The 119,531-nt window shown below is 33.6% G+C and overlaps 15 protein-coding genes, 7 non-coding genes and 1 pseudogene across 27 annotated transcripts; 9 read left to right on the forward strand and 14 right to left on the reverse strand.

Moving 5' to 3' along the window:
• Positions 1–20,804: 20,804 nt before the first annotated feature.
• LOC108214314 (uncharacterized) lies at positions 20,805–21,282 on the forward strand. The gene has a single exon (XM_017386247.2). It carries the CDS (start codon positions 20,885–20,887, stop codon positions 21,149–21,151), a length of 267 nt encoding a protein of 88 aa, XP_017241736.1. The 5' UTR covers positions 20,805–20,884; the 3' UTR covers positions 21,152–21,282.
• An 857-nt stretch (positions 21,283–22,139) lies between these two features.
• Positions 22,140–23,827, forward strand: LOC108214313 (anthocyanidin 3-O-glucosyltransferase 2). The gene has a single exon (XM_017386246.2). The coding sequence runs from the start codon at positions 22,258–22,260 to the stop codon at positions 23,713–23,715; it is 1,458 nt and encodes a 485-aa protein (XP_017241735.1). The 5' UTR covers positions 22,140–22,257; the 3' UTR covers positions 23,716–23,827.
• Positions 23,767–44,127, reverse strand: LOC108214312 (vacuolar sorting protein 18). Of its 2 annotated transcripts, none has more exons than XM_064088723.1 (24): positions 43,986–44,127; positions 43,728–43,893; positions 40,123–40,341; positions 39,892–40,031; positions 39,523–39,618; positions 38,703–38,770; positions 36,160–36,261; positions 35,828–35,972; positions 35,456–35,599; positions 35,244–35,363; positions 34,973–35,029; positions 33,858–33,917; positions 32,253–32,360; positions 31,589–31,731; positions 31,252–31,330; positions 30,672–30,734; positions 30,319–30,449; positions 29,240–29,345; positions 27,672–27,860; positions 25,557–25,784; positions 25,309–25,464; positions 25,015–25,173; positions 24,283–24,405; positions 23,767–24,157 (listed from the first exon to the last, which is right to left on the reverse strand). In XM_064088723.1, exons 2-24 carry the CDS (start codon positions 43,888–43,890, stop codon positions 23,984–23,986), a joined length of 2,973 nt encoding a protein of 990 aa, XP_063944793.1. In that variant the 5' UTR covers positions 43,891–43,893; positions 43,986–44,127; the 3' UTR covers positions 23,767–23,983. The 2 variants fall into 2 exon arrangements, with proteins under 2 accessions (XP_063944793.1, XP_063944792.1); XM_064088722.1 differs by having other exon boundaries at positions 43,728–43,914; positions 43,986–44,122.
• A 2,964-nt stretch (positions 44,128–47,091) lies between these two features.
• LOC108211635 (uncharacterized) lies at positions 47,092–48,705 on the forward strand. The gene has a single exon (XM_017383284.2). It carries the CDS (start codon positions 47,209–47,211, stop codon positions 48,493–48,495), a length of 1,287 nt encoding a protein of 428 aa, XP_017238773.1. The 5' UTR covers positions 47,092–47,208; the 3' UTR covers positions 48,496–48,705.
• A 5,877-nt stretch (positions 48,706–54,582) lies between these two features.
• Positions 54,583–54,690, reverse strand: LOC135151864 (small nucleolar RNA snoR97). Its single transcript, XR_010290772.1, has one exon. It is a non-coding gene; the product is annotated as a small nucleolar RNA snoR97 (small nucleolar RNA).
• A 109-nt stretch (positions 54,691–54,799) lies between these two features.
• On the reverse strand, positions 54,800–54,899 carry LOC135151862 (small nucleolar RNA snoR69Y). The gene has a single exon (XR_010290770.1). It is a non-coding gene; the product is annotated as a small nucleolar RNA snoR69Y (small nucleolar RNA).
• A 68-nt stretch (positions 54,900–54,967) lies between these two features.
• LOC135151827 (small nucleolar RNA Z278) lies at positions 54,968–55,082 on the reverse strand. The gene has a single exon (XR_010290738.1). It is a non-coding gene; the product is annotated as a small nucleolar RNA Z278 (small nucleolar RNA).
• Positions 55,083–55,136: 54 nt separating this feature from the next.
• Positions 55,137–55,228, reverse strand: LOC135151823 (small nucleolar RNA Z223). The gene has a single exon (XR_010290734.1). It is a non-coding gene; the product is annotated as a small nucleolar RNA Z223 (small nucleolar RNA).
• A 19-nt stretch (positions 55,229–55,247) lies between these two features.
• On the reverse strand, positions 55,248–55,334 carry LOC135151867 (small nucleolar RNA U36a). The gene has a single exon (XR_010290775.1). It is a non-coding gene; the product is annotated as a small nucleolar RNA U36a (small nucleolar RNA).
• Positions 55,335–55,559: 225 nt separating this feature from the next.
• On the reverse strand, positions 55,560–55,720 carry LOC135151871 (small nucleolar RNA snoR134). The gene has a single exon (XR_010290779.1). It is a non-coding gene; the product is annotated as a small nucleolar RNA snoR134 (small nucleolar RNA).
• Positions 55,721–56,588: 868 nt separating this feature from the next.
• Positions 56,589–60,483, reverse strand: LOC108210410 (uncharacterized). Its single transcript, XM_017381677.2, has 2 exons — positions 60,006–60,483; positions 56,589–57,865 (listed from the first exon to the last, which is right to left on the reverse strand). The coding sequence occupies exons 1-2, from the start codon at positions 60,349–60,351 to the stop codon at positions 57,171–57,173; spliced, it is 1,041 nt and encodes a 346-aa protein (XP_017237166.1). The 5' UTR covers positions 60,352–60,483; the 3' UTR covers positions 56,589–57,170.
• A 2,723-nt stretch (positions 60,484–63,206) lies between these two features.
• LOC135151367 (exopolygalacturonase-like) lies at positions 63,207–65,142 on the reverse strand. Its single transcript, XM_064089779.1, has 4 exons — positions 65,005–65,142; positions 64,435–64,725; positions 63,810–64,322; positions 63,207–63,458 (listed from the first exon to the last, which is right to left on the reverse strand). Exons 1-4 carry the CDS (start codon positions 65,140–65,142, stop codon positions 63,207–63,209), a joined length of 1,194 nt encoding a protein of 397 aa, XP_063945849.1.
• A 1,465-nt stretch (positions 65,143–66,607) lies between these two features.
• LOC108212202 (putative ETHYLENE INSENSITIVE 3-like 4 protein) lies at positions 66,608–68,072 on the reverse strand (annotated as a pseudogene).
• Positions 68,073–68,991: 919 nt separating this feature from the next.
• On the forward strand, positions 68,992–73,068 carry LOC108210782 (probable galacturonosyltransferase 10). Its single transcript, XM_017382197.2, has 2 exons — positions 68,992–69,245; positions 71,358–73,068. Exons 1-2 carry the CDS (start codon positions 69,093–69,095, stop codon positions 72,810–72,812), a joined length of 1,608 nt encoding a protein of 535 aa, XP_017237686.1. The 5' UTR covers positions 68,992–69,092; the 3' UTR covers positions 72,813–73,068.
• A 168-nt stretch (positions 73,069–73,236) lies between these two features.
• On the forward strand, positions 73,237–73,308 carry TRNAD-GUC (transfer RNA aspartic acid (anticodon GUC)). The gene has a single exon. It is a non-coding gene; the product is annotated as a tRNA-Asp (tRNA).
• Positions 73,309–73,539: 231 nt separating this feature from the next.
• On the forward strand, positions 73,540–75,015 carry LOC108213688 (syntaxin-124). The gene has a single exon (XM_017385481.2). The coding sequence runs from the start codon at positions 73,716–73,718 to the stop codon at positions 74,637–74,639; it is 924 nt and encodes a 307-aa protein (XP_017240970.1). The 5' UTR covers positions 73,540–73,715; the 3' UTR covers positions 74,640–75,015.
• A 1,790-nt stretch (positions 75,016–76,805) lies between these two features.
• On the forward strand, positions 76,806–78,425 carry LOC108211172 (uncharacterized). The gene is made up of 4 exons (XM_017382695.2): positions 76,806–77,097; positions 77,260–77,330; positions 77,610–77,693; positions 78,180–78,425. The coding sequence occupies exons 1-4, from the start codon at positions 76,995–76,997 to the stop codon at positions 78,201–78,203; spliced, it is 282 nt and encodes a 93-aa protein (XP_017238184.1). The 5' UTR covers positions 76,806–76,994; the 3' UTR covers positions 78,204–78,425.
• Positions 78,426–78,518: 93 nt separating this feature from the next.
• Positions 78,519–81,037, reverse strand: LOC108211171 (uncharacterized). The gene is made up of 2 exons (XM_017382694.2): positions 80,701–81,037; positions 78,519–80,043 (listed from the first exon to the last, which is right to left on the reverse strand). The coding sequence occupies exons 1-2, from the start codon at positions 80,914–80,916 to the stop codon at positions 78,637–78,639; spliced, it is 1,623 nt and encodes a 540-aa protein (XP_017238183.1). The 5' UTR covers positions 80,917–81,037; the 3' UTR covers positions 78,519–78,636.
• Positions 81,038–84,769: 3,732 nt separating this feature from the next.
• On the forward strand, positions 84,770–86,582 carry LOC108214669 (uncharacterized). Its single transcript, XM_017386799.2, has 3 exons — positions 84,770–84,952; positions 85,447–85,858; positions 85,978–86,582. Exons 1-3 carry the CDS (start codon positions 84,929–84,931, stop codon positions 86,493–86,495), a joined length of 954 nt encoding a protein of 317 aa, XP_017242288.1. The 5' UTR covers positions 84,770–84,928; the 3' UTR covers positions 86,496–86,582.
• A 126-nt stretch (positions 86,583–86,708) lies between these two features.
• LOC108214668 (beta-glucuronosyltransferase GlcAT14B) lies at positions 86,709–91,761 on the reverse strand. Of its 3 annotated transcripts, XM_064090711.1 has the most exons (6): positions 91,606–91,663; positions 91,226–91,270; positions 90,274–91,111; positions 88,034–88,109; positions 87,834–87,949; positions 86,709–87,419 (listed from the first exon to the last, which is right to left on the reverse strand). In XM_064090711.1, the coding sequence occupies exons 3-6, from the start codon at positions 90,893–90,895 to the stop codon at positions 86,908–86,910; spliced, it is 1,326 nt and encodes a 441-aa protein (XP_063946781.1). In that variant the 5' UTR covers positions 90,896–91,111; positions 91,226–91,270; positions 91,606–91,663; the 3' UTR covers positions 86,709–86,907. The 3 variants fall into 3 exon arrangements, with proteins under 3 accessions (XP_063946781.1, XP_017242287.1, XP_063946782.1); XM_017386798.2 differs by lacking the exon at positions 91,226–91,270 and having other exon boundaries at positions 91,606–91,761; XM_064090712.1 differs by lacking the exons at positions 91,226–91,270; positions 91,606–91,663 and adding an exon at positions 91,456–91,588.
• Positions 91,762–96,607: 4,846 nt separating this feature from the next.
• On the forward strand, positions 96,608–99,497 carry LOC108214671 (protein ULTRAPETALA 1). Its single transcript, XM_017386800.2, has 4 exons — positions 96,608–96,764; positions 97,075–97,297; positions 98,256–98,571; positions 99,310–99,497. The coding sequence occupies exons 2-4, from the start codon at positions 97,081–97,083 to the stop codon at positions 99,482–99,484; spliced, it is 708 nt and encodes a 235-aa protein (XP_017242289.1). The 5' UTR covers positions 96,608–96,764; positions 97,075–97,080; the 3' UTR covers positions 99,485–99,497.
• An 813-nt stretch (positions 99,498–100,310) lies between these two features.
• On the reverse strand, positions 100,311–105,039 carry LOC108214714 (secretory carrier-associated membrane protein 1). Its single transcript, XM_017386870.2, has 12 exons — positions 104,321–105,039; positions 103,731–103,826; positions 103,578–103,640; positions 102,935–102,968; positions 102,730–102,852; positions 101,940–102,002; positions 101,766–101,859; positions 101,368–101,413; positions 101,227–101,294; positions 100,966–101,014; positions 100,633–100,698; positions 100,311–100,517 (listed from the first exon to the last, which is right to left on the reverse strand). The coding sequence occupies exons 1-12, from the start codon at positions 104,378–104,380 to the stop codon at positions 100,437–100,439; spliced, it is 843 nt and encodes a 280-aa protein (XP_017242359.1). The 5' UTR covers positions 104,381–105,039; the 3' UTR covers positions 100,311–100,436.
• A 1,051-nt stretch (positions 105,040–106,090) lies between these two features.
• LOC108214713 (protein STRUBBELIG-RECEPTOR FAMILY 3) lies at positions 106,091–114,089 on the reverse strand. Of its 3 annotated transcripts, none has more exons than XM_017386869.2 (17): positions 113,943–114,089; positions 113,325–113,439; positions 112,901–113,030; positions 112,737–112,808; positions 112,235–112,300; positions 111,880–111,951; positions 111,704–111,775; positions 111,552–111,623; positions 111,403–111,468; positions 111,192–111,257; positions 109,721–110,157; positions 109,184–109,629; positions 108,270–108,535; positions 107,343–107,481; positions 107,077–107,213; positions 106,828–106,984; positions 106,091–106,481 (listed from the first exon to the last, which is right to left on the reverse strand). In XM_017386869.2, the coding sequence occupies exons 2-17, from the start codon at positions 113,434–113,436 to the stop codon at positions 106,404–106,406; spliced, it is 2,388 nt and encodes a 795-aa protein (XP_017242358.1). In that variant the 5' UTR covers positions 113,437–113,439; positions 113,943–114,089; the 3' UTR covers positions 106,091–106,403. The 3 variants fall into 3 exon arrangements, with proteins under 3 accessions (XP_017242358.1, XP_063946779.1, XP_063946780.1); XM_064090709.1 differs by lacking the exon at positions 113,943–114,089 and adding an exon at positions 113,806–113,830; XM_064090710.1 differs by lacking the exon at positions 112,235–112,300.
• Between the last annotated feature and the right edge of the window lie 5,442 nt (positions 114,090–119,531).

The raw sequence follows: 119,531 nt of genomic DNA on the forward strand, positions 1-119,531 counted from the left end.
TATATTATATTATATTATATTATATTATATTATATATATAATAGACCAACATGCCACATTTTATTCATCATGTAAATTACCTTTTTAACCCTCTTTTTCATTAATATACTTGCAACTAATATCTCTTCCATTAATTAATACATATAATTAATAACTTGCAATTAATACGTGTAATTATATCTAAGACTTTAATGAATTCATTATTAGACATGTAATTGATGTGTTTACCTTCTTTATTACTCTCTATTTCCCTCTCATTTCTTTACGGTTACCTGAAAGGACATCTTCGATAAAAAGATTATTTTGATATTTGCATAACTTACATAAAATTTAAATTCACTTAGAATCCTCTCCAATAGGACATCTTTATTTAATTGATTCCGTCAAAAGTCAAATGGTCAAACTAGCTCAAAAAGAATTTCCAAAATTATATTTATATTATATAAATATAAATAATACTCCTTGTTTATAAAAAGATTTTCAATATTTTTCTAAGGAGTATTCAAATTTTTACATCGCAATTTATCGGACGAGAAATATCGATTAATGGTATCTTCTTGTTTTACAATTGCAAAAGCGAAATGCAAAAGAAGCTTGAACAAGGAATATACATTCATTATATTCTTTAGAACACTCTTTTGACATTTATTTGAAAAGACAAAAATTTATTACTCAAGTCTTTTAGTTTAAAGTAATTTATTCCCAATTATTCAATTTATTATTTTACGGAATAAATTATTTTAAACTCTCAAAATATTTCCTTCAAAATTCAAAATATTTTATCTTCAAGGAAATATATTTCAAAGTGTTTACTCAAGTCAAAATATTAGCCAAAGTTCTGTTCAAACTCGCAAATGGCTAATCGTATTTTATTCAAACCCGGAGACCGGTTTTTATCGTTTTAAATCCAAATAAAATACTTCTACTTGCTAGAATGACTTGAAACTTGAGATGGATCATTTGAATAATGTTTTTGGTGCATAGTAAAATTTTCGTAATTTTCTGAGAAGTTTGGTCCGGACGCGATTTTTAGGGGCTGACTGGGATCTTTGACTGGACGTTTGACCAAGTCAACATTGACCAAAATTGACCAAAATTTCCAGATCACCATTTTCCAATATTCTATGATTTATCATATTTTTGGTGTAATTTATTGGAGGTTTCGAAAAATCATCGCATTTAATAACGATACAAAGTTACGTTATTAATCAAATTCTCGGTAAGCGTGTTTGTCTTTTAGTGACACAACTCAGCTGAGATTTCTCCCATAAAGTTGTTTGTCTTATTATGCAAGTGGCAAACAAACACAACAAAACCACAATCCACACCTTTTCAATCTCCACCCTTTATTTTCCTTTCATCTCAACCATTCACTCCACCCACTTCCCTCTATAAATACCCACCTCCCACACACCAAAATACTTCTAAGCTAAGAGCCAAGAAAGTGCTGAGATTTTTAGAAGTCATCAAGTTTTTCAAGTTTATACTCTCTCTCTTTAATACTTCTCACCCAAAACCTTCCCTCTCTCAAATATATATTCATATATACAAGGTTTTGATTCTCAAGCTCTAACCCACCAAGTTAGCTCACCCACAATCACTTCCAAGCCTCCGTAAAGGCTGCCCAAGTTCGTCCAAGTGCCCAAAATCCGGCCGAACCTCCGGCGAATTTTTCCGGCGAACTTTTCCGGTCATCTCCCGTAAGTGGTTTCTTCTTAGCTTCTTATTTGTGTCTTAACCGACCATTTTGTTGCAGGACTTTGTACTTAAACTCTCTTCATCTTACAAGTTCTTCAACAAGGTTCTCTAAAAGAGACCAAAAGATCCGGATTTGTTCAAGATATAAAAGATATATATATCTCTCTCTTTTTAAAGAGAACAAAGAAAGAACATCCGAAGAAGTACTCGATCTCTTCAAAGAGACAAAAGATTTGAACATAGTTTCAAGAGTACTTAATCTCTACAAGAGATTTGTGATAAAAGCATCGTCGTCCTTCCATCTATCACCTTAGTGTTGTGTGGAAGAAAGATTTACGACAAAAGAGCTTTTAATCACTATAGCTTCAAAAGCAAAGTTTAGCAACTTATTTGTTGTTATTATCTTGGCTAAACTTTGAGAAGCTAGAGAAAGCATATTCGATCCCGCACTAACTTAACTTTATTATCTCGGGAAAATATCGAATATTCCGAACTATTGTTCGAGGAAGCTTTCTACATCCTAAACTTCAAAGAGCACAACTCAAAGAGGCTAGCCACCCACATTCTATTTATCTTGGCTTTATCAAGTTGTGCAAGAAGTTAAAGAAAGGATATTTTACAATCTCCGAGATCTCTCAATATATCTCAAAACGGAGTTTTGTAAACCAAGTATTCTTTGATCAACATTTTGAATCAAAAGAAAAGAATACTTGTGTAGCCTTAAGCATATCTTGCTTAAAAGAAAAGGCTTGATTAATTACTCCCAACTTTACTATACTTGGAGTAATTAAACGTATACTTGATCTTATATTATAGATCCAAAGAAAGTATACTATACTTGACCATAATATTTATATCTTGAATATTATTGTCATCTCCGAACTAGTACAGTAACATACTAGTTCAAAACTCATCTTTTATAACTTGTTTGTTTCGTAGATATTGTGTTCTAACTTTTGCAGTGAGGTGAAGTGAAGTGAGGTGATTCTTGTTCTAAGACCCAAGTCTTAGACGAACTAACGGGGAGTTAGTCGTCTTCGCACCGTGAAGAAAAGAAAAGACCCAAGATCTAAGACCTAAGATCCAAGACCCGCAAAAGCTTAGGAATACAAAGACTACACCAAGGTTCTACACCGACTTTGAAGAAGTAACAGGGAGTTACGTTCTAAGATAAGTCAAGTAGAGTTTTTACATCTATTGTGAGGTTGTAACGGGTAGTTACGAACCAAGATAAATATTTGTAAGTTTAGATTGTAAAGGCTTCTCCGCCGGCTATAAGGAGTACATCTTTCTTATAGTGAAAAATCTCGAGTCCGGAGAGGAGCTCGGGGACTGGACTAGGGGTGAGAGAATCTATTAGAGGTTGCTCCATCGCGAACCAGGATAAAATCGACCGTGTGATATTTGCTATTTACTTCCGCACATATAATTGCTAAACAACACGGTAAAAATATTTAAAACTTGGAAAATATTTTTAAAAGGCAATTATATTTTTTAAATTGGATATTAAGCTATTCAACCCCCCTTCTAGCTTAATTTACGCCTAATTCAGGACCTAACAATTGGTATCAGAGCTGTGCTGCTTAACGTGTTTGTCAAGTGATTTTCAGATCTACAGGCACAACAAGCAGTGATCCTAAATGGCGTATTTGAATACCATTGGCTGCGGTGAAGGTCTATCGAGCTCTCGACCACCTCTATTTGATGGCACCAACTTTGCAACATGGAAAACGAGATTTCGCATCTATGCTAGATCTCAAGGCGTCAAAGTTTGGATGGCTATAGAAGATGGCATTATCATTCCAACCAAAATTATTGATGATGTAATCTACGAGAAGAAAGTGAGTGAATATACTCACGAAGAGGAAGATAGGATGAACATTGCCGCCAAAGCTGAAATGGTTCTCACAAGTGCACTTGCTGAAAAAGAATACAAGCGTGTGAACAATTGCAAGTCGGCACAAGAAATGTGGAACAAACTTGTGGTCACCTACGAAGGAACCACCGACATTAAAGACTCTCGTATGGATACTCTAATCATGGAGTACGAGAACTTTAAACTCCAAGACGGAGAAAATATCATCGACATGGAAACGAGATTTACTCGTATTGTCGATGAGCTTGCTCAACTCGGGAAGAACTACACGCAAAATGAAAAGAATCGGCGAGTTCTTAAATCTCTTCCTCCGAGTTGGAAAGTCAAAGTTACAACAATCAAAGAGATGCACAATCTCAATGATTATCACATCGACAACCTCTTCGGAAATCTTCGTGCTTACGAGGAAGACAATGTTCCGGATATCGTCGTTCCTAAAGTGGAAGAAAAGAAGAAAAATATGGCACTCAAGGCCATATTAATCGATGATGATGATAACGACGAAGAGCTAAACGAGGAACTCAAAAATCTCGATGAAGGCGAAATCGCTTTATTAACAAGACAACTTCGTCGTGTGCTCCAAAGCAAAGCTCAAAGATACGGAAAAGGCTTCCTCAAGTCAAACAATCAACAAAGAGTATTCAACTCTAATGGAAGGCCTAATTACTCTCAAAATTACGCTCCTAACTACAAGAGTAATTTTCCTGCTTCGGGCTACAACAAAGGCAAAGGAATTCAAAATTCAAATTCGAATTCCTACAACAATGCAAACAACAACAACATCAACAACAACAACAACAACAACTATACTCCTCCAAAGCCGAAAGAGCCTGCTAAAGAGGAGACACAAGATGTTTGTTTTGAATGCAAACAACCGGGACACTACAAAAGGGAATGTCCTAAGCTAGCCAAAGGACGTATTCTCGTAGCAGAAAACGGTTGGGATCTAAGTGAGGATGAAGAAGCCTCCGAAGCAAGCGAAGAAATGGTTAATCTATGCTTAATGGCTTCGGATGATGCATCTACTTCTACGGAAGATTCCACTACGAACCAAGAAGTAAGTGGTCCCTCACGAATATTAGACAATATGCATCTATTTATTGACTCTAGCTTAAATCTGCTTGACATGACTAAAAGTGATTTAATTGATTTGCTAGTTCATATAAATAGTAAATATTGTGATGCTGACCAACGGTTCCTATCAATATGGTCGGAACATGAAAAGCTCAAAAATTCGAGTAAAGATCAACAAAAGGAGTTGACTCGAATAAAGGAATCAATGATCAAAAGTGAGGACGAGATAAATTCCCTCAACGATCAAAATGATGTCCTAAAGCTTGAAAACAACAAGTACAAGGATAACATCACAAATCTCGAAGTAGAGAATGTCTCCTTGTTACTTCAAGCTGAAGAATTGGAAAAGGAGAAGTTACAATTAAATGAATATAATTGTAAGCTTCATGTTGATGCATTAAACTTGAAGATTCTAAATGAATCATTGATTCAAGATAAGTCAACTCCGAGTCATCAAAAGAGCTCTCTTGAAATTGAAAAAGAGATGATCCTAGTCTTAAAAGAAAATGAAAAGTTTCAATTAGAAACTCAAAGACTAAAGGATGAGAATATTAAGCTCTTATCTCAAGTTAAGGATCAGGAGATATCCTTAAATCAAAAGATTAATTCTTTGATTAAAGAAAAAGAAAATCTTGAGATAGTGGTTCAAAGATTCACACATGGTAATGAGATACTAAATAAAATGGTATACTCAAAGAACTCCTTTAACCGTGAAGGTTTAGGATATGATATAAACACTCAAAGTAAACGAGTGAAATCATGTGTGGAACCACCAAAAGATGCTCCCACACCACCAACTCTAAAGTGCTCATATTGCAACAAAATTGGACATTCTGTCTCGTTTTGTAAATATAAGAGTGGTGAAATTAAGGGGAAGCATGTATGGATTCCAAAGGAATCAAAATCATACACTCGGGTTGACAAAGCTATACCAAAGAAAAATGGTGCCAATAAAAATCAAAGGCAACCAAGGTTTAGCTACCATCAACAACCAATTGCGTTTCAAAGTAGAAACGAAAGAAAGAATACAAACTCTAGAGGCAATATTCCTAGTAGTCATTATGTGCCTAAACAGAGTTTCTATCATCACCCTACTCCTTATCATAGTTATGATAGAAACTATGTGCATCCTAGAAATGATTTAAGGCAAAATGCTTATTATGCTAGGAATCATGCATCTAGATCTCTGTATGTGCTTCAAAGTGATTATCCTATGCCTAAATTTTATTATGCAAACTCTAGAACTGCTTATGTTGGACTAACCCCTGGACCCTCAAGACAAAAGGGTACCAACAAGTTTTATTGATTGTGTTTGTAGGTGTGCCTTGCTGCTAAATCAGACATGTGGTACCTTGATAGTGGATGTTCGAGGCATATGACTGGAAACAAGTCACTCTTAAACAACATTAAAAAGGTTGCTGCTGGAGATGTCACATTTGGAGATAGTAGCAAAGGTCGCATCATTGGAATTGGGGACATTGGAAATGATCGAGTCAAAATATCAAATGTTCAACTAGTCACCGGGCTGAAATACAATCTTCTTTCAATCAGTCAACTTTGTGACAATGAATACAAAGTAATCTTCTATCCTACTCACTGTTCTATTTTGAACAAGGATGGAAAGTTGGTTCTTACGTGCCCTCGCAACAAAAATGTCTATACATGTGACATGGGCAAAATCAAGAATGTGTGCCTAATCACTACAAATGATGATCCATGGCTATGGCATCGAAGATTGGGGCATGCAAACATGAAGCTGATTAAGAGTCTTTCCGCAAAAGATCATGTTCGAGGGATACCAAAGCTAAACTATCAAAAAGATCACATATGTGATGCTTGTGAGATTGGAAAGCAAATTCGGGCGACTCACAAAGCAAAATCTATGATATCTACTTCAAGGCCTCTCGAGCTTCTGCACATGGACTTAGTTGGACCCGTTCCGGTTCAAAGTCTCGGAGGGAATTCTTATACGCTGGTGATAGTTGATGATTATTCAAGATATACGTGGACGGAATTTCTCAAAGCTAAAAGTGATGCTTTTGAATCTTTCTCCGCTCTATGCAAAAAGATTCAAAATCAACAAAAGAATACCATTGTCTATATACGGACGGACCATGGTAAGGAATTTGAGAATTCTAGCTTCAAAACTTTCTGTGATGAAAATGGAATCACTCATAACTTTTCGGCTCCCTATACTCCTCAATCAAATGGAGTTGTCGAAAGAAAGAATCGGACGCTGCAAGAAATGGCGAATACAATGCTAAATGAGTATCGTCGGCCTAAGTACTTTTGGGCCGAAGCAATGTCAACTGCTCGCCATATTCTAAATCGGGTGTTACTCCGACCAATAAAGCTGCAAACTCCGTACGAGCTTTATTTTGGCAAAACTCCGAAGCTGAGCTACTTCAAAGTATTCGGAAGCAAATGCTATATCTTGAATACCAAGGATTATCTCACAAAGTTCGATCCAAAGTCAAGTGAAGGCATTTTTCTTGGTTATTCGAAGAACAGCAAATCCTATCGAGTGTTCAATCTCAAGACTCTCGTGGTGGAAGAGTCAATGAATGTGGCATTTGATGAGTCAAAGCCATCTTCTAAATACATTGATCTTGTCGATAAAGATGATGATGGACAAGATAATGTGGAAGAAGTTATTCGTCAATTTGAGAATATGGATTTTGGTACATCTACACCAAATAATCCATTGGAATTAGCTAATGTTGAAGATGATCTCCCGAAGGAAATTCCTGTTGTTCGAAGTCATCCCCTGGACAATGTTTTAGGTGACTTAAACAAAGGAGTTCAAACACGTTCACAAGTTCAGAACGTTGTTAATCATCTCAGTTTTCTATCTCAAATTGAGCCCAAAACTGCTAAAGATGCATTACTAGACGAGGATTGGATTTCTGCAATGCAAGATGAGTTACTTCAATTCACTCGTAGCAAAGTTTGGGAACTTGTTCCAAAACCTGAGGATACTTCTATCATTGGAACAAAGTGGGTGTTTCGCAACAAACTTGATGAAAATGGAACGGTTGTTCGAAACAAAGCAAGGTTAGTTGCTCAGGGATACACTCAAATGGAGGGTATTGACTTTGATGAAACTTATGCACCCGTAGCTCGAATTGAATCTATTCGAATGCTATTGGCTTACGCGTGTCATAAAGACTTCAAAGTATACCAAATGGATGTGAAATCTGCATTCTTGAACGGGATACTCGAAGAAGAAGTTTATGTCAAACAACCTCCCGGTTTTGAAGATGCAACACATCCGGAGTATGTGTATAAATTGCACAAAGCTCTATACGGATTAAAACAAGCTCCGAGGGCTTGGTATGAAAGGTTAAGCAAGTTCCTGTTCGACAACAACTTCAAAATGGGAACTGCTGATAAAACGTTGTTTACACGACAAGAAAAAGATGATATCCTGCTTGTCCAAATATACGTGGACGATATCATATTCGGCTCTACAAATGGTACATTGTGTAAAGAATTCTCGGATAGCATGAGCAAGGAATTCGAGATGAGTATGATGGGAGAATTGAACTTTTTCTTGGGATTGCAAATAAGGCAGTCTGACGAAGGCATCCACATCTCTCAATCAAAGTACTGTAAAGAGATGTTAAAGAAATTTGAAATGGATGATGCCAGACCCATCTCTACTCCTATGTCTACATCCAACAAATTAACGGAAGATCCAAAGGGGATTCCTGTAGACATAAAGAAATATCGGGGAATGATTGGAAGCTTGCTTTACATCACTGCAAGTAGGCCCGATATCCAATACAGTGTTTGTAAGTGCGCACGATTTCAAGTGGCACCCAAGGAATCTCACTTATCCGCTGTCAAAAGGATATTGAGATATTTGAAAGGAACTACTGATCTTGGTCTATGGTATCCTAAAGGGTTATCATTCGACTTAGTGTGTTTTTCTGACTCTGACTATGCCGGGCATCTAGTCGACAGAAAAAGCACTAGTGGTACGTGTCAGTTTCTCGGTGGATGTCTTGTCTCGTGGTTTTCAAAGAAACAGAATTCCGTGTCGATATCCACTACGGAAGCTGAGTATATAGCAGCCGCAAAATGTTGTGCTCAAATTCTGTGGATGAAGCAAACATTGGCTGACTATAATGAGAAATTTGATGTGGTCTCAATTCTATGTGATAACACAAGCACTATTGATTTGAGCAAAAATCCCGTGTTACACTCGAGATCAAAACACATCGACGTGCGACATCATTTCCTACGTGATCATGTGAACAAAGGAGATATAAAAATGACTCACATTGATACGGAGAACAATGTTGCCGACATTTTCACCAAGCCACTACACTCGGAACGATATGCCAAACTGCGCTTGGATCTCGGAATGCTGGAATACACTAAATAACTTAGTGTACAGGTTTGCGTATATTTATATTTATATATATACTTATTTTGGGTAAAGATAATTTACATAATATTTAGTTATCTTACGAGCAAATAAACTTTTCGATCGAACGTCTCAATATCTTAAAAATTCAGATTCATTGATGAAGAAATTTGTCAATCGGATTTTATGAGGTATTCGAGAAATTCGAAGTAATCGATCAAATTGTTTGCTCGAGCGGGTATCATTCAATACCTTTAAGATACTGAAATTATGCACTTTATTTTCCCAATATTGGTTAAATATTTCTTAATTTTTATCATCTTTCACATATATATATTCACAAATTTCCGAGAAAATTCTAGAATTCAAATTCATTGATAAAGAGATTTATCAATCGGATTTTACTAAACTACTCGGCAATTTGAGTTTCTGTTTTAAATTTCTTTAAATAAGAACCTATTTGTTATTAATATCTTATTTGATTATTTTATGTGTTTCATATCCAAATTAGTCCAAAAATATTACTAGCTGCTATATTTCAATCCTAGCCTTTGATTATTTTTTGTTGATTTTCAAAGAATATTTTACATATATTAAATAATCTATTATTTAACAGCAGCTGTATGTATCGATCGACTTACTCTCTCGATGCCATATCAATCTTCACCGATTGAAACTCAAATTTGGGTCTTGCTTGGCTCGACTGATTGGGTCTTTCTGCAATTGTTACTCCGATTTTGAGTAAATCGGTGTACAAATGGACTGATTTGGTTATATAAAATCGATTTCATCTCATATAAACCCTAATCTGCCCAATAGATTTGATGGTTATGGCTGAAATCCACAGCTTTAATGGCTTCAATGCTAATCTGTTATAAAACAATATTTGTATTCTCGGCGCTCAGGAACTCTTATTCACACACTCGTCTCACATATAACAATTGATCTTTTGGATATCACAATTCAAACTCTAACAGTACAGTTGAGCATTTTTGCAGATTTCACGGGTTTGGGTGCGAAAGAGGATGAAAATAGGCTAATCCTAAACTTTGCAGCTATGAAGGTACAAGTAAGCTCCTCACTGAAAAATCTGTGAAAGACGGCCATGTGCAGGACAAGGTTAAGGGTTGTCCTGTGTGAATTGACACCACAGGACCAGGTAAGTAATATAATCCTAGTTCAAAAGTCTCTGCAAATTAAGTAATAATAATTCTCTGCTCCTGTCCAAGACATCTGTTGAGTATCTAATTATATTGATTTGTGAATTGACTGTATGATATTGAGATGTGTAGAATTTACAAGTTGATCGATAACTGCTAATTATGCTCTAAATGCATCATCTGTTGAACTGTCTATTTGTAAAACTAATTGTGGAAGCAATACAAAACATGTTTTTATAATCCACTTGAGTTGTGCTTTCTGGATAATATATAGCTGAATATTTGACTTACTCAGTTGAGTTTTGTGTGTCTCTTGGCATTGTTATTGAGATTTGCACCTCAAATATAGCTTGGTGTGTTGTCTGAATGGATTGTGAGTTAAAAACAGCTGTATTCCTCTTGCTTCCTGGTCTGTGTCAAATCTGTACAGTATAGAATGTTTCTTTGGTTGCTGCAAGTTGTCAATATGAGAAACTCTTTCAGTACCAACTACTTAGGCTGCACATCTTTGCTGAGATTTTGCCTCCTATAGGACAACAGTCAGATGTACTTTTTGTACTTACAACACTGTTGGGAGTGGACTTTGAAGGAAGCCTTGTAATACTCACATGACCTATTGGCTGCCTATTTCTGCATATACTGACTGATATTTCTATGCATACTGACTTGTATTAACTGTCATGTTGGGAAATGATGCACTCAAGTTACATGTGTCCTGCAACTGCAATATGATTAAAGATGCTAAGGATGTGCTTATATTTCATGATCTCACTATGACCTGACTAAATTCTGGACAGTTTGACATATATTGTTAAGAGACCGTCACTTTATAATATTTGTATAAAAACTCTTGCTTAGATTTTATCGTTACTGGCTCAAATGACATAAAATTAACTATCTATGATTGAATTCTGTGGTTTAATAAATCTAGATAAAACTGTCCAAGTGATTTGTGCCTAAAACAGGGGTGAGACTTAGTTCTATTTAATCAGTATTTTCTACTGATTATTATGAACTGCTTTGTATTGATATATTTATCCTATTTCCTGCTAACAACTTCTTTTGGATACTGTGACACATGCCTGCTGATTCTTGAGTATAAAAGATGATGAGGAATCCTGTAATTCCTTGGATTAATCAGTTATGTTAACTAAAGCATTCAGGAAGCTTTCAGTATGAGGACACAACAAGAACATATCCTGTTAATCTCAAAAATCAGCTGTTGTGCTGTAAATTGGAACACAACAAGCCAACCTCTTGTTTTATCTAAACAAAGACAGCTCCTTGGACTTCAAAAGTAATCAGGTGTACCACATTAAAACTCTGCACCTTTATTTAATCTCTGCCATGGTTAAAAGCTTTTCTTGTGTTTTAGATGGTTCTGTTGAAGGTACTCAGAATTGACTGTAGATGCAAAGAGTAAATAATTCCGTTTAAATATTAAATCTATGTGATAGTCTGAAGATTGAATAAAATGATTAAGTGCTCTACTCATGTTTTGCAGCTCTGCCAAGTGAAATATCTTGATTAAATTTAATCTTTTTGATATATATGATATCTGTATGTTAAGGTCTGTGTGAAAGAAAATGCTGTTAAAATTTCTATGGCATGAGTTAGACAGAATCTTGTTTGACTTGCAATGTTGAACTCTATTTTGTTACCTCTCAGTTAGATCCTCATAACTCAGCTAGATCATGCTTTCACAAGATAGTCAGATCCTAATATTGCAAAGACATTCTTGCTTATTTTGTTTAAAATGGATTCTAATTCTGTGTCAATTTGCAATATTAATGCCTGACCTTATGCTATTATCTATATATCTGATATATTGCTTAGTTCCGATTTTTAAGATGTTAGTAATAAGCTGCAACTTACAACTCTGTGCCATTGAAAACTTGCTTGCTCCTTGAACTACATGTGATTAAGTAGCAATTTTTCCTAATTTGTTAAGTTTCATATGATCGAGTGTACTATGAGTTGTTTATCTGGACTTGAAAAATATGCATAATTCATTCTTATATCCTCAGTATACTTGATTTCTACCTTTACAGGAAAACCTTTGTATCTGACCAATTAAGTCTAGCAAATGTAGACTTAGTTAAAATGAATTAATGTACATGCAGGGCTCATGGAGACAAGGTCATATAATACTGTTGTTGCTAAGTACAGGAGTAAAAATTTGTCATGACTAATTGCCATGATTGATCGTGTTGAAAATTCTCTTCAAAGCATGACTACGTTCTCTCTCCTGTGCTTTGTCATCACATGAGTAGTATATAGCATGAACTCTATCTGCTAGAAATAAATTCTTAGTCATAAAATTTTTGCAAATATTTTTTAGCAGGTCTTGTTCACATATCATGAATGTACACCTCCTGAAAAGTGTTATTTTTTATGAGATAAGTATATTAAAGCAGTGAGTCACTCAACTTATGCTTAATTTTACTGAAGGAAATTGCCATGCTTATTGTGTTTGTCTCCCCATTTTTGTTTTTAGATATATTAATTTTTGGCAATTTTCCAAACAAAAGGGGAAGAAGAAATTGGACTCCAATTTTAAAATTTTAAATTTCTTCAATTAATATATTCTTTTTGAGCCCATACTGACAAATTAAAATTGCCTTGTGCAGGAATTAATCAAGAGGATTTAGCTTGTGTGCTCCAATATTTTATGTGCAAAAATATTTTTTCAAAAACCCATGCATACACGTAGGGGAAGCACACACTTAAAAATTTAAATTTTATGTTTGTTTGGCAAATACCAAAAAGGGGAAGATTGAAAGGACATCTTCGATAAAAAGATTATTTTGATATTTGCATAACTTACATAAAATTTAAATTCACTTAGAATCCTCTCCAATAGGACATCTTTATTTAATTGATTCCGTCAAAAGTCAAATGGTCAAACTAGCTCAAAAAGAATTTCCAAAATTATATTTATATTATATAAATATAAATAATACTCCTTGTTTATAAAAAGATTTTCAATATTTTTCTAAGGAGTATTCAAATTTTTACATCGCAATTTATCGGACGAGAAATATCGATTAATGGTATCTTCTTGTTTTACAATTGCAAAAGCGAAATGCAAAAGAAGCTTGAACAAGGAATATACATTCATTATATTCTTTAGAACACTCTTTTGACATTTATTTGAAAAGACAAAAATTTATTACTCAAGTCTTTTAGTTTAAAGTAATTTATTCCCAATTATTCAATTTATTATTTTACGGAATAAATTATTTTAAACTCTCAAAATATTTCCTTCAAAATTCAAAATATTTTATCTTCAAGGAAATATATTTCAAAGTGTTTACTCAAGTCAAAATATTAGCCAAAGTTCTGTTCAAACTCGCAAATGGCTAATCGTATTTTATTCAAACCCGGAGACCGGTTTTTATCGTTTTAAATCCAAATAAAATACTTCTACTTGCTAGAATGACTTGAAACTTGAGATGGATCATTTGAATAATGTTTTTGGTGCATAGTAAAATTTTCGTAATTTTCTGAGAAGTTTGGTCCGGACGCGATTTTTAGGGGCTGACTGGGATCTTTGACTGGACGTTTGACCAAGTCAACATTGACCAAAATTGACCAAAATTTCCAGATCACCATTTTCCAATATTCTATGATTTATCATATTTTTGGTGTAATTTATTGGAGGTTTCGAAAAATCATCGCATTTAATAACGATACAAAGTTACGTTATTAATCAAATTCTCGGTAAGCGTGTTTGTCTTTTAGTGACACAACTCAGCTGAGATTTCTCCCATAAAGTTGTTTGTCTTATTATGCAAGTGGCAAACAAACACAACAAAACCACAATCCACACCTTTTCAATCTCCACCCTTTATTTTCCTTTCATCTCAACCATTCACTCCACCCACTTCCCTCTATAAATACCCACCTCCCACACACCAAAATACTTCTAAGCTAAGAGCCAAGAAAGTGCTGAGATTTTTAGAAGTCATCAAGTTTTTCAAGTTTATACTCTCTCTCTTTAATACTTCTCACCCAAAACCTTCCCTCTCTCAAATATATATTCATATATACAAGGTTTTGATTCTCAAGCTCTAACCCACCAAGTTAGCTCACCCACAATCACTTCCAAGCCTCCGTAAAGGCTGCCCAAGTTCGTCCAAGTGCCCAAAATCCGGCCGAACCTCCGGCGAATTTTTCCGGCGAACTTTTCCGGTCATCTCCCGTAAGTGGTTTCTTCTTAGCTTCTTATTTGTGTCTTAACCGACCATTTTGTTGCAGGACTTTGTACTTAAACTCTCTTCATCTTACAAGTTCTTCAACAAGGTTCTCTAAAAGAGACCAAAAGATCCGGATTTGTTCAAGATATAAAAGATATATATATCTCTCTCTTTTTAAAGAGAACAAAGAAAGAACATCCGAAGAAGTACTCGATCTCTTCAAAGAGACAAAAGATTTGAACATAGTTTCAAGAGTACTTAATCTCTACAAGAGATTTGTGATAAAAGCATCGTCGTCCTTCCATCTATCACCTTAGTGTTGTGTGGAAGAAAGATTTACGACAAAAGAGCTTTTAATCACTATAGCTTCAAAAGCAAAGTTTAGCAACTTATTTGTTGTTATTATCTTGGCTAAACTTTGAGAAGCTAGAGAAAGCATATTCGATCCCGCACTAACTTAACTTTATTATCTCGGGAAAATATCGAATATTCCGAACTATTGTTCGAGGAAGCTTTCTACATCCTAAACTTCAAAGAGCACAACTCAAAGAGGCTAGCCACCCACATTCTATTTATCTTGGCTTTATCAAGTTGTGCAAGAAGTTAAAGAAAGGATATTTTACAATCTCCGAGATCTCTCAATATATCTCAAAACGGAGTTTTGTAAACCAAGTATTCTTTGATCAACATTTTGAATCAAAAGAAAAGAATACTTGTGTAGCCTTAAGCATATCTTGCTTAAAAGAAAAGGCTTGATTAATTACTCCCAACTTTACTATACTTGGAGTAATTAAACGTATACTTGATCTTATATTATAGATCCAAAGAAAGTATAATATACTTGACCATAATATTTATATCTTGAATATTATTGTCATCTCCGAACTAGTACAGTAACATACTAGTTCAAAACTCATCTTTTATAACTTGTTTGTTTCGTAGATATTGTGTTCTAACTTTTGCAGTGAGGTGAAGTGAAGTGAGGTGATTCTTGTTCTAAGACCCAAGTCTTAGACGAACTAACGGGGAGTTAGTCGTCTTCGCACCGTGAAGAAAAGAAAAGACCCAAGATCTAAGACCTAAGATCCAAGACCCGCAAAAGCTTAGGAATACAAAGACTACACCAAGGTTCTACACCGACTTTGAAGAAGTAACAGGGAGTTACGTTCTAAGATAAGTCAAGTAGAGTTTTTACATCTATTGTGAGGTTGTAACGGGTAGTTACGAACCAAGATAAATATTTGTAAGTTTAGATTGTAAAGGCTTCTCCGCCGGCTATAAGGAGTACATCTTTCTTATAGTGAAAAATCTCGAGTCCGGAGAGGAGCTCGGGGACTGGACTAGGGGTGAGAGAATCTATTAGAGGTTGCTCCATCGCGAACCAGGATAAAATCGACCGTGTGATATTTGCTCTTTACTTCCGCACATATAATTGCTAAACAACACGGTAAAAATATTTAAAACTTGGAAAATATTTTTAAAAGGCAATTATATTTTTTAAATTGGATATTAAGCTATTCAACCCCCCTTCTAGCTTAATTTACGCCTAATTCAGGACCTAACATTACCATTTTGGGATGTCCCTCTCATTTCTTTACGTTACCATAAATAGTAAGTTTTTTCCATCATTACACCCACTATCTTCCCCCACTATCTCATATTTAACAATAAAAACTACTATTACACCCACTACTTTCCTCCACTATCTCAAATCTATTATTAAATATTGATGGGTCCCACCACTTTACCCACTTTTCATCTAACTTTACTCATTTTTCATACATTGTCTTGGTCTCCGTGTCCCCCTCCAATGTAAACAATTGAGGGGGACGGAGGGAGTAATACATTAAATTAATATTTATAATTAATACTACCTCCGTCCCTATTTACTTGTCACTTTGACTTTTTGCACGTAACTTAAGGTGATTAAAAAACATAGTTCCGCTTATTGTTTTTAAAATTTTCTTTTTCTGAATTAAAATTTATAGTTTATATTTTAATTCAGAAAAAGAAAATTGTAAAAATAATGAGCGGAACTATTTTTTTTAATCACCTTAAGTTACGTGCAAAAAGTCAAAGTGACAAGTAAATAGGGACGGGGGGAGTATGTGTGATTATATCTAACATATTAATTTATTCATAATTAAATTTGTAAATAATATGTTAATTATTAATGGGTAGGTAAATAATTATATCGTCAAAGCATGTATCACACTAACTAATTTATAGTCAAAAAATTTAATTTGCATAATTTTTAACAAAAATACGTTAATTAAATTCTTGGATGAATGCCTATCTAAATTATCTGTGGGCCCTAAATACCTCTAAAATATTTTACCGTAAAAGAATTATTATGAGAATACGTCACAATCAATTGGATATCATGTGATATTTCATTCGGAGTTTTGCAACATATACAAGACATCCGGTTAAATATCAATATAATACTCTGCTTGAAAAAAAATATCAGTGTGATACATTGCTCAGTACATTATTATAAGGACAACTATATCTAATTCATATTAATGGTTAATGCATCACCCTGCAATAACAAGAACCCAAACCTAACACTTGGACAACATCAAGATAACAACATCCACGTGCATGAGAATATTCCCGTGTGACCGTGTCTCAACAATATTTAACCAAATTATGAATATTTAGTAGAGAAGTCCTAAATATACGCAAAATATTTGACTGCAAGTGTATTATCATGTTGATACGGACAGCCAGTCAAATATCAATATGATACCCCACTTGTAAAAGAATATCAGTGTGATGCCTTACTCACATTATTATAAGGACAACTATATCTAATTCATATTAATGGTTAATGCATCACTTTGCAATAATAAGAATCCAAACCTAACACTTTGACAACGTCAAAATAACAACATCCATCCACGCGTATGAGAACATTCCCGTGTGACCGTGTCTCAATAATATTTAACTAAATTATGAGTATTTAGTAGAGAAGTCCTAAATATGCGCAAAATATTTGACTGTAAGAATACTATCATGGTGATATGTCCAATTAATTGAGTATCAGGATGATACTCCAATGGTAGAGGAGTATCAGTGTGATATTCCACTCGGAGTGAAACTTATATATTTATAAAAACTTAATTGAATTCTTCTGTAAATGCCCGGCCAAACTACCCAATTTTCAACAATATTTGACTAAAATATGAATATTTAGTAAGTTGGGGCCCTAAATATCCAGCATGCTCGTGACTCAACAATATTTAACATAAATAAGTATATTCAATAAGGAAGGCTCTAAATACTGACAAAAACTTTGATTGCAAGAGGATTAACATGATGATGTATCGTAACCAGTTGAGTATCAGGTGATACTTCACAGGTAGAGGAGTATCAATGTATTTCCCACTATGAGTGGAGCAACATATTTATAAACTTGGTTAAATTTTTGGGCAAATTTCCGGCCGAAATAATAAATTTTTAACTATATTTAATCAAAATATAAATATTCAATTAGAAAGGACCTTAACTACCCACAACGTACTCTAATATCAGAGTATTATCAGGATGATATGCCACAACCAGTTGAATATAAAGGTGTTACTTTGCTGAGGAGGACTCTAAATATCTACAAAATTTTTACTATAAAAGGATTATCATGATTATACGTCACAACCAGTTACCTATCAGGGTGATAATTCATGTGTCGGGAGTATTAGTGTGATAGTCAGTGGAACAATATATTATAAGTTTAATTAAATTCTTAGGTAAATTATTGGACGAAATAGTCAATTTTTTTAAAAAAAATAATTAAAATATATTGAAAGTGAATGAGGAAGATACACTACAACCAGTTGAATATCAACGTTATACTTCACTGATACAAGAATATTATTGTGACACTTTACTTACATTATTTTAAGGACAACTAACAGTTATCGCACTCTAATAATAAAAGATATGTTTACACTGCACACTGCAATAACAAGGATCTAAAATTTAAACTATTTATTTTGACACTATCGAACAATAACAATATTCATCACGCATATGAGAACATGCCCATGCCTCGCATGGGCTACAGTGCTAGTTTTAATTAATGTGACATGACCGATTTTTTTATAGGAATAACTAAATACAAGTCTTACAATAAAACATCTTTTGAGCGAAAATCAGACCCCTATTAAAAAGACAACAAAGTGAAAAAGCCCGACAATAAAATAAAAATAAAGAGTACTCCCTCGGTCCCATCAGGAAGCTTACGCTCACTGTTTGCACGCATTTTGAGACTCTTATAAAGTATAGTTCAATAATATTTTTTTAATTATTTTTTTTTAATAAAAGTTTAAATGTCAAACTTCTTTTCCAGGATTTTTTTCAAAAAAAAAAAGATATTATAGAACTATACTTTACAGGAGTCTCAAAATGCGTGTCAAAAAGTAGCGTAAAGAACCTGATGGGACGGAGGGAGTATGATGATAAGGAAACAGGAACAACTCCCCAAATACCTGGTAGGCTCGATCAGAAACAGGGTGCTCGCTGGACACTGTAACTGACATGTGTACGTGTAATAGGGGTGAGCAGGAAAAACCGAAACCGCAAAAAAACCCGAAAAAAACCGAAAAACCACACCGAAAAAAACCAAACCGCAAATAAAACCGAAAATAACCGAGATAAAAAACCGAAATTAGTGGTGCGGTTTTATTTTCGGTTTTATACTAAAACCGCACCGAAATTAACCGAACCGAAATATATATATAGTAATAAAGCATTTTAGTCATTTTAAAATTTCACATCTAATTTTATATGGAGGTTCTTCTTCGTACTTGCATACTTGCTGAGTCACTTAAATAACCGGGCACCCAAATATTTGGAGGAGCGCTTGATCGAAAACTAGGGCTATTGTGATTTGCCACAAAGTAGAAATATTTCTGCTGTTAATCTGCTGATCAAATTTTATTATGAAACTTATTCTACTTTTTTTTATTTATGTACTTTTTGAACATTTTTTTATTTGAATTTCATGATTAGTTGATTTTGGGTAATTTTATTGACTTGACATCATCTAATTTCTTGTCAAAATACGTATGTTTTAGTTTTTATTGTGTATTAAGGTTTTTTTAGATGAAAGTATGTAATGTTTCCTATATCCTTATATAGAAACAATAGTAAATAGTAACCGAACATATTGTACATGTTCATGAAAATTTTATAATTTTTTTAAAAAATTCATTATGCACAAGAGTAGCAAATAATAGTGGAAAAACCAAAAAAAAACCGCAACCGACTAATGGTTAACCGCAACCGAAAAACCGTTTTAATTGGTGCGGTTACGGTTAATGATGATTAACCGAACCGAACCGCATTCATCGGTTTGGTAACGGTTAATGTCCGGAACCGCACCAAACCGCACCATGCACACCCCTAACGTGTAATAACACTAAAACAATTGGTGCATGCCCCTGGTTTAGCCTTGTGCACCCATGGTTTTCTATTTCTACCTTATCATCATTTCTTATGCCTCATCCTATATATTATACACCAACTCACACATCTCACTCATCAAACCCAGAGCCGGGCCTGAGGGTGTGCAGGTTGTTCAACGGAACAGGGCCCTCAAATATTAGGGGCACAATTTTTATGCAAGTGTATATATATGTATGTATAGTTAAAATGAAAAAAATAGCAAAAAAAGTAAATTTTATTTTAAGATTAAAAAATTGTAAATGAAAAAAATTGAAAAGTGTTATACACTTCAATAATTTTTAAATGTTATCTTGAATAAGTTATATAAATTCTAAAAAATATTAATTATATCATAATCATGTTAATAAAAATAAATACTTGTATTGAAAAATAATTGTATTGAAAATTGTCACAGTTAGATAAAATTCTAATTTAACTACTAACTTCAATAACTTCATTAAAATTAATTAAAATAACTACTTATACTATTTTTTTTCTTTCTTGATGACCATATGGAATAATTATATCATTAAAATAATGATTCAATCTTTAGTAACTAATTTATTTTAATTTATATTCATTTTTAATTTATACATGCAGATATATATATATATATATATATATATATATATCTCAAATATGAAACAAGTAATTTAAATATAAAATGTAGACTATAAAAATAATTTGTTGTAAAATGTAGACTATAAAAATATTATTAGTGGGTTTGCTTCAAAAAATGCTAGAAAAACAATTTTCAGATAATTTTATATTATCTATATACTTGTTTTATTTCTTTACAATTTTCAGTTAATTTTTATAATATGAAAAAAAATATTTTATGCACTTTAATTGTAATATGATTTTTACAGTTTTGTGTCAATATTTATTATTGCATGTACTCATATATTTTTAGACTATTAGGGCACAATTTTTACATTTTGCACAGGGCACTTCAAATCTCAGGCACGGCCCTGATCAAACCACACAGTTTCACTCAAAAGGCATACAATACTCCTCCTCCTCCCAGCTTGAATCAAAGAAACAGAGCGCAAAGAGAATGAGTTCCGCAAGCAAAGCATGGTTAGTTGCTGCAAGTGTAGGTGCTGTCGAGGCACTCAAAGATCAAGGCTTCTGCAGATGGAATTACACAATGAGATCACTTCACCATCACGTCAAGAACAATCTCAAGTCCTCTTCTTCCTCGTTTGCTCATCAGACCAAGAAGCATTTAAGTAGTAATATTACAGATCAGAGTAACAAGGCTGTACAGTCCGAAGAATCGCTTAGAAAAGTCATGTACTTGAGTTGTTGGGGTCCCAATTGAATTGACACCCCCAACCGTTTCCATGTAGTTGTTGGCAGATCATCTTGTACATTTTATACCCTTATTGACTATAGCCCATATATTGTATCATGTTAATTGATGAGTATAAATTTGAGTAATTGGAAAACTAAGAGTTCATGTTGTATCATTATAACTAGATGATAAAGATTGAAGTCCTCTATACTACTCTCCCTGACAAGAATTGAATTAAACACCTCCATAGCTTGCACAAAAACATAAGGAGACGGTGGATCTCCTTGACAGAGACCCCTTTCCCCCCGGAAAAAAATCCTTCTAAAGCTCCATTAATTGTTAGAATATGATCCTCCCTCCTAACACCTTGAGATTTTAGGAGGAATTGGTCACTTAACATTATATTTCAACATTAATCTCTTAAAATAGACATAGAGATGCATTTCTTGAACAAGTATATCAACACCCGTGGAATATTCATCCCAACAAGTGCATTGAAAAGAAAATTCTGCAGAAACAAATTTTATCGTGTCTTAGTCAGATCTCTTCATTTTTTCTTCGAGCACCCGTGTCGTGTCAGACACTTAGACATTAAGATATCGGATGCTCGGACTTGGACACTTATTTCCAAAAACATGTACACTTCCCGAGTCCAAGTAACAGATTCTATCTTGTACCAAGCCAATCCTTCTGCATGGAACTTATGTCACAGGAACGTGCTGGCACTCAGATCTATAAAAATGATTGACGCAGTTAAGTTTCCAAAAAAAAAAATCTGGTCCTAAAAATTACTTATCATTAACTTTCAGATGTCAGTCCGGATTTCGAATAATTTGTTTGGTGTCTTTTTCCGCAATTTGCAGGTCAGTTGATGTCTAGTCTGTTCTGTTGATGTAGGTCTAGATGAAAACTATGTCTTCCTTGAGAAATTAGAGGCAAGAGCCTCAATACATCTTTAAAGATATCTGCAAAACGTCTAGACAATTTAGTGCCACGTACTTAATTCATTGGATAGCAACACAATCATTCATCTACACCCTTCAATAGTTACAATTACAAATTCACTGCTTTAAGTAAAGCAAGGCCAGTTGACACAAAATACAAAATCATAAGATACAAAGCACAAGCAAGAAATGGAGGAAAGATTGGGCAAAGAATTGGTGTTCATTGCTAGCCCATTGATAGGTCATTTGATGCCTTTTGTGCAGCTAGCTAAGCTCATGCTAAATCTTGAGCCAAAACTCTCAATCACATTCATTCTCATCAAACTACCTGCTCAGTCCGAGGTCAATACTTTTATAGATACTCTATGTTCCGCTATGATGCACAAACGTCTCTGCTTTGTAACCTTGCCACCACTTGAGCATAAATGGAGTTCCACAAACAGAGGTGTTATTTTTGATGAACTCATACAATATCACAAGCCTCGAATATTACATACTATATCTCAACTTATCGTCCAGCATGGAGTTGATGCTGTTGTTGTTGATTTGTTGTCGTCTACTTTGATTGAGCTAGTGGCTGATGAGTTTGGAATCCCGGGCTACGTGTTCTTCACGTCTGGCGCAGGTTTTCTTGGTGTCATGTTACGTTTTCAAACACTGGAAGATGAGCTTAAAGAAGACACTGGTAAGTTGAAGTACGCTACTACTGATCTACGCATGCCTGGCTTTGTTCAACCAGTTCCTCCAGCTGTGTTGCCTTCGCTATTGGCGGATTATGCGACTTGGACTGCAAGGTTCCTGAGGTATGCTCGCGGTTGTAGAAAGGCTAAGGGGATTTTGGTCAATACTTTTCAGGAACTTGAGTCATATCCACTGTCTTCATTTTCAGTTCTTGATTCCTCGTCTTGGTATGGCAAGTCTAGTATTCCTGAAATCCAAGCGGTGGGACCAGTTATCTACCAGTCTACGCCGCAAGCGTCAGACGGGTTGATGAAATGGCTTGATGATCAGGCTCCGTCATCTGTTGTTTTCTTGTGCTTTGGGAGCATGGGAAGCTTTGGGGTAGATCAAGTGAGAGAGATAGCATATGGGATTGAGCAGAGCAAGTGCCCATTTGTTTGGGTATTGCGACAACCACCAACAGCTAACCAGCCAGACTTTCCGAGTGAAGCAGGAAACTTTGAGGACCTGTTGCCAGAAGGGTTCATGACTAGGACATCTGGAATTGGTAAAATTATGGGATGGGTTCCGCAACTGGCAGTCCTGTCACATGGAGCGATTGGAGGGTTCGTGTCACACTGCGGATGGAATTCTGTATTGGAAAGCTTGTGGTGTGGTGTTCCTCTACTTGCTTGGCCATTATATGCTGAACAAAAGCTGAATGCATTTCAGATGGTGAAGGAACTCGGCTTGGCTGTCGAGATCCCCGCCACAGTTCCAGATCATGACTACAAAGATAAAGCTTCTGTTGATCTACTCATTAAAGCAGAATCAGTAGAAAAAGGAATAAGGAGATTGATTCTAGGAGAAGATGGTAAGGTTATCAGAAGGAAGGTGGCCCAAATGAAAGAGAAAAGCAGGGAGAACATGCAAGAAGGTGGATCATCTTACGAGTCGCTTGGGAATTTCATACGGAATGTAATGTGAAGACACAAAACTTTACATCTGCTTGCATATTTGGAAGTTCTACACAAAATGTGCATAAAAAAAACCTAGGATTTCATAATGTTCCTCCTCATAGAAGGCATTTTTATAGAAATCTCAAATCATATCAGGTATTTAGAAGCTCTACACAAACTGTGCATCAGAAAACGCTAAGATATACAATCCTTACTAATATACAAAATGCAAAATTGTACAATCACAACTTATATGGGTACTTCACAGAATGACTGGGGCCAGGTCTTGAGATCGATCATCCATTGATAGATAGACTCTTCTGACCAACCATGTTTTGTGGCTTTATCTCCCACGATGAAAACTGCAGCGCTTCTTCAGGGAGAATAAAAGGCAAAGAAATTTCCTGGATCATCAGATCACCGCAAAAAGGGCACTCACTAGCAACAGCATCATCCAACTGTGATCTTATCTGCAAACATGTGAATGTGCAAGTAAAATTCATATCTTCATGAATATATTTACGATTGAAGATTTAATAGCATAACAGAACATAGGCAAATGAGTCCCCTGAAGAAATCAGAAAAATGAGCAAACCTTGTCAACTGGTGATATCATGCTTGTTATCGTTTCATTTCTGGTTAAGCCACCATTAACATTTTCCTTCGGCTCATTACCGAGTAAAGTAAGTTGCTTCTGTAATTCAAGTATAAGTTCTGCCTGCAACATCAAGCACGACAGAAATAAGCCAACAGGATTATATCCAACAAACCCTTTAAACCACTTACAGAAGAAAGGGAACTGTTCCACTTAAGACTGCAGTCTTGCAAAATCGATGCATCAAATTTGAGATAGAAATATGTCTTCAGTTGAACATTTCAGAATTATGATCTGGAACATATTTCCTAATACCAGCAGCTATGATATATGTTACTCCGTATGAGATATGACAAATCCATAATCTTTAAAAAACCTAATTTAGTTTGATGTTAAAGTATTCACACACTTGATTTCTTTAATAGGACATGTTGCAAAGATGATCTCAAATAATATCACCTCTAACCAATCACATTTTAGGTATTGGTATGACACATTTGACAGCTTAATAACAAACAATACAACTATCTTATTATGTCGTGTAGATTTGCAATGAAGTTTCAGATTGGTGGTAAAGACTCGAGAGCTTGTAAATGAGGATACCAGCTCAATGGATGGAACCAGAAGTAATTCTTCTCCTTGCTTAAAATATAATAATATTGTTTCAACTTGATACCAACCGGAGATGTGCTGTACATGAAGTGACATGTACAGAAAAACCGTGAAACTTACTTGGGTTCGGTCCGTACACCTTGTCACATGGGCAATTAGGCATTGGGCATGGAATGCATGTCCACATGGGAAGACATAGAAAGGTGCCATTGGCCCTACCGATGAATAACCCCTAACCTGATGGTCCCCACCTGCTGTCAAAATCTTCCTCCTGCAAACCTAATCATTGCAAGAAGTAATAGAACTATCAACAATATCAACTTGGCCATTTATATAACTTTAACATGTAATAGAATCAAGTAGAGGTTAAATCAACTCAAAAACATTATGCAGAAGGTATCATTTGAATATTACCCCACACTCCTCGTCACGTTCGATTACAGTATAGCGTTGAGCAAGAGCACTAATATCATTTCTGATGTTATCTGCACCATGGGTCGCATCATTCATTTCCTCCTTCAGTTTTTCAATCTGCTGGTTATAATCCTCTAATGATGAACAAATTGCCTCCTACAGGCACAGTTGAGGAAGCTAGTTGAACAGAAAGCAAGTTTTATTTTCTTTAGACGAAACAAACAAGGACTCTCACCAAATAATTTTACCTTGAAGTCATCAATCAGGGCAAAATCAGGAAAGAAAGGCAGAATATCTTCGATCTTTAACAACCCATCAGTTTCCTTTAAGAATGCTATTGCCTTCCGAATATTTTCTCTTTTAGTTCCCTTCTCCTGCTCAACAACATGCTTGGCAACCATAAGCCACAATTTTTTCCTCAAGTCTTCGTCATCTTCTACCTTGTCAGCTTCAGCCATAGCAAGCTCTGGATCAACCTAGGTATCAAAAGAAAATTAAAGACTTTATAGTTCAAGCTCTTAAAGTGAAAAGGTAAATTTATCAATAATGTGTATCATGGAAAACATAACATATAAGAGTATAAAAACCATTTTAGGGGTCGTTTAGATCATGGGTATCTGGAATCACGTATGGGGTTTGATTCCAAACCCATACTTGGTGTTTGGTTGGAAAAAACAAAATCTCAAACCCATACCTTAAAACCCTTAGGGGTCGTTTGGTTCGAGGAGTGGTATCGGGTTGGAATGAGGAATCGGGTTAAACTGGTATGGGTTTCAGGTATCATATCTGATATCATGTGTTTGATTGAGTTCTGGAATCAATATATATAATTTTTGTATAAAATAAATTATTAATATATATTAATTAAAAATATTAATAAAATTATTATTGTCATATTTTTGCATCATTGATTTAATTTTGTATCAAACATTAATATTTCATTATGTAAATAGAGACAAAAAAAAAAAAAAAAATGCATCTCATACCTCCATCTCAAAGCCACCTCCCCACTTGGGTATCAAAAACCCATACCTTGGGGGTTTAAGGTATGGGTTTCAGATTTTATTTTTCTCAACCAAACACTAGGTATGGGTTTGGAATGGACAAACCCCATACCTGATTCCAGAAACCCATGAACCAAACGACCCTTAATATATGGGTTTTTGATACCCAAGTGGGGAGGTGGGTATGAGATGCATTCATTTTTGATTTTTTTTATCTCTATATAAGTAATGAAATATTAATGTTTGATACAAAATTAAATCAATGATGCAAACATATATAACAATAATAATTTTACTAATATTTTTAATTAATATAAATTAATAACTTATTTTTTACAAATATTGTATATATCGATTACAGCCCTCAACCAAACACATGATCTCAGATATGATACCTCAAACCCATACCGGCTTAACCCGATTCCTCATTCCAACCCATCCCACTTGTCGAACCAAACGACCCCTTAAATATAAAATCCAATTAGTTGTAAAAGGCCAGCTTGATAGTGAAAAAATAACTTATGCTCCTTCTTCCCAGCTAATTATTTACATTTTTCATTTTGGATGTCCCACACCATTTGTTTACGGTTCAAAACTTCTAAAAGTAGTAAACTATTATAATTCTCCCTACACCACCCCCCCCCCCCCCCCGGACTAACCTAATATGGGCAACCTTTTTGGGACAAAGGAACAACAATATGAGGACTAGAGAACCAGGATGGGGGGAGAATAAAATTTCAATCACACCCACTACATTCATCCACCTTTCCAAATCAATCAATCAAATCTTGATTGTTCCCACCACTTTACCCATTTTTCCTACACTCCCCACTATTTATACACTCTTCTATATCTTTGTGCCCAACCTAAATGTAAGCATATGGGTGGGGTGGAGGGAGTAACAACTAATCATTTATCAGATTATATAGTAATACCATAAAAGGATGGATATATAATGATTAAGAATGCCAATTGGTAAAACTTAGGTAATTGAGGACCTTGTCACCCTATAGATATGATGCTTTGATCTAGTGACTTGGCCAACGGTATCCTAGCAAAAGCTAAAGCATACTGGAACAAGGAGTATTTATTTTTGTTTGGCTACATGACAAGGAATACCTTTACATTGCTTTACACGCCAATCTATGTACCATACACAAAAGATGCACAAGGAATTCAAACTGTCATGACTAAATCATGTTAATTGAAATCATAACTGCTATAATCAAAATGAATCTATGTATGATCTACATATTCTTTCTAAAATTAATATATCCTTTCATATTAAGCTATTAAGATATGTAATAAGACGAGTACACAGACATGATACATCTGCTCATTCTTAGGACACTGTGTTACCTGAAGTGCAAGAGCAACTGCTTCTTCATGCATAGACATCATGCTATATATATGTACACAAGCACGCATCCTTTTCTCCTTGAGGCAAAGGCGCAGCGCATATTTAGGATCATAAAAGAAATCAGGGCCATTCGGTCGCCCCTTGCCAAATTTACATTGCAAGAACCGCAACAGGGAACTTTCATCTTCCTGAACATTAGAAAGAAGGCATCTTAAAAGTTGAATTAGATGATGATCATATGCAACCGATCAAATTGTACACACACAGACTAACATGGTATGGTAGTAAAACTAAGGATGGTTATTTAGGAATTTATGCTGTGATTTGCTTGTGAGAATGATAACTCATTATGCATCACCTGCCGGCTGCTCCATTCAGTTCTAAATATCTGAACTACAGTTCAATCCCGCCAATGTACAAATGAATCCTCATCACATCATTGAAATTCAGCACCCTATCAGGTATGTGACTCTCACCTACTTCATACTTCTTCTCCATTTCTAATACCCTTGACATTTTGTCGTTCTACTCATACCTCATTCTATTCTATCCAACCAAAATGAACACTAGAATCGTAACACTGTTATTTTGATAAACAGGTCAGCTCAAGAAGTTAATTCTTTAAATACAGATAAAATGCAATACAAATGTGATTAAAGAATTAAACATTATGTCACAGCTTTGACAATATTTTGCAAATAGAGGTATCGACAAACTAGTGCTTGGGTGGCTTAATTAACAATTTTCAACGCAGCAAGTTAAATTTAAACCATATAGTAAGCCAAACTACATGCCATCCTTATCATTTTGTTTGGTGAATTCCAAATTTTCTAATTCCTTCTAACTGAGACAAATTTAAATTAAATGTGATAAAGTTACAAATTCAAGAATCATAACATCCTTTGCATTCTCATCATAGAAATCCTGTACCATATCATATTTGTGACTCTCCCACAATTCACCCTTCTCCTCCACCACTAATCTCCTTAAGATTTGTTTCATTATATTTCCATTTTATATCCAACCAAACAGAACATCAGGATCGTTACGCTACAATTCTAATAAAGCGGATTATTTTATAAAATTGATTCTACAAGTAACAAGTAAGATGAAATGTGATACTGCTGTGATTAAACAATTAAACATAATGGGTACAACTTCAACTAATTTGCAGGATGTTGACAAACTAATGCAGGGGTTGCTTAATTAGCAATAACAACATTAGCCACCAAGTTGGAGGGAGATTGTATACCATGTCTATAATTTTGTTTGGCTTGGTTTGCTTAATAACAAATTAAAGAAAACAAAGCCACCAGGTTGCAGTGCAACTAAATAAATAATAAGCCCAACTACATACCACGGCTATCATTTTGTTTACCTCATTCAAAAGTTTCAAATTCATAGAGAGACAGATTTACATCAAATTCATAAAGTTATGAACTCAAACCAAACTTTTAAGATCAACTGATGTTAAAATTTGAAACTGAATGCTTATATTCAGTCATCAGAAAGCTAATAACAAAGACTCCATGCAGGTAGAATTCTTGTCACTGGATTCTGGATATACCTGCTTCGCATACAAGGAAAGCAACAAGTTATGAGCCCCAGGATCCTCATTCTGCAAACGATGTACACAAAATTCCAAATATTTTATTACTTCATGGGTTTCATTCCTGCATTTAGTAAATAGGACCAGTTAATGCAACACTTTTTACAGAAGAAGAGAAGAACACAATAAAAACTACAACTACATTACTAGAAACCAAAATGTAAACTGCAAGTCAATCTTATTTACCTTAAATAAATAAACTAGTTCTTTGTGACAATATTTGGGAGGTAGGACTTCACTTTAAAATGCAAACTCAATATATTACTGGTCAAATACTACCTACTATCTGGAAAGTACAACTACCGACAGGTATTAGCAGGTATTAGCACTAACTTTGAAAAGAGTGAAGACTTAAATGACTGAATAAATAATTAACAGAACTGACTTTCTTAAGATGCAAACACTCATAATAAAAAGAAGGGTGAGGAAAGCTAGAGTCTCATGTTTCATTTGATTTAACCAAGTGTATACTTATTTACTTCTAAAAGATTTATAATAACTTGTAACGAGAAAAGAGATGCATCTATGTCTTGGCCTTGTTTATTAGGAGATTTAGAATGGAAACAAATTGCAGGTCATTTGGATAATAGGTATTAGTGATCTACTAATATACTAGTATATCATAACTCAAGAAGATGAATTTAATTACTAATCAGAAGTTTAAGAACATGATTCTTGGATCAGGAGCATTTCAAGTAGTTGTATGCATATGCATGGTTCTTACTGAGTAAATGAGTAGATAACCCTACACATTTTAAATAATAAACACTAGTCTGGTCCACTATTCGCAAAACATATGTGTAAATGACTATTAGTCTGCATTTTAGAGTGAAAAACATTCATTCCTCAGTCCAGAAAGAGGTCATATTGATAAAATGTACTACTCATTTGTGGATGTTCCAGAATTGATAGGAAACATCAATAGCTAACTTTCATTAAATGTAAATATTCTTAAAAGTTCAAACTCAATAAGCTTTATGCAATCACTTGAAAATAATATATATTAAATTGTTTCAAAACAAAAAACTCCACCTTACTTTGCATGTGGTTCACTTGAATATCTCATCATGGCAGGAATCAGCTTCCTGGGATTCAAATTTTTGGTGATCATCCACGACTCAACAGTTTCATACGCATCAAGCATGATGAGCTCTGGTGCAAACTTGTACTGAAGCATAAAAAATCTATTACATTGTGCATCTTGGTCATACATAACTCATGTATGCCAGCATCTAACAAGATGGCAGAGGCATCACAAATCAAAGAGGGGAAAATAATCAAAAGTTGATCTCTATAAAGAGCACTATGTGGAGCATGATAAAAAATTTGTACATGGTACGACAACAAAATAATTCAACCCTAATCCTAAAGTTTGGGTATCAGTGTATACCTGAAGATCAACAGGAACAGATGGCTTCTGAAGCACTTGTAATGCTTTCTTTGCTTCACCTTGCTGAGGGAGAAACAGAACAAAAACATCTGAATCTAGCCAAGAGGAAAATAATATGGACAACTACCGACATCCTAAAAGGACTATGATGGCAAGGAGGCAGGGGGGGAAGATGGACTGGAATAGGAGATGCGATGCGAAGTGAAATGTTAAAAGGGGCAAACTGCAGATGTGCAGACAGTAGGGATTACAATTTTTAGAGTAAATGTATACTTTAGTTTATAAACATTGTTTATTGATGAATAATAGTAATAATATACAAAAATTCAGTCGCTTCGGCTGAATCAGGATTTTTGAGAAAAAACGAACTTATTTTATATATTTCCGAAGAAAACTAACTGAACCATAATTGGACAGTTCACGTCGGTTTTAGTCACCCCTACAAGTGATTCATTAAGTTTGAGGAATGGAACGTTCCAACTCATCACTCCCCTTCTTATTGACTTTAAGTGTACCTATATGTTTTTTATACGTCACAACCTGTCTACAATTGCATAACCTCAATAGCATAGCAACTAACCTGAATATAATGATGAATTACAATCTCGTACTGCTCCTTCAGATTAGCAAAATATACCAATTCATCAACTCTACCATAACTGCAGGAAGCAGCATCATCAAGGAAAAGAAATTAGCATGACATAGTATCGGCTACTGAAGGAAAGATAATCAAGCTATTTTGAGATGGTGAACAACTGATGTTTGTCGGTGCACAAAGGAACATGCCAATCATATCTTTACAAATAAAAAATTTTAATATACTGTATGTATATATAGACACACATACATACATATATATGTATGTATGTGTATATAATAAACATCGTTGCATGGCAAGAAACTACAGCATGAACAACCTTTCTAATAGCTTCATTGTAGTTGCCTCATCCAACACATCCTTGGAGTCACTAAGAAAAGCACGAAACTCCTTTACGATCGACTGATATTCTGGACTACGACTCTCGGTAGTCGTGTCATCTTCCAGGAGCAATCTATTGATCTGGTAATTGATGCAAATCCAAATTTGTTAACAATGAAATACTAGAAGTAACCTTCATCAAGTTCACATAACATTACTTCAAACAGAAACATGTATAAAACATGTCTCCAGTAATACATGTCTGTCATGTAGATTGAGCAAAACAAAGAAAAGATTGATACTATTATACTAATAACAAGCTATTACTACATATTCATCTGAGAAGGTTGTTTCAGCAAAATGAGACATTTGTTTTTGACATCGACACACCTTGATAGTCAAGCTAACACTGCATAATAACATTAAGTGGTACCCTCAAATAGCACAATACCATCTCCAATTTACGCCAAACAAATGATGAATATTCTGAAGACCTGATCACTCTTTTTATGCATTTAGAGAAGAGATGGAACATAAAACATATTGTTGCAGCACCGTGAATAGTACAACTGCTATATCATATGTTTGTTTTGGCTACTTCATAACGTAAACAAAAATTAGGAAAATAGCCATCCAGGAGGAAGAAATTTTGAGAAAGAAACCTTGTCCAAGTACAATTCAGTTGTCCATGTTGAAATCATAGTGATTTGACATTTATCAGCTTTATCAAGATTGTCAAGCTTTCGTAACAGGAAAGTTCTCAGAGAATCCTGCCAATAAAGTAAAAAAATGGAAAAAAAACATAGTTCACATATAAGATTTTATGATAGCACGTCTGGTATTCATGATATAATATGTTTCATGCTGAACTATGAACTAGTATTAATGCTGTTAAGAAGCTAATAATAGAATATGTACAAGTATCGTTATATTGACCAACTATACTAAGTTTGGTAAAAAAGGGGAAAAAAAACGAATGAACTCTAAACCATCTTTACCTAATTTTCAACACCATAACTTCTACACATCTCAAATATATATACTATAAGAATCAAAGTATTGACTTGCGAGTTGCCACAAAATTCACCATGACTTACGAGTTACGGCTAAATTAAAAACCGGCATGAGTGGATGTATCATATCTGTTTCTTAGAGCTTAAATACTGAACAAAGTATATTCTGTCTGTTTATCCGGAAAAGGTATCATTGTATGATGAGTTGGCCAAGTCTGATTATATATTAAAGCAATCCAGTAAAATCCTTAGCACTCTAAGATGTGTATTTCTAAGTAACACCTATAATTTGTAAAATTTGAATTCCTGACCTCGTGAGTTGAAGAAAAACTTCTCAAATTATACTTTAAAATATTGCTCTTTCCACCCCCAAGTTAATTGTTCTCATTATATTTCACATGTTTCCAGTAATTTGAACTCTGTAAAGGTTGTGTGTACTAAAAAAACTTTAATTGCTGGACCTCATTACAAAGTTTTCCAATATTAGAATATAATATTGCAACATAGACAAGAACAATGCTTTGGATCCATAAATGTTAAGGACAAGCAATATAATATAACATAGAGAGGGAGGGGGGGAGGGAGAGAGAGAGAGGTGGCTCATAAAGAATGAATAAAGAGACCTGACAAACATTTAAAAGTGATAGAGAAAGATATAGCAGATTAATAGAGGCCAGAAGCAAATTATAAGCTAAAAGAATCTAATAGAGATGTGCATAAAGTAAATGGTCAAAAGTGAATTTGTAGAAGATTGCAGCTATATGTTAGATAACAAAAAATGATACAGGTTCAGGGCCTTCAGGCTGGGATTCAGAGCATCTCCAATAGAGATTGTTAAGAGGTTGGCTATAGTGATGTGGCATGACACTCTTGGTTTGCCCACCTATTGGGGTTGAGAAATTGGCAAAAGACTGCCAACCAATTTTGCCAAATGTTGGCAACTTCCCCAAATGATTAAAGTACACATATATGTGCAACAAGTATATGTCATAATAACTTATCAAAATTTAATAGTTAGATGTATTGTAATATATGGATCCACATAGGCAACTTTTTAAGGATGCTAAATATTGGAGTTTTAGTAAATGTTGCCAAAATTGACTTGGAACAGAGAGAAGTCAAAATAATATATGTGATGATTTGGCAAGTAACGGCAACTTAATTCAAAATGCTCTAATATGCTGATTTGTTTCATCACATTGAAATATTACTATCTTTCATACAAATTGATAGAATGGAATTAATGAGTCATACCTGTTCACCAATGCTAATAAACTTCAATGTGATCTCTTCGAAAGACAATATGTAATTGATCTGTAAAGTTTAATTAGCCTCGTCAAGAAGGTTTTCTTTTTAGTAGATAAAAAGCAAAACAGCAATGAATAAAGTAATTTGCAATATATAAATAACACAAACAAAACAAATATAAGATAGACTATAAAAAAAATATGGCATATTTCTCCACATAGTACCACAATCTTATTCTAAAATTAGGGTATGTGCCAAAGATGACCATGAAAGATTTATATTCTTGTCATAAATAGATGAAAGGACTCGATTACAGCTTTAGTTAATATGTGATATCTTACATACGTCATTAAGCAATGCTCAGTACCCATGTTGACCACAGAGCAAAAATTGACCTTTCCTTCAACTTAAAATTCTTGCGTTTTCCTTAAAATCAAGGGTTCAATTAAATAACTTTAAACAAATATTAAGTGACAAGGACTGATGACAAGAAAAAAAACTCAACATTATCCTATTTAAAAATGTGCTTCAATATTACTCACAAAAAGATTTCAATAAGTTTATAAAGTATTTAATTTGAAGTGACTGGGACTAATACTCAGAAAAACAGGACTCCAAAAAATCCAAATCCATGATATACATAATTCCTTCTACTTTCTACCACTTAAAACAATTCACATAAAACTGCACAATCCCCTACCTCAAATTTCATAAAACGTAGCAGGAGAAATGATTATATACACACATCAAAAACAAACATAACTCAAATAAATTACGTTGTTTACTATGCAGTTCGCCAATGTTCTATGTTCATCTTCCAAGAAGTATACTGGCTATGCCACAAGGATATCAAAGATGCCGATTTAGTTTTAGCTTAAACGCCTGATGTAAACATGTTACGACTTAGGACATTCATAATCTTACTTCTTTATGTAAAAGTGTTATATTTTAGATATCTCGAGCAAGACTGCAAGAGCAAAATGTTAGGCACAATTACCCAACGAATGAGGATGACAAACTCTGACGCCTGGGTCAAATTGTATAATACATAAACATAGCTTCTGTTGTGAAAGTATACTACATTGCAACAAAGAAAAATATAAAACTGTAGAATAACTTACTTTTGCATAGAAAGATGCTGCCCTGACAAAATCCTTAGCAGAAAAAGCAACTTCAGCCTGTGGTCATAATCACTATAGGTCAACATATATTCCAATACTGTGAATGAAGTCTGTTGGGCCAATATATGATTTTTATACAAATATAAGAATATAACAGCTAATGATTAAAAATTTCAGTGATAGGCATGTAACGGCCAAATATAGAATAAAAACAGCTTATGGTTAGAACTTTGAAGTGATAAGCCTATAATTAAGTTAAGAAAATTCTGACTTGCTCTAGATAGACTTGGTCTCGTTGAAATGGATCGCGACAATTTTCCAAAGCTGCAGCATACAACTTCAAGTCCAGATATACCTTCCACATATCTCGGCCTTCATCATTCACAGAGACCTAATTCGTTATCAAATTCAAAGAATGAAGAGTACATTACATAACAATGTCATTACGTTGCTATAGTAATTTAAAAAAATGTAAAATCAGACCTGAAAGATCGAGTTCTGATCATATGTGTAGAACAATCCAGCAGAGGCATCACTACACAATCCAAGTATACCCCTTGATGCTGCTTCTGATGTTTGATCAAAATGAAGTTCTTCCACAATTTGTTCACTAATACGATTTACTACCTTTAAGATGTTACAATAGAAAAAAGAAGGAATAAAGGGGTCAAGATTACAAAGCAAGACTCACGTGCATCTACAAAAATGCTCAGCAAACAAGAAGACACCTCTTAATATCATCTACAGTAAATCTTAACCATTTCCAATATAAGAAAGCAAAGCTAGTCTATAAAACTGGTATGTGTGATCAAGGAATTAAAGCAGTTGATAGTAAAAAATAGTTTACAGACGCACCTTAACCTTATTCCCAATAAGCAGCAGAAAGTGATATTCAGAAACAGCAAGAGAACTAGGTTTAGTGGCCCCAGCACCTTCAATCAGCTTTGAGTAATCTAAAAGAGCCTTGTTCTCCACAAAGTTTTGGTCCCCATTGGGTGAACTATCAGTGACATAACAGCAAAAAATTCCATTCTAAACATCAAGTTCTCTTTCTACCAAAATCAAGGTATGCAGTACAAATTCAAATGACATACAAAATCAAATTTCTAAAACGACAAGCAACATCCACAGACATTTTCATTCTTACAGTACAAAATTGGAAAAGGATGATGAATAGCATCTTGTACCTATGTTGTGCCCCAAAATTTAGCCCACCATGGTAGATACCAGCTCCAGAAAGCCATGCAAAATGTACTGCTCGTCTCTGCTTGATAAAGAAATGAAGCTCACTGCCAGACACAAATAATAAAAGTGATTTCTATTTGATGTAGAAATAAATCCAGACTTCACAGCATATATTCTAAATCAGAAACTTGGAAACACACATTTTCCTTGAAATGGATTTATCTTGGGATTAAATAAGACTCATTTTTAGGTGACAGCTTATAAAATGGAAACAAGATTCGCTGAGAACCTGTCTTCTAGTAATATAATACAAAAAAAAAAATTCAAATACGAACTAAAATGTGTGTGTGTGTGTGTTAGATATTAAATAGGATTAAACATATTATATAAATTGACTTGTATTATTATATAAAATATAATATTATAAGCCAGTTGCAAATAGAAATGAACATATATAAAATGATATAAATTATCTTACGAAATTAACATATACATAACTACAGGTCTAATAGGGTTTGAAGTATTTTTAAATAAGATAAACAAATATTGGAATAGAGTGGATGTAAATCTTAAATAAATAATAACATGTATAAAATATATAGGGTACTACTATATGTTTTACCATATAGGTTATTATATATAATTTGTTGTCTTACTTTATAATTATCTTTTTATCTTTAGGGAAAAAAAAATCTGTTTTCAGTTCTTAAATCTGTCAGGAGAGGGAATCGTAAAAGAATAAAAAGAATAAGTAGTAATAAGGATAGTACTTTCAATAGTAGTTGGAATGCCAGCAAGTCTATAAATAGACTTCAGGAGTTGTATGTGACGGATATGATATTTTTACAGAAAATGGAATTCTATTTTCCAAACTCGCTCTCTACTTTCTCTCTCTATAACTAACTCTCCCTCACATTTCTTCTCCTGCACTCTATCTCTCTATCTATCTTCTATCTGTTCTATATCTCTCCCTCTCACTCTTCTAAATCTCTTCTCTTATTTGCAATCAATTGCTGTAATTTCACTTTACTGCACTCATATAAACAAGAAACACAAAAACACTCAAATATACACTTATAGAACATTTGATTCCTGACAAAATCCTATTTATAAATAATCTATTCTTACCCAAGAGATTACTCATTCACAATATTCATATTAATACTACCCAATCTTATTTAAAAGGTCAATTTTTTTTATGATTCTAGTCTTGCTCAAAGGATCAAATAATCCATATTCTTATGTGATTTAGCCCAACAAACTAATAATTTTTTGATGTTTAGTTTTTAAAAGTATAGTATGGACTCTTAGCTATGCAGTCTCTACCCATGTCATATTCGGGAGACCTGATTACAAACTTTTACTTCAATTAAAACTATCATCCACCATATAGAATGGGGGGATAGGTGTAAAATCAAATCAATCACCATGATTGTCAGACAATCAATACGGTAGTAAAAAGATATATTTCAACTCAGTAACAACAGTTTTCCTACTATGCCAATTACAAACGAACAGGCGAACCTAACTTGTGGCATTTGGCAGCCTGTGGCAGATAACAATGAATTTACAGATGATTCACTCAATAAAATTTATGAGTTCTTGCAACAAGCAAACAGAACTTGCCAACTCTCTTTAAAAACTCCCTCCGTCCCTCCCATTTGTTTGCAAATGGGTTGGGCACGGAGATTAACAAAAATGAATAAAGTAGTGGGAAAGAGAAAGAAAAATGGGTAAAGTAGTGGGACCGATCTATATTTAATGTATAAAGTGAGTATAGTGGTAAAAAGTACTGGATGTAGATAATGTTTATATATATATATATATATATATATATAGGGTAGCACTCCATAACATACCCTCTTATATGAAGTTACGTAGCACACCATTATAAATATATACATCATATATATTCTATTATATTTTCTATGAAATATAATTGCAAATTTTGATTATTAAACCGAAAACGAAGTTATACAATTTTTTTATTCCAAAGATCATCTAAAATTATGCAATATCTCAACATGATTCTATAACAGAATAATAATCATCCAGAATTATTCTGTTGTAGAATCAGTTTCGAAAATATATTTTTTTTAATCAAATTTTAAGTGTTAAATTACTTAAAATAGATTTATTTTATATTATTTTATATTAGAATCACGTTTTATATGTATTCTATAACAGAATTTATAATAAAATTGATGATTTATAGTGGCGCGCTATGTAACTCCATATAAGGAGTCCCTCTTTTGAATGTTGGCCTATATATATATATATATATATATATATATATATATATATATATATATATATATATATATATATAACTTTACTATTTTAGTAAGTTTTGAAATGTAAAGAATTGGAAGGGACATCCCAAAAAATAAAGTGCAAGGAAATGGTTGGGACGGAGGGAGTAATATGAACCAGATTCTGATATATGTTTCTTCAAAATGCTAATATATTGTAATGTACTATTAAAATGATATATCAATCAACTTCATTATAGCATCGAACATTACAACAGCACTAGAACACTTACCTGTTCGGTATATCTCCAGGAAGTTCCATAAAATGAACAGCACGATCTGTATAGCTCGCAAAGACGGTCTGCAAATTCATGAAAATCAATAGGATTTATTTGTGCATCATCGAGAGCTCTAAAAAACATTGGAGTATATTATACATCGTTTACAATATTGAAAACTTATTTAGCCATATAAAAGTATTTACTTCAATGTAATTGGGACAATATTTGTAATGCATAAAATAAGTATGAAAAATTAGCAACAGGATCAAGATACTTTAAAGATAACAGACAACAGCATATCTTAGACTTCTCATCCACTGCAGATCTAGAAGTACTATGCTGTTACTTCTTTACAGATATGCATCAGTATAAAGTAAGCATACACCCAGATAATTCCAGAGTCCAACTTAAGAGGAATGCAACATTAAGCATTAAGATAGAACAAATGCTTGAGTATGCTTTAATCATTAATAATTGTTTATATGGAGAGACACGTGTGCATGGAGGGAAGCAGGGAGGGAGGGAGAATCCGAGAAGCCTTGACCAAAGGGCTACTCTAAAAAATGAAAAGAAAAAAAAATCAGGAATGTCATCAAAAGGCAACCTCAATTCCCTCAGCAGCTTTGATCAGAGTAACTAAAAGTGCTGATCCTCAAGTATGCCAATAGGCAAGAATCTTACGGCCAAACCTTTCTGCTATACAAATTTTTATTGTTAAAAAGCTCAAATTCACTTTTATAGTCTAACAAGATTGCTAGTTGCATGTATAGGTCAACTAGCCAACTGGGTAAATTGGAAAACCAGAAGAAAATAGACATAAACATTAACTCACTTCCAGTAATCCTATCCCTGTGAAGGAATAGAGTCGTGTAGGGGTAACAGCCATCACATAATATCTAGTTCCACTGCTTGTGCTAGCTGTTTCCATCTGCAGAGAGAAATCGAGAAGACAATGTAGCTTAATTAGATACTTTACAAATGAAGAAAATTTGGACGGTCTGACTCTTGACTTTCTCTTCCTAAAACTATCATGACTTTTAACATTAATATAAAAGAAAGTATGACACATATACTTAACAACCAAGTTCATAAAGCGCAATTAACAGCCATTACTCAAGCTCCTGGAGGAAAAGTAAGCTTACATGTCATCAAGAAAAGGTGTTACATGTCATTTAGAAAAGAGGAAAGGTAAAATACAAACCTGTAGATCTTTGAAAGCTTCTGGTAATTCGGCAAGTTCAAAAAGAAACTTTATATACTTTTCCCTTTTATCTTTCTCATCAACAGCAAATTCATGCAATTGGCCATTATCAGTCCCAAGAATTACCTCCCTCGTCGAAGCTGAAAAATGTTGCAGATACATGTGGAGTGGGTTAGTCTGTTATGGGTAGATACAGGGGCTAATTTATAGCAAAAAAACAAATTTATTTACCTTCTGTTATCTGCTGTCTATTCCAGGCAACAGCATTAACCACCAAACCTTTCATTTTGTTTAAAATTCGTGGTTTGGTCCATTTTGCATGCATGTAAAATGTATCAGCACCTCCATTGCCCACAACAGTGGCAATGCAGTGGCAGCCCCCGGGATCAACAAAAACGCTGTGGATAGATTGTTCACCAGGTCGACCCACACCCGCAGACAGATCAATATCTAGACAGTTGATATAAGGAATTTAATGAGGTATCCCTAAACTAGAGAGCCTTGAAAGAGAATTGAATTGAACAAATAGATGAATAACACAATTGCTCCCAAGGGAATTCCCCCTTAAAAAACATAAAAAGCAAATGCTGTACATTGCAAATAAGGTTTCAGTATTAAGGCCAGTATAACTACGTTTTTAGAACCAAAAAACCGCATTTCGAGGTGGTTTCTGAATCATTTCATCCATGAAACAGAAATGAAGATGATGATCAATTGGTGTAATGAAATGGTGAACAATGAACAGTAAGTCGTTGGTTGGGATATGGTGAATCTCTGGGCATTGCATGATTTAAATTTAGAAACATGAATATCTTTAGGATGGAATAAGGAGCAAGTGACAGTGGCGACGACGGTGATCATCAACGCAAGTTTCCGAAGACGACGAAGAAACTGCATTTAATTTCCACGATTTTAAAATTCATCAGGCAGTTATGAAGACATGATATTCATTTTTGCGGGGGGACAAAAAGATTTCAGTACACACTCAACAGCCTCATCATCATTCTTCCCTCCCTGCAATTTCTCTCTTCATTACACACAACTTTTCCACATCAATTCATTCGATTTCTGAAGGGATGTGCACAGTAACTGCCAGGGAACATTCTCTCTTCTCCACGTAACTGCCTTGATTGATATTTCACCCCTCTACTCAGAAATCATACACTTCTTCTGGCACATGGGTGTTGGTTTCATTTAACATCATATTCAAGGCGGAATCCATTTTCAAGTTATCATTTTCAGAAATGCGTTCAAATCATTCAATTGGCGGAGGACTTTGCGACACACGTAAGTCCCATGTAACAAAATCATGGGCGAAGGTAAGTCTCATGTGAAGAAGACCATGGGCTAAGGTATTATGTTTATATTGTATCACACACTATTTATTTATTGTACACTAAGCCGGGGGGGTCTCACGGAAACAGCCTCTCTACTTTAAGGGTAGGGGCATGGTCTGCGTACATTTTACCCTCCTCAGACCCTGCTCTAAGCGGGGGATATACTGAGCATGTTTGGTTTGGTATGGTTTGGTTTTTATTAAGGCCAGTATCTTAAGGTCAGATAAATGGGTCATGTGTGACATGGGTCAAATCTAGAGTTCAATGCAATTTAAGTATAAATCTAGCAGCATTCAGCTGCACACTTTAACCATAGATACACACTAAAATCTCCCACATGCTTCAATGCAAAGTGGTGGTAGTACACCACAAATTAGATCAGCACCTACTTCTATGTTTCCCAGTTATATAGTTTGTGCAGATGTTATCAATTTTGAGTAAAGCAGAGTAATAATTAGTTCCAGCAGTAGCATGATTAGTTCCAAAGTAATCTTGATATCTCCAGAAAAAGAAGAAAATTTAAGAGGTCTATTGATTGCTGTATATATTTGGATTCGTGTCTTTTACATTTCTACTATAAAAGAATGACCTTATCATAATACTTTAAAATGTCATGTACATTTACACTGCTCATGCTAATTTAAAATGTAAAATGCAGAGCTAATCAAGTACCCAACCTTGTTTAGCCTCTCTTTTCTGAATGATATCATGTACTCTCCAGGGATTGTTAACCAACATCCCTTGAATAGTTTATCAAACATTAAACCTTTATACTGAGAACATCGAGCCCTTTAATAGACCTATTAATCATTTACTGAATGTAGTACTTGCTTCACACATACAGAATATGCTCCTTTCAAAGCCAAATTGTACATATTTTTTCTGAGGATCAACTTGTAAAAGCGTTTTGGGAGCAAGGGGTATGCCTGTTTAACCATATATCATGTGAGAGAACATCTACGGGTTGGCCGTTTCTTTATTTTCGTCACAATAACCCACATAAATTGGACCAAGTAGGCATCCTAATTGTAATTTGAAGTAAAATATTACAGTATCTAAGTGAGTCTCTATCTGATGGTAAATGTTCTAGAATTTTTATTTTTTTTTGGCTTCAGTATTACGGTTTCTTAACATAAAATGTTGCAGCAATCATACGAAAACATTCTATATATTTTTCGGACTAATTGCTAAAGCTTTAAAGATGCAAATGAAAGCTCTTCTCTTCAAACGTAATTAATTTTGAATTTTACACGAGAAATGACTTTAGGCTGCATGCTCAATTGTAAATGTTTGTTTGACTATTTTATTCTTACTATTCCAGGATGCAGAAACACTAGTCATAACCCTTTGTTATCTATATATCAGATTTCCTATCACCCTTGGTAATTTTACACAAATGATGAAATTGACTAAAAAATGTGTGATTCCAGTATATATCTCCTAGCTACTGTTGGAAAGTTAATATTTACATGAACATCCGAAGAAGTAAAGCAAGAATATCATGTATGCAAGAAAACCTGCGGAAATCAAGTCCAGTGTTTAGGTCAGAACAACCTGCACCAAAGTTGGACTCCTCATGATACTAAAGGCATCATGAATTGAATAGAGGACCGATTCAGTGCCAGAAAATATGGAGCAATTTCATTAATAACCAACGAAAAAAAAGGGGTTACACTTACAAGAACCATAATCTTACTGGACGCTGAGGAACGATTTAAGAAAAGAATGCACTGCATGGGTACTTCAATAACAAAGTCTAATATTAATTGGACAAGAAATCGTTTACTCTAGCAGCATATCATTTGGCATGGGGAGACTATAAGTGTGGAGGTAAAAACAATGATGAAGTAGAAGCAATGGTAGCGGAGTTGGTGTAGGAAGACACTAAGGGAGGTGAGGCAATCTCTCCTATTGTTAGGCATGACGCAACACGGGAAGGTCATTTTCTTAATTTTAAGAAGTAGTAAAAGTGAACTATTAAAAAAGGAACAATTTCAACTAACACTCTCACTGAAAAGATCCCTTCTCGTAAACCTATATCAGCAGGCGCAAGCCAAGCAACATATAACTTTCCCTAATGGTTCGATCATGAATTCCCTTGGTATTTTTGATACATTTATCATAAATAACATCATATATATGTTAATACAACTTTTATTCAACGCCGTATCATCCCCGCACAACACGCTCACACCTCCGCAAACATATGATGGCATTATAAAACAACATGGTTATAATTTTGTTGTTTTGAATGGTTACATGCTCTGTTTGTAATGGTGTCAGCTTATTGACACAATCAACAAAATTATAGAAACTTACGATCTAGTAATATATGATTTAGCATTCGCTCTGGCTACAATGCTAGTTCTATATTATTTCCAACCTCTATCATAGTCAAAACCACCAGGTTCCACAATACGTGCACAAGCAATATATTTACGAACTAGAAGAAGACTGCGCAGTTTAAATTTGATCAAGAAGTTAAATTAAGTAACATACCGGAAGAATGTCCAACTCCGAAATCGTGTCTAATAACCCAACCTTTACTAGTTCCTAACACAATGACATCATTCCCGGCCGCCATACAAGTGATAACTCCATGTCCTTTGGCTGCAAATCTTTCGAGAAGATCTACCGTAAAAACTTGCCTTCCGGCCTCCATATACTGCATTCCAAATTCTCAACCCTAACCGTTACTTAAAACAACTAAAAAAACATAGATATATAAAATCACTATTATGCAATAATTATAATTACCTGTGATCGGAGAATTGATATGTAGAGCTGTGTAAATGTCGAATTGTGGCTTGGATTGTTATAAAAAAGTGAGGGTGGGGCGGGGGTTTAGCTTTTACAGTATGTAAGTGGCCCCAATTAGCACAATGAGGCTTTTTTCTGGCACAATAAGACGTATCTGATCTATGCGTGTCTAGTAATTATGAATTGCGCAGCGTTCACGAGACTCCAGCACTTGGATCTACTCGGCAACGACTCGAGCTCGAAAATTACACACTCGATTGCAAGATGAAATTTGTATTCCAGAGGTATGGGATCGGGTTTGATGATTGTACTGGCCTGCAACGTCTTTTTTTTTTTTTGACGGATCAACTGGCCTGCAACGTCGTTACGGGACGCCCAATATATATTTGTGTTGTGTGCATATATTTACAGAGTTACGGTCACCGAGGTACCGGAGAACTTTCACAGAGGAGTCTAAATAGCTTATTTCTACCAATTCACATTTTAATTACATTATGCTGCATTTGAGTACTGGTCCTTCGATCAATAATATCTTGAATATAAAATTCAGGATCAAAATTATAACGTTATATCATGTAACATATGTAATGTTTATAATTTTTTTTAAAACGTTACATGAATATAACGTTTATTCCTTAATTTAGCACAAACTCATAAGAAAAATAGCTCCAAATCCTGAAAAATCTAACATGAGATGACATGAGATGATGTAACGTCTAGCGTTTTAATTCCAAGCCCATATAAAATCACTCTCAGAACGTTACATAGCAGTGTTTTATTTTTATAATCTAACGCTACATAATGCAGCGTGTTACAGTGATATTTAGGGTCATTTTTTTCGGAATCTGATATTCAGGACATTTGAATTTCAATATATGATATTTAAGGCTTTTTTTCATAGTTGATCGGGAAGAATGAAATAGAGTGAGTAAAATTATCCTTACTTAAACTAATAAAGATAGAAAAAATGTTTTGAAATAAAAAACAATTAAGTGCAAAATTGCAATGATGAGAGTTGAGAAGAAATGGGGGATATGAGAAAATCAGATCTCTAACACATGATGAGGTTGGAGAGGAAATTGGGAATAGAAAATAATGGAGTATTTTATCTCAAATTGAAGGTAGGATCTCCAACACATAATGTCAGTAACGGGAGGGGGACGAAATTTCTTGACAATTACTTATAACACACTCATTTTTCATTCTATTTCTTGAGGAATCATTCACCCCAACCAAATACAACATTAGTTCTTGTTTGACATAATTTACTAATATAATTTTTCAACATTTTATAAATTTATCAAGTGATTTGAAATTAATAAATTATGATTTGTTAAGAGATTCGAGTTTATGATTAGATTAAATATTAGTAATATATAAAATATTATTTAAATATTTCTACATTTGCTCTAATATATTACAAACATAATTTAAATTTTAAAATTATAAAATCGATACGATCTCATCCATTTATTTTAAAATCTAACGATACAGATTTCAAAAATCTACTGTCACAGAATCACATGGAATGATCTAGAAACGAGGATACAAAGAACATGTGTGGATTACAAACAAAAAATAGGAAAATATATAGCTTGAAACTTGCGGACACAGAAAACTATATACACAAATATATAACAAAAATAAAATAAATAGTTAAACAAATAAAATAAATATAAAATACTATTAATTGTAAATGCTTGAATAATGAGTGGTGCTTGCAGAAATGATTGATTGCATGGGTAAATAAATATAAGCGAAGATAAGCTTGTATTGAACTGATCTCACTTTTAGTGTAAACTAATATTTCTAGGACCAACTAATTCATCCAACATATTTTCGCATAATATATGTATTCATTATGATATGATACATGTAAATATTACATATATTAATTACATAATTTTTTTTAAAAATTATACTATGCTTGTTTTATAATATATATAATTTGTATTTATTTCAGCCACATGTGTTTTTTAGAAATTTAATGATTCAACTAGTAATTTGAAAAAATTTGAATATAATTTTATGGTGATCAACAATAATTTAAAAAGTGACGACGGTCTAGGCATATTTAATAAAGTTTAGGATATCTACCGAGAATATTACTATTTGTAAGTTTGTTTCTAATATTACTATCTTATGAAAATAATTGTGAATATATTGTTCAACTAAATGCAATTTTTGATTTTTTTCAAAATAAAATATTTAACATTTACTGGCAAAAAAAAAAAATTGACATTTAACCAGATCCAACCCTACCCAATTCAAAAGTCTCCAAACACCTTTTAATGGCTGGAACAAAATTTTCACGAGTTTTTATCGGCTTGCCGTTCATCTCTTTCTTCTCGTGATAATCTCTCAACAACACCAATTCTTTAACTTCATCAATTCCACAAATAATCCAAGACCAAGTCGTCAACTCGCTCTTTCTCACTCCCTCCAATCCTTAACTTAGCTCATTTTAACAACACATTCCCTCCCCCCATTGCTTTTTGTGATATTAGCATTGATCCCGTAAGAACACCCATCTTTCAACATTTACGTCACTTGTAATTTATTATTCAATTAAATACAATTTTTAACAGATTTTTTTAAAATTGCATTTGTGGTTGCATGGTTGCTTGCAAATACAACCTCCGTATTTTTGCAAAAAAATTTCAGGAAATTATATTTTTGCAATTTTTATTTTGAAGATTATAGCTTTATAATTTTTTTAAAAATTAGAGTATTTTTGTAAAAAACTTTATAAACTTGCGTATTTGTAAAAGAATCCTAAAAATTATCAATTTATTTTTGAAAATTTTAAAATATTCGATTAAGATTACATCGACTATGATATTTAAAATAGATTTGTTTTATATATTCTAATTTACGAATTTTCACTGATATTTTAATTTTTTAAAAATTTTAGAAATCCATACTAAAAGTCTGAGAATCATAAAAACGTGTATATATGAGATTTTCTGAGTTAAAATTTATATCGAAAATAAATCATGAAGATAATTTTTATTTTTTTTTAGGAAAAGAAAGCTAAAATTGAAATGGAGCGTGTAAACAACAGTTATGGTCTGGAGCGCCCTCTCAAACGTCTAATTCTCCAACGGTCAAATTATATATTTCTCCTCATTTTAGCCTCCTCGTTCAAGAACCCTAAACTAAACACAATCAACCAATCTCTTCTCTTACATCTCCCTTTCCGATCTCTCTATTCTCAACAATGAGTGTAAATCTTAATTACCCACAAGCCCTAAACTCATTAACAGATCTTCAAATCTATAACAATGCTGTTTTCGACAATGTCGAAGCCATGGGGGCTTCTCCTTGCTCTCCTGTCAAATCCGTGATTTTTTCTGATTTCAGTAAGGAAAATCAGAGTCCTCTGAGCCCTTTTGACCCTAACCCTAATGGGGCTAATGGGGGTTCCAAGATTAATTTGATGAAAGAAGCGGTTCGGGATGAGAAGATGATCGATATCGAGATAGAGGAGATTGAGAAGGAAATTAATCGGTTATCGGGGAGATTACAAGTGCTTAAATTGGAAAAAGAGCAGAAGAATGTGAAGATAATCGAGAGGCGTGTGCGGATTGTTCCTGCTAAGTTTATGGAATCGAAACAGAATGTGAGGAGTGATAAGATAGGGGATGTGAAAAAGAGTGATGAGAGTTTGTTGTTGAATGCGAAACCGAAGGGTTTAAGGAGGGGGGTTAGTATGTGTCCTGGGGAGATTCTTGCTGGATCGTCGCGTAGGGGTTTGAGTTTAGGCCCGTCAGAGATTGGTGCTGGGAGTAAATTTAGGCAAATGTATAAGCCAGAGGTTACTCCTGTTGAGTCGATGAAGAATAGGCGGAAATCGTGTTTTTTTAAGCTAGGGGAGATTGATGAGATGAGGGCAATTAAGGAGAGGGGGAAGAGTTGTAGTCTTAGTCCGAAATCAAGAAAGGCGTTGAATAAAACTCAAGGTTCCAGACAGGTTTTAACTACGGTGGGATCAAGAAAAGGGGTGAAGAAGGATGATGGTGTTCTTGCTGCAATTCAGCCGAAGAATCTTTTTAAGGATGGGGAAAAGTCAGTTGCTGCTAAGAAGCCGGTGAAATCTGGGAGGGTTATTGCTAGCCGGTATAATCAGAGTACAATTCTGTCTGCTATGAGGAAAAGGTCTCTACCGGAAAATGACAAAGATGAGGGCAGGAAGGATGTTAGAAAGCGGTCTTTATCTGTTGGGAAATCGCGGGAAAGTATGCCTGAGATTAGTGGAATTCAGGGTACTAAAAGTTGCGTGAAGAAGAGATGGGAAGTTCCAAGTGAGACTGTTGTTTGTGGGCAACTTGTGGTGCCTGATGTGCTTCCAAAGATTAGAACTGTACGACATACTATTGACACTCCACGGGATTCAGGAGCTGCGAAGAGAGTAGCTGAATTGGTAGGGAAGAAGTCATTTTTTTCCAATAGTGGAGATGTGGACTCAACCGTGTGTCAAGAATTGAGTTTTGTGGAAGAGGAATAGATGGAAATATTGGGTGCAAGTAAGCCTTCATTTTCTTTATTGGAGTGTTAATACTTTTTTCTTTATTTGCTTCATTTTTTGGGCTGTGAAATTAGTGATTGTGGGGCAAATTCTGCTTTTGCTCCCTTTAAATAGTGTGGTTATAAGATATTGTTGCATTCAGTTTTGTGTTAATCATGTAATATACATCAATATGCTTTCTGATTTTAACCTTCACAATTCTTGTTTGGAGTAATAAGGTGCAAACTATATATTTGTGGTGTTGCTATGGATTTTAGCTATGGCTGGAAGATAGGAAAAAGAAACGGTTTGTTCCTTCTCAGGCGCAAGTTGTGTATTTTATGCAGTTCCGGTCACCATGTGATATGTATGTATGTATTTCATTCTAAACAGTAAATGATATGCGTAAAAAGCCTTAAATTTAATCTCACATGGCTCCTAGTAGCAAACAAAGTAGGCCTAAGAACTAAGATATAAGCTTTAAACATAACTAAAACATGATTGCTGGACAGCACAAAGAGAAATTCACCTCCCAACCAATAACAATCAGTAGCTTAAAACATTAAAAGCCAAACAAAGTAGAGTTTTTGCACTTTGTAACCCCACACTTTGGCCAATTAGCAAATCAGACCCCACACTTTGAAACGTGACACATTGTAACCCTAAGTTTCATTTTGCTTTCGGTTTGTAACCCGGGCCCACTAATCCGTTAAAAATGAACGTTACCGTGAAGTGATTAGGGGTTAACAACTGCAATTTCAGTTTATAACCCCTATGACCCTATGACCCATGTACTTGATGCAGTTGCTTTTTTGCATAGAAAATCAATTGCAGTTTATAACAATTGTTTTTTTTTCTAATTTCCCTAGGATCTGGAGTGAAATCTCACCGTAACTACAAGTAATCTCACGGTTCAAAGAAAATATTAATTCATAAATATTAGTAAAGCGACTCAAACTAATATCTAAATTATAATGTTTTATTATTAATATTGTGTCAAACACAATATTAATAATAAAACATTATAATTTAGATATTAGTTTGAGTCGCTTTACTGGTCAAACACAATACTAATAAAAATTATTCAAATTATGATGAAATCAAATATTATAATTGGATAAAACTTATTTTGAACCGTGGTCCCGTTTTAACAAAAGAAAATATTATAACATAGATAAAAAATTATTTTGGTCACTTTCCCGTCTAACATAATACTAATAGAAAAATTATTATTATTTAAGAAAAATTAGTTTGGGCTGCCTCCCGTGCACGTCAAACACAATGCTAATCAAGAATCATTTACGTTATCATAAAATCAATATATGATTCCTATTTTCTATATCCTATTTTATTTATTAATTACTTTTATTTTATGATTCCTATTTATTTGTTAAATATTATTTATTCTTTTATGCTCTTGCTCTTACAGTTCCTTTCTCTATATGATTTTGTATGTAAATAAGCAACCGCATCAAGTACAGGGGTCATAGGGGTTATAAACTGAAATTGCAGCTGTTAACCCCTAATCACTTCACGGTAACGTTCATTTTTAACGGATTAGTGGGTCCGGGTTACAAACCGAAAGCAAAATAAAACTTGGGGTTACAATGTGTCACGTTTCAAAGTGTGGGGTCTGATTTGCTAATTGGCCAAAGTGTGGGGTTACAAAGTGCAATAAGCTCAACAAAGTATTACAAGTTTAAATTTATACCTTATATATCACCACCAGTCCAATAGCATCTTCACTCAAATAGACCTTACATCCACCACCTCTATTATGCCATGTTGATAGAGCTTAGCTCCCATTTTTTTTGCTGATAACCCTAATATCTAAAATCCCTAGGTACCATGTACCAGTAAGGTTTGGAAAGTACTTGCTAAAAATAGATTTCATAATAGTTGTTGCACTAAAAGGTCGCGTAGATTTAAGGCAAAGTAGGATACAGTACTTTGAAAAGGATAGGGGCGCGGAGCAACAAGCCCGTTTTACTTCCAAAAAATATCAAATTGCCCAAGTCAGACCTAAGAGTATCTTGTAATTTGATCAAGTCAACATTAATGTTGTGTTTGGTTGGGGAGAATGGAATGGAATGAAAATCATTACCCTAACATAAGTGTAGAAGAGCTTGTACCAGCACAAAAATCAAAGGCCGATATTTTAATGCTTTAAATAGAAGGATGATGCAGGTTATACCTATGATGGTCTATTTTATTAGAATACTTCATGAATAGTGATTTCATTGTTTACTTCATCACTTTTATCACTCAAAACGGGGTCATGAATCAAACTTACATAGCCAGGATCATCGATTAAACTTAGCTGGGCTCATTAATCAAAGTTACATGTAGTCGAAAATGCATGAGCTTCTAAACATCTTTTTATTTTACATATAAAAAAATTACCTACAAATATGAATCTCTGAATGTGAAAGCTCAAGAAACCATCAATAATGTACACCTGCAAATAACTACGAAAAATTCAAGTTTTTTTTCCTTTTGTCAGGGAATTTTTTTTAGAAGATTTGAATGAATAAAAAGATACATTAAGTAACAAGAGAAATTAGAGTCAAGAATATTGTGTTGTGGTGCCTTCTGTGCTTTTAGAACTGCTCAGTATACCAGTAATACTGCTAGCTACTCAGAAGTAAGAACCTGCAATGCAATGTGTCAAGAATCGAGTTTTGAAGAAGAGAAGTAATATGCTAATTGTGAGATTCAGTTGCTTTCTTCGACTGATATGGTAGTCTTTTATTCTATCTTTCATCATGGGGATGGTTAAGTACATATGAGTAGGTTTTTTAGATTTGATCTCATGGAATTACAGTTGTTACAACAGCAATTAGCCTCCCAGACGGTCGCTAAAAGGCTAAACAGATGAACTGAAGTTTACACTCAGACAGTTTGATATAATTAATGAGCATTTTGGCTTATGAATTTGTATAGGGCGATTGTATCCTGCTCCCCTTACAGAGGTTGAGTTGATTACAAAGCAAAATAATGAACTGATCTAAACATCTTGATTTTTACAAACTAATAAAGCGAAATCAGTTTCTGGCTTATTTCTGATTTTAAATCGATTTCTCATTTATTACACAAACTGACATTTTACAGTTTAAAATCAGAAATGACTTAAAGCCCGGACAAACAGGCTCTAAGGCAATCAAAGAATCACTGTAGTTGAAAGAACAATTACTCTTCCAATCAGGCAATCAATAATAAACAATAACTCAGTAAGACACAACAGTTGAGAGTTAACAACTGAAGTTTGCACTTGTTTACTTCATTTTCGAATATTGAATGTCTTTTCACTATGTGTATTAGAAATGGATGGTTAGAGCATCTCCAACCATCGAAAACCATTAGCTAAAAGGTGAGTTGTCATACTAAAAATAAAAAATTTAGCCAATAGTTCGAAAAACTCAACTCCAACCATACTTATCCGTTGTCTATAATTTTAGCCAACCTCCTATGGATGACTAAATTTGTCGAACTTCTACAGTTCTGTAATAAATCTGTAGGAAGATTGCACATCATTTATTATTATATTGAACTAATATATTCTATTTTAACAATCAAAAATATTAATAACATACTATTTTTAAATTATAACCAACCAATATAGCCAATACCGTTGAAACAAAATGTGTTGCAGGAATTTTACATAATGTCTTGCAGGTTCCATTTAGCCAACGATTATAACCAACACCGTTGGAGATACTCTTATGGGTAAGAGATCATCATGTTTTGCATGCAGTGGTATTATAATTAGGGATACCCATAATTTGACAAAACCGATCAAACCGACCCAACCCGCCCCTACTTTTAGCCGACCCAACCCGATATTATTAAACCGAACTTTAAATGGGTTAAATATTTAAAAAGCCGAATTAAATGGATTGGGTTAGGGTTTTGATAATTTTTAACCCGTTCCAACCCGACATATATTATGTACTAACGAGCCATATTACTAGTTTACTAATCGACTTAAAAGTTAAGATTTTTTGATATTAATATGTTACATACTTAAATTATGAATTTTTATTTAATATAATGATGTTCAATTTATATGTAATATAATTTAGTTTTTTAGATTGTAGTATAATGATGTGTATATATGGTGATTAATTGTCTAATTGAATACTAGATTAAGTTAGCACGCGATTTTAATTCTTAGACTTCTAAATTATTTTATCACTGACCAACAAATACAAATTTATATTACACTAAATTTTATTTATAATTAACCCGATCAACCCGACTAACCCGATCAAACCGAACCAAGCCAACCCGACTTTAATAAGGTTTATAATGAGTTCAAATTTTATAAAACCGATCTAATTGGGTTGGGTTACTAATTTGCTAGTAACCCGCCCAAACCGACCCGCGGGCAATAAGATTAAAAACTAATACAAGATCAAAGAAGATGGTGCAAGTTAAAAAGGGCTGTTTAGATTAGTTTAAAAAAAGTGACTTTTTACTTAAATTAAGGGAGTGGAGTAAAAATGAAAAATAAATAAATTAATAAAGTATTTAGATAAAAATAAAAATTCTATAAAACATGGTTTCAGCACGTGGTTCTCCCTTATACAGGGTCCTGCTTCAACCAGACCTCATTCCAATAAATCCAATGGATTATGTCGTCACGACGTCACCGGCAGTGCTCACAAAACAATTGACACAATAAATTTAAATTTACCATTTTACACGAAAGACAGTCCGATGTTCTAATATCTAGAGGTGATCAAATATGAAATCACAATCAAATCGCATAAACCGTCCGCACCGCACTAAACCGCACCACAAAAAGTGATTTTTAATTTTACGGTTGCAATTTGAATTTTTCACAAACCGCACAGAACAGTGCAAGTTACGGTTCGACATATTACGAACGCGGTTCAAACCGCACAACACAATATTATAACATATATAAATGTATTGGTAAATTTTGAATAAAATTGTATTATAAACATATCTATTTATAATTATGTTATGTATCTATTTGTTCAATTTCTTCAAATAATAGTTAAATATTAGTTTACAAATCTCACATGGCCATTATACCCAATTTTTGTTTGTACTAATTTAATAATTGTAGCTCTCAAATGATATAGATTCATTATAGAAAAGTTTTAATTATTTAATTTTTGTTCCTTTTCTTTTGAACAGAATTTAAATTTTGTTCTTAACTTCAATTAAAAATATGTATTCTTAAGTATACAAACCACATCACACTACATGCAGTTTTTATGTTGGAGTGGTTCAATGTGGTTAGATTTGCGATTTTAGAGAAAAACCACACCGTAATCCATAATTTGTTAAGTAAATTATATTCAATATCAATTAACTTTAAAAAAGAAAAATTGATTACACTACAAATTAACTAAAAATTTCCAATTTATACAAAAGAGTCTTCAAATTTTTTTTGATTAAATTCAAAATCAATAAATCATTATTTCCGGATTCCCAAATTCCACAATGGCACAGATCAATGCACCTCTATCAAGAAAGGCTTTTCTACAATGCTGTTGAAACTGAAATCTTGTCAAAAGAAATTTACATTAGCTGAATTTAATGGACATTGTAGCTGTAACACCATCGAGAATTCATTGGCCTCATCCCAACAGCGGTTAAATACTTTTTAATGCTTATTGGGTTTCCTGATCATACATAATCAGAATCATCATGTTTTCAAGGATGTTAGCAGTGGCTCCGAGTAGAAATTTGATATCATCATTGTAAAGCGACAGTGAAACTAATATCAAAATATAAGTTACAAATTCAACTTTATGTAACATAGGGGCGTTCAAACAATCTAGGGAATCAGTGTATTTGATTGCTTCTTGGATCATCCCACAATAAGAATACTACAATCATTAAAGTAAACATCTGATGGACATCTATTTTGTTGCTTTAAAAAAATATGAAGTCAAGTAAGCTTCAGAAAACATTCTTGCAAATCAAAATGGAAAATGAATCATTTTAACTTATACTAATAATGGACTTAATAATTAATTAGACTCTGAGTTGATAATCCACAAACCAAAATCAATTAAGAAATCAAGAAATATTCTAGTAAAGCAAATAGTGAAATGTTGTGCTTTGATTTGACCCCAGTCCTGTTAAATATTCTGAGGAAGAGGCTGATGTTATCACAAACTTTCTGAGTTATTTCAGACACTAAGCCCACTTCATAATTTTCAATGGCTTAGAGTATAGTTAAAACTCAGTTCACACAATTAATGTTTAAATAAATTTAGAAATTAAAGCAAACATCTCCAGAAACACCAATAAACATGAAAAATAATGTGAGCTCAGATAAAAGTAATACAAGTATAGTCCTTGATCCTCCACTAAGAAAGACCTAATAGAGCTGGGATTAGATATTCTATCTTCATTGCTCAACAATCTACAACAATTTACAAGAACATGAAAATAATAAACAGCAAATCCAATAACAATATACAAACTACAAGCCTCAGTAAAATCCAGTAATATCATTTGAAATGTGGTTTCAGCAGGTGGTTCTCCCTGTAAACAGGGTCCTGCTTCCACCACACCTCATTCCAGTGGATTATATCATCACCGGCATAAACACAATAATTCACTAATCACAATTCAAAATTAACAAAAAAATCAACTTAATTAGGCTCAGATCAATTCAGCTTTATCAATCAAGAATTTTCTGAAGCAGAACTGGCATTTAAAGCTGTGTTTACAATCATCACTGCCAAATCTAGTATAAACAAATTAACAGGCTCATATTAAGAAATTCAACCATTTTTATCCTTTTCGCTTCACTGATCGCTCTCAGAAGCGCGGATAATTTATAATCACAGCCAAACTGTAACAAAATAATTAAAATCACAAATATTGCGGATATATTTAGAGGTAAAACAATGAAAAATTAATTAAACCTCCACGTTAAACACCGCAGAGAATTAAATATATGCCTCAATGACTAGACCTTTTTTCCTGTGTTTTTATTTAAAGAAAAAAGGCTAAAGGTGTGTGAGGCATGAAATTATTTAACGAGACCGAAAAAAAATGTGAATAATTAATCGAGAAGATTTAGCCGTCGACTTGACACAAAATAAAGCCATAAAAAGTTAGGTACAAGAGGCTAAACTGCAACACTTGACGGCGAAAATTTAGCACAAGCATTGGGGCTTTCTTCTTCATATCTGCAAATTGATGCCTTCGGAGAAGCCCGGGGTGCTACGTGCAAAACAGATTACGATATAGATGTAATTGTGCGTGTTTGTGAATATTGAATTGTAAATAGAGATGTTTGAAATACAATGGATGATGTGAATTGAGAAGAGAGGCGGTGACTGTGAGAATTACGATTGAGTGTATGTGTATATATAGGATCAGGGGATTTTCAAACCCTAGATTGAAGGGCTTATTGGGTTGGTGACCTGGAAAGCCCATTTGATATGGGTCTGTTTTATATGGGCCGGCAAGATTAATCCCATATGATTTTGAGCCATTTTGTGTGTGGGCTTAAACGCTGATTTTAGTGATTTTAGACATTGAACCGAAAACCGCCAATGAAACGTTTAGCAAGTGAGAAGCTGATTTTGGTTTTAAAAAAAAAAGAAGTGAGAAGCTGATTTAATATTAAAATAAATCAGAAATTGATTTATTATCAGAAATTAATTTGATATATTATATTCGGTGATTTAAATATTTTTAATTTTTTTTATAAAAGGAACTTATAAGTCGTAAGTTATCTATAAATAACTTTTTTTGTTATTATATTTTTAATAACTCACAAATTATTAATAAAACAAAATTATCTAATGAGATATTTAAAATTCTCAGCTTATCATAATGTCAAGCTCAACCAAGCACTCTTTGTTTTGTTGTATTCGAGTCTTTCCTGATTTAGAAACAGTAAAAGGAAAGAAATTGAGAATTCTAAAATTTGTGTGTGTTTGATCAGAATGCATACATAATTATTTCCTTATTTTTTGTTTAAATATTTTTTTATTAATAGTTTTGCATCATTACCATCCGTGTGAAAATCAAATTTTGTTCTTTTTACATAAATTGAAAAAAAAATAAAAGCTATCATATTTAAGTTAAAGAAATTAGAATTATAAAATATTTAAATAATATTTATTTAAATATTCAATATTTGAACTCACAAAATTGTAAAAAGCTGCGACTTCGGAACTAGCAGAATACATATTTTGATTTCAAAACATAAATTTGTAGCCTTAGCTATCATCTAAAGACATACACCAGGCTGGCTTCTTAGTTCTTAGAGCAAGTCCAATGCAATGTTATAAGTGGTGTCATTTCTATAATTTGAAATCAAATGCTAAAAATCTCAACTCCAATGGGGTTCTATATTTGGATGCAAAGATGCATATATGCATCCTTGGTTCTAAATTTGAAACCAAAGATGCATTTATGCATTCATGCCACATCATCAACTAACTATAAGTGGTATGTATAGTGGTGAACTTTAAACAAAGTTTAGGAGAGAGTGACCAAAGTTACTTAATTTTGGAATTATTTGGATGCAAAATGCATCTAGCATTGGAGTTGAAGTTCTATTTTAGCAACAAAAAACATTTTTTGGTGCTAAACTATAACAATAGCTATAGCTATTTTGCATCTTGCATTGGACTTGCTCTTACAATTTGAAGACTGGGACACCATTTCAATCATACTATCATCCATGTTAGGTGTCGGTACCCAGCCCATTTAGCAGCAACTCGGATACCAATAGCCAATGCTGCACAGAGCAGTGGGATAGGAACCTTTCTACCTGTTGTAGTAGCTTCAACTTCTCTTTCCTCCAAGGGCTTTTTAGAATGACTAACAATCGCCAATGTGAGATATAATGCAATCACTATAACTCTAACCCAGGGTTCTCCAACGGCGGCTAGAGCAGCTGCGGCAGGCAAAGCAGCTGAAACGTAATCTCGTTTCTTCACAAACCGAGCAAATCCAAACAACCCTGTCAAGAGTGTCCAGAAGAATAGCTCAGAAATGACGCCTCTGACAGCAGCAAAACCAGTGATGCCTGCTACTGTCAGAAGATATGGTTGGCTGCTTACTGCCTCTGAATTTGTAGCCTCTGCAATTGCACATACTGCAGACACCAGGATGATTATTGTTGTAAACTCGGAGACAGGAGTACATGCCACTACCCAAGAGTATAAAGCTCGGAGATTATAAAAGGAATCCTCAAAAAACCTGATCACAGATGTGACTGGATCACCTATGAAATGGAAAACTAGGGCCAGAGCAAGTTTTGAGAGGTCTCCTAGGAACTGAAATATTCCGGTTGCAGCTTTTTTCCAATTATAAAGTTCCCATAATACAGTTCTCCAAGCATAGACAAGGAAACCCAGTGCTGTTTTTGTTAATAAAAGACAGAAAAAGATTAGTTAAAAATTGCAACAACTCGTTGCACTAAAAGAACAGTTGCAATGCATGATTTGCCTTTATGCATAGACTCTAGCTCTTGGACTCTACATTCGACTTAAGTACATATATTACAAGGATCTCACTGCTGCTGACAGTCTGATTAATTCCAGGGTTGGGAGTTATCCAAGTAAATATCAGTTTCAGTTGAACATTTATTTAAGGCACTGTCCTTGTGACAATCTAACTACAAGATGTACCCATGCAAACAAAGATTCACTGGCATGATAACATGCTGTTTTGGAGATAATCAGATTGGGAAACTGTCCAAAACATCTTACTTAGCAAATAATTCGTTTACATATTTTGCAAGCCAAAGGCAGAATTAATCATTTTAACCAGGTCAAACAACGGGCGATTTTATATACTGATATAGATTAATAAAAAAAGAAGAAGCTTTAGAAAATTGAAATATTAATAAGAAAAAGCACTGCATTAAGTCATTAACCAACTTAGTCCATTCGACTCACCAGATTTGTGGGGACCAGTACCATGTGAAAATTCTCTTCTTGCTACTGCTTTTGCAACAGAGATCAAGCATTGACACTTCGTATTTATATGTATATAAAATAATGCTTACAAAAGGATGATATATTGATGCTATACCTGTAGACTCTATTCGAAACATGATCAATTCTTCACATATTAATATTCGCAATTCAGCAATAATTTGTTATCAACTAAGTAGTTAAATTATCTTGAATTTAAACTAGGCAACTAGCCAAGAATATGGCTGGAAGAAGGAAATAATATCACCTCTGTTTAACTGCCATCTAGCTATATGAAACAGTAACACCGGTCCAAGGAACAACCAGTGGCTGCAAAATTATAAACACATGTCCAAAACACAGGTACCATCTTTCACTAGGCAAACACAAGGTTCGCAGTATAGATGAATGGAGATTGATGTTTCAGCATGTACTTTGACTAGGATGTGGATGATAGTGACTCATGATACAAAGATGAAACAGCCATATCTGACCAGTGAACTTAAAGGCCATGTTTTCCTCTCTACTATTCCCAAACTAGCAGTTTTAGTTTCAGGGTTTTAGTTACTTGGACAAGTTTTTAGTATCACAACACTGCTGATGGAAGACTTAAGGCTGACAAACTGTAACGAGACAAAACAAAAACCAAAGGATCAAAAATTCAATCTGAAATCTAGATGCAGAATGCCTAGCTCCTCGATTAGCTCGCCTGATAAATTGCACTGTAATACCAAAACAAGATCATTTTTAGTTTTAAAGTAGTAAGAGCAAGTCCAATGGTGTGCTATATCTTGTTCTATATCTAAATTATTGAACAAAAACTAAAAATCTCCACTTTAATGGTGTTCAATATCTAAAAAATACATTTACTTCACAATATAAAGCTTCAGGTGAAAATATGCAATTCTATCCCTAGTCCAATAGTTTCCACACTTCACAGGCTCCTAGTGTTCTACCTTCACCACTAATAACCAACCACATCCAATCCCCCCCAAAAAAACAAACAAACAATCTTTTCGATAATTAGCACTAAACCAAACATTCCCACAACTTCTACAAAACCAAAAAGTGCAATCTATACTATACTATAATTAGCCAACATGGGTATAATTTGTAGTCGTACAAATTTTTGGTTTGGTCATGTTCTTTTTAGTTTAGCACTCTCTTTATACAACTAGAAGTCTATTACTTTTTTTTTTATTAAACAATTTCAAATACTAATAAGCCAACATGGGTATAATTTGTAGTCGTACAAATTTTTGGTTTGGTCATGTTCTTTTTAGTTTAGCACTCTCTTTATACAACTAGAAGTCTATTACTTTTTTTTATTAAACAATTTGAAATACTAAAAACACTCCTCATGTATTACAAGACAAAAACTTTATTATTATTCTCTTAAATATAATTTATAATTAGTTGAAACAACTATTAATAACATATATTAATACTAAAAAACACTTATAAATAGATGTTTAAATTATAAATAATAAATTATGAATTATATAAAAGCACGGGTTGAAGGCTAGTAACAGTAATAAAACACAGGCACAAGAACACAAAAGGCCAAACAAGAAGATATACCTATAAAGTAAGGCCACCTAACAGGAGGATCAGGAGCTTCTTGCATCAAATATCGAAACCTCTCAGGCGTAGTACTCAATCCCCTAGCTTCATTTTCACCTTCCTCACCAACACCCTTGTCCCCATTTTCAGCTTTAACCAAAACCCCTAAATTTCTACCTAACGAAAGTTTCGAATTCTTCTCCGAAAATCTATTTGTAAGCTTAAAATCTAAACGGGGTTTTAGGGAAGAGTCTAATGGAAGAGAATTCGTACGGTGAGAGGCGAGTAAGCGGGTTTTTCGAGGGGATTTGGAAAGAAGAGATGGAGGGGTTGGAGAACAAAGAGTTGAGAAAGAGATTGACATTGCAGTGGACTAGTGGGTATAAAATTTTACAGAGGTTCAACAGGTTTTGTTGCCATAGCTATTGTAATAGCAGCGAGAGTCTTCTTAATAGGGTCCGTAGATGGCTCCAGTCTTGGGCCGCAAATGCCGACCGAACACCCCGATATAAAAATATGGGCTTTATATCAAATGGGTCATTTGTTCTGCCCAAAAATCTTACCTAGACCACTCATTAAAAAATCATATCATTTAAACCACTAAATTGAGTATATATATCATTCTATTTGATGATGTTATGATAATTGACAGAAAATGTTAAATTTTTAAACTTTCGGTCCCGATTCAAAGTTGACGTATTTATCAACGTTGCTTCCAGCATGCATCCGACATGGCGTCTAGAAAAAATGATAAATTAAATAGATTAATCGGGCCAACCTAATAAAAACATGTAAGTACAATAATAACCCTAGTTAAACTATTTATTCGGGATAAAATAAATCTGGGAGGTCATAACTTCGACCCCCAAGTTTGAAGTGTGACGGAAAGTTTAAAAACATAACATTATCCGTCAATTACCATGACGTCATCAAACGGAATGATATATATACTCAATTTAGTGGTCTAAATGATATGGTTTTTAAATGGGTGGTCTATATGAGATTTTTGGACAGAACGAGTGGCCCCTTTGATATAAAATCCATAAAAATATTAAAATTTGCATATTTTAGTAATATATACTCTCTCAGTCCCACCAGATTATTTACGGTTTCTTTTTTGGGATGTATCACCCAATTTTTGAGAGCAAGTCCAAGAGTACTTAATGGATGCCATTAAAAATAATAAAATAAGATGTCTTAGAAGTTGAGTACATCACTTTTATACATTTACTCCAACAAGAAGTCTTATCCACAAGCCTTTTTATTAAAATATTAATATTTGGAATGAAAAGGTAGAGGGAAAAGTAGTGGTGAGAGAAGAGAGAGAATGATAATATATTATTATTAAAAGTGAAATGAGGCTCAAGTAGGTGAGCTCTAAAAATAGGGCTGGAGTAAGTTGTCCTCGTGATTTAAAGTATCACTAGGGTACTGTTGGAGCAATATTTTGAACTTGCTCTTACATTCCAAAACTTACCAAAAATAGTCGATGGGTCCCATCACTCCCAACATTTTCTCCCTTTTCATACTATTTTTACTCCTTTTTCACACTATTTCTACTCCATTATATCCCTTTTATACATTAAAAATTAATGGGTCCCACTACTTCACCCACTTTTCTTTCTCTTTTTCACTACTTTATACATATTTCTTAACTTCCGTGCTCAACTTCAACGTAAAGAACTCACCGAGACGGAGGGAGTATCGAATAATATTTTTAGGTTAAATTAATATAATTGGCAGTCTTGATTATTAAAGACAAGAAAATAAATAAAATTTCTAACTACTTTTTGGATATAAAATAATCAACAAAATTACATATTTAATAGGCAACACAACTAATCCAAATAATTACATTGACTTCACATAATATTATATATAACTTCATTATTCAAAATAATTATATAATTAATAACCTTCTCATTTATTTGAAAATTCAGATTCTTTGCAAATAATTAAAATAATCATTACCAAATTATTAATATTTTAAATAATTTAAAAACAAAAAAAATATTATAACAAGACATGAATATTTTTTATAATTTAAATTTGAAGGTATAAACAAATAAAATTTTGAAATCAAAAGATAATTCTGTATTAGATTAAAATAACAAAATAATGATTTTAATAAAAATTAATGATAATTGCTCATATGAATTTAAATTCAAAAATGCACATAAACGTAAATGTATTTAACAATTATTTACCATAATTACACTAACTCACATAATATTTAAATGATATAATTATACACATTATTGCATAACCGAATTGCACGAAGATGTATTATCCCATATAATCGCACAAAGATATTCGATATCCCACCGGCCCTGAACATAATTAAATTTATAGTTTTCAAAGCACGTCAAATTAGATAAAAATAAAATATTTTATTCATGTTTTTAAAAAAAATATTAATATAATAATAAAATAATTTCTAAAAATCTAGATTGTCACATAGTCAAAATTCAATTAGACTTCAAGAACAACGGTTGTGGGAGGCTCAATAAAAAATATATGCGATATAAATGTTAAATATGTGTATTTTTTATCATATACAAGTTCAAATAATATATGAAGATGATCTTGCTCATGCACACAAAGATAACAATTTAAGTATCCAGTAAAATTTCCGTTAATCATTTTCATCATCATCTAACTAAGTTTAACTTCACTTTGACTTAGCTAACTTTTAAAGATTTACCAACTTTTTTGATTATCGATTAGTTGGTTGTCTTGTTTAGTTGAATGTTTTTTTTTTAACGTAGGAACCCGCGGACGCTATCTTTCGAGTGCGCCCTGGGTAAACCCACGAGCTCACGTAATAGACTGCAAACTACGTGAACCAAGATAAACCGTACTTAAACGACATCTTTAACTAAATTCGTACTTATAATAATATCAAAAATAATTAATTAACAATAAAATACAAGTCAATAAAAATAATAATAGTCAAGACTAGTACATATCTATGATGACGTGTAAATATAATTGTTTTCAATAAAATCCTTATTATATATATAAAAAAGTCATATATATATATATATATATATATATATATATATATATATGATAAATGATCATGAATTATATACTACCAAGATCTTGATTTATATTATATAAGATGTTGATATATTGTATCATGAATTATATACTACCGAGATCTTGATTTATATTATATAAGATGTTGATATATTGTATCAAAAATATTGGAATAAATTACAAATGGCGATGATATAATGAGTTTGAACATGGAGGAGGATTTTGCGATCCATCATAAGTTGCATTAACATTGGAGCATGAAGCAGTTGTTTGTTCACCACCATCCAAACTTAGATCTATAGTGTCTAGTTCAATTCCTTGACATGGCATTGTAGAACTGCATTGAAGATTGATTGCGACTTCTGACTTAGATATTCCATGTACATTTATAAACTTGACATCACTAACTTGAACATGTGAAGGGTCTTCCTGCAAAATAAATAAGTAGAAAATATAATTTTGTTAGTAATATTGGACATAGAGAATGGTGTGTGTGTGTGTGTGTACATACATACATACATACATATATATATATATATATATATGGAAGATGTTTTGTGCACATAATTGTGTACAAAATTTTGCACATAATGACATGTAGTAGGTTTTTATCGGAATGCCCCCCTGTATTCAAATCAACCACATCAATTGTCATGTCATTATGTACAAATTTTATGTACACAATTATGTGCACCTAGCACTACTCTATCTCTATATATGTGTGTGTATGCGCGCGCGCACACAGATATACATCCATGCAATTATATTTGAAATACATACGCCACACTCATGAGATCCTCCACAATATTGTTGATCGATAATTATAGGATTACTAGCTTGATCAATAGTGATGTCATGAAATGTGACATCAGAAACAGTTGCGGAACAATCAGAAGTCCATGTTTTAATTCGAACACCATTTTCCGTAGAAGTCATAGTGCAACTCATAACATGCACCCCGCTCACACTTCCGTCGTCTGCATTTTTTCCAATGCTTCCGATGCTAATACCATGTCCGGGTCCACAATTAATTCCAGTGATATTAATGTTTTGAGTTCCTTCTCCAATTGATATGCAGTCATCTCCCGTTCCAATATCTGAGTTTAAAATGTTGATGTTATTCGCTTCGCTAGTGTGAATACCATCTGTGTTTGGGCTATCTTCAGGTGCAGTTATGGTTACATGTTCGATTGTTGTTCCACCACCCTTGTTTACTTTGATATGATAACCTTTGCTATTAAGTGATGTGATTCCAGTAACTTGTGCATTGGTAACCGATGATAATGTCAGCGACTGTAAATTAAGAAATTAATATATATTTACTTACAAATATTAATGTCATTATTATAAAATAATAATAAAATTCGCAAAATATAGATATAATGAGAGATAAGAAAGAAATTACAGTGGTAAGAGGTGGACATGATGGGCATTTGTCTTGCCAAGCTGAAGCTCCCTGTCCATCTAGTGTACCACTTCCTTGGATAATTAATCCATCAATATTGTGAAATTTAATCCAGTCGTCTCCATTAATTATACCTGTTGGTGCCTGAAGAGTCCCATCAAGCTGAAATGTTACTTGATTTTTACATGGCCCTTCAAATTCTATGGGATCGAGTTGAAATGTTCCATCCGGTACTGAAACTATGCCACCTGATTCTGATTGGCATGCTTCTTGCCAAGAATCCAATAATGACTGTATAAAAACAAATACATCATATCCAAATTTTAGAAATATATGTTTATAAAGAATTTATTCACACAGTGCAACATTTATCAAAAATAAAATAACATAATTTTAATTATATATTTATTGTATCATATATTATATTTTAATATTAGGTTATTATTATCTCAAGTATAAAGATTACAACTTTACAAGAAAACACATACTAAATACCCTTGTTTCAGTGATATGTATTATAAACTCAAGTATAAACTGATATTTTAAATGAAATAAGATAAAAAATTATACATTAATATCATAAAATTTTTCATGTGCATTATCACCGTGTTTCTTCACACGAGAAGTATCATAGCTGCAAACTTTGTCGCAGAAAATCACCAAAAATAATATCACTGAAACTTTAGAAAATGGTTTATTGGAATCCATCTTTTTTCTTTTTGCATATATAAATATCATTGCTACAATATGGAAGACAAGCTTTAATTTTTTTCCCAACAAATGCATTCAATTGTGATCTTCAATTCATAGATTGATTCATATATATAGTCACACAATAATTAATGCAGATAAGATGTTGGATAGCAATTAACTAAAGAGATGTGTTTCATTGAGATTATAATGGATTATATATAATCTATAGATCTAATGGATTGTGTCTGATTTTGAGTTATGCGGATTCGAGATTAAATGTCGTAAAGTTGATATAGAGTCTTTAGAATTTAAGCAATACTTCAAAATCTCATGCATTTTGGTGGAGTTTTAAAAATTTTGATATATAACAGATAATTCCACAAAATTCATCATCTTATAAAGTCCAAAATAAATATCAGTATTTGAATATCATAAGATTTTAATGGAATTTAAATAATCCCAATTGAATACATCAGATTTTTAAGCATAATTTAAAATTCTGATTGAATACCACTAGATTTTGTAGCATAATTTAAAATCCTAATTGGATATACCAATATTTTGATATATTTTTTAGAATTTAAGTTAAAAAAACCCGGATTTTATTTAAGAAAAGAATCCTTTAGAATCTCAACTGCATACATCCCCTGATTGTAGTAATTATAAACTGGCAATTATTAAAGAGATAACAAGATTATCTAAAAGTTCTTCACATATTTTGGATTACTATCAATATTTATTATACTTCTTGGTTGATATATAAAGATTTGTAACATATAATATCTAATTATCTTTCATTGGACGTATCTGACCATCCGGATTTCATGAATGTTATGATCCCGGATGAAACATAGGATTTGATTAATTTGGATGTTGCTTTTGGTCTCGCAGATCAGGTGACCAGTTTGAACTTAGAGTAAGAAAATGCTCTAACCAGCACAGATCATATTAACACAATTGGATATGCAACGGTTCAAATGAGATTCTACTACATGCAAATGTTGGTATCGAAGAAGTTGGTGCTCAAGAGGAGTACTTCCAACTACTATATAACTTTCGAACTTTTGAACTTGCTCGAATATAGTATTTGCACTTTCTACTCATGTAACTATATAACTTTGCGTCTACTTTCGGCCATTGCATAATCATAAGAATTTTTAATTAGTTCTTTCTACTTATACATATATATTCACCATTAATTTCTAGACGAGGACGGCTTTTTGATTTATAGAGATTTTTGTGCATGTAGACCATCACTATAATAAAGAGATTAAAATCCATAGAAATCCACTACTTAACTGTGGACACATACCAAAAAAGTTCGTTTTTAATTTTTAGTATTCGAGATGCCAAAATAATTCTTATGATATTGGACCGTGTGTCTGTGCACTTGAAAGTTAATAGCCAGTAAACGACTTTAGACTTGTATCAAATAGTAAAGAGAAACTTTTGCAAAGGATTTGCTGTTAATATCATGTATCTAATGTTCTTCGGGTGACTCATATCCCAGATCCCATATGGAAGTTGCCCCCTGTTCACTTAAAACTCCTCTATAAGTTGGTGTCACGTTTAAGTCCATCCGTTCTCTATGAATACCATAAATCTCTTCCAATTGAACCTCTTCAAATACATTTTCTCCCCAGTAGTGTCTGTAGTCTTCTACTGAACTTGAACTTGCCTGCCTCTCTTGTGCATCAAGGTCTTCTTCTTTATCCCTTTCGATAGCCATGTTCATCCACTCATTATCATTCACAACATTTGCTTCTACCCTGACATGTTGTACAGCTTCCGAATCTGTTGGTGGATGAAGAATACCTGTGGGAGTATTTGAGGTGAATATTTCCAGATTTTTCGGACTATCATTTGTAGGGGCGTGGACACAAGTCGATTCGTGATCGCTTCGTGAGTTCTTATTGGTAAAGCCGGTGGCTAGCTCATTTTGTGGGCATTCATAATTTTGACAGCTATATAATTTTTTAGCCAAGGATTCTGGTCCAAACTTGCACTTGCGCTTTTGATTGTTGTGCAGGTAGTTTGTGCTGTCCAAATTGCCGACGTGACTTTGTACCGGAGCATCTGACAAGTTGAGTGAGTTTTGAGTCAACTTTACAAGGGCTTCTTCCTGATTAATCACTTTAGATAACGATGTTGTCTCCTTTGATGTCATCTTATTTTGCAGGCACTTGGACTGCTTCACTAACCGTCTGGTACGATCTAGGTTCAGAGACATGTGTTTGATAATCGCGGCCAGAACACTAACCTTCCAAGTCTTTTTCAAGTCATGAGGCTTCTTATAAGGTGGTGCTCCTTGTTCTTGAGAAACTGAACCCTGATCACCCCACCAGAGTTCATTTCCCGTTGGCCACCAAGGAGGCGCCAAGCCTCTCTCCAAAGGAAACCTCCTTTGTGGAGGGATGCAATGTTGCATGAGAGCAGATATAAGTGAGCCTAGAGTTGAATCTTGCAAGTCTTGCAAGAGATACATGGATGATGTTGAGTCCATCTCAGTAGCCTGTTTGATTATGGGGGCAAGAAAGTGGCTATAGCAGCCGGAGCATTCAAATCAAACCGAACACCTTCTTTCCACTAATGACGAAGACTGTCAGAGGAGCCTGTTATGGGCTTCCCTTTCTCCGTGACAATGCCATACACAAACCCTTGTGCCTTGCAGACCTCCATGATCTTCACCATATATTTAAGAACAGCATCTTGTGACCTTGACATCTTTTTTCGCCTCAGCAACTCTAGCCTACTCTCAGATGACTCGGGCTCATCCCTCTTGGCCTTGAGCTTTTGCATCCGCACACGATCCTTCCACATCCGATCCTTCAAATCATTGTAACTGATATCTTCCTCCTCTTCTTCTTCCTCTTCCTCTTCTGTTATTACTTCAATTGGACTTTCAACATCATTATCTTCATATATCTCCACCATCATCTATTTGTAATCAAGAAATACCAAAACAAGAACTATATAATCTTAAAGGATTATGAGAACAAGTGTATAATGATCAAAAAAATCATGCAAGCCAAGTATTTATATGCATCATTTCTTTCTTGGTAAAGGACTAAAACTAAATAATTTGAGAATTTGCTAAGGTGGCAATAAATGTGGGTATCATGGAAGTTTTGAAATGCTTAACAGAGAAAGTGAACTTGGATAATATATACGCATATGGTGAGGTGAGTGATTGATGAATTTGAGGAATCAGTTATAAGTGATAAACAACATTGGATGCCATTATGACACATGCATCCATAATATGCATACACGCATGATACTGAAAAACTAAAAAGCATGTGTACTCTGTATATGGTCGGTTAATGGGAAATATAAAGAGTGAATCATCACAGAAAGTTCATCACTGGCAAGAACACAATGTCATTGCTGAACTTTTTTTTGTTTTTTTGATAAGCTTTTTTGCAGAACTTTGACCTTTGTTACATCATAGACAATGAGATTTTTAAGGAACTTTATCAAGAGATATGTTGTGTACATTTTTTTCACTCAGTATTTGTTAAATCACATGGACTCCAGTCACCGTGGACTGTTCCTTAAAACCTACGATGATTAGGAAAGAAGAAGAGCTTAGAGTTTTTTTTTTTGGTTGGATTTTGAGAACAGATCTTATTTATTATTATCTTTATCACTGTGACCATGATACGTGTAATTAAAAGAAGTTGGTAATAATTAGCAAAAAAAGTAAAAAAAAAAAAAAGTTGGAAACTAATCTACGGTCCTTGGCAATTTTCGAAATAAATAACATGTGGGGGAAGAAGTTACACGCACCCGCACCCCTCTTCCTGTGTACTTTTCCACTAAACACCCCTCTTTAATCTTATTACCAAAACCCTAATTCTAATTATTACAGACTTACAGTAATTCACTTCTTTTCCTTATCTACATATAATAATACATCCACTTTCACTAATTATATTTTAATAAGAAACTATTATAACAATATTATGAGGAGAAGAGCTCAGGATTTCCGGCGGCCAGTTCACCGGGGACTCTCGAAAGTGTTCTGGTTGACATTGTGTGGATTAGTTGTGTTGCTGTTGTTTGTTCTTTTAAGCCGTGAGGATCAGCCTTCCTCTAGATCCATTGTATCATTTAAGGTATTTTTTTTAGCAGCTGTGATCTTTCTTGTTATATGTCTGTAATTTAGAGATAATGTCGAATTATCTAAACTCGAATCGAATCGAATCGAAACATTTGAAATTAAATTTGTCGGCGAAGGATATTGTAGTTTAAAATGTTTAGTATTAGTGGGGTTTTGATTAGTAGAAATTTGTTGGGATTGCTTTGTCGGTTAGTTTTAACTGTTACGTAAGTTCCTAGATTGGTGGGCCTTATCACAAAATCGGTGGTTGTTGAGTGTGTAAGATTTGTCAGTGACTTTTATTGAAAGGAAATTGATTTTTATTTGTTTGCGGGTTGTGATGATGAGCACATGGAAATAGGACATCAATGAGACATGTTTGTTATTCTTCATTTATTAGTGTGGTTTTCGGATGTTTAATATACTTGAATTGTGTTATGAATCATGAATTTACATATATAGAGTGACAGAAGTTATAGAAACCGTTTTTTGTTTAATTGTTGCTACTCCAAATAGGTTAGTGTGTGCATCTAGGTTGCACTATCTGTTGATCGAAGAACACTTAGATTGATTTTGTTAAATAAGATAACCCTCTGAATGTATTAGTTGAGATATTCTCCGCCCAAGCAGTTAATAATAGTGATCTTGATATTCAGCCAATTTTCGTTGTGCTATACTTCTGCTTGGTGCACACACTAGGAACAAATGGATGAATATTTGTGTTGTGGCTTGCTCTACTTTTCTATGGTTCAAAATTTCATGTTTAGGAAATTTTATCAGAATACGAATGACAGTTCTAACATGAAGGGGACTTATCAATATCATTTCTTTTTTACCTTTTATGCTTAAACATTTTCTTCACATCTTGTTTAATATTATATAGCTTAAAGAAAAATGGTTTGACTAGCATTAGGCATGTCTATATCCTTTTGGTTAAAGCGCAACCAAGTTGCTGCTACTTTATTATTTAAAACAGAAGCTAGCTCTCAAGGTTATGATATGAACTATTGCATCCCCATGTCATGTCCATGGTCAAAGGTTTTCACATCTATTCTTTTCTATCACGCTTCTATCTAGCTAGGAATTGAATGTTTCACTTGATTTTCCATCTAATATAGTGCTAATTGCCAGATGTGCATAGTGACCTTATAGAGAGTCGGTCATGTTAGAATTCTAAAATTTTGCTTTCAGATAATAAACAGTTATAATTGCATTGTATGATATGTTTATGTGGGTCTCTTTAGGCCGAGAACGTGATGATAATAAATATAGGATACATCTATAGTTTCACCCCTGCTTGTTTGGTAAATAAAGATGAACCACAGTGGAAAGTGTTGAGCATGCATGCTGTGATAAGATATTTGCAATATTCTATTTTAATTTTCTTCTTCTCATACTAAATCAGTTGATTGTAGGAATAATATAAAACAATAATCAATCTGGGTGAAGTGATGGAGTTATCAGAAATCAGTAAAAACGATGTATTCATCATCAACTTAGCTCACTGTGTCATTCATATTGTTCAGTAATGATTTTCTGATCATCACCAGAATAATTAGGACCCTTCAAACTCTTGCAGTATAGAATTTTATTGTAATATATTCATACATCTTAGTTGTTCCTAGGCTCTTACTTCTATGATATATCATTTTTCATAACTTACTCCCACTTTTGTAGTTCCTGTATTTTAATAGATTACGTGCATCTACCAAAGTTAACAAGAGAAATCTAATCTAGAGTGAAGCAACTGATGTAATTTGGTGCTATCTACACTTATTCTCAACACAGTAAAAAAGAAACAAGTCAATAAATTTAATCGGAGAAAAATATTTGTAATCATGATGCTAACAGACATTTCTGTATTTAAGGAATAAAAACCCATAATTAAAGAAGAATAGTAGAAGCAGTAATAATATAATATACCCCAAGTAACGAATAGATGTTCCTATTAGTAATAAATAATCTGAACCGCACTATTCTAAATACAACAAGTTACATTTTTCCCCATATTTAGCAGAGTGCAAGTCTTTATACTAATATATGTGGTTTTTTGTTTGGTTTTCACACACATGATACATTCCTAATTATCTGGGTATTAGACATTAATGTTTGAGTTGATCAATTACAGAAAAATGACAGGCAGGACAGGATCATAGAGGGTCTTAATATCACTGATGAAATGGTTAGTGCTGATTCAGTTTCAAGGCAACTTGGTGACCAAATTGCTCTTGCAAAGGCCTTTGTTGTAATTGCCAAAGAAAGCAACAATCTTCAATTTGCTTGGGAGTTGAGTGCTCAGATTCGTATTTCACAGTTTCTTCTCTCAAATGCTGCTCTAAGACGAAATCCTTTGACAATTAGTGAATCAGAAACTGCTGTTCATGATATGGCATTTCTACTTTACCAAGCACAGCAACAGCTGCACTATGATAGTGCAACCATGATTATGAGACTGAAAGCCAAAATACAGGACCTTGAAGAACAATTGAGTTCTGTGAATGAGAAGAGCTCCAAGTATGGACAAATAGTGGCCGAAGAAGTGCCAAAGAGCTTGTACTGTCTTGGAGTTCGGTTGTCAACTGAATGGTTCGGCAACTCTAATCTGAAGAAAAAAATTGAAGAGAAAGAGCAATTAGCAACAAAATTGACTGATAACAGCATGTATCATTTCTGTGTTTTCTCTGACAACATTCTGGCAACATCAGTTGTGGTTAATTCAACTGCTTTGAATGCCAAATATCCCAACATGATTGTGTTCCACCTGGTGACAGATGAAGTTAACTATGCTGCAATGAAAGCCTGGTTCACAATAAACAGTTTCAGAGGAGTGACTGTAGACGTACAAAAGATAGAGGAATTTAGCTGGTTAAATGCTTCTTATGTGCCTGTCCTTAAACAGCTCCAAGACTCTAACACTAGGAGTTATTATTTTTCTGGCAACAATGATGGAGGTAAAACTCCAATAAAATTCAGGAACCCTAAATATCTATTAATGCTGAACCACCTCAGGTTTTATATTCCAGAAGTTTATCCTTCACTGAACAAAGTAGTGTTTCTGGATGATGATGTTGTGGTTCAAAAAGATCTGTCGCCTTTGTTCACCATAGATCTACATAGCAATGTTAATGGTGCTGTGGAAACATGCATGGAGACGTTTCATAGATACCACAAGTACTTGAACTATTCTCACCCACTTATAAGATCACATTTTGATCCGGACGCATGTGGATGGGCATTTGGAATGAATGTTTTTGATTTGGTTGAGTGGAGAAAAAGGAATGTCACCGGCATTTACCACTACTGGCAGGAGAAAAATATAGACCGGACCTTGTGGAAACTTGGCACATTGCCTCCTGGCCTGTTGACCTTTTACGGATTGACAGAGCCATTGAATCCTACCTGGCATGTGTTGGGTTTAGGCTACACAAATGTTGATCCTCAGCTGATTGAGAATGGTGCTGTCTTGCATTTCAATGGGAACTCAAAGCCTTGGTTAAAGATTGGTTCCGAAAAGTACAAGCCCATTTGGGACAAATACATTGACTATAGTCATTCACTACTGCAGCAGTGCAATGTTCATTGATTTTAAGATGGTTTACCTGAATCATTTGCTGGTCCGCAAGGATTGTTTTTGTTTGATAAAGCGCGAACGGGGTGGAACTTCAACGAAAGTGAAGCAAAGTTAGTGACTGTCCTGGTATGAGAAATCAGGCTGGTGGATTAATGTTTGTTGTATACGTTATTTAGGTTATACTGCTGTATCTTTGTAGAATGAATAAATTATGATAATTTTTTATGCATATATAAGAAGGTGGCTAACGGAATTTATTATGTGTGAATTATCTTGTATTGGCTACATTAGTTAGTCGCATTTTTAGCGTCCCATAAATTTCTGTTTAACAAATTCCCCATGTGCCTTCATGCAAGTGAATATTGCATTTGTCTGAGCCGGTGGGGTGTTTCTTTATGCTAGTATATAGCCAGAGATAATCTCAGCAAACAACCAAGTCGTTGTAGTATAGTGGTAAGTATATCCGCCTGTCACGCGGATGACCCGGGTTCGATCCCCGGCAACGGCGTTTTTTAACATTTTTTCACAACAAGTGCATCTCCATAGATATTAGACTGCAATGGACTCACATGTAATCTATATTGAGCAAGTAGAGGTTATTTATGGCGAGACAATTTATTTTCCTTAAATTTCTCCTCCTCCAAAGATGGTGCGGCCACATTGTTTGGTTGGTCGTAATCCAATACAAACCCAAGCCTCTAATAATTAGTCCTGCAATGAATAAAAAATGGTTAACAATCTTGATGTCTACTTGAATCTGAAACCTTCTCTTCTTCCTCCAAGATTGTATTCTTCTGATCACTGCCTTAAGCTCTTGAAATTTTGTTTAAGGGAGTGAAGAAGGGAGGGAGGTGTTTGCAATCAACATATATCTAAACATTACATATCTGTTTTGGAAAAAAGAGAGAAGTAAAGATGAATGATCTATTTTCCGCATCCATAAAAAGATATGCAGACTCGCCAGCCGGTCCCATGGTTGACATGGAGGCTGGTGCTGGAGCCGGCAATGGTGAGCTCGATCAATTCTTTGAAGATGTGGAGAAAGTTAAAGAAGACATGAATGCTGTGGGAATTATCTACAAAAGATTGCAAGATTCTAATGAAGAGAGCAAGACAGTTCATAATGCCAAGACTATGAAACAGCTGAGGTCTAAAATGGATGCTGATGTGGCCAATGTTCTCAAACGTGTCAAAGTTATCAAGGGGAAGCTGGAAGCGCTTGATAGGTCCAATGTAGAGAGCCGGAAGATTGCAGGGTGCGGACCAGGATCATCAGTTGATCGGACCAGAACATCTGTTGTCAGTGGACTAGGTAAGAAACTCAAGACAATGATGGATGAGTTCCAAAGCCTGAGGACTAGAATGAATGAGGAGTACAAAGAAACTGTTGGGAGAAGGTATTTTACGATTACAGGGCAAAAGCCTGATGATGATATGATAGAGGACCTCATATCAAGCGGTGAAGGGGAGAATTTCCTTCAAAAGGCAATTCAAGAACAAGGGCGCGGACAGATAATGGACACAATTTCAGAAATTCAAGAACGACACGATGCAGTCAAGGATATTGAGAAGAATTTGATTGAACTTCATCAGATATTTTTGGACATGGCAGCACTAGTTGAGGCACAAGGGCAACAACTGAATGATATTGAGTCGCATGTGGCCCATGCAAGTTCATTTGTTAAACGAGGGACGGAGAACCTGGTGGAGGCTCGAGAGTATCAGAAAAGCTCCAGGAAGTGGACATGTTATGCAATTCTTCTTGTCATTGTTCTGATTATAGTCCTTCTGTACCCTGTTTGGGCTCCCCATCTGATTAATGCGATAACTAAGAAGTAACTACGTTTTAGTTCTCACAGTTCTAATCCCAAGGAAGTGCGACTATGAACGTAGTCCTCAGAAAGGCAAATGCTCCATTCGCCAGCTGACGTGGGATTTGCTCAGCAGCACAGCAACATGGTTTCTTGTTTTCTTTTGTTATACTACATACTGTAATTGTTGTTTAGGGCGTCGACTTAAACTTCTCTCGGCAGCATGAATTCTTGTTTTCTTTGTACAATATGTATTGTTATTTTAATATTAAGGGTCGTTTGGCTAACGTCTTCATTTTCCTCAGGAAAAATTGTTGAACGTTCCTTCTGGCGTTATTCCTCTTTGTACACTTTGTACGATATGCACGATATGTATTGTTCTTTAAAATACAATGCCAGTTTATCTATCAATGATTTCACGTACATCAATTTACCTTCAAGAAATAAACATAGGTGAAAGATACGGTTGTTGGTTTGCTGATTGCCTGACAACTATTTTGGACTGGGAAGTCAGGGCCTGAGTCCAAAAAAGAGAGATTTCAAATATCAAAAGAATGTCCATCAAAGGGATCTTTCGAAGTTTAATCCAAGAGATGATTGAGAGAAAGGTTTTGTTCGAGTAATGATTTGGAAGACAACAGATGGTACAAGGTGACTTTAGTTGTGTTCTTTTAGATCAAGACAGACTCAACTACAAGTATAACAGGAAGGATGCAGAGAATTATATGCAGCTTATTTTTAATTATTCTCTATGTGATGTGCCAATCACAAAGTATGACTTTACATGGTTTGGTAGTAAGGATAAATGCAGCACACAGAGAGTGCTTCTAAACAAATCATAGTCTAATAAGGGTGAATGGCAGTTGGAGGGAATAGGTAGGAAATCTTCAGATCATGTGGCACTATGTCTAAGTTGCAAAAGCCTGAACCGGGTTCCTAGGCCGTTCAAAGCTTTCAGTCACTGGCTAAATAAGGAAGATCTCAGGAATTTGCTGCAGGAAAAATGGGAAGATATGAAATATCATTCACGCTAAGATGATAATTTTAAGAAGGAATATATAAAATGGAATATCGAAGTGGATGGTAACTGTCATGATAAAGTTAAAGATTTGGAAGCAAAGTTAGATGAGTATGACAGAGCTGCAGTTTCCACTTCTATTTGAAGGGAAATTCAAAACAAGTTGCAGCAAGCCTATGAAGAGAGGGAGGAAATTTTATGACAGAAATCTCGATCAAGGTGGGACTTGAGCTAAATTCTTCCACACTGCAGAATAAGAAGCTTTGGATTCCACTCGTATCGAGAGTGAAAACAAAGTTTGCAATATGGAAGATCAACTTACTGAATGAAGCAGGCCATAGCCTATATGACACTATTAAATCAACCATAACCAATTTACCTGTCTACTAGATGCAAATTTATCGTACACTACAAAAGTTTTTTTTTTTTTTTACGAAATGCTAGAAATTTAATAAATAACTGAAACCCATCCGAGACAAACTCTCGAACTGTTAATTACAATCTGATTAAAAAACAAAAAACGAGCTAAACATATAACCGCTTTGTTTTCAGATCGCTTAACAAATAGAATATTTAAATTCTTTGAACTAAAAAGTATTACAATCCAACCTGCATCGGTTATGAACATAGTAGCATCACAATCGACCTTCACATAAGCAGCAACATCTGTAGTCTAATGTTCAGAATTATCAGTTACATCCACTGATATTGGATCAAAAAATGACCCCAAAATATGAACAATATTATGTCGTTAAAAGTGAGCTCCACTGATATTGGATAAAAAATGACCCCAAAATATGAAAAATATTATGTCGTGAAAAGTGAGCCCTTGCGATAATGATAGAAATAGAAATACTGCATGATAATAAATAATTTGAGAAATTTTTACAGAAATATGTAGAATTTCAAAAAATATAACAACATCGGGACGTTTTACCTTTTTCTCTTCAATTTTTCTAAATATTTTCATGATGGTGGTTATATTTATTAAATTTACTAAATAATATTATGAGTATTACAAAACATGAATTATGTACATAATATTTTATTATAATTCTTTTTATAAATATAAACTTTTGTGTTTTAATTTACGTAATACAGTATATTTTAAATAAAAGATAATTGTTTATATTTTTATATCAATAAATTAATTTTAGGACTTGTTGCTAAAAACCCAAATCAATCAATTCTAACGACGACGTTTCGGTAATCTCATCGAGCCCTCGACTACAATACAAGTCCAGCTCTGTGCGGCCATTGCCATTTCCGATTGTCTTAAATCGACCCACAAATATACATACAAACACATATATAGATCCATTAATACAATAATCCCGGGCTCATACACCAAGCTACAAAAAAAAAATGGCTTCATCTTTGACGGCTCGTCAAGCCCTAAACCTAGCTCGGCTCACAGCTTCTAGATCAGCTTCTCAAATTCAGCGCCGCGGCTTCTCCGGCGCCGCCGGTAACATATTTAGATACCCTTTTGGTTCTTTTGTACAAAGCACTAATTTTTTTGTATATGAATGTTATATGTATATTTTATGTAAATTTGTATTTTGTATGTTCTTGAAATGTTGATTTTTTCCATATATTTATGTGTATGATGTGATGTTGGTTGTATTAGATCATCATGGACCTCCAAAAGTGGATTTTTGGAAAGCCCCGATGAGTCCATCGACTTGGAAGGAAGAGCATGTGAGTATATATTTGTTCTTTTTTCATGTTATTTGAAATTGAGCTAGAATTTGGCAAGTTCGGAATTTTGTGGTTAGACACTTGAATTTATGTGAATAGGGTGAATCTGAAATAGTTAGTAAAAGTAAGAGGGTAGATGGATATTGTGAGTTAAAGCTTGATTGCCTGTACATTGGTGTAAATTTGACTTTGAGAAGTTTTTTAGAGTGATTTTTTGATAATGTATTTGTTTTAGCTTAGTTTTAGTACTTTTGATGAATACTTCTTTAAATTTTGCAGTTTGTTATTGTCTCATTGTCGGGATGGGGTCTTCTTATCTTTGGTGGGTACAAAGCCTTTTCCGGAGGCAAGAAGAAGGAAGAGGTACAGACTTGTTCTTTATTTGGAAATTTTGAGTCCTGTTTCATGATATTCATACTTAATGGTTTTGGCATCATATGTAAGAACTTGAGTATCTATTTTGTTATAATTGTTTATTTAGGAGTTTTAGGAAGCACCCTCCCCCCATCGTATGGCCTTGTGCTCTGATTATTTACCTAAATGAATTGCTGCCCTCTTCTCTGTTGTCTAATCTTCTTTATAGTTTGATATTACTTATAATTGAAGAAGCATACTCTGAGCTTGATGGAGATTCAATGACTAGAAGTTGGACTAATGTTTATTACAAATATATAAAAATTGAAAATAATACTATTAGGGGTCTATCAATCTTTTATATTTGGCTGTCGGAGACCTATATTTTAGGACTATGGTTACTGTAAATTATGAATGGTAATTCTATTGCTGTGCTATATGGGATTTTGTTTTCACTCTGTCTTCACGTTCTTTTGTTTTGTTTTATAAATGCAGAACTCGGCAGAGGCAGCAAAGTAGAGTTGGTGTGTAGTGTTATCATTCCTGAAGTTTCGTCCTAATAATGTATTTGTGGTGAATTAAATCCCTATGAATCTTGGTTTATCTTTTTGTTGAAGAATGGTTTGCTCTCATTATTCATTTGATAAGGTTTTTTAATACCATAATAGCTTTAGAAGACAAATCCGTGTGTTCAACACTTCATTCTCGCTAATTTGTTTTCAAATTACTTTTGCTGTGTTATATTGTGCAGTCTGAATTTTAATCTCCAATTTTTTTTTATCATGATAGTTAACTATCTTCTAGTTTGATCTAGAGTTATATGCTCATTCTGAGTTCTGTTGCAACTTTTAGCATTCAGATAAGTAAAATGCATGTTTTGCAGTTATTTCCTAACTCTCTGCTTTATCTTCTTCCTACTTAAAGCTACATTGGAAGGTAGTGTGCTTCCTATTCATCCTTCATATGTATTGTCAGCCTCCCGCTCTGCAATATTAGCATTCTTATCAGCATTATGTCTTTTTTTGGGATTGGCTGCTTTGCCATTACGACTCCTCTCTGTGCGATGTGGATTCCCGTTGGCTTGTGCCTCTTGGTAAACAATTCCTTTAGGCTTCTTTTTCTTGTCATCACTGGTAACGCTGCTTCCCTTATCATCGATTTTTTTGTTCACCTGGATTTCATCTGACACCTGAGAGAACCATTCTGAGATTCTGTTCTCACTATTCATACTTGACTTTAGAAAACTGCTTGAATGATCTTTCTTGGTTTTACTCCCTGAACCAACTTTAGTATCACCTTTTGATTCCATACCTTCCTTCCACAGAACTGGGTTAAATGATTTAAACTTTGCCATATTTTCATCTGATCCAGTTCTAATGTCTAAGCCTAGACTTTGGCCTTTTTCTTTAAAGAGTTTTAGCAGCTCCGCCTCCCCAGGTCTCTCTTTCTGCTTGCCTTCTCTTTCATTTCTGAACATTACTTTTCCTCTTGTACTTCCAACTATATTTTTCTCTTGAAGATCATTGTTTCCAAACTTAGTGTTTGCAGCGAGTATGGCATTATCAACATTTTTAGGTTTTTCAAAATCAACAACAGATTTTGCTCCAAATTTGGTGTTCGCAGCAAGTGTGACACCTGCCGCAGCATCTTCAGTTTTTTTGAAATCAGAACCAGAGTTTGTTCTTACCTCAGTGCCATTTGTGTTACGCTTCTGGGTGTCCATATCCATACCTCTGCTGTTTGTGGAAAATTTGTAGCTCACCTGTTTGCCAGGATTTTCATCTGCTGTATTATTCTGTTGAAATTCCTGTTGAGATCTTTTCAGTATACGTGGTTCTCCAGATATTTTTCTGCTAGCAGCAGCATTTTCAGTTTCTCTTCCATCTTCACCATTTGTTGAGTTTTCTACGTCTGCAGTTTTGAAGTAGTTATGCAGTTGCCCACCATTCTCTTTGTTGGTGCTGACTGTTTCATCCCTCCCAATACTAATCTTGTTGGTTGGATTCATAGGGGAATTTGGATATCTAAAATTGAAATTCCCATCTCTAACTGGTAATTGAAGATTACTCTTTAGATTCTCAAATTCAGCTTCCTTCAAGCTCAACACTTTGGCCAGAAATGATCCTTGATTATTTTGTTCATCTTCATGCTTTTCTCTCTCTTTCATCAGGTCGATTTCTTTTTGCTTTTCTCCTAATGCCGACTCAATTGCTTTGTGTTCCTCTTTCAAGGAAGATATTGTGGATTGCATTTCCCTGATCTTGCCATTGAGCTCCGACTTCTGGTTTCGGAGGTTATATAACTCTGAGTTTAACTCTTCTGATTTCTGTTTAGCTTTTTTGCTAAAATCTCTTTCCGTCTATAACACAGAACTTGTGATTATTAGTATAAAAATAAAAAAACGCAACCAGGTAGTGATTGTTTGTATTGTGCTCATATACTTGCTATGCTTTTATTAGTTATATTTTTGCTATATGGTAGAAAACTTTAGAAATGAATAGAAGCCCTTCACGAAGGAAAATTGGGAAAGAGGGCGTCGGGAGAGTTAATCAGGAATGTATACTGTATTCCCCTTTAAGAAGAGAATAGCTTCAAACTTTACAATTACTGACACAGCTTAGTGGTTTAGTGGTGATTGACAGAATGCTAATAAGAGCATAATGCATCACGAAGAAGTATGATCTTGGAAAAACATACTATGAGTCACATTTAATCAAATCTTTATTGGTCGTTATTTGTGTAGTAGTGATCCACCGATGTCTTTATTTATAAATTTTAAAATTGTCGAGTGAATTTAGTTTAATTATAACACTTTTATATATTTAAACACTTGTCACACATATTTATGTTTATCCTCTTCATTTTTAAATATGTTTTGACAGTCTAATTGTTAAAAACTTACATTAACAATCTAATAAAAATATATTAATCCAAATGTATCTGTAAACCTTGAAATCTATGATTTTAGATAAAATATAGTTTTAGAAAAAAGTGGAAAGCACAAGAGAGTGGGTACCTGCAACTGGAGATGAAGAGAATGAAGCTGTAGGTCTCTGTCTTTGATAACAAGATGAAAATCTCTTCTCTCCTTGTGTTTGTGGATGGCTATCACTCCCAAAAGCAAAGCCCCAAATGCCACAAAAAGCAGCAGCATCAACCCATATGGCCAGCCTGCTCTCCCACTTCCACTGACATTCACTGTACTGTGTCCCTTGAGTCCTCCCACTCCCATTTCTTACTAGACTATTTTTCTTGTAGACTTGGGAAAGAAGCATGAAAGATGAAACACAGTGTGATTAGCACTAGCACTAGGAATATGTAATGATATCTCATGTTACATATGATGTTCCTTTATCTGGTGAATCACAGCTTCAGTGTTGCTCTAAGTTTAATCATCCAAAATATGCCATTGAACTGCCTCTCATTTTTACGTGTCATTGGATTATTGTTGACGCAAAAATGGGCAATGAATTCTTTTTACACGTATTGAAATCAACTTATGAAATATTTATAGCCCTCTGTTTTGTTTGAATTTTATTTTCAAACATATATTTTACTAACGATGTGTTTTTTATACTCATAACCCATAATTTTGTTGACAAGTGGTAAATAAATTATTCAAAAAACATATATTTTTACCAACTTAAACTTTTAATCCCAAACTTAAACAGGCTCAAATGCATGACTTATATTATGATTTATAAACACCAACAATCGAGTAAATTACGACACATAATAATTTTGTTTTCATTAATTTAGAAGATATATAATCCATTTAGATTACAGTAATGGCACAAAACTCATCACATCACGGGCTCACCTAACCATTCATTATTTCGTTTTCACATTAATTGTTTTTGGTGTTGGTCAATTTCACAATATTACATTGTGGGTGTTTGGCAACCCATATTAAGCCGGACTTCTCGGCTTATAAGTTATAAGCACTTATTCGTACCGTTTGTGTAAAAAGTCAAGAAGCACTTATAAAAAGCTAGGAATGCTAGCTTTTGTTTCAGGACTTCTACTTATTTTCCAAACACTTTAATCATTTATAAGTCTTATCTTGCTTCTAACTTCTGCTCCACTTATTTATTTTAAGCAATAAGCACTTATTTTAAGCTCACCCAAACGGCCCCTTAGCCTCCGGTTTTATTTCTTGTTTACATCGTCTGTGGGGGGCTTTGCTGGCCCCGTAGTCTCGGCTTAAAACTGGTATCACAATGTAATTATCGAGATCAAACTAAAAAAATACAAAACAGTTATAATTCGAAATGACCCGTTAGAAGTTGCATTTGCACATATTTCAAGTACTTTTCATTTACTATAAATTAGTGTACTAACATATCTTGTCACACTGTATTCATTCGAAATTTTCTATCTAATACACTCGTGTTATACGATACGGTTAGAATACCGGCCTAAATACGAAATTTTTTTAAACACCCATTTAAAACATTTAGTGCTCGTTTGGTTGTCTCTCCAATACCTACGAATTTCAACTTCCTAGGAAGTAACTATAAATGAAGTTGTTTGGTTGACAAAAGTAAGGGAAGAGCAACTTCCATAGAAGTATGAATACCCATGATTTGTAGGAAGTTATTAACCCACCCCACCCTTGTTCATTGGAAATTCTCATGATTTTAAATTCCACTGTAACAACCAAACAATTTTTTTCACTTCCTATATATTTTAATTACCGGGAAATTACTACTTACCATAGGAAGTTAATTCCCGGATGCAACCAAACAAGCATTTAGAATAGCATGATAGAATCTGTTAAAATGTCGTAGAAAAACGTGCAAGTAAATTGATAGGAACATGGCTACATTCAAATACGTTTTTTTCTTTCGTCATGTCCACGTAAGGATGTGACATTTATCTGTAATACGTGGAATTCGGGGTGTGGAATCGATTGCGCACGTATTTGGATAAGCCCAGGCCACGAGATACAAGTAAGAATCGACAATCCCCGCCCATCGCAAAAATAATTGGAGGTCCTACATAAAATACTCCCTCCTTCCCATTTTAATTGTCCACTTTGCTCAAATCACACATATTAAGAAAAATTAAATATGATATGTTGTTAATCATTGTTATGCATTAATTATACAAAAACACTACTAAATTTTCATTCATTTTGTTAAAAGTCAACATAGTTTGCATTGTAAATCATGAAAATTGTACATGCTAATAAATGTTAACATTGAAACTTGTATAAAATTGTATTGGACAAAGAAGTAGGACAAATAATATGGGAAATTTTTTCTTTGCAAAGTGGACTATTAAAATGGGAAGGAGGGAGTATTATGACAATACAAATTATTATATTATATAGCCGATCTTGTTGTTGGTGCACATATATAAAAGAAAAAGTGATTTTTTTTTTGACACCTGTTCTAATAATTCTCGGGGGGAGCCAAAATCGAACCCGGGTGTCCCGGGACAACAGAGGATAAGCCCACCACTGGGCTATCCAATCGTGCTCAAGAAAAAGTGATTAGTTCACAATCTTTTGCAATAAAAAGGGTTTGGAGAAAGTTTAGACGCAGGTGATCTTGGTTCACCTCTTGCTCGTGCAGGCCTTGCTTGTAGACTAAACGATATTTTTCTTAGTAGATTTAGCGTCACGCGTGTTTAAAAAATATCAATTGTTAGCATGATAATTTATAATGGGAGCTAGTCCCTGGCATATGTATGTCAGGGAGAGCTTACACAGCACACAAGTTTACAGTCGTTGGATGCATATCCAGCGGTCAAGATTATAACATAGGGTTTAGCGTTTTTTTAACACTGTCCAGTGCTAGACCGGGTGATTTTCCCCGTCCAGCAGTTAAAAAAGGGGACATATTAAACTTTTGTTATAATTCTGACCGCTGCATATTCATCCAACGGTCAGAAAGCTGTAGGTTGGATAAACGGTGCGTGGCATAAGTTAATAACAATATACAGAGTTATTAGTTTGGTGAAAAACTCGGAAATTATAATAATAAATTTTATAATATTCTATTGTCTATAATTTCTAATTTCTGATAAAAAAATGGTCTCCATGAGACTCGAACTTAAACGAAAGGATCAAATTAGGGCAACTCCAACCCAACATCAAAACACCATTTTGGTGTCAAATTTGGTGTCAAATTCACTCCAACCCAGCACCAAATTGGTGTAAAGTTGACACCAAATGAATTGGTTGACACCAAATTTGGTATCAAGTATTAATTTGGTGCAACTTTTACATCAAATTTGGAGTTTTCCAAAATACCTGCTATACCTTCACATATGTTAATGAAAACAAAATTATTCCATCTATGTCCCATTAAAGTTGTTTTATGTTATATTATTTATTCTTTATTCATAATTGTTTTAAATTTTCTTTCTTTACTATTTTACTCAAGTTTTTTATTTATTTCCAAATATCAATAAATTTATATTCTTATATAGAAGATATGTTTTTTAAATAGATTTGATTAAAAATAAAATACACAATGATTAAAATTACCTCACATATGTATACCCTCACATATGTATTATCATGCACAACTTGATAGTTGAGGATGAACGAGACTTGAATTTGCATGTACATGATTACGTGGAAACATCTTCTGCTGCTGTCGAAATGGAAAGAAATGGAGATGACGAATTTTAAGATTTTCTTAGTAGATATCGACAAATTAAAGATAAGGAAGCTCATTTTGAACTTCGCAACGCCTTGATCGAGCACATATGGGAAGAGCATCGGAATTCATATAATTAAGTTGTCCTCTTAAATTTATTAATGAATTTATAATTATTTTAGGTCCTTGTTTATTGAACATGTTAAAATTTAAGTACAAATTCAATAATGATATAAATAACTTAAAAAGAGAGAATATTCCATTTAATGTGTAAAAGATTCTTTTTGGTGTAGGATATGGTGTTGATGGGTTGGAGTGAAATTTTGATTTGGTGTAGTTTTCACACCAAATTAGTGTATTTTTCACACCAAAATGGTGTTATGGGTTGGAGATGGTCTTACGGCCCAAAACCATGTGCAAGGAAGAAGTAGTTTATGTAAGGAGCATGGAGGTATGAGCACGTGGAAGTAATATATTATTGTGGGACGTCTATCTGGCTAAGCTGGTTAGATGATAACAGGAATACATAGATTATTACTTAAAACAGTTTAATCCATCTCTCTTTATGTTATCCTCTCTAGTTCTTTATGAAACACAACACAGCTGAAGAAGTAAAGCAATTTTCAGACATCAATGGCTTTCTCCCCAGACACCAAGGTTTCTATTACTTTCCTGCTTCTCAACACTTTGATTATTCTCACTTCAATACATTTTTATGTGTGTCTATCTTCTTGATTTTACACAATCTTTGTCAAATTATGTTACCTCTTATCTGCACACACACACAAATGCTTAGGTATGGTGCTGAAGATTTTATTCTTACAAGATATATATTGGTATAATCGCGAGATCGATGATTTCCAAGTTGAAACTTAATTATGTTAACTTGCAGTTTTGTAGGCATTTGTAATTGAGATTGTAGGATCTGCATAACTGTGTTAAATGAATTGCCTTTGATGATCATTCTTGAAATTACTAGAAGACATGGTATCTTGACTACAGTTGATGTTCATAAATTGGCTAAACAAAGATCATTCATTTAAAGATTTATCATCTGAGAAATAGCAAAAAAGTTTTCTGAAGAATTAAGCTAGGAAGATATGTTATTGCTTTGCTTGATATATTTAGTTTTCTGGTTTGTTGGTAAAAAGGACAACAAGAAGAACATAAATCAAACCATGCTGCTATGCTGCAAACTCTACATATCTGAGTCACGGAACAAAGAAGCTCTGGACTCGATTGAACGAGCAGCTAAGCTCCAACCAGAAACTGTCATTGTAAAGAAGTTTGAAGATGGTGCTTACAACCGAGTGAGGTACACTATGGTTTCGTATGTTGCTCATGATAGCACAGGTTGCCCCATCTACAGCCCCCTGCATCAAACTGTTGTAGCCATGGCTGAAGCTGCATTTGCTGCTATAAATCTGGAGTTACACACGGGTGCACACCCTCGGCTTGGCGTTGTTGATGACATTATATTCCATCCACTTGGTCGGGCTTCTTTGGATGAAGCGGCTTGGCTTGCTAAAACTGTGGCAGCAGATTTTGGGAACCGCTTTCAAGGTGTATACATATATTCAACTAGTGAAGAATTTATATTTTGAACGGATGAGCATAATGTCTTGATTTATATGGTATTTTGTTTTAAAGGTGAGTGATGTCTTCTAGTTTTATGTGTACAGTGCCAGTGTTTCTGTATGATGCTGCACACCCCACTGGCAAGGAATTGGCCATTATCAGGCGTGAACAAGGTTATTTTCGGCCTAATGTGACAGGCACCCACTGGTCAGGATGGATCAAACCTGCAAATTATCCTGAGAGGCCTGATGAAGGGCCAAGCACCATCTCTGGAGCCAGAGGAGTAACTGTCATTGGTGCAAGTCCATGGATAGCAGCATATAATGTGCCAATATTGTCCACTGATTCCTCAGTTACTCGACGTATTGCACAAAAGGTAAGTGGCCGAGGTGGGGGGCTTCCAACCGTTCAAACAATAGGCTTGGTCCACGGAGAGGACACGACTGAGATCGCTTGTCTCTTGTTAGATTTTAATAAAGTCGGAGCAGATCGTGTCCAGAATCGAGTTGAGATGCTAGCAAGCCAAGAGGGGTTGGGGGTGGAGCAAGGGTATTTTACTGATCTTTCACCAGAGATGGTTACTGAAATATATGTCAAATCCATCTCTGCTAATTCAAATTGACTCGATGACTTTGTTTGGACATCTGATGACTTGCCCTATTCCCTGCACTGATCAGATTATAAATAAAAGATTTGCTATGTGTAAAAAGACTTATTATGTGAGGTAGTTTGGTTTATTTATTAGGCAAAGGTACTTGGTTTAGAAGCAGATTCAAGATTTCACTTTAAATGGAAATATTGTACAATTTTTTTTGAAGTAACAAAAACAGTTCAATTGAACTCAAACGTTCTACAATTTACAAATTAGCACATATTACGCTATGAATACAACAATGTACAATTGCCTGTTTTCTAGCTGTTGAGTTATAGAAGCAGTTGCTTCAAGGAAAATTCAACAGCATCCCAAACAGGGCCGTAAAGCCTTTCATAGGCATCATATGAGATCCTTCTAATCACAAATCTACTCATTTCAGTCAAGTTTTACACGTCTTGCTTCGGTATCCTTCAGATAACAACTTTTCAGTTAATTCTTGCAACCTCCTGGCTCCAGGGCCAGGCCTGAACACTGAATCATCACCTCGCAAAGAGCAGGGATCCTGTCCATCTGTTGTATTCCCTATGCACCATGCTCCTGGTGCAAACCGATTCACACGCTGTAGCAGCTCTTTATCAATCCTGTCTAATGCCGAATCATCCTTGGCAAACTTCCTAGCAAATGGAGCACTACTATTTACCATATCACTGAAGTCTTTTATTGTCAAGGACTTGGGATGCTGTTTTGGAGGACTGTCCCAAGCAATATAGTGAAGATCATGGCTTATTGCAGTGTTACGAAATTCCTCATTGTTGCAGATAACAGTGTGAAAGTAGCCTTCTGGAGAGGACACAAAGTTCGTATAGTACATTAGGACTGTCCGTGGAAGATTATCCCATCCCCATATACAGTATTCAACAAAAGAACGACTGAGTATCACCCATGCTGAACCTGCATTAGTAATAGACCGACAAAAAAGTGCATTAAAAACACAGTTGATAAGGTATTTTAACATATAAATGATCAGGGCTTTGCGGACTGAAAAGCATCAAAACGTACTACAATAACTTGGAACAACATGACACTGATCCAGAGAGATTTTCTTTTTCTAGTGGCCGGATTTAAGAAGAGACTAAAGAATTGTACACGTGAAAGTGACCACTTAACCCCCAGAAAGACAAAATTATGTTTCCCTGGAGAAAGTCTTAAACATCACCATCCTAACAGAGAGTAAACAAAACTTCCAAACCATTAAACAGCAAACTGTAAACTTCATGTGTCAGTCTTTAGAATCACCACTAAAAGCACAAGTGACCACAACCCACGGGCATCCACAAATAATCTGTAAATTGTGTGTTAACTTACCAGTGAATAACTTAAAAGTAGTCGGGAGGGATCTGCGCTGGGAAGTCCAAGTAAGGTCAGATTTCTTAGACATATAAAGACCAGGATCAACAATGATCGGCTTTGCCCTATGGTTTCTGCAAGCCAATGATCATAGGATGCGTTAATTTACTTTGTCTGTAGAAAACATGTTGAAGTTGCAAAGTTGAATGTATACTTACAGTTTCCACCCAGAAATCTGTGTATGCTCGATGAAATTGAGATTTCTGGATATATTAGTGAATACATGAAGCATATCTGCAGCCAGAAAACAAATTCAGGAAGGACATCAAAAAAAATGAATGTTTAACCTCAATCCTTAGAAACAATTGTTAAATTAGTGGGCCAACCTCAAGCATTTAAAATAATTGCTATATTAGTAGACGACATATAAAATGTATAAAATTTAGAAGCAAGTACGAAAATTAATGTATATCATTAGCACTTTTTTCTTCTATCCTTCTTGCAGGTCTTTTCTAAAAGTGAGCAAGATCACAACCGCTAGTGTCCCCCATTACAATCAAAATAATGGAATCTATTCTAATTTACCTTTGCAAGCTAGTTATAGCAGGTAAATTATCCGATGCAGGCTGTAATTTAATGGAATAAGTAAATCTGCCGTTCAGCAACCAGAAAATAACCTAATTTTAAAAAATATCTACTAGAAAAGTTACAGAGGGAAACAAAACTCTTTTTGTGGTCTTTTATGTGTATGGAAATATACACAACTTAATTCACTAACAAAAAAAAAAAAGTAACAAATCGAAAAAAATGAATTCATCCTTTCTATTTTATATCAAAGCATTTCGAAATACATAAATTTTTTTATTCCGGGCTCTGAGTAGTCAGTTAAATGTTTTAAAAATAGAAGATATTTTGATATAATGATAGAAAATAATATTCATTATTTAAATAAAGCGGTTCTTTCAGGCAGTCATGGATTCATCGAAAGGGGGATACTTGCTTCGAATTTAACCAAATGGAATAAGTATATCTGCCGTTCATCAACCAGAAAATAACTTAATTTTGAAAAATATCTACTGGAAAAGTTACAGAGGAGAATACCTGCTGCGAAAATATATTCTAGGAGAATAATTTTTGGGTCAGTGTTTTCCTCCACTAAAAAAGGGGAAGTTATTTTTTATGAAACCATAAAAGTTTCCAATCGAAGTTTGCTCCTCTAGAGCATAGTTTATTTTCCGCAAACCAAAAAACACAGGAAGATTATCTCTTAAGAATAAACAAACACGATGAAGTTTTCTGCAAAACATATGAAGCCTTAGATTCCAAATAATTGTTTTGGTCTGCACTCGAAAGTGCTCATCATATCAACTTCTTCTAGGCTATGACTTAACACTAATCTCTATTTATGGATTTTCATGTAGCTAGGATGTCTGAAGTACCTTTTTACTATCCATAGTAATCATAGTAATATATTTGCAAATTACAGAGCAAACTAGATTGGTTTAAAAACCATTTTTCCGAAATTCCCTTTAGAATGCTTGACCTTTAAGCATTTTAATTCTCTTAAAAGAAAATATTGGTGAAATGTTAATTGGAATACCTCTAACTCTTAGAGTCTTAGTTAAGGCAGGAACAAAGAAAGAGCAGTCAATCCTAATTTGCCAACAGAGCAAATTTATTTAAGAGCTAGCAATTCCGTCCCGGTAACAAGTACAAATTTAATTAGTCCTACACATTAGATATGCATATTTAAAGTCCCCTACACTTGTTCTATAATCACTGGGAATGCAGAAACACATAGATTTCTCACTCTGTTCGGAACCATTCGCTTGATTAGTTGGAACATGGAGAAAAACTGACTAAACAACAACAATAGCAACAGTGTAGATCATTGATCACCGCAAGATATTTTCATATTTTGACAGTACAATGCAGTAGCTACCTAAGACTTCCAGCCTCTCATGCGCCACAACCTAACTTCAATCATCATTGCACCTATTTATAGTTCTGTGTTTACTGGCACATTCTCCTATAGAGCATCATCGTTTATAGAACTCAAGCATTTTGCCCTAGTAATATTTTTCTTTCTTTATTTTTTCCCCTATTGATGGAGCTCTAGTAGTCTTGTGTTAAAAATGATAATAGACATCACATGAATTGACAATATACTCCATACACTAGCAAGCTTATTTATTAACTACAATTACATTTAAGTGAAGCGGCATCTCTTAGAAAAGCCATTTAATCTTTCATAAATCTGTACCTACTACACATAATCCCAAAGTTTAATCTTCTAACTATATGCCAGATGTATCCACCATTGCTATTTATCTTATAAGCTAAACCAAAATACTTCCTCTTGAGAATCTAGATAAGCAGAAAACATGAAACAGAATTTATTGACACACTAGCACGCATTGTAAAGTTTATGAAATAATAAAGCAAGTAAAAAACTGACCATCTTGAGTCACAAGAGGATAATCTGAAGGGCTGAGGTTTATAAACCAATCCCAATTCGCACTCTCCCTCAACAAAATTGCAATTGCTTGAAGGGTAGTAGCAATCATTGTAGGCCCTTTATATGTTACCAGATTTGACTGTGCCATCACCCGTACATTCCCCACTTCTTGGAATGTCAAATCATTTTTTATCGACATTGTCAGATCCAGCCTTTCGCGTGGAGGGGCCTCGAGATCCATGTGCAAAATATACTGGTTTCTAGGATGATAAACAGCTTGCAGGGTTCTCATCATTCTTTGACTATCCCCTTTTGTGCCCGAAATAAGATAAGCAAATCTAGGTGCTTCTTTCTTTGAAGACCTATTATCATCAACTGATATCTTCAAATCAGATTCTACAAAATATCCACTTGAATCCGACGATCTTGCAAATGAAATTATGTCAAATTGAAGTGGATCCCGACCAAAGGAAGACGAATACATCCCGAATACAGCAGCCATAAACAGAGTAATCCAAACAAGTAAACTTGCAAGAAATGGAATAATCCACCTTCTATCATTAAATATCCTTCCATAGTGGTAATTACCAAATTTCCTCCCATTCCCTAGCTGATCCTTCATCGCAGATTAAGATCAACTATGTCAAAACAAAAAGTACCCAACTTTTTTTTCCCGACAACTCAGAAGAGCACAGAACTAAAGCAAACCCATGATTCCCCCCAGCAAGAAGAACACAAGCCAAAGCTCAGAGCTTGCAGATAGAATCAAATCTCCCTTCTTCAATATTTGAATAAAGATGTAACCTTTCCAAGAAAAGGGAACACCCAATCTTCAAAACTGAGTTAGAAAAAAGGAAGGCCAACTTATTACAAAGAAAATACAAACAGTGAGGGCCCACTTGATTTTGTGGAACAACACTGATAACAAAAGAACAGAATCACAAAGGCTCACAAGATGAGATAGAATCTTGTAAGCAAAGAAATAAACAGTTGAGACCTAATCATCCAGTAACACAATAAATCAGTTTCGCAGCAAACTACTTTTCAATAGTACACAGATCTAATCACAACAAATTCATAAATACACATGGAGGGAGATGTACAAAAAAGATTCTGAGATATAAATACATATTAGATACAAAAAAAAAAAAAAAAAAGATTTTAGCTTTAACTCTAACTTACCTATACTTAACACAGATTCTGGGTTATTACATTTGATGGGCCAGACAAGAAACTGATTAAATTTATAATCCTAGGCTTAATTAAGAAAAAAAAACACATCTTTATGCTCCACCTTAAAGTGTATGCATAGAAGTTGAGAAAGGGTCTTACTTGAACAGAAGTTGTAGATGAAGCTTGAAAAGATGAGTAGTCAGCTGAGATTGTAGTGAATAGTGATCAGACAAGGGTTGCTTAAATCATGGGGTTGTATATATACAAATTCCTTAAAGACTCCAACTTTATATTTTTATATATGCATAAGCATGTAAGTAAAATCTTGGCAGTAAAAGCAGGTAATAAAATAAAATAAGATTCAGACCACTTGTAGACGCTGAGATTTAAGCACGCGTGTGGGGCGTAAGAAGGGACGAACCAAAAAAAAATATGAAAGGGCAAAAATATTTTATACAAAAAATATATTCAGACAACCTAGATTTTATTCACAAGTTTATGAATTTGTATTTTATATATATTTGAAGGGACCATCAAGATTTGTTAATTTATGAGAACCGAATGAACTTTATAATTATTTTATATGCTCAAAATTGAATAAATACAAGTTTTTGGAGAAATTTTTGAAGAGACCAAATAATTATATAATCAATTTTTATACTAAAAATAGAATTAATTTAAGTTATCAGTGAAATTTTGGAGGACCGGCCACCCCCATGCCCTCCTCCATTCCCGGGCGTAAGAATTCTTGATGTACTTCCTCGTCTCCCTCATAATTTTTGACACTGTTTTTTAAAATTATTTAGATTATAAATTTTTAATATATTTTAAGTTTTCTTCTGAATAAAAACTTGATATTTAAATTTTTATTAAAAATAATTTTTTAAAAATTGTAATAAATTATATTTTATAAGAAGTTCAAAATGTGTGCTAATAAATATAAACGACCCAGAGAGACAAGAGAGAGAGTATTATTTAAAATTGGTAGTATTTAGAATTATATCAAAAATTAGTTTATAATTTTTTAAACAAAAATATAGTATTTAAAATTATATCAAAAATTAGTTTACCTCTCGCTATAAGTTAGAAAAAGAAACTCCTATAATATTTTAGTAATTTTTAAAATCACTTTTTTATTAATTTTTAAAATCACTTCATTACTCCTTTCATCATTTACTAAAAAAAATTCTCTTCTTCCATAATAATTTTAATCTATATTTTGGTATATAATATTGTGAATAGTCTCTCTATTATGTACTCTTTTTTCGTATGTAATATTTTTAGAGATGGAAAAGATTCTGAATAATAAAATACTCTTTATGTCCCTCTCATTTCTTTACTTTTTTTTACACTGATCGACAAGCATTTTAAGGCACATATAAAACATAGTTGTATAACTTATTTTTAAAAAATTTCTTTTTTGTATAAAATATAAACATCAAATTTTTATTCAGAAGAAAAAAAAATTCAAAATAATTTATCAAACTACGTTTATAAGAGTATTAGAATGCGTGCCGAGCCGCCATATATCACTCCATGTAAACAAATGATGGTGACAGAGGGAGTATAAAATAAGTATTAAGTATAATAAATATTATTGAGAATGACGCTATCTATATACTCCTTCCGTTTCATATAATACATGTCCACTTTTGAATAAATTACAGATATTAAGAAAAACCAACTTCTGTAGAAATCTTTCATTTATTATTATATTTATTGCATTGACCAAATATAATATGTGACATATATTTGATCTAGGAAATATAATTTAGTAAGGTGTGGTATAAAACCCATCTTGGAAATACAAATATTGACTACACTCCATTGAAAGTTGAAATGGACGAGTAATTTAAAACAATTTTTTGTATGTAATATGAAACAGAGAGAGTATGTGCTAAAATTTAACCTTTTTATATTATATGTCATTATTGAACTACGACTAAATTGGCTTAATCTGCTATTGATCTCTTATATGTTAATGATTTAAATTATATTTGTTTATAATTGATATTTATGTTGATAAGAGCAAGTCCAATATTTTCATAGCGTGTGAATTATAAATATAATTAAAAAATAATTTTTTAATGAAATAGTGAATTTTGACGACATCTAAATAGATTAACTCCAACATGTCTTATTATTGTTTCTAAAATAATAATATATTTAAATTATTATTGGAGAGAAATAAAGAAAAAGAAGAGTTGTTGAAATGGACAGGAAATAATTTTTTTGTAGAAATAATTTAAAACATATCTTATATAAGTTTTAGCGTTTGAGTCTTCACGGATAAATTGATCCTAAGTTTGGATTAGGCGGTTCTAAAACGTATACGATGCGTTTGCTTGATCCTTGCGTTGACGTATATAAATGCTCTTACTTTGTTTTTGTTTGTTAATTTTATTTTATTTAATTTACTAGTGTTCTGATCACTACACAGGTCAATATTGAAGTCTAATTTCAAATATTGATTTTTTTGTATATATCCATTCAATGAAAAATCTGTCCTTATATATAATAAATGTAATAAGAATAATTTAATTGTGTAGTATGATGCAGAATAAATATAAATTATTAGATCTTATTATTTGATGTACGTCTAAAATTATGTAATACTACCTCCGTCCCTATTTATCTGTCCACTTTTAACATTTTCACGCATATTAAGAAAATTTAAGTTTGATAAGAAACTTCTATCAATACCCTTATTTAATGCCTTAATTGTAGGAAAATACTAGTGGGATTACTCCATTATCAAATACAAATATGATGAATCAGTGAATAATAGTCATGATATTTATAGCTTGAAGAACAAAGTCAAAGACTTTTCAGGTTATTAAATGAAAATTTTTGCTTTGATTATATAAATGGACAGATAAATAGGGACAAGTTTTTACTTCCAAAATGGACGGATAAATAGGGACGGAGGGAGTAATAAAGAAAATTTTATATATTTATATATAAATTAATAATTATATTTTCAATGTTCTAAATCAAATATAAGTAGGTTTTATAATGGGGATACGACTTTTATTTTATTTTTATATTTTGACCAAATATAAAGAGGTTTTGGGTATATAGTATACTATTCTTATTATAAAATTCATAACTAGTTTTAGAATATGATTGTTATTATTAAATTCATATCTATTTTTAGAACATGATCTTATAATAAATTTCAAACTATTATTTCTACTTCTTTTTATTTTGTTATCTATTATATTTTTGCAAAAGTTTATAGATTAATATTCCCAACTAAAGACTAAGGATAGAAACAACAATCTTTGAGCACGATTGGATAACTCAAGTCCTTATCTTCTCTTCTGTTGTCGTGGGTTTGACAGAATTTTATTTTGTTATTTATTATACTTTTGCAAAGGTTTATAAATTAATAATCCTAACTAAAGACTAAGGATAGAAAGAACAGTCTTTATGGCAAAATCTATTAGGCCCGGTATGGTGTATAACTAATAAGGAATATTAATTTAATACCGATTATGATTTAAGCAGCAGCTCTTGATGGAAAAAAAAATTGCATGTTGATAATTAATACCCTACAAGTGTACCTTACAAAATAAATTCCTAGTGCCAACCTAAATAATAGACGGTGAATGTGTACTCTTTTTAGCTTACATGAGACAGGCACATCCAGTAAACCTAGAATACTGATAAAAACCTACCCTGACAAAGTCCTTGCATTTCCCATGTCAAAGGATTTTCCATGGATCCTATACTTTAGGCTCTCAGTCTATTTACAACTCCTTTGGTGTAATTATCACTCTCTTCACTTTTATACAATTGCTTTTTTGAGGTTTTTTCAGTTATATATATACATTTTAAAAATAATAAATTTTTATGATATAAAAGGTGTAAAATTGTTATTGTTATATATTTTTGTGCATGTCTATGATAGTCCATGAAAATCCATCACAAAGCTAAAAAAATGTTGATAGTGTGTGGTCAAAATATATACTACAAAATCTAATAAAATTTGGACTGCATTCACCGTTTTTTTAAACTACACTCCCTTTATACATTAAACATTAGTTATTTCATGTTTTATCTATTCAACCCATTTTTCTAATTTTTATGAGCTAAATTATATTTTTGATCAACCTCGTGTCATGCACCCCCACACATGATACAACTTGAAGACTAATTTTTGTGGACCGTTTATATTTTTGATTAATCTGGTGGCATGCACACCCAGGCAACTTCAAGTGACCTAGGGAGTACATCTATGGGGTATATTTTAATATTTCTTCCGTTTCAAATTATATGTCAACTTTCAAAAATCACATATTTTAAGAAAAATGCATTTTGAGAAAAAAGATGTGTATTAAGTCATTAATTGAACTTAATATGTGATATATGATTTATCTTGGAAAGATAAATTTGAAATATGTGAAGGAGAGTTGATTTTGAAAATATAAATTTATATTGAAAGTTGAAGTGGACAAATATTTTGAAACATTTTTTTTCCGCTAAGGTGGACATGTATTTTGAAATGGAGAGAGTATAATATTATATGTATCTCGTCTTTTTATAAAAATTTTCATTAATTGATACATATTTTAGATATTATCTTATTTAAAATTATTTAAAATAATTTATAAAATATATTTTATAAATTTTTTAAAATACGTAGGCCAACATTGTGAGGATAGAAAGACTACATCACGATACATTGTACTACCTCCGTCCCTATTTATCTGTCCACTTTTAACATTTTCACGCATATTAAGAAAATTTAAGTTTGATAAGAAACTTCTATCAATACCCTTATTTAATGCCTTAATTGTAGGAAAATACTAGTGGGATTACTCCATTATCAAATACAAATATGATGAATCAGTGAATAATAGTCATGATATTTATAGCTTGAAGAACAAAGTCAAAGACTTTTCAGGTTATTAAATGAAAATTTTTGCTTTGATTATATAAATGGACAGATAAATAGGGACAAGTTTTTACTTCCAAAATGGACGGATAAATAGGGACGGAGGGAGTACTTATTTCATTTGTATTTCATGCGTTTTTCCTAGAAACGTATCCCACCTACGTATGCATACATACATCACATAAATTAAAGTTAAACTTATACTACACAGATACTATGCATCAAAATTAATGCTTCCCGTATAAACAGCTGTAAATTCCAAAAAGAAAGCAGTAATAAACCAGTTCACATTCACAACACAAGCCCTCTTTTCTTTATCCACAGAAACCCTCGATTCACTCCCCTCCCTCTATATATTCTCCGTATATCATACTTCCCCCAGATCTCCACTCCTTCCAGACCTAAAGAGATTTCCTGGGTCTCTCTTCTCTCTCTCTCTCTCTCTCTCTCTCTCTATGTGTGTGTCTCTCTCTCGCTATCTCCCTCTCTAAGCTAAGCTGTGTATATATACTTAATCACATTTATGACTTAGCTACTGTTTATTTCCCAACTCAAACTTAGATATATACATAGCAACTTGTGTTAAATAGACTAGCCTCACTCTCACTTATATATCTGCTCATATTTAATTAATTCAGATCAAGTGGTTGATTTTTCTTGTTTATAACTTTCTAAATCTCGATATTATTATTATTATTATTGTTGTTGTTATTTTCTTGGATGAACAGGGAAAAATGGAGGGGAGTCCAAGAGAAAGTGTGACGAATGGCGCGTCGATGTTCAACGAGGAAGATACGAGAGAGATATATGGGCTGAGGGTTTGCGAGGATCATGTTGATGTGACTTGCGGATGCACTAGTCATCAATACGGTGATGCTGTTGGGACTCTTAGGGTTTTTCCTAATGGTGATCTTGAAATCAACTGTGAATGCACCCCTGGTTGTGACGAAGGTGGCCTTATTTATATTTTCTAATAATTCTTTTTATTGTTTCAATGCTTAATAGTAATACACACTTGCAAATTTGCATAGTTGCATGTAACATGTAATTGTTTATTTATCGCTTGAAAATATTATTTGTGGGTCTATGGATTGGTGCTTAAATACATTCAAGATGTATGTTGATTTGTCCAACTGAACTTCTTTAGTTTGTGTTCCTTTTTTTTCTATCATCTCTATAATGTATGTGAGCTGACTTGTATAGTTTTATGCTGTCACTTTTCTCTTATTTACGGTTTGGGTTTTGAGATATTTTCGCAATGTGCTTTTAACAGGGGCTACACTTTGATGTATATTTTTATTTTTACACATTTTCGTGGTTTTGTGAAACCAATGTCTATCTTGTGAATGTTTGTCATTTTTCTTGTTCATAAAAAGCAGTGTCTTCCATGATAAGATAGCTGAGCTGTTGGAATACATAATATTTCATGTGCATTTTTATTTGTTGTTGTCTATACATGGGTATAATATTCCATGTGCATTTTTATGATATTGCAGTGGCAGAATTAATTATGAGCAGGCTCTCCCCAAGAGGGGTAAGCCAAGATGAATTGTTAATCTGAGCCCTGAAGTAGCTTTTTCCTCTCCACATAAAATAAATCTGCTCTGTGTGCAACATGATAGGAATAATTGACCAGAGGAGATCTAAATTAGATTGTTTAATTTATAGAATATCTGAATAGGAAATTTACTGTTTATGGGCTTCTGTTTTTCATTGTTTGTTTTGCACACAAATTGTTCATCTCCTGAACTGTATTCTAAAAAGATTATTCTTAGTTGTTTGTATTGTACATAAGTTGCTGTTCTCCTGAAACTTAAGCCAACATTTTGCTACAATATATTTGAACTCGGAAAATTAAAGGAATGCTACATGCTTTTGTTTAATTTAACTTTTGCATTGTTGTAAACAGACAAGTTAACCCCAGCTGCATTTGAGAAGCATTCTGGAAGAGAAACTGCCAGAAAGTGGAAGAATAATGTTTGGGTCATATCTAATGGTGAGAAGGTCCCACTGGCAAAGACAGTACTTCTGAAGTACTACAATCAAACAACTAAATATGGCAATGGACGACCTCAAATCAGTCGCGGCCATCGTGATGAGTTTGTTACTTGTACTCAGTGTGGCAAGATGCGAAGGTTCCGACTCCGTAACAAAGAAGAATGTCGAGTTTACCATGATGCTTCGAGAGATGTAAACTGGAAATGTTCTAATTCACCAGATAAAAGGTATGCACTTTTTCTGCACGCACCAGTGTTACATAATATGTAAGTTTGACATGGTGCTACAAAGCCTTTCTAGAGCAATGAAGGAGATTATTACCAAAGTTTTACACTATCAATGATCAGCAGCTGAGGCATTTGTTAATGCTTTTGCCACATTCTGTACACAGCAGACTCATGCATGCCACCCTTTCTATAGTCTATAGCAATATTTTTGTACTTTCTCCTATATTTAACAACCTTTATTGTACATACTCTGTCATTTTTTAGACAAATGAATCACTCTTTTTAAATTTAGTTTGGTTGTGAACTTGTGGTCATTGCTTGGCTTAGATTTTATTATGTATGAATGCTAAAAACTTTAGCAGCATGTCTTTTTTTGGCCTGTTTTCAATATGATCGGTGTGTATTTGTGGCGTTGAGCATTTTTCTGTCTGATGCTAATGAGTTTAGAAAACATTCAGTCTTACCTGACTTTACCCGACAGACACTTGTGGTATTTCTGGTTGAGTTTAACTTTGGTAGGTCACTTCTGTATCACTCGAAGAATTTCCTGGTTAAAATTTACTTGGAAGTATTGTCGTTTAAGTTTTGCCTTAACAGGTCACTTTAATATAACTCAAAAGAATTTCAGTTAAATTTACCTGAAATTCATTAATTTTCTAGAGCTACTTTTTCCGCTAAATTTAAATGACTTTTCTGTTGCTTATAAAATTGTTCTGATGTCATACTCCTCTTTCCTAGGGTGTCATGTGGAGACGAGGAGGAACGAGCTAGTCGAAGAGTTTACCTTGGATGTTCCCGTTCTCAAACATGCGGAGGCTGTACATCCTGCGTATGTTTTGGATGTAAAACTTGTCGTTTTTCAGATTGTAGCTGCCAGACATGTAAGGATTTCACTATGAATGCCAAAAATTGAACTCCCCAACCTAGCCCTTTTCGTTGCAAACTAATTTGAGTTGCTGGTCTATTTTTCATCCTGGTACTAATTTCTAGGTGTCTTGGACAGAAAGCTTTTGACTATTTCATCATTTCCTTTGTTCAAACATTTTTACTACTTTAAAAACTAGCAAAGTTTCTATCTTTGTTGCTGTTATCCGTTAACTTGCAGTTTAACTGTCATATACTCTTCCTTGGTATTTGATCTGATGTCTAGCACTCGATTTATTAGGGACAGATATGAGTTGTGTTAACCTTGGTTGATTAATTGGACTCAAAGTGCTGAAATTAAATAAAGAATACCTGAACTTGCCATGGTGAAAAGTATTACAAGAGCCTACATGAATCACATGCACGTAGTGCTGTACTAATCCTAAACGAATAAAGTAAAGGCGTTTTGGAATTCACTCAAATTGAGCCGCTCTAGAATTTAAGAATGCAGGAAGCATGACTAAGCACACAAGAATTTAAGAATGTGGGAAGCATGACTAACCTTCGATCCTGGAAGTGTCAACCAAAATTGCTAATATTATATCATTTAAAGTAGTGGTATTTTATTTTTTATTTTTTAGATAATGTTTTAGCATAATTTTTACAAAATTTATGCAAATATTTGTGACTCAAAGGCCAAAGCTGTCAATATATTCAAATAAATATAATTATAAATAATATGAAAGTATATGTCTTCAATATAAATTTATGTCTCTTTTTTGTTGGGAGGTTGAGACGATGAAGGCACTTTTTGATGAAAATGAATGTCTAAACTATACTATGAACGTCATACATCATCTTGAAAGCTAAACTTCAGTATAACATCAAACTAAAATATTCAGCCAAAGCCTGTGAAAAGGATGACAACAAAAGTTTAAAGTGTAAAAAATCTATACTAAGAAAATTAGGAAGCGCCAACTAACTGACTCCATGAATCACTATTATAAAGCAGCCATTGTTCTCGCAGCTTCACGTTTCATCTCTGCAGCTTTGCCACTACCTCGAAAATACATATAGACTTGCTGCACCAGTAATTAACACAAAGAGATATATGTTAGAAAAAAAAATAATAATAGTCCACAATATAGAGACGAGACATAAACAAAACAAAGCAACCCAAACATCAAGAACGTGAACCTGAATAACCCAAATGCTTATCAGTGACTCCACGGCAAAAAATGCACATCCCACGATATAAAACACCTGCAATTACTTGAAGGATTATCATCCTCATTCGTATTTCAATCTCCAACATAGCTGAAGAAAGAAAGAGAATAGTGACATATACTTAACCCACTTATCATCAATTACTTTTCTTAATTCGTTTCTTTTATCCCGAACCAAAATAAATATTCAAAGAGATGAACAATATATATAAGTAAGAACTACCACGATATGATGTAGATATTAAGGAATTATGCAATAAATGTATAAGCTATAACAGCCAAATATTGTCATACATTAACTTACCCCAACCACCAAATTTTCATTAAACATCTCAAGTGCTGGCAAAATTCCTCTGCGAAAAAGAACAAAGAAATATTTTTAGGCATATATTGTAAATATGTAATACAAAAAAATTTTAAAAAAATGTCACCGACAAAAAATTTCTCAGGAAATTGCTTTCGTGTTTAACTGATTAGTAAAGGTCAATGAATACCACCACGGTGACAATTATGATTCCAACTTAAAGTTTGAAATATATACTTGATATGATAAAAGAAAACTTACGTGAGTGATTTCCCGTCAAAAAAAATTGGAGGAGCAATTGTAGCCAAACAACAGAACCCAATATGAAACTGTGCAGTAAAACATGATAAGCAAGGCCTTAAAAAAACGTGACTTGGAAACTAAGAACAGAGAAGTGCTTACTATGTAAGCAAAGAAGAAAATCCCAAACTTTAGAGCACTCTCAGTCCTGTCATAAACATTAACAAAAGAGCATATAATTGAATATCATGCAGTATTCATTGATGAAGATAATTATATTTTCTCACAATCTTGATTTTAGATTAGTATGAACAGTCCCAATTTAAAAAATGTATATTCATAATATTTGAAATTGTTACTCATCAGCTTAATGATGATTGATGAGAAGAATTTCACTGAGAAAACATGTTAGTTAGGTATTTCAAATTCCACACGTATAATATATCCTTATCACTTGACAAGCTGAAGTTGCGTAGTCATCACATTAGCAAAGTTATAACATGTACGATAATAATAGCTACCATCAAACTTATAATATATATTGTATTAATTCTCCATACCTCATAGCACGATAAAGAGGTCGATACCAAAACACATAAGACCCAGGAACTCCCGATATGATATAGATAATGGCAAGTAACCAGATTTTTACACCTGAGACAGTAATAAGTTGGAAATAGTATTCATTATAGTGGTGTATCACTAGCAGAGTTCAAGATCAAATAAAGTGATACCTGCCACATTGATCCATGCAAGAGTAACCGCAATAAAATTCCATACAAGACACAAGATTAAACCTGCATGTATTACATATATACACCATCAACTTACGGAATATTTACAACAAATTTAATAAGAAATATATGCATTAGTTATTAAAAAGAGAGGAGGCAAGAGATGCATGAAGATTTAGATATTTCATAAGATATCACCTTCAGACGCAGATGTTTTAGACCCAAGATATAATGCTCACTCATATTTAATCTTCTCATTTATAACTTATAAACTCGTCTTTAGGTATATTAAAATCTAACAACTATGAGAAATGACAACATAATTTGATACTCGAACCGATCAACATACTACTTAATAACTTTAATATATACTCACTTCGTCTCTCTCATATTTTTACAGTTTTTTTCACTGCTCGACACGCATTTTAAGGCTCTTATAGAACATAGTTTTGTAATTTACTTTTGAGATTTTCTTTTTGTGTATATAAATTCAAATATCAAACTTTTATTCAAAAAAAAGAAGTTACGGAACTATATTTTCTAGGAATATTAGAATGTGTGTCAAACTCTCGTCCCCCGAGATAACCTACTTAGGGGGACATAGGGAGTACAAGTAAAAGTATTAAAAAATGATTTTCTTTTAAATTTGTCGGCATCGTACTAATATCATCCGTTCAAATTTCGAAGTAATATTCTCATATATTAAGTTTATATAGAGAAAGTCAAAATAAATACATATTATGAATTAAAATTTACACAACATATTGGATAATCCAATTATGGAATTTACCTAACCATGTTGTAAACGCAACATACTGCAGCTTCCGCAAATGAATCGGAATCTCATTTGCAATATCATGATGAATGATGGGAAATAATGGAGGCCAATTTTTTTCCTCAATGATAATTCCAGCTGAAAAAACAAAAATGAACAGGTAAAGTTTATAGCCAAGTTTTTCAACTTTCACAAATTGAGCAATAAACAATAAAACTACCTCTAGCTATAGCATCTTCCTTCCTCTTCAACTCCTGCATTGCGGAATATCAATATTATCAACATTATAATTGATACTATCTGAATCTACAAGTAAAGCACAATATCGCAAGCTAAAGTAATCAAGCACACTTGGCCCCTGGGCCATTGCTAAGATCTCCGGGAAAGAAATCTATAGAAAACACTACAATCACGACTTCAAATGAATATGCACTTTTTTAAAATATTAGATCTATCATACTATCAGTGGGTAGTATTTACAAAACACGCACTTGGGGTAAGATAATTAACTACTCTACTACTCCCTCTGTTTTGAACTATAAGTTGTTTGACTTTTTTCACACGTTTCTAAGTTCTTTGACTGCATAGTAGAAATCATTATTTTTAAAATTTTCTTTTTCTGAATAAAAATATATGATTGATATTATTATTCAGAAAAAGAAAATATCAAAGAAATAATTTTAAATATGCGGTCAAAAGACTTAGAATTACGTGCAAAAAAGTCAAACGACCTATATTTCAAAACGGAGGGAGTATAACTCATCTGAATGAAAATTTAGATCTTTAATTCATCTCTGGAATTAATTAAAAAGACTACACAAAGGTTCATTTCCTCCTTTACAGCAGAAATAAAAAAGGCACACCTGTTCCCTCTTATTCAGTTCATCTTCTTTTGCCTGAAGTTCCATCTCCCTTTTTCTCAAGTCCTGCATATCAAATTAGACTTTTGTTTATACAGAATAAAAGCATCTCAATGCTTTACTATATCACCGTTAAATTGAGGATTCTTAATATACCTTGGCACCATCCAGAGGAATATTAACTGTCGCGTCACTGTAAGTAGCACGTTCTGGAGGAAGTTGTCTTGGCCTTGAATTTGTCGACGAAGTTCTCTGCAATTTTCAGTGAAACATATAATTAACACCAGTCCTCTAAAATTTATAAATGTCGCACCCTTGTAGCTCAGTACTGTTGAGGAACAGGTATAACAAAGACGGACTCATTTAACGAGATGAACTGTGCCTGGAAACTAATCAGCTGATCACTTTCTAATCTTAGATATCAGCAATGGCTCTCAAATCCTTTTGATAGAACAAGATTTACCCAAGATCGATATTAATTCGAAACAACGTAGTAAACATTTATATCCATAAATGATCTACTCCTATTAATTAAATTGCAGCTTAATTAATTAATCTCCCTAATTCTTCAAAAGAACATCACAAAAATCGATCTCAGTTTATTTCTAAATTCATCCCCGCATTAATTATACTTTTCAAAACAATGAGGCCTACCGTTGTTACAATATAGATCACAATGTCGGTATATAAAAGATAAAATATTTAATAAATACGTGACAAGAATTGAGAGTTCTGAACGTTAATACCGCGAATGGGTTAACATCATCATCAGCTGCAAATGGATTAGTGTCTTCACCACCAGCCATGATTAAGAAAATATGTACATATACACGTGTGTGTGATCAGAGAACACCAAGAAAAAAGATGGGTTGATACATATATGTGACTGGATCGAGTATGAAGAAGAAACCAGCGATTAAGACATGCATGGAAGAGAAGGAAAACTCGAAATACGACACCGGTTTTAGGTAATGCTAGTACGTGAGGATAGTGAGAGAAATTTTTGGATAATTGAAGATCGTAATAATTAACTAATTATTAATATTCATGAATCATGATGCATATTTAAATTTTGAGATAGGTGAATTTATTTTAAACCATATTTGTAATTGATACAAATAAACTAGAAATCAGTTAGGGGTGTAAATGAGCCGAGCCCAGCCGAACTCTAGAGTGCTCGTGTATCGTTTATTAAAAAATTAGCGAACTCGAACTCGAGCTCGAGCTTGGATCGAACCAAAAATATTGTTTGAGAATCGACTCATTAAGGAATAACTCTGTTCACGAACAATTCGCGAACCGCTCACAAACATGTCTCACGAGCTGTCTCACGAGCTTTTGCTCACGAACCGCTCAGTAACTCACGCTCACGAACATGTCTCACGAATTTTTGTTCACCAACTGCTCATTAATTTTTTTCACGAACTTGTTTAATAAACTTTGCTAACGAGCTAGCTTATATTCATAAATTTATTTGCGAACTTGTTTGTTATTTAATTTAATAAAAAAAATAAATTAAAATTCTAACAATATTTTAATTTATGCTAAGGGAATCTTAAATTCATAATAAATCAACCATTAATAAAACTTCCACATCCACGAGCCAAGTACACGAACAATGTTCACGAACTACGCTCACGAGCCAAGTTCACGAATTCATAATTCGAACTTGTTCGCGAACTATCGAGTCGAACTCTACTGTGCTCAAGTTCAAATCGTTTATTAAACGAACTTTAAAATTATGCTCAAGATCGACTCGTTTATGAATCGAACCAAGTTCAAACCGAGCTTTTTTCGAACCGAACACCGAGCGGTTATCGAGCGTATCAACTCATTTACAGCCCTAAAATCAGTTAGAGAAGTTTAGCATACATTCACATAAACAAAAAGTATATAAACGTAAATAATACTAAAAAGTATAAGCTACATTTAGTTGCAAAATAAATAAAAGAATAATAACTTTTCAGTTGCATTCGATTTAGCATTAAAAAGTATATGTTGCATTTCAAGTGAGAAAAAAAAACAAGCTGACACCTTTTTTTTGACGTAAAAAACTTACGTGTTATACATGTCTCTCTTAAAACAAATGAGTTATATAATACAAGATTTGTATATTTAATAAAAATATTTCTATATATAAACATCTCTAATAAAATAAACTAAAATTATCAATTAAAATAATATAGGATAATAAATATGTAACATTTTCTTGTATCCCGAGATACAATATATAATGAAAATGATATGTAATATATAATAATCATTTTAGGCAGATAAATCTAACTAATATTTCTTCCGTTTGTATTATTTTAATTTTAATTTTTTTTTTTGAAATCAAAGTTTTAATTCAAACATCAATTTCACTTAAACCCTTAGCCCGTTTGAAGATTTTCGACAATTGTTTTTGTCCCAATATTTCTTATTTACCAAGTAAAAATCAAAACACGGCAAATTAGTTAATACTTCTTATTTATGCTAATCGCTAGAAGGGTGTCATTGGACTTGCAGTGCCTAGATACTCTGAATATTCTCTTTCACTATCAAGATTTGATTATAAATAAAAATTTACAAAGAAATGGGTTAGTGGATATCTTACATGAAATTGATTATAGTAAACAATTACCACAAGAACATGTAGACTTGATTGCCAGAAAGTTTCTGAAGCTGAATGCCATAGCCTTGCATGCGTGGTAGGCTCCTTTAATGAATGAATTTGATGTTTGTTTACGGATCTAGCAAGGCCAATTTTCGCTGATGTGCCCTCTCAAAGTTGCAATTCATGAATTATAAGTGTGTATCTTTACCACCAATGTACTTGAATTCTAAGGCTTAATCGAAATCTCTTCTTATAAGTTGTAGGAGATCCTGGACAACTTCAGACATCAGTGGTCTGAATTCTGGCTCTGGCTGCAATATTAAAACATGGTACAGTGAAGAAAATGTTTAAGAGAGGTGGTGGTGGGGTAACTGAAAGATCTAATTTTCTACAAATAAATATTATTGTTGCAGTATGAAACATTATTGTCAATCTTGCCTATACTAAGAATATAGAAGCAATTATTAGCAGCCTGTGTACAGGGGAAGGGTTCGTTTTATAGCAATATTAGCAACTCTACATTACTGGAGGTACGTAAGGTTAGCGAAAATAATTTCATTCCTGGAATACAAAGACATTCAAATTTTAGACTCTCCCACAACAAGACCAGCCAACTCTTTTAAGATATTAACATTTTTTCAGGAATGAAGAATATACCTGAACACAGCGAAATATAATGTCAGCAAAACGGGATAATGATTTAACAGGGTATTTTCCTTGTAATGAAGGATCAACCATCCTTGACAATGCATCAATATCATGAAGCTGAGGAATTGCCCATCTTGCAAGAAACTGCTCTGTACGGCTCCGTGTGCTGAACACAATATTCAGTCAGAGATTAGACTGTTGCCAAAGGAAGTTAAATATAAAATTATAAACTAGATTTGCTTCAATGCGTAGCTCTACCTGTCATGTGACTTTCTTCCCGTTAAGAGTTCCAACATCACGACTCCAAAACTGTATACATCACTCATAGAAGTATATATCCCAGACTCAAATTCAGGAGCACCATAACCGTAGGTGCTAAGTAGGTTTCCTGACAGCTGCAGAGGAACATGACACAGGTAGATGTCTTTACTTTTCAATCATTTGACTACTCAATACCAAAACATATGTAGTTTTAAAGCTTCAAAAGCAAGAGAAGAATTTAATAAGCTAAAATATATTTGTACCTGACTGACTGAGCCTGATGATATTAGAGGTGCCAAACCACAATCTGATACATGCACTGTAAGCTCATCGTCAAGGAGAACATTAGAAGACTTAAAGTTTCTGTGAACAACAGGTGGCTCACAGAACTCATGCAAATACCTTCATCATAAAAATCAAATAGTAGTTTAATAAACAATGCATAACAGATGTTTACAGAAGTCTAATTTTTTGGCCTCTCAAGATTTTATTTTACCCTTTTTTATCTCTGAACTATATCATCAAATTTACTCTATCATTACCTTTCTGGTATTTTACTTCTCTAATACTATCACATAAGAGCACCATTCCCTATTTAAAGTCGACTCACGAATTTCTTATTCAAAATTTCGATTGATTGGATTGGATGTTTGATGATAAAATACTGTCCTCTAAGCCTCTAACATATAATGTTTTAGGGTTTGGCAAATAACTTCAAAGAGTCAACAGGGACCATTTTATACATCAGAGACACGTGGAATCCATTCCCTTCCTTCTTACATAAATTTTATTTACCATACTTAGCCTATGATACTATTTTAGTTTCTGAAGAAGTAGGATCAACATTATTTACCATACTTCGCCTATGATACTATTTTAGTTTCTGAAGAAGTAGGATCAACATTAGCAGAATAATTTAGAACAGATAGCTCTCCAGGTTGCAGATAGAAATTTGTGATGCCACAAGTATAAATGTTGAAGGAAACTTAAAGGACTCTTCCATTATAAGCTGATAAACATATAACTCTACGTCCGTTGTTTCTCCCTATATTCTGCACTCGTGCATAGAAACACTACTGAAGGTAATTCTATCCTTATAGGCAGATAATGGTCAAGTTAAAAATCCCAAACATTGTAACATGGATATACAGTAAATTAGTGAAGTGTGTAAATTTGGTTGCTATACTTACTGCAAAGCTCTCGCAGCTCCGAGTGCCATCCTAATTCGAAGATTCCATGAAGGTTTTGACTCATCATCGGCAAGTAGTGCATCTTGAAGTGTCCCATTACTGCAGTACTCATAAACCAGAAGTCTTTGGCCATGTTCCGCACAATAACCCAAAATTTCAACAACATTGGCGTGACGAATTTTATCAATACTGTTTACCAGGTCAAGAAACTTATCATCTTTTAGCTGACTAGAAACCCTTCTATCCAGCTTCTTGACAGCAACTAGCTGCAGATACACCCAACAACATGAATGTCAAAACACGCAATTATCATTATCATCCAGGTCACAACACTCACATGTCTGTGAGAGGGAGATAGAGTATTCATAAAAAAAGTAGATGCTGATACAAGTGATATTTCGATCAACTAATGCAGTAACTTCTGTGCAATTTTTAAAAAAGAACAACTCAACCAAGTATCTGATGTATTATATGTACTAATATGCTCATGTCATACGAAGAGGACAACTATGCGAGTATTCTATGTTACACAAGTTCAGATGCTCTCAGAATACTACCCATCTACACCCAAGTTGCATTTCTTCACTAATTACTACTCCTTCCGTCCCATCCAATTGTTTACGTTTGGAATGGAGGGCTCGGCACACATTTTAATGCTCCAATAAAGTATAATTCCATAACTTATTTTTAAAATTTTCTTTTTCTCAATAAAAGTTTAATATTTTGATTTATATTCAGAAAAAGAAAATTTTGAAAATAAGTTATGGAACTATACTTTATACGAGCCTTAAAATGCATTGCCAAGTCCTCCCTCCCTCCCAGATGTAAAAAATTGGATGGGACGGAGGGGGTACTTTTTTTAATAAACTGTTAAAAAGACTTAAAAGTAGTTGGAAGACTTATTTCTTGTGGACCTTTCCATTAGGAAGCTGTGCTGTGTAAACATTTCCCAGCATTCCTCCTCCGATGAGATTTTCTTGAGAAAAGCTATTTGTATATTGCTGAAGGGATGCTATAGAGTATGACCGTACAGTTGTTGGAGGCAGAGGTCCAGACGAAGAATTTACAGGAATAGTCTGAGCTGGCAAAATTGGATTCACAGTGACACTTTTTAATGGCATTGGTGGAGGTGCTGGAGGGGCTAGCTGTGGCGGTGGAGATGGAGGGGGAGGTGGTGGTGGTGGTGGTGGCAACATTGAGTCAAAATCAAATCTGGTCATATCAATCTCATGGTCCTCAACCTTTGGTACTGCACTCATTTTATCAACATTTAGCTCCTCTCTCGGCATTGGAGCTAAACTTGACACTATCGGTCCTTTTAGATAATTGTCCTGGGGTTTAACTAAATCCACCTTGGGTCCTGGAAATTAAATTCAAGGCATTAATATTCAGGATAACTAGTCACAAATTTCATTATATACAAGTGGATAAAAACCAATAAAACTTAAGACCTTTTTCTGTCTGATGAAATGGTTGTTCCAAGGATCCATATTCTCTAAGATTCTCTCTGTTGCCAATATATGGAGCTATCTCATACCGCCTGGGAACCCTGTCACCTCTCTCTTTGCAACACCTTGGGATAAGAAGCACTAGTAATAACAATAAAATAACAACCGAAAAAACAGAACCAATTGATATCCAGACTATTTTCTTGGTATTTGAACTTTGATTAGTCTTTTTTGAATTTGCATCCGTAGTTGCAGATGGTCCATCGGCTGGTCTACTTGGTGTTTCATTTCCAGGTGCCTTCTCCGGTGTTTGCCCAGAGGCCGGAACTCTAAAGAATGGTGGAGCAGGTGGACGTGCTGTTGGCAATGTGGGCGAGCCTGTTGGCGATGTTGGCGGGGCACTCGGAGCAACACTAGTGTTGAACGGATTTCCATCAGATCTGCAAAAGTTATTATGTTTAGCAACAATCAAGTTGTATGGCTGCCACACTGAATGTATCTTGACAATGTGGTGCTGCAGTCAATACCATACGCCATTGTCACCCAACCCATAGTCAGGAAATCATGAAAACCTAAGTGTTTATGTACAGACTTGCAGGTAGATTTACACATTTGAAACTAATATACCTCTATGTGTTACTACAGAAGTAAATCAGCTAAAAGTACTGCCTATGTGTCACAATGATTTTTTATTTTCACTAGAAAATATCCCACGACTTCAGATTGCAAACCCAGGAAGGCAGTTGCGCGTTAAGTCAGAGTATAATCTTAATCGAGCAACAGAACAGATAACAGTAGTTTACGAGATACTAAGTACAATAGTATTGGACCTCAACTTAAGGACTGTAGACGTTAAGCTAAGCTTGGATAAGCATGGTTTTTTATCAAAAAGAAGTGCAAAGATACTTATAAAGAGATTAATTTACTATATATAGGTCCAGCTAATATATAAATGTGTGGGCGCGTGCACGTGCACGAATCTGGTCCTTTAATCCATAACCTATATCCAAAGATGAAGAGGCATACTAAGTTACAAAGACAGTTATCAGTACTATTCGAGCACAAAACTGAGTACGGACTTCCTCTAGTAGACAGCTGAGACCTGAGTTATCTTAACAAATTGTTTTCCAACACTGAATGAACATGAAACTGAATCGCACTATATTAATTTCAACATTAAAGAATTTATCATTGTCGCAACTTCTGATGTTCACTGGGTTAAATAATCCATTACAGATTCAGGCCTTTGTTTTCTAAGTTACTATTACATACCCTTGTTGGAAAACTCACATAAACATGTCAGTAACTATTATTTCTGATAAGTTCTTTTATTATAATTTGTATCAGGGGATTCAAAGCATATAAACATGTCAGTGTTCTAAGGAATTGACAGAATGATAATTCGTTCCTTCATAAAACAGCCAATAAAATGACCTAATAAAGTAAGTTAAAGAAGAAACAGTGTAGTTCTCACTTGAAAATGGCAATGCTTAACAACTTCTCAGGTATAGGTCCTGAAAAACTGTTGTTCTCTACATTCCTGAGAAGAAATTAACAAAGGAAATACCTCAGCAATTTGTTTGAAATTCATTACAATATAAGAATCTATATAACCAAAGTAAACACAAACTATAAAAGCAGTTAAACAATAGTAGCTACAAAACCAAAATGGTTAAGAAGAGTACAAATCTCTGAGGGGAAGATCTTGGAGAACATCAAGTGTCCCAGAAAGCTGATTGTTTTGCAGACGGCTGCCAGTTAAAAACTTAGTATTCATGTAAATGAAGTGTACAGAAAAGCAACCTTAATCTTGGGATGTTTGATAATCACTCACAAGGTAGTCAAAGATGAGAGACCTTCCAAGGAAGGTGGTAATTGTCCAGTCAATTTGTTACTGGACAAATCTCTGCAGGAGACAAGGTATTCATGAATAAAGCACTAGTAGAATAATCTTACAAAATAACAAATTTTAGTTCACGAATTTACAGGTTCACCAAAACAGTTAGGCCCTGAAAGGAATCTGGTATGTCTCCTGTCAACTGGTTGCCATTTAGAGACCTAAGACAAGAAGAAGAAAGAAAATATAACTAAAGAAGCTAAGAAGCCAGCAAACATGAGCAACTGGCACTTGCAGGGGTGGGGAAGGTGGCGAAAAGACTTACATGGCTGACAACTGATTCATGGATGACAAAGAATCAGGGATGCTCCCGGTGAACTTGTTATCTGCTAGATAACTGCCAAAGGTAAGGTATCATATGTTATTGCATCTATTAGTCATATTAGCAGGTCATTGTCCCATGACAAAATCTATATGAACTTACAAAGATAATGTATTTGATAAGTCTTTTGAATAAGTTATTCTCTTCAAGTGATAGGACTTGTACTATATTATCAGAAGTCAGAACAAAGCTATTGGCTATTGCAATATATTCAGACATCAGAACTAAGCTATTTTTTACTAGGATGATTATAATTGGAATATTTGCATCTCTTTGCAAGGAACGTAAAAGAACATACAGTTGTTGCAGGGAGACGGGAAGATTTGTTGGGATAGTCCCACCAATCTGGTTGTTGCTCAAATCGCTGTCGAAAAACCAAATTGTCATAACCATTAACTACAACTGAAAAAAGATTTTATACCTAATAACTCTCGAGAGAAAATGTGAAATTAAATAAATTGCGATGGTAAAACCAATGGTCTGACAAACTTCCAATTAGATGAGGTTCATATGCTAAGGAATTAACCAACTTCATATAGAAAAGTGTTTGGGCATAGTAAATGAAGATTAAATTACAGAATTTTGGAATTCTATAGAAGTCAGTTCACCTAAGTGAAGATTTTAAGCATTCTCAGGTAAGTCTGGGTAAAGACCTACTGATTAAACTTTAAAGATATTGAGACATGTTTGAGTCCCAAACATTAACATAAAGTTCAAAAACATTTTGTGCACTACTAGAAAACAGAAATGCATAAATTACAAGCAGGCACGCTGTGCAAATGAGCTGAGGGATCCCTTACATTATTTTGATGGAAGCAAATGATCCCAAGTTGTCGCCCAGGTCTCCGTTCATATTAGCAACATTATATTTTCTAGAACATTATATATATGTTAGAGGATTGATAAAAGGTCCAGCACACACATTTACCATGATTAAAGGGGACACATTCAAGTTAGTTCATACATTGAGCTTATGTTTGATCCATCACATTCAACACCTTGCCAAGCATCACCACACGGGTCTCCGCCAACAGAAGTCCAGCGAGGAAGAATAGGGGAACCCACCGCAATATATAAACTATTAATAGCAGCAACTGTTTCAATGTAAATGTATTGCAGAATACGTTAATACAATATTCATGTCATTAAGCAAGTGAAGGTGAAAAGTCAGCAAATATGAACCAAAAAATATCTATACTTATATGCAAACAGCAAACATAACAGGAGACTATCGAGATTTTATTTTATATATATATATATATATATATATATATATATATATATATATATTTTAGCTATTCATGAAGTTCTTTGATCTTTTTGTAATAAAATCCGAAATCAGCAAAGAATATATCACAAATGCGCAAATGGTACAGGACTAGACTCACCATCAACGGGATTAGTGAAGCCATATGAAGTTCCAGCTTCAAAGATCAGGATCAACTCCAGAAAGATATATACAAGGTTGAGGTTACTCATATGAGATCTTTGTGCACCCATTTACTGGAACCACAGCAAACCACTTTGTTTGATCAAATTCTCGAAAATTCAACAACAAAACGCAAGTACACAACTCTAAAAAAAGCAAATTATATGCATTATTAAAGACAAACGGAAAAAAGAAACAAAAGAAGCCACGATGAATGATCAGACATATCAATATCATCACAACTCATCACTAAATATCACCCAATGGTTTGTAAATTAGCACAACTGAAAAAAAAGACAATCAGAACTTGTGATTACAATACAAAAACAACAAAAAGGGCACTTATCATTCCCAGCATAGGCAATTGATACAAAACCAAACAGCAATATACATAAATATAATCTTCAAATTCTCACAAAAAAAAGGGGATGATTAAATACCAAAAAAATGACTATAATGACTTGTAAAAAGGTGAAGTATGAGTTTAATCATCAAGTTAAGGTAATTAACGAGGAAAATTAGCGGAGACTACAATTAGTGAAGAATTCATCATTTTAATCAAGCTTAAGTGCATTACCAGAGAGAGAGAAAAAAAAGAGTCAGCGGAGACGACTTGTAGAATGTTGCAGAGGAGCTTCGAACTACGAATATGTATGTATGTAGAATATATTACTGTATTAGAGTGTGTGTATACATTAGTATATACTTTTGTGTAAAGAAACTACAGTGGCAGCATGTGCATGTCATACATATCTCTCTACTTTCCTATGCCGAAGTTGTAAGGAAACGAGGATGGTAAATATAAGTCACCCACGCGCTCTTGCTTCGTGTGTCACTATTAAGATTCTACAGTAACTACATGAACAAATCAATTGTTATATTAAACAGGTGAGCTGAACCTGGATCGAAACATTGAACTAACTGCTGAGATTTGGTTGGATCGTAATTTCCTGAAAATTTAGAGTACTAGCTTATAGCCCGTGCAAAGCACGGGAGCTTTTTAATTAGAGAATTTGGCAAAAATACCCTTTATTACCATATTAATTGCAATTGTACTACCTGTCCTTTTTTATTACAAAAATACGATACCTTTAATATTTGGGTTAAAGAAATTGCATAACTACGGCACACAAGCATCATCATCTTCGTCCCCTTTTTATCTATACGTGTAAGTCAGCATTTCATTTTCAATTCAAAATCTATGCGTGTTCTTGCCTCTCCCCTTCTGATCTGTCTCTCTTCTCCCTCTCTCTTCACTCTCTCTATCTCTTTCTCCGATCCCGTGATTATCTCGGCTGTACTTTCTCTGATCGCGAAACTCTAGGCATACTCATAGTGAGTACAATCTTCATGGTGTTCTTGATGATTGTTGGATCGGTGATTAGAGCGGGCACACGCAGGATGAGTCCAAGAGAGGGGAGAAAGGCCGAAGTAGAAGCTCTTAAAAGTGGATGTTGGTGGCGATTTGTTATGCTCATCTCTCCAAGAAGTTTTGGTTAATGTCGGTTGCTTGTGGTTGCAATATTTGTTGATTTTGCTTTTGATCCCGTAGGGACATTTAGTTTAATTAGTTGCAACTTATTATGCAACTCAATATAATTTTAGCATTTTTTTAAAAAGTTACATATTTAGTTGAAAGTGTGGTTGCTCGTAGTTGTAGATTTGGTTGCATATGCAAAATCGTATTTTTGCAAAAAAAATTGAATGACAGTATTTTTGCAATTTGTTTTAAAAAATGATTGTATTTTGGCAAAATTTCTTTTTGACTTGAGTATTCATGAAAAAAGCTCTTTTAATTATTTATAAACTTTTTAAATATATTTTAAATGGTGTGAAAAAAAATTAATTTATAAATAATAAATTAAAATTGTATGTATCATGCCAAAGTATTAAATTCTTTCTATCAAATTTTAAATTATTTTAAGTAGAATATGTGACGCCAACTCCTATTAGATTATATTTATAAATGTATTTTATATTAGAATTATTATAAAGTGATTTGAATATTTTTCATTATATTAGAATTATATATTTAAAAAAATCAATTGTCTTATGGAACAAAAGTTAATTTTGTTCTAATCTAACGGTGCTTATTTGTTCAATATACGATCCGATGATAAAAATAATTTTGTGACGGTGCGATTTATACGATTCTACAATTAAAATTTGTAGGAAATATTTATTTTGGATTAAAAAAAAACCAAAAACACATGAAAGACAAAATTTGTTTTGGATTCAGAAAAGGAATTATAAACATGCAAGTAGATGTTAGTTTCCTTATAGAACATAATTTAATTTTATTCTAATCTAACGGTGGTTATTTGTTCAATATACGATCCAACGGATGATAAGCTTTTGGACCATAGGACCATGCGACCAAATTATCTCCCTTACGCTTATTATATATAAGTATATAATTTGTCCGGATTAAATAGATTGAAATAAAATTCAATTTATTCTGATTTTTAAAAGATATTTCATTTAGATCAAATAAACGGAGTAGCTCAAATAGTACATAAATATTAATTTGTATGTATATTTTATATATATATTCACACTATATATATATATATATATATATATATATATTTTGTAAGTTATAATTATAATATCAAATTTACATATTCAAATATATCTATCGTTGGTGAAATGGCGGCGATTAATTAATATTATTTTTTTTAGCATATCTTGAAAGTTAAATTATAATATAATTTTTTTTTTTTGAAATAATTTCGTTTGTTTTGGGCGGGACCGGACTAGATTTAATTATTTTGTTTCGTTCCGGTTCAGTCCATAATATAATTTTGGCTCGGGAAAATATGAAATTTCGTTTATCGATCTATTCAGTTTAATCCGACCAATTTTGGATCGAACCGACTGAGGACTCACCCAAACGACCAAATACTCGTCCCATATCTCTTTTTCGCTTCATTTTTTACGCTTGTTTTAAAATGTATATAAAATAACTTCAAATATTTTAACTTTTTTATGAATGGAAATTAATAATTCAAACCTTTATTTAGAAAAAATATCCAAATTAACATATATATATATTTTCTAATTCTCAAGAAAAAAGATATATTGTATATTTTATTACGTTTTAAAATACATGAAAATAGTAAATAGGATTACAGAATAAGAACGCGGAAAGTATTATTTTTCGATCTTTTCATATCCAGTTCGGATTACTTATATAGTTTTATAGTTAAAATTTTGAAACTTATCAATAATCTTTTATATAAATTATACATAATATAACAATACTTTTGCATAAAAATGATGTTTATGATTTATTTGTGAGTATAAATTATGAATATACTCAAAAAAGATTATGTAAATAATGTGAATGATTTGTTTGCAAATATGAGCTCGTGAGAGTTGTTTGGTGAACCGTTTACGATAAATATTTTTCTTAATGACGAAACTCAATTGCATTCGGGTCATTGACACATCTAAATGCATGATTGCAGAAATCAGAAATAAATATGAATTAATTGATTGAATTATCGATTCTTTGATCAAAGATTTATTGGATTTTTTTAATAAATCAGAGTTTTTTTTTAAAATTACAGTGTAATTAATAAATAGATAATATAGTTTCAAAAATTGATCAGAAATTTTTAAAAAATCAAAAAACTTTAAAATACTGTCATAAATATTCTAATATATTTAAAAATAAAAAATATATTTAATATGAAATTTTAATGACCAGCCACTGCTTCGAACATATCCCGGCCCCGCAAGTGAAGACGACTGAATTTAGGACACATAATTGACCTGATAAAAGGGCGCGTGAGACGTGTAAATAAAGGAAACTTGGCACAGAGAGAGTTGTTAAGGTATAGCCGCCAGTCTGTTAAGATGGGTTGTGCAGTGGGGTCAGTCTAGAACATGAGACCCGCCTAATAAAAAATATTAAATGATCAATATCAGTCAATTATTTGAGCGTTAAAGTGATTGTGAATTGTGATAACGCCTAAATTAAAAACAGACTTAAAATTAATAATAATTATTAATTTTTACTTTTTTAATCAGAATGGTGTGGATATATAAATTTTGAAAAAATATCATCGTGTGTAGCAAATCACATATAGGTCTATAATATTCCAAAAGAGAGCAGTACAAAGTCTGTTTGTATAAGCATAGATGTTTATGCATCTATCATTGGCAAGAATGTATCAGAAATTTTATCATTTATGCACTTTAATTTCCTCTATTTAAATAGGTTAGTCGATTGGTCTACCTCATATATATTAAATAATTTTGATTATACGGCTAAAAAGTTTTACCACGTCAATTTATTTTCAAGTTCTTAACATAAAAAAACTATTAATATATTTTAATTCATATAATATAAAATTTTAATTTATCATAAAATATTTTAAAATGTATGAAAAAATTCAAAACATTAATACAACTATAAAGGAAGTCTGATGTTTCTTTATTGATTGTGGCAGCTATTTAAATGAAAAAACAGAGGGAGCAAATAAATGGCGCAAGTCGTAACAAAAATGACATAGGAGCATGTATAAATCATCATCAGTGTTGGCAACTGATACGTAATTAAGGGATATCGGTCTTTATCGTTGCTGACTAGGAATTTATTAGTAGCAATCAATGTGCTGTGTAAGTAGTCTTCTTTGTCACGAATCTATTCGATGGAAACCCAAAGCTCCACTTACTGAGATTTGCATTTTCATTTTTATTTCATTCAAGTGAGAAGTGTGATTAGAGTCGACTTAGATATTAAATAGTATAAATGTAATCCAACAAAAATAAAAATGTGATAATTAAAAAAAGATAGAGGAAATATCAAAAAAGAGCATAATTGTGTTATTCGTGAACTATTCAAATTCAGTTAATCAGTTTAAATAGATAATCATATTTGTGAACTACACATTTCTTATTGTAAATGCGCGAATTGGATTTATTCTTGGGTCTCAAGTTAAATTAAATTTTTTATCAAACTTTTTAAATATGATCCAAAGCCGAAGCAATCACGATGCCTGAAATTATCGTAAAAACAAAACCAGGTAGTTTATTTTCTAGAAAAGTTTTTTGTTAAAAATCAGGTATCATGGTTGGCTTCAGAATACATTCATTCCACGCTCGCTCATGCCACCAGATGCGGTGATTGATTGGAAAAAAAAAATTTGAAACTCGTATCTTGAATTTCTAGAAAATGATTTTTGATATCGGAAAAGGGAGAAAAGTAATAATATAAAAAGTTTTATGTTTCATGTGTGAGCCGTGAGGATAGAAGAACACCAGAATTTTTACGAAATGAAAATGTATCTGGATTTTCAGTGACAGGGATAAAATGAAAATGTGTCTGTATTCATATTTGTGACCCATGGCCATGGAATCAAACGTGGATAATTTCTTATGCATTTTTAACTTGATATCCATCTAAATGTGTTCTCGATTCGAGTTGGCATAATTTGTTTTGAGAGTCTGCTTTCGTAATCAGAATTCTAACCATCACTTCTTCATCTTCTAAATATTCATCCCGATTAAACTATTTTCGCTCTTCCATCCTCTATTTTGTATTCTAGTTTTTAATAAATCAAGATCTGTGAGATCTTATTGAGTACCTTGTTATCAAGATTATTAGACGTGTTCATATTTTTGGGATGTTGATATGTCATATTTTGAATCTTGTGTGTGTTTTCGTATTGTTGTAGGAGGTTTCTTCAAAAATGATTCATACGGCAAGAGCTCACTTTTCACAACAAAAATTTGTTCAACGACGTTGGGAGTATTTGTTGCTCAAATATCATTTGATATAACTGATAATGTTGAATGTGAACTACAGATAATGCTTATATGAAGGTCAATTCTGATGCTCCCAGTTTCATAAGTGATGTAGGTTGGATTGTTCGATATGTCATTGTGATACTTTTTAAATCAAAGAATATGAATATTCTATATGTTAAGCGATTTGAAAACAAAACGGCTATTTGTTTAGCTCGTTCTTTATTTCACAATCAGATTTTAGTTGACAGTTCAGGAGATTGTACCGATTAAATCCGATAAGTGATTTCTATTAATAAAATCATTTGTTTGTAAAAAAATGTGTTCTCAATTCCGATACGTGACATTTGATCTGATGACTAGGCGGATGGTTTAATACAAATTTATTTTAGACCGTCCATTGGTTCATTTG

Source organism: Daucus carota, chromosome 3, assembly GCF_001625215.2.
Source record: "Daucus carota subsp. sativus chromosome 3, DH1 v3.0, whole genome shotgun sequence".
Taxonomy (NCBI): Eukaryota; Viridiplantae; Streptophyta; class Magnoliopsida; order Apiales; family Apiaceae; genus Daucus; species Daucus carota.

Bases quoted from the DNA above. Each gene is read 5' to 3' on its own strand.
- LOC108214314 (XM_017386247.2), top strand. From the start codon at position 20,885: ATGAGTTCCGCAAGCAAAGCATGGTTAGTTGCTGCAAGTGTAGGTGCT.
- LOC108214313 (XM_017386246.2), top strand. From the start codon at position 22,258: ATGGAGGAAAGATTGGGCAAAGAATTGGTGTTCATTGCTAGCCCATTG.
- LOC108214312 (XM_064088722.1), bottom strand. From the start codon at position 43,899: ATGCAGTATATGGAGGCCGGAAGGCAAGTTTTTACGGTAGATCTTCTC. The intron at 40,032-40,122 runs GTAAATAAATTT...AACATTTTTCAG, and splicing joins TAGACAGCAGATAACAGAAG to CTTCGACGAGGGAGGTAATT. The intron at 27,861-29,239 runs GTATATCCAGAA...TCTAATGTTCAG, and splicing joins TTTCCTTGTATGCGAAGCAG to GAAGATGAAAGTTCCCTGTT.
- LOC108211635 (XM_017383284.2), top strand. From the start codon at position 47,209: ATGAGTGTAAATCTTAATTACCCACAAGCCCTAAACTCATTAACAGAT.
- LOC108210410 (XM_017381677.2), bottom strand. From the start codon at position 60,351: ATGTCAATCTCTTTCTCAACTCTTTGTTCTCCAACCCCTCCATCTCTT. The intron at 57,866-60,005 runs GTATATCTTCTT...TAACAAAAACAG, and splicing joins TAGGTGGCCTTACTTTATAG to CACTGGGTTTCCTTGTCTAT.
- LOC135151367 (XM_064089779.1), bottom strand. From the start codon at position 65,142: ATGGATTCCAATAAACCATTTTCTAAAGTTTCAGTGATATTATTTTTG. The intron at 64,726-65,004 runs GTATAATTTTTT...GTTTTTATACAG, and splicing joins AAAAATTTTATGATATTAAT to TCATTATTGGATTCTTGGCA. The intron at 63,459-63,809 runs GTATGTATTTCA...TTTATTTTGCAG, and splicing joins GAGGATCTCATGAGTGTGGC to GAAGACCCTTCACATGTTCA.
- LOC108210782 (XM_017382197.2), top strand. From the start codon at position 69,093: ATGAGGAGAAGAGCTCAGGATTTCCGGCGGCCAGTTCACCGGGGACTC. The intron at 69,246-71,357 runs GTATTTTTTTTA...GATCAATTACAG, and splicing joins GATCCATTGTATCATTTAAG to AAAAATGACAGGCAGGACAG.
- LOC108213688 (XM_017385481.2), top strand. From the start codon at position 73,716: ATGAATGATCTATTTTCCGCATCCATAAAAAGATATGCAGACTCGCCA.
- LOC108211172 (XM_017382695.2), top strand. From the start codon at position 76,995: ATGGCTTCATCTTTGACGGCTCGTCAAGCCCTAAACCTAGCTCGGCTC. The intron at 77,098-77,259 runs GTAACATATTTA...TGGTTGTATTAG, and splicing joins CGGCTTCTCCGGCGCCGCCG to ATCATCATGGACCTCCAAAA. The intron at 77,694-78,179 runs GTACAGACTTGT...TTATAAATGCAG, and splicing joins GAGGCAAGAAGAAGGAAGAG to AACTCGGCAGAGGCAGCAAA.
- LOC108211171 (XM_017382694.2), bottom strand. From the start codon at position 80,916: ATGGGAGTGGGAGGACTCAAGGGACACAGTACAGTGAATGTCAGTGGA. The intron at 80,044-80,700 runs GTACCCACTCTC...TCTGTGTTATAG, and splicing joins CTCTTCATCTCCAGTTGCAG to ACGGAAAGAGATTTTAGCAA.
- LOC108214669 (XM_017386799.2), top strand. From the start codon at position 84,929: ATGGCTTTCTCCCCAGACACCAAG. The intron at 84,953-85,446 runs GTTTCTATTACT...GTTGGTAAAAAG, and splicing joins CTTTCTCCCCAGACACCAAG to GACAACAAGAAGAACATAAA. The intron at 85,859-85,977 runs GTGTATACATAT...TTATGTGTACAG, and splicing joins TTTTGGGAACCGCTTTCAAG to TGCCAGTGTTTCTGTATGAT.
- LOC108214668 (XM_017386798.2), bottom strand. From the start codon at position 90,895: ATGAAGGATCAGCTAGGGAATGGGAGGAAATTTGGTAATTACCACTAT. The intron at 88,110-90,273 runs GTCAGTTTTTTA...TTCTGGCTGCAG, and splicing joins TCCTCTTGTGACTCAAGATG to ATATGCTTCATGTATTCACT. The intron at 87,420-87,833 runs GTAAGTTAACAC...TTACTAATGCAG, and splicing joins TACTTTTAAGTTATTCACTG to GTTCAGCATGGGTGATACTC.
- LOC108214671 (XM_017386800.2), top strand. From the start codon at position 97,081: ATGGAGGGGAGTCCAAGAGAAAGTGTGACGAATGGCGCGTCGATGTTC. The intron at 97,298-98,255 runs GTGGCCTTATTT...TGTTGTAAACAG, and splicing joins CACCCCTGGTTGTGACGAAG to ACAAGTTAACCCCAGCTGCA. The intron at 98,572-99,309 runs GTATGCACTTTT...CCTCTTTCCTAG, and splicing joins TCTAATTCACCAGATAAAAG to GGTGTCATGTGGAGACGAGG.
- LOC108214714 (XM_017386870.2), bottom strand. From the start codon at position 104,380: ATGGCTGGTGGTGAAGACACTAATCCATTTGCAGCTGATGATGATGTT. The intron at 101,860-101,939 runs GTATCACTTTAT...TTACTGTCTCAG, and splicing joins TGCATGGATCAATGTGGCAG to GTGTAAAAATCTGGTTACTT. The intron at 101,295-101,367 runs GTAAGCACTTCT...TTTACTGCACAG, and splicing joins TTTTCTTCTTTGCTTACATA to TTTCATATTGGGTTCTGTTG.
- LOC108214713 (XM_017386869.2), bottom strand. From the start codon at position 113,436: ATGGGTGCACAAAGATCTCATATGAGTAACCTCAACCTTGTATATATC. The intron at 111,952-112,234 runs GTATGTTCTTTT...TACCTTTGGCAG, and splicing joins CCCGTCTCCCTGCAACAACT to TTATCTAGCAGATAACAAGT. The intron at 110,158-111,191 runs GTGAGAACTACA...TAACTTTTGCAG, and splicing joins TTAAGCATTGCCATTTTCAA to ATCTGATGGAAATCCGTTCA.